This window comes from Opisthocomus hoazin, chromosome 2, assembly GCF_030867145.1.
Source record: "Opisthocomus hoazin isolate bOpiHoa1 chromosome 2, bOpiHoa1.hap1, whole genome shotgun sequence".
NCBI classification, from domain to species: Eukaryota; Metazoa; Chordata; class Aves; order Opisthocomiformes; family Opisthocomidae; genus Opisthocomus; species Opisthocomus hoazin.
The window spans coordinates 47,476,299-47,594,556 of record NC_134415.1 but is presented as its reverse complement, the minus strand read 5'-3'; the positions used below and the strand labels follow the sequence as shown (position 1 = coordinate 47,594,556).

The 118,258-nt window shown below is 39.2% G+C and overlaps 1 protein-coding gene across 4 annotated transcripts; it reads left to right on the top strand.

Moving 5' to 3' along the window:
* Positions 1–11,092: 11,092 nt before the first annotated feature.
* On the top strand, positions 11,093–106,075 carry TASP1 (taspase 1). Of its 4 annotated transcripts, none has more exons than XM_075413498.1 (15): positions 11,093–11,150; positions 14,556–14,773; positions 16,310–16,377; positions 17,958–18,026; positions 27,251–27,371; positions 31,567–31,651; positions 34,499–34,540; positions 37,858–37,922; positions 50,968–51,074; positions 59,799–59,918; positions 62,311–62,389; positions 78,426–78,536; positions 88,849–88,959; positions 94,151–94,224; positions 105,882–106,075. In XM_075413498.1, the coding sequence occupies exons 2-15, from the start codon at positions 14,635–14,637 to the stop codon at positions 105,972–105,974; spliced, it is 1,284 nt and encodes a 427-aa protein (XP_075269613.1). In that variant the 5' UTR covers positions 11,093–11,150; positions 14,556–14,634; the 3' UTR covers positions 105,975–106,075. The 4 variants fall into 4 exon arrangements, with proteins under 4 accessions (XP_075269613.1, XP_075269611.1, XP_075269614.1 ...); XM_075413496.1 differs by having other exon boundaries at positions 37,858–37,937; XM_075413497.1 differs by lacking the exon at positions 11,093–11,150 and adding an exon at positions 11,788–11,859 and having other exon boundaries at positions 37,858–37,937.
* Positions 106,076–118,258: the final 12,183 nt, after the last annotated feature.

Here is a 118,258-nt window from a genome sequence, read left to right as displayed (position 1 = left end):
GCATTGCAAGTGTTAAAAAGGAAGAAGGAAAAAAGATCATCAAATCTAGATGATATAATTTTAGAAAGCCTGGTATTTATCTATGTTAGTATTAGTGTTGGTGATGAAGGTATCAATGGTGCAGGGCAAATACAGTACGTAGAAAAAGATCTTTCTTCCCTGGAGTATGGGGATTTATTTGCCTGAAGTTTCGGTTTGATGGGTTTTTTTTGAAGTGTTTGCTGTATCAGCTGTAATGGAAATACAACATTGTACCAAAAAAGAATTAAAATTTTAGAAACAAGGAGCTGAAAGGTAATTTGTAATTTTAAAGAAGCATTGTTAATTTCTAAGACATTCGACTAATTTAAACAAAGAAATCTATTAAAAGAGGTTAGAAACTGTATATAATCAAAGCTAGTGTTTATGTGAAGTAAATATATCTTAATATGTAAAGGAGATTACAGAGTCAGATTTAGCACATGAGAGGCTGTATACCTAATGGCCAAAATGGGCAAAGTAATTAAGGGACCCAATATAGAAATACAAGTGGACTTGGGTTTTGCAAGAGTGCCTTGCAATGATGTGCCTGAAGACTACTTGCAGACCTTGAACATTTTAAATGTAATTGCTCTCATAAACGTTTAAACATCTTCAGATTCATTCTCAAGTAGCTAATGGGAAAAGTTGAGGAGATACTACAGTCTTTTGTACGTAACTTCGATCCAGCTTCTGTGGCTTCTCAGCCTTTCAAGCAATAGGGCAGGACCCAACAAACCCATGTTTTGTAGTTTGAACTGACCAACTGTGATGGAGAACACAGAAAAACTTGTGCTGCTGGAAGTAGCAGGAAGCTTCTGAACACGGGTGTACAGTGGAGAACAGCATAATGATATTGAGCAAGAGACAAAATCTATAAAGAGAGAGGAAAGAAAGATGCTTTGGGAAACAGAATTTTCCACCGAGAAGCATCCCTGCATCAAACAGGAGAGCCAATTGTTACTACTTCAGAAAATGTTAAGTGTCATACAAAAGTATAAAAGTGTACACATATGCATCTGATGTAGACAGTGGATAAGAAGACAAGCTCCTCCCATAATAAAAGATCATATTAATTTTATAATAAAATTTGCAGCATGGAAAACTAAGTAGTTGTCTTCGATGCAATTTCTTAAGACTGGCACATGATACGATTTCCAGGCACAAAGTAGTGACACCAAGCTGAAAGGGTAGAATTTAGATGTACCATGTATTTGTACAGATTTTTTTTCTAAGTGTGATTCATTATATAGCTTATAGATTGTAGGCATATGAAATGCACTAGAGACAGTAGCTTGAATTGCGATCTAGAGATTGGATATACTAATGTTAGTGGTGATGGAAGGGCAAGCATTCGTGTATGAAGTGTGTGGAAAATTGGACAGCTGAGAACAAAAGCAAAATGTCTGAACAGAAACGTAAGTCAAATGAAGAGTCCACCTAGCCCAGTGTCTGGTCTCTGTCAGTGGCCAGTAAGAGAAGATACTAATGGTGCACTGACAATACTACACCTTGTCAATGGGGAAGCAAATAAGTTTGTAATTGTTTTAGCTGTTTCTTTGAGAAATAGAGCTTGGGTAGGATGAATTGTTGTAGGTACTTATTTTGTAAAAGCACCCTTTTATAGCTGTTGGAACAAGAAGAGAGTATCATTCTGTGTTGGTGCACTCACATAATTCTGTTTTAATACCGGGTTCATACACAGTCTCCCAGAAATTTCTTTAAATATTTGTATGGAAAAGCAAATTTGGTGGGGGATAAAAGGCAACAAACTGCACTGTCTCTTGAATCCTCTAACTCTGCCAATTTCTACCAAATACTTCTGTTTTGATGCATTTGATGTGTGTGCTCATTTGTGTACTAGCAGTAGGCAGAGCCTGCTGTGTTTGACTTCCTGACAGTAGTTGAGTAAAGTCCCTTACTTCATCAGTGCTTTTGCTTAGGGCTTAGTGCTTTTAAAACTTTACAGGAAAACAATGCGTGGCATCGGTGAATCTCCTGAACGCCCAAATGTGCTGAATGACTCACTGGTACAAAACTCTCCAACAAAACTTCTGTACCTCTGCAGTGTATCTGTCCTTTACAGTAACTTTGCTGGAGGACTAGTTCAAAAAAAATGGTTGTAAAATTAGAAAGTTACAAATAGTGATGACTTCTTATTGAAATTAGATGGTCTAAGTTACGTTGTGTCTTTTCTTCACCTACCTGTGCTGGCTACCTTCTTTCTTCCAGTGAGGAAGTCTAGCCTGTACTTGAGAGTCATAGCAAGACAAAATGCACAAGAATATGAAGACAGACCTGACAGTGATTTTAACTATTGACTGAAAAAATTATTTTGCTGTGTAGTAATGTATGTTGGGTATCATATGAATGCTTCATGTATGATAATTTGATCAGATGTTCTTTGTTGTTGTTTTTGTTTTTGTTCTCCAGTTGCCAAGTCCTGAGGGGGGCATCTTGCTTGGGAAGAAGTGCAGGATCTATCCCAGCATACACCTTAGATGGGAAATCTTTTGTCTGCTTATAAAATTACCAGGTCTAAATCCTCCTCCCCTTTTTATAAAATCAAGTTATTAATTACTGATTACTAGTGCCTCAAAGCCCATCATTCATAATTCCAGCATAACGCTAACAAAATCAGAAGTGATTTCTTTCCATGTTTTCAGCAGAAGCATATGTGAGAGATCTGGTAAGAAGTGGTCATGTCTCATCTAGAATTCTTTGCAATTCATTACCCATGGTGCAAACAAAACAAAGGATGCTTCTGACGATCTCATCCTTTTAAACATGAACATAGCATCTAGAAGTTCTAACCTCTGAACTTTAAAATGTGATTTTATTTTTCCCTTTCACTAAATGTCATGTAACCAGCAAAAGCGATGCCAATTAGGTAAAATAACACATTAAAAAACAGGACTGTTAAAAGTGAGACAGAACTAATTTTTCTAGCAACTTACGGAGGTCTGGTATAAAGTAGTTTGTCTCCAAGTTGGCAGCCATCAGAGCTCATGCTAGAGTGCAAGCCAGACATTTAAAGACATTTAAAGATCTAATATTACGAGTGGAAATCACAGGAGGGTTTGATTTATTTAAAAACTAAGAAAGATCAGACAAGAGATGAAGAGCCATGTATGTTTTCTATTATTCCTTCCTCCTAAAAATTAAAATGTATTCTTTCCAATTAATAGCAAGTTGGCTTTTTGTTCTTTTCATATTTCAGTAGTGTCCAAAAATAACAAATCAACCAAACAAAATACTGTGGGGTTTTTTTTTTAAATTAAGTCTCAGAAACTTATGTATATGTTTAAAACTACTAGAGTAATTAAGTTGTTTTGCATTTGTATTAAATCAGGATTTAAATTCCTCAACCTCAGTTTTGTAGCTATGATAAGAACAACAAAGGTAGTAGTTCTGAGTTTTTCTTTACTTCATAGAGTACTTTAAAAAACTGCAATCTTCTGAATATAAAAATGTACCTTTTCGTGCACAGGACTATGTTACTCTATTCCTGTAAAAAATCAAGACAAGATGGCAGAAAGTTCTATTGTCTTGTGCATTTTTCTGTGCTTGACATATGGTGTTATAAATGGGAATATTTTTGTCTAGGCTCTGGATCCAATCTAGATGAATGTCACTTAAGGTCATCATTACTTTATATCCTCCTCATCACTAGCATATGAGTAATCCCTGCTCAGTACTGTTCCAGCTCTGTATTTCAGCCATGTGAGACTATGCAACTTTAAAACAACGTTGCTTCTAGCCTCCAGTGAGTGCCCTGGCAAACCTCGCTCCTGTCCCATTCTCACAGACACCTGATCCAAAGGCTGGTTGCCACATTTTCATGGGCAAATGCTCTTGGACTGAGTACCGTGCGCTCCTCGGCACTGCACAAATCCCTTGGCTTTGCACTGAAATCCTGCCCAGTGCACTTGGATCTTTCTCCTTTTATATTTCTGGGGCAAGGAAGGAGGGAAAGGACAATTGAGGCAGATAGCATTTGTATTGACTTCCGACAGCGTAAGTCAAAGATTGGCATTGTAAGCCTGAACTATAATAGAAAAACAGCCCGCTGCAGCCGGCAACGTGTGTGGCTGAACCGCTACTCAGATGGGCTGGCAGTTTGTCCATGGAAAATCTAAGTCTTAACAGTAGTGGTTACCAAAAGGACTAAGAATAGCAAAGTGACTGTTTTAGGATGGCTGTGATTTCTACAAGTGATTAAGAGTTAAAATCAATTCTGTGGAGTGCAAAACCCCTAAGCATAAGCTTCTTCCCATCCTCATTCTCCCATCTCCTTTTCCTGTTAGGCCCAGGCAATCAAAGAGGGAGTGGGTGCGTGAGCTGCCCCAAGAATGGATGCCTTGGGCCCGAGGAGGATTTTGGGGCAGGGCAGGGCAGCCTGAGCTGTCAGTCCTTTTCCTTAAAGAGTTCTGCAAAAGAAAGGACGGATCAGCACCACCAGGGAGAGAGGCTGAGAAGAGGCGTGGTGATGAGCAACGCCTCTGGTGTTGACCAAGAGTTACTCTGAAGGGTGTCCTTACAGCTGGAGGTGGGAAAGAAGGTCAGTAATTCCCAAACCAACCACGTGTTATGCTTTTTTTCTTTTCTCGTGTGTTTCTCATTTGGTGAATTTTAGAGCTCTCTATGAGGAAACTAAATACAAATGCTGAGGAACCAAAACTGTGTCAGACAGAAAATCAAACATGGTACATGTGAAATCAGGTCTGGCATTTGTTTCAGTTACATAAACGGATGCTTTTCTTTGAGCTGTAGTCTGACAGGAAAATGCCATGAAGGGAAGCAGTCTTCGTTATTCTATATTTTGGTGTCCAAGTGCTTGACTTTGCAAAATAACTGTTTTGTTAGCAGGTTTTTAATTTTAATTTATTATAATTAAATAAAACCCCCAACCCTTAGGCTCCATGGAAGCCCATCTGCCTCATGGATGGATCACCACGTTCTCAATCCAGAAGACCAGAATGACCATTCAGTGACCATCCTAGCTGTTAGCAGAGAACGGTAGTGGGCTGTGTATGGCCCTCCATAGAGTTTATGGAGTCAAATGGATGTTGCACAAGGTGATGGCTACAGAGCTACTTGCAACACTCTTGTTATTAGCATTGAAACAGGTGTAGCAGACTGGTGACACCTAAAAGGAATATAAAGGTATCACTAAATGTAAAGGCAGATGGCTTTCTTAAGGGCCCCAAAATTTTAGAGAAAAAAATTTGACAGCAAAGCGAGTTGTCTTGGTAAGAAAACATGCATTTGTGAGAGAATGGCTGCTTTACTTTGCTGCAAGTCATATTTTTGAAAGGTAAAAGGTATAATATACAGAAGAGGGGGTAACAGTAATGAACTTAAATGCACACATTAAAAGAGCTATAGGCTAAAAATGCAAATTCTGTCCTGAAATAAACTTGCATCCATTTTTTTACTGATCTTAACCTCTCCAAAACATGAATCTGCTTATAGAGCTCATGAGCTAGTTGAAGGGATGAGAATGGTATTTTTTTTTCCTCTCCTGGTTTTACATCCTAAAGATCAGAACTTCCCCAATAAGAGAATGATTCTGCCAATTATTCTTACAGCTTCACAGTGAATTTAAGTATCCTGAACGCTCTTTGTTGCACTTGGATTGCTATCGCAGAATTTGAAGAGGACAATGTTGCAAAGATTGCGCTACTGAAACAGGATCACACCTTGAGGGCAATAAACCAACTTTTGTTTGGACTAAATCATTACCTACGAAGAGCTGCAGAGAGCAACCATGCAGGTCAAAACCCATAAAAACAGTGAGATGATAAAAGCTGTGGAGAAAATCTAGTCCAGGATTTACTTAAGTCACCAACTTGGCCCGTTTTACCAAAATATGTACTTTTAAATCGTTATATTTAAATCTGAACCATGCTTTGTGTGGGCGTGAAGAGAAATGATCTCTGACCCTGAAAACCACTGTTCTATGAGTCCTGGCTCTCTGATTTCCCATAGCGGTCGATGGGGAGATGACTGTACTGCTACAATGGCCAGTACAGACCCAGTACCCATATATATATACACTTTCTGTCTTCATGGAATAAAGACAAAACCTTGCAGGGATTTACTGCCAGTGGTTATTTTGGCAATGGCTGATCAAAGCATAGTTGAATTTATTTCTCAAAAGTCCGGTGTCGTATGATTTGGCCCCCATCTAGTTACAACCGTGAAAGCTGGCTGAGAGAAGATTGCCATCACATCAAGTTACAGGTTTTTGAAATGTGATGGAACGAGTGTTGGAAAGAACCATCTGTGGGTTTTGAGCAACCAGGAGTACAAGGAATGCTATGTAGACAGGTCCAGGATGCTAGAGTATTTTCCTCATGTAAAGTGGCTCATTATCTGGAAAAAACATTATTTTGCTGGCTAAAAGTCAGAGGGGCCTCTTGACAAGGAGAGGAAACAACAAGCATGCTTGCAGAAGACTGCAGGCTTATTTATTCTACCTGCAAAGATCAGCCAGTCTTTCAGGGGGATTAATAATGTGGTATCTGAGTGGATCGATTCCAGCCTTTACAACAGCCTTCAGATGCTCTTCTCCTTTTGCATGCAGTCATTCAGGTCACAATTCCTGTTTGTATTTGTTGGTGTATTCAGCTTCTTTTACTGTTGACTGCAGGACTGAGTTGTGAAGTTCCTAAATTAAACTGGAACAGTCAATATAGGGCTGTACTTTAACATTCCTCCCCGCCACGCACACACTTCCCAGCCAAATTCTTTGTTTAAGCATGAAAGTTGTCTTGAATTTATTGTTTAAGGTAGTTCTCTCATCTAGGTTAAAAGAGATAGAAGAAGCATGTGAGTCTTCAAATAAAGCTATAATATAGCTATAATATAGCTATAGCTTCAGCTATTTGTTGCCTGGAATGTCTCCTTTTAAGTGGGTTTTTGGGGTCAGGATCTCTTTATTCAAAGCAGCTATCCTGTTGCCCCACAAAGAAGCTAAACAATTATTAGAAAGGAGATCTAAACTGTGATGAAAAGCCTGCTTTTCTTGTCTTCTACTATTAAATCAAATATTCTGTCATTGCGCCTGAGGATCACAGCTTAGCATCTCCAATTCCAAATTCTAGCCTGCCTTGAAGTGAAGTAGCTGAATTACTTCACTATACGTTTTTTAATGAAGTTATGTCATCTTACAAAGAAGAATCAGCAGTCTTGGAGTGGTTGTAACTAATGGAGGTATCAGACAGTTTCTCCCTTTTCTTTGTACTTTGTCCACGTCATTGTAACAAACCAGGATGATATCTGAATGTATGTTGTCAGATACATAGGCTTGATTTTACAGAACTTCATAGATGCATACTGTGTTGCCCCGACTTACTCAAATAAGCTCCAAAATTTATCTCTGCAAGTAATTTCCTCAGTGGAGGAACTATAGGACACATCTAAAGCACCCACCCTAACCCTGTTTGACAAGAGTTCATACTGCTGATTCTGAAATGGGAGTTGTGAGGCAGCAGAGAGAGGCTGGACTTCATCGTTTCTCTGAGCTGAGCCAAATGAATTTGCTTGGCATGGTGTTAAGCAACTTGCTGAGTTTAGCAGCAAATGCATACCCTTGCACATGGCTCCTAACTGGGTGTCGCTCTCACCTCTGGAGGAGAACGCTTCTCAAAATCCTTGTCAAAAGAGAAGGTTCCAGTTGCATTGTGATAAAGTGCTTCTTGTAGGGATGTGTTTGTACCTGTGTGAATGTCCATGGGTCTGCCTGGCTGCGAACGCATTTAAATTATTCTTTCTGAGCACAAGGGATCACGCCACTCAATGTTTGGTCAAAAAAACCAAAAAGTATCCAGTCTCTGAGTTTTCTTTCAGGAAATGGAGGGTGCCAGTACTAAAACAACACTTTAAGTTCCAATGAGTAATTAAGTGGAGGCATACATGTCTGCATTCTTACCTCAGATTTTATTTAATTAATGGTTTCATTACAGTACAGCAAGTGAGATGAAGCCTCACTGAAGCCTCTGGGCTTGAACAGCCACTTTTATTCAGAATAAATTAAAGCAACAGGTAAGCTCTTTATCAAATTAGGAAGTAGAACTAGCATGGTCTGCTTCAAAGCACAGACAGAGTGCAGGAAGAAATCTAAGATAATCAACAAGAAATAGAACAAAACCAAAACTAGGCATTAAAATGCAGCTGGAAACTTTGTAAAAGGAATAAAGGAAGCCTTTCACTTCAAGCCTGTACACTGAGGAATGATTTACAGAATGAGATCACCTTTTTGTTGGAGTAGCACCACAGATCTAGAGAAGAGCGAGGACCAGAAAATAAGAAAAACCCAGAAATATTTGCCTAATTTGGAAACTGTCACCGACAGCAAGTGACAAATTAAATAGAAGCATCAAAAAACAAGCAAAAACAGACATTTGGTTTTGAAATCCAGTTCTCCTGGAGAACAGGGTAAGACCGAACATTGATGATGTTTTTAGCTTATCCCCCTGAAGAAAGAAGGGCTCTGTGATTTCGCTGTCCATCCATCAGTGTCAGCCCACCTTCATAATTTGAACCTGCTGGCCAACTTCAAGAAGATTTGACAGAAGGGTCAAGTCAAAATATGTGTAGCTCAGAGTCAGCCACATGTTGTGCTGCCTCTTTCTTAGCCAACAGACAGAAGAGGTGGACAGAGAAAGGGAAAACGGGGGGCAGAAGGTGCATAGCACCTTATACAGGACATAAAGATGAACACGTTAGGTCAAATCAAAGCTTCTTTGGTTGTGGCCAATGCTGTGTGTCCAAGAAAGGCTGCAGCCACAAGGCAAGGGCATCACAACTCTTCCATACAATGCCCTCCCCTTCCCCAAAAGTCAGATTGTCCTAGCTCAAATATAACTATTGCCATCTGAGAGGCAAAAGAAGTACTTTGTGAAATGTCCTTGGTTCACTTCAGCATCACCATCAAGAACAACAAGGACTTAAAAAAAAAAAAATTGTCAACAGAATAACTTGCAACTGGGATTTGGACGCATGTTAAAATCTGTGAAAGAAGGCCAAAGATTTTTCTAAGGGTTGTGGACTTCACATTTCCTTGTATTTTATCCAGCAGAAGAGGAAGCACCTGGTAATGTGGAAGACAAAAGCCAACCTCCGTAAGCCACATAGTTTCATGTGCCAAAAATGTGTGCTGAAAAAAGACACTTGCATTTGTTCCTGACATTTTCTGCATCGCTAAAAAAATTTAAGGTTGGTCTGTGAAAAAAAAAAGTCCATACTACAAAAATTAATGGAAGCACATTGTTATCTGTTGGGGAAAAAAGCCATAAAAGGGCTTGCTGTGATTATAAGGCAGGCCAAGAAGGATTGTCCTGAATGTCTGGGGAAGATCCTAGATAGTAAGATCAGGACACAGTGGAGATGGAATAAAGTCTGGGGGTAAAAAGGTTAGTTTCCAGATTTTTTGTTTGGATCCCGACAGTTCATGGCTCAAATTTCTGTTAATGTTTAATATACAATATAACTTGTGTACAATATGGTGGCCATAGGATAAAATATATTCACTACAAATGTGAGTGAGGCCAAATTAAATTTGTCTTACAAGGTAACGATGATAAGAAGTGTAAGTAATCTATTACTAGTTACTATTTGCTTTGAAATATATTTTGGCTATTGAATTATATCAGTGGCAGAGAAAGTAACTGTAGAAACTTAATCTGTAAAAATTCCCTTCAAAAGATTAGTTTGGCTAAAGCAGGTGATTTTCCAACAGCTGGTTTGCAGAGAACAAATGATACTGCCCACTGTAGCAGGAACCTCTGTGACAACTACATGCTGTGCTCACTTTTAGGAAAAGAAAAAGGTAGAGCTGAGATCTGTTTCATCTACAGGGGGCTGGAGAATCTTTTATATAAAAGATATCCTATCACTTCTCACATTGGAGCTTGAGCAAGAGATCGGGGAAAACTCTTTACTGAATTCTGCAAAAAGAGCAAATGTAATCTTATAAAAATTTTACAGTTTAAACTTGAAAAAGCTGACCTTTGCAAATAAGAATTTGAGGCATCAGCTAAGATAAACCTACTTTACTACATAAGACCGTAAGAACATCTGGTCTAATTTCATAGTCCTGCACAGAAGAGCAGGGGCCATAAGCGAGAAGGCAATTTGGGAACTGCAAGCAACGTGGACTGGAATCAACAAAGTGGCATGCACGTGCGCAGCTGGTTCCCGAGGCTGATGGTAATGACCACCGGAGAAGCTACAAAGGAAATGGGATTTAGATGCAGTTGCCCTCATTTCTGGGAACGTAGCTTTAGGAAACCAACGCTGGGAGAACTGATGTTGAGCCCCCTTTCCAGCGAAATGGGCAAAAATTAATAGAAACTCAATATTCCTGTAACAGTACACGAGACTCAAATGCCCACCCGAGGAGGGTGATGTAAAATACCTGACTGGTGTGAAGATTTCCTGACAGGTCCATTACGAAAGACCTTTATCTGTAACCAGTGAATTTTATTTTGTTCCAGGCAGACATCAGCAGTCGTGAGGTAGCAAAACCCATCCAAACTCTTACGCAAAACACATCAGACTCCGGGTTCGCTCTTCATTGGATTCTGCTCGGTGGAAACAGCCGTTTGCGAGGAAGTTATGGAAGGGGAGGGTGAGAAAAGCGGCCCGGAGGCCCAGCAGCCCGGGAGAGGGCCGGCTCCCACCCTCGCTCTCTACAGCCCCAGGCCCGGCTCCTCATCGGGCGGCGCCTTCCCCTCGGGGAAGCCGTGGCCGTCACTTCACCCAGGCAGCGGGGAAGCCGACGGTCACCGCCCGCTCTCTCGCAGGCGCCTGCCTGACAGACAGCAACCGCACACCAGAGCCGCTCCCGCCCGGGCTGACGGGGGAATCAGGGCCTCCCTGCCCTTTACTTGCAGTCACAAGGCCCTCCCCCGGGCTCAGCCCCCGCCCCTCGCCGCGAGTAGCGCTGCCGCGACTGGTGGCGCATCATTCGTCTTCCGAACCGCCAATCGGCGCCTACGCCATTTCCGGTCGCGTGGCTGGCCTCGTCCAATGGGAGCGAGGCGGCGAGTGGGACGCCTCATCCTCACCGGGGCAACGGGCGGGCGGAGGGTTCTGGGTGTGCGCGAGGCTGACGGCGGCGGAGGGTGAGTGTTCCGCACCTGGTGCCGCCCCGCCCCGCCTCAGCCCGCCGGTCCCCGCCTCCCCCTCGCCGGCCTCCTCTCTCCCACCCCCCCGCGCTCGCTTATCCTTCCACCCCCGCCCCGGGGCTCCGTCGGGCGTACCGTCTGGGCCCGAGGCGGCCGCGGGCTCGAGCAGCCCCCCGCGGTGACGTCACCCCCGCCTCCCGGGGCAGGGAGGCGGTGCCCCCGCGCGTTGCCATGGCGATGGCGGCGGCCGTCGCCTCCCCCGAGGGGGTGGCGGGGCTCGGGCTGCGCCGCCTGCCCGCCGCGCCAGCGAGGGGCCCCCCGGCCCGGCCCTCTCCTCACCGCGGGGCGCCCGCGGCCGGTCTCGCCGGGGATTTTCTTTTTTCCCGAATAAAACTCTCTTTCCTGCGTTTGTTCCGTGGCTGCCGGTCGTTCGTTTCCTCGTCGGCCTCTCGGTTGCGGCGGCTCCCTCTTGGCTGCCGCAGCGCTCCCTTGCGGGGGCTGGGCTGCCCGCGGCGGGGTTACGCGCTTGCCCCTGGCCCTGCGGCTCTGCGTCCTCCCCTCCTCAGGCCTCGCGTTGCGGGAACCTCAGAGAGCCCTTCCGCGCTGCTGGCGCCGTGACGGGGCCGTCGGTGTGTGTGCCGTCTCCTTCCTTCGCCCCCCGGCCGCGTTTGGGCCGGCTCGCTCAGCCCGCGGCGCTCCCTGCGCGGTGAGCATCTGGGGGGGGAACGGCGAGGGCTGCCCCCCGGCTGACGAAATGGTGTCTGGGGCAGGCGGGCTGCGGGACCGAGCAGCTCTTCCGACACTGGGTGTGACACTCGAATTATTTACGTTTCTCCGAGTGCCGGTGTTGGATGGGACGCTGCTTTTTCAGTGCAGTAAGTGCTCTGTGCTACTTTGGTAAAATCACGATGGTTCGCGTTCTTGGGGCATCGAACAGGGGTGTGTTCCTCCGCCCTCTCTGCAGGTGTGGAACAGTGAACTGTGTAACAAGGAGGGACGAGGTCGGTAGTGACAAATGTGTGACAGCCAGGAAAGAGAAGAGAGAAATGCTGGAAAGGGAAAGGTTGGGTGCAACAGGAGCTTGCGAAGTGGAAGTAGCAGTTTTGTGAATGAAATTTGAAAGGACTTGAAGAAAGGTTTGAGATGGAAGGGGCTTGACAAAATTGGGTTGACGCTGAGGAAGTGTTATGAACTGAAGAAAATTACAGAGATAGGATGACTATATGTTGTTTGGTAAAAATAAATGCGTTCTCAGACCCGGGTGTATGTAAAGGCCTAATCAGCATTCTCGATCTGGAGTGGATGCTGTTAATCTTTAAGTGGCATCTGTATCTTCATTTTCAGAAACGATTTCACTACCATTGTTATTCTTTGCCTACCACCATGCTAGTTTTTGCTTTTCTGCAAGAATATATGTTCCTTACTTGCTTCTCTGTCATTTTACTTAAGTCTTTCTTGTGGCTCTGTTGCTGTAATGACTTTCTGTGTGGTATAAGACAATGCAAGAAAGCAGAGTTCGTGACAGACTGGGTTTCAGCTTACTGCTTGGAGCTTTCTTAATTATTATTAGCAAAAAAAGAAGGAAATACAGTGATTAAGACTTTAACTTTAGCTCTGAAGTGTATGCAGGAGATCATTACAATTGGATGTTGTCCATAAATGCTTTTTCTCTCTGTAGAGTCTACGTATTGTAGCAGACTTTCATTTTGTATAAATACATATATTTGTAACAATTATAAGAAGTTAATTTTAAAATACAAATTTGCTAACATAAGAACTTTCCTATATATGTTTAGCATCTAAGAAAAAAGGAGCAGAAATAAATAACTTCCTAGAAAGCTCTGCTAATTTTCATTATTGAAAGGATGGTTATGGTAAACCAGCAAGTCTGTCTGTCTGTGCCAGTGGTGAATCTTGCTAAACATCATTTGCGTTGTTTTGGTTGTTTAAATGGAGTGGTATTTAATTACTGGAGTGAGCCATACAGCATTTGCAAAATCTGTGGTTTAAACCTTGTGTATTAAACATCGCATTTTTTTCCACTTCTGTTCACTTCCTAGTTTTCTTAGGTTACAAGTTGTCCCTTTTGAGGCAGTGGGAGTGATAGACATCACATTGGAATGCCTTGATGTCTTCTAGAGGTTTTTTCAATTCATACTTTAACGCTATGTGCTTTTTCACTTCCTGAATTAATTCAATGTGTGGAGTGTCTCTGTTTTGAATTTTACCTGTTGAACTAGCGGTATTGTGTCAGGATTAACATGTATTAGGCTGTGGATATGAGGAGCAGTAAATACAGTGAATTGGTTTTCTGACTTCTGGAAAATACGTAGTCCATTACTGTAACTTGGGAGCTCTTTTGTTTTGTATACTAAGAAAATACTGACAGTTTTTCCATTAACTTTCCATAAACATGAGGTTTTATAAACATCTTAAGGGTTAAGATCAAAACCAAATGGGGTTACCAAATAATCTGAGATCATCTTTAGCATGTTGTGGTTCACTAATAGTCACGGTAGCTGTCCTTGCAGTTTTCTAGGGAAGCTTTCTTTCACTGCTTTGGGTTTATTTGGCTTTTTTTTTTAGATACTTTGCTGCAGAAAAAAGTTAATTTATTTTTTTCTTCCCCTCCCCCGCAAATTAATGGAGGATAGTAAGGGTAAGGGATGCAAAAGCATGGAAGAGTAGGAGTTCATTATAGGATCTTAAACAGCTGTTTCCTGCAAAAGAAGGGAAAAGGTGTGGCATTTTGAAGTGTTACGCATATGGTACAGTTCTCTGGAGCACATGTTCATAACTTTTTATATGACTGTTGAATAGTTCATGCACAGATTCTACATCACCTGCATAAAATACAGACACAAAACCACACAGGCAGATGCCATTACGTGATTTGATGATAGGAGACTGTGCCGTGCAACCATGTGTACTGTCTGTCAGCTTTTGCCAGCCTTGCTACAGTGCTGCTTAGGTCTTCTCACCCAAGCAGGGAATGACACTTTTAAGAAGTAAAGATTGTGGTTGTGGAGCACCTTCACATTAAAGCCTAGTTGGGCATGATGGGTGGAGAAATAAGTTGTACTGTTGAATAAAAGGAGACCATGGAAAGCAGCTTTCTCTCAGTTGTGGGGAAGCCTTAGATCAACAATTCCCTACAATGTCTGGAAAGATTCATGTTAAATCATAACGAAAAGGCGCTTTCAACTTGCAATATGTACTTTGGTTATCTTAAGTCTCATTAATACTGTTAGCTAAGGAAGAGGCAGAACTTAGAAGCCCTTCTTTAAAGAAGCATACTCTCCTTGTTCCAAATCTTGCCTCCGAAAGTTCTTTCTGAGGGTATTTGTATGAAGTTCATCTCTTGAAAGCAATATCTAACGTATGCATGTGATTTGGTTTTAGGATGATTCCTCTCCAGAGTTTCTTTTTGAATGGAAGGATGCTCTTTTCCAGTAGAAGATGGTGATCCTAATGTGTGATCATGGAGAAGGGGATAAGTTCAGTAGAAGTGTTACCTTCCAGATCGGCTCAGGTTACAGCTGTAAAAGTAGTGGTCAAAGAGCCCGAAACAAAGCAAATCCAAAGAGGGAAACGAGTGGGATTTGTGCTTGTCCATGCAGGTAAGATGCAGAAGTATAACAGCTGGAATGGTAATGGTACATATACAAACTAAATATCAACAAAAATTTCATATTGGCTTTGGATTACTAGTATATCAATGAAGTGACATTAACTTTGGATGTATATCTGGGAGTGGAGAGTTTCACTGGAAGCTGTATTGGCTGGAGGATCTTGGAAAATGTTAATAAAAATGTAGGTTTGTGGGTGTTCTGAATGTTGGGGGATTTTTTTCTCCTTGACAAGTAAACCCCCATACAAAATCCCTAAATTTAAATGGCTATAAAATGTCAAATTCTGCAGTTATCTGCTGAGCTTGGGAAACCTACAAAATGTGTGAGATCTTTCAGTCTATTTCCTTACCCTACAGAAGGATCAAACATAGGTGTTTCACTCCTGACAGTTTCTTGTCTAATTTGCCTGTAAGTACAGTTTAGTTAAGATTTTGGAAACCGCCTTCGGCCGTTTGTTGCAGAACTTCACTTTTTTTTTTTACCCTTTTGAAAATTTTCCTCCAAGTCTAATTTTTTGATCTTGTTTATATTTAAATGAATTGCTAGTTATTGTTTCCACGTATAATGAAGAGGTCATCTACTCAGATGTGGGTTGATATTGGAGGACCCAGGTATTCTATTTTAAGAGCAAATATGTTTGTTCAATATATTGTCCTTTATTGGGTTACTTTACTCCACTCAAAATCATTGTTCTTTCATTAATAGTGTTAAAAGTTTTTGTTAGAGTTTCTCCAAGCTAAGATTTCTGAAGGTGAGGAAAGGGAGGTTGAGATAAATGCATTTCAAAAAAACAGGGAAGCAGAAAAAGTGGAATTTAAATATCAGTGTGCTAGTCTTGTCTGTTACTTTTCTGATACTGCATTTAGATGAATAGCAGGCATTGATAATTTTTTCGGGTGGGGAGATGGCGAGCAGTGGCTGCAAAACAGGGCAAAATAGTTAGATGCAATGAGATAGACATAAAGACTGAAAAAGATGAAAAAATTTGTATGCTCTTTATTTCAGGGAACTCACCTGGTTCTAAAACAGGGATAATGAGCTCTCAAAATGTAGCATAAACATGAGAAGATGAACAGAATGGTAACTGCAAACTTGCAAATCGGTGGTAAAAGGAAAATTGGAGTTTGACTTAAAACTAAGGGTTTTGCCCAATAATGGACAATAAATAAAAAAGCTGTGCTGGAAACCCTTCAAGAATGAGCAAGACTGGAATCTCTACGACAGTGTTTGTAGGAAGAGATTGTATGATGCTGAGATTTATACCTGTATGCTTCCGCATGCATGCTCTTGTATCCTATATTTCACTGAATATATTGGAATCAATGTTGGAATGCATAAAATTGTCACTCATTGATACAAAAATGAAATGCCAGTGTAATCCAGAATAAGGAAGGCCGTATCTGCCTATGTCTTAATTCTTTATGCAAACTGTATGCTGTCTGCCTGTGTCTTAATTCTTTATGCAAACTGTAGGCTGTAGTTTGACAGGTAGTATAATCTGTTTTCCTTTTGCCTTAATTGTAGGTGCAGGTTATCATTCTGAATCCAAAGCTAAAGAATACAAGCATGTGTGCAAAAGAGCCTGTCAGAAGGTATGTCTAACCAGCTCCACAGTCTTGTAGTAGGTATATAAGAAATATATTTGGTAGCGCTATCCCTTCAGTATGACCAGGCATATCTGGGTTTAGCTACTCGGGCTGTATGCATTTCTAGAGGAAAAATGGAGCAGCAACAGTTAACGTGATGCAGAGTCAAAAGAGTGCATGGCGGTGAGGTGCAGCAACATTCTCATCAGTGGTGGCAAATAGCAGACACCAAAAGGAGCAGTGGGGGAACAGGAGAAGGTCACAGTGGTACCTACATGGAGTGTTCCTACAGCTTCCTGCATTATTCCCAAGGCTCTGGGATATCTGGAACTGAACATGGTGTCTGGATTTTTCTTTCATTAGTGTCCACTCTTTTTTGAATGTATTTAAACTCTAGCATCCAGATTGCTCTATGAATACAGGGATTTCTAGAACTCTTTTCTTCGTAATAGCTCTTGATGTTAATAGGAGGGGAGGTAGAAAGAGGAAAAAAACAAACAAAAAAATCAAAACCCTCTTCCCAAAGCTGAAAAGGGAGAAATGGCAAGACTTTAATTTTTTTTTTTTTAATTTCCTCCAAGGACTTAGCTGTGGAATTGGCAAGTGCTGTCTGCTAAGTCTTGAATGAGAAGCTGGAAAACCTATCGCCAAAATTTCTAATGCCTTTTGCTTTTTCTAGAGAGGAGGAGCTGGGGAGCTTTGCAGGCTCTTTATAAGAGTCTCGGAGTTGGCCTCTGATAATTATCACTTCATGTTACAGTTCTGTTGCTTAATCCTAAAAACACTCTAATTTTGTAATGAGAAGCTTCAAAACTCATCCAAACTTAACACTAGCTTCATTAAAGTTGTGTAATAACCCTGATATTAATTTTCCAGCTAGTTATGTGTGAAAAAAGGTTGTTTGCTGTTGAATTTAAGTCTGATTTGAGACTCTGTTTGGTTCCTTAAGCTAGGTAGCCAGCATAAATAAGTTCTATGAAAAAACAAACAAAACAGTCGCAGGTTTGTCTTGCAACTGAACATGCAGCCATAGTTGTTTTCAGAGGTTCCCAGACAGAACTTGACTGTAAGGTCTTATCTGGTATGAATCTAAGAAATAATATTAGTTTCCAGAAGTTCATTTTTGTGTGTGTTTATAATTTGAAGATAACATTGTCTTATTTGATTTGTTTTCATGTGTTGGCTTTTAGATGAGCTTACTTGTAGATTCTGTTCAGTTTCATGACAATTGCGTCATATGGTACTAGGGATTTTTGTTGACTATTGAAAGGAAAATGAGAAACTTCTTGACTGAAACATTGAGTGTTTGAGGTCACCAGGTATAAGAATTTATTTTCCTATAAATTTGACCATGCAGGAATCTGCTACTAAGTGCAGTGTTGCAATGTGAGAGCAGTAAAATCATGTATTTGATCTGCCCTCACATGGTGCATACTGACTGTTTCCAGTGCTTTTTGTTTTTATGTGCTCTAAAATTTTAAACTAATTTGATGAAGATTTTGCTTTGTACAGGACTAGGAAAATGTAGGGCTTAGTCATAGAATATTAGAATTTCCTAATCGTAAACTAAAAATTCTGTTTTACAGGCAATTGAAAAGCTCCAGGCTGGTGCTCTTGCAACAGATGCAGTGACTGCAGCACTCATAGAATTAGAGGTATGAATTTCTGGCTAGTAGTAAATATGTCTTGTATGTACATGGACAGATTTTCCTGTAGGAAGGTGTTAATTCAAACAGCAAATCTGCTGACAGTTCCATTTTTGTGTCATGTATTTCGTTATCTGTGCAGACAAGGAAGCTATGCTAATTTTATCTTTTGCTTTTCCACTGTATTTTGGAGTAAATGTATTTACAGACTTTCTAAAAATGCAAACTGAATGAAAGTTTTCTAGTTAGTGCAGTTTGGTTGTCATCTTAGGTGTGCCTTATCAGATAGTGTTTAACCTTCAAGAAGAAATTCAGTGATTAAAGACTTACTGAACACTTTGTAGGGTACTTTATTTCTGACTTACCGAGCTACAGGTAGACTGCAGTGGCTCCGTTTCTTACATATGGAAAAAGATGATGGTACTGGTCACATATGTTAAATGATATAAGTCCTCGTTCCTTTTGTTTACCTTAATATGTCACACTGTTTTGTTTCTTAAAATGATGATCCACAGAACTTAGATGTAGTTAAGTCTTTATTAGTTCTATTAACACTCTCACGTAGTAATTATATTGAGGTAGCTGTCTCTGATTATGCTTTCCTGGGTTGTGTTACTCATACTTTTTTCAATTCTTTGGGATAATTCTACGAAAGTGAGATAATTCTACAGAAATGACTGCATAAATATAAGGCTGCTTATCTCTTCATCCAGCTAAAGGTCTCTGTGCAATTGGGGTAGGAATTTTAAGTTCTCATTTGTCCCACAACATACTTTTGCTGTGTGCCTAAATTAACGTGGTTCCCAAAGGCTTTTTTTCCTACATTTTTTACTTTGTTTCTGTGTGATCTCTGACAGGATGAAAGGCTGTTCAGACAAATGTGACTTCAGTGTAAGATAATGCTTTTTTCTGATTTTTGTGACGAGCTGTGTGTAGAAGAATAGGACAAGTAATGATTTATTTCAAAATGGTACTAGTTAATGAAGATAGAATGTCTTGATAATCACAAGATGATAAGCAGCTGTTTGTGAGGTTTTTGGAACAGTGTCTTTTTGGAGTGATAAAATTTTTACAGCATCTAACTTTCTTGAAGGGTCCCTATGAAGTAATGTACAAGATAGTAAAGCTAAAAGAATTTCTGAGATTTAAAGGAGGCAGTTTGGTTATTATCCCAGGTCAAATAATCCCTCACGGCAGTAATGACTGAAACAGGTATTCCTCTTCTCCTGTAAGAAGTAATTGCTTTTTCCTCTCCAACTTTATTAGTAAAGAAGGAAGGCAAGGTAAGTGTTGTTTCCTGGGTTTGGAATTTATGGTAGTATTCTGAGAGGATTAGAAGTGGATTTGCTTACACATATGTTGGGAAAGTGTAAGGCAGGCAGTATGTACTTTAATATGTGTTAGACATGCTGACTAGCAGCCAAGACTTCAGTCATACTTTTAACTTGGCAAGCTTCTTGACTTTAAACAGTGCTTTTGGTCTCCACTGAAGTGTTCAAATATGCTTTCATGTGTTATCTTGCCTTTTTTTTTCCCCACCTATCTATAGTCTAATGTGTATCTCTCCAATGGAAGGATTTATAATGCACTTCCGTAGAGTAACTGAGGCTGCTGTTATTCCACAAGATTGTTTCGTGTGTCAGTTCCCTCCTCACTGGAGGAGGGAAAAAAAATTGTGTTGTGGTTTTTATAGTGTTCCTGAGCTACACAGAAGAAAACGTGTTTCAAGAAGCTTAACAACTATATGTCGATTTGTAGCTGTGCCTGGGGTAAATATTTTGTCTGTTTTTGTTATCCCCAAGAGACTTTCCTTCGTTTACTTTAGTAGATCAAAGTACTCTGAAATGACATCTGTGTGAGAAGTTACGGCTTTAAGATTAAATTAAAACCTTTTTATTAAAATTACTCTTAATCAGCAGCCTTTTTCTCCGCATCTGTCTTGCTACTGTTCTGGTGGTACCTGCCATCATTCCACTTTCTGGTTTTAGAATTGTTTAAGGTATCTTAGTATTTTTATGTCTGCAGTTGCACAAAACCTATTTTTTTCCTTTTTCTTCGTTTTAAGATTAAATATTACTTTGTTCAGGTTGTACTGCTGTCATTAATGTAATTATTGACTTTCATTTATTCAGTTAGTGATTTATATAACCTCTTCACTGTGGCTTGTTCTCTCTGTTACTGGGATAAAGAATATCGGGTTTGGGATTTGGGCTTCTTTTAAATTAAAGTAGGTAGCTATGCAGTTACGCTGAGGAAAAATCAAAGGTATACTCAAAATAGAAAATGATGTGGTTTGCAGTGGCAGTTTTTTGGACCTGGTATGAAAAATTCCAGTGTGTTAGAGTGTCAGCTTTTGAAATGTTGAAAGGTTTGCATGTGCTGGTATCTCATTCTCAACACCACCTCCAGACACATCTGTTATTTCTGGAGCTGCATCTTTGGTTTTAATTCAGATGTTTTTCCTGTTGCTGTATGGAAAACAGAAACTGCACGTGGCAAGTCAAGAAAGCAAACAGAATAGTTTTTCTCATCAATTACAATATTTTATAGGTAAGAATGTAGGTTTGTATGTTGGCTGTCTCTGTAATGGGCTATCACTACCCTTTTGTTTATGCACAAAGAAATAGTGACTTTTCATGAAGTGCTTTAGCATTTTGAGTTGGCAAATACGTAGTGAAAATCTGGATGAAAACAATATTTGTTTATATGTGTCATTAATACAGATAAAGATACAGAGCTACAAAAGTTTATATAACACGACAACAGATTCCATGGTGGAATACTGTTTCTAAGTACTTTATATTTTGGTTGCTGTAGAACACATTGCTGTGAGTTTATCTGAAACATTTAATCACTTTTACAGTTTGCTAGAATTTTTCATATTGTATTCAAAAAATATGTAGTCTTTGCAAGACACAAATATCTTCTCATGGAAGTGTCACAGAAGATGAATTTTTTTGCCTCAGTTCCGCTCAGTTACACAACTCCTATTACACAGAATTTCAGCTAATCCAAGAGGCATCACTTCAAAGACTTGTTGAGGCACAAGACTTGCTCTTGATCTTTTATGAGCAAGCTGACAGTTTGCCATGTCTGTTTTTTGTTTTGTTTTTGCAGGATCTAAATGGAGAAAGAACAGTCTTTCTTGGCTGAACGATATGAATCTCAAGTGAAATAGTGTTCTGTGATTAAGATAGTAATGCTAATAATTAACTAGAGAAAAGGTAGATTTCTTTTGCAAAGTAACAAGAGCAACTGACGCAGAATACTGTTAAAATAACTGTGCTGGGCTTCATAAGCATCAGCTGTATTTGATAAGTTGATTAAGGGCAGTTGGGTTTTCTAGTTTGAACTCTGTCATTACAGAGAAATAAATGAACATGTTAACCTCTTTCAACTTTTGGTAATAAAATGGGTCTGGACAAGGTGCTTCATAAGACTCATCATTTACTCTTTATCCTTCTGCAGAGACAAGATTGCAGTACTATTTATTTTTGCACTCTTGCTGTCAGCCACCATATGAAGTCTGAGTGTCTCTTAAAACACAAAGGGACTTGGGCAGCTCTTTTTCCTTTTTTTTTTTTGGGGGGGGGGGGGGGGGGAAGACGATGGGGAGGGAAAAGAAGTGGCAGGGCAGTGTCATCATCATCATTCTCCCCTTTTAAAACTTGTAGTTTTCAACAGAACCATGTGCTGATTGCATTTATGGCTGGCTGGGAGAATGGTGTGCAATTTCAAGCTTTTCTTTTGACTGTAGAGCCCTTCAGAAAGTCTACTGTTCAGGTACTGGAGACAGGAATGTGAGTTTGTTGTAGAGGATGTTGAAGTTTTCAAACTTTTTCTGAGTTCAGTCTAAGTTTTTTCATACAGTGTGTACATCACTTTAATCTGACTTCAGTAGAATGTTCTTAATGAACATAATTTAAATAGGAAATGAGTGTGATTGATGGAGAAGTGGATGTCAGATTTTGGTTTTCGATCTCCTTGATACTAAAATTGTTCTATTTACTTTGCGTGTATTTTTTTTTTAGTGGATCGATGCAAAGGGTATTTTGAACCTGTTGATATACTCAAGCAATGGGTTTGCATGGCTGTCAGCAAAATTATGCAGTTAAAGAACTTGTTTCTTGTTCAGTTGTTTTTTCTTTCTTTTTATTAATTTTTTAGTAATTAAGATTTTTGAATATACAATATTATATGTAGGTATATATTGTGTATATGTATATAATTGTCCCAAGGACTTCTCTTTAAAGATGAAAGCACAGTGCAAGTGGCTTTGTTGTATTAAGGCAGTCACCATTGATGAACTTTAAATGGGTAGTGAACTGGAAGTTGTTAATTCTACTTAAAAGCAATACTGTGATGTTTTGCAGCAGAGTGGCTAACAGTAACCTGTGACAAAAGTGTTCTTTAAAAACATTTCAGCTGGTTTAAATGAAAGGGACATGTCTCGTCCTTGTAGACTATTACTTCTTGTCACTAAATTCCCTCTGAAAAATAAATTTTAAAATTGCAGTGTGTAAAAGAAATGACTGTAGACTTTGAATCCCTTTTAAAAGGTGCAGGTAAGCCATGGCCAAAGCTGTATGGAAGATGGATGGAATGTGTTTGAATGCATGTTGAAAATAGAGCATTTTAACTATTTGCCAAAGTGTAATTCAGGACTACTAGTGTTATAGTGTTGAGTAACTTCTTCAAGCATTCCAGCTTTGACCACAGCTAGAAACTTCAGCATGCCTGTGTTTGCTGCCAGAACATTTATAAATACATCTTTAAGTAAAAAGAATTCTAACAAAAAAAAATTATACCCTCAGTACCTTGAGAGTTTTTACAAGATGGGCTAACTTGGGAGAATGAAACTCTTGTTTCACATCTTCAAGCTTTGTCGTAGCTCCTTTGCTGCACGTTTACATTGTGAGTTAGAGATACTTCAGTGGTGGAGTAATTGTCAGGTGGTTGAGTATCTTTCACGTAATTGAAAGCTTATATTTTGTTAAAATGCTTTGAGTAGCCACTTCTTTGTCTTTTCCCTCTTCTTTTTGACTTTTCTACGGTAGTAGGGCTTGCTGTTAACATGGGAAGCTCATGTTTGCTTTGCTTTCTTGTCTTTTTTCAGTCTCCTTAGAAATAAAAAGGCTTATTTCTACTTGTGTTTTTAAATAAAAGTATAGTGCTGAAGATATCCTCTGTATTATAAGCCTTTTCTTCCTTTCCTTTCCTCCCTCTTCTTGGATACATGCTTTGATTGGATTCTTCCCCATCCTGTAGTAGTAGTTCTCGCAGTACTGCATTTTTCTGTCTTGAGGGTATGAAGAGACTCAGTTTATTTTCTTCCCCCTTTGGAAGCATGCAGACTTCTGTTTTAATAACGTTTCTGCATTCTGTGAAGGTTTTGAATTTTCATTTCAAAACACACCTTAATTTTCATAAGTTGTATTGCTCCGTTTGTATTTCAGAGTCTTGAAATCTTTTGGTCAGACTTTGCAGAGATTCAGGTTTTCAGAGAGAGATGTATTTATGTCGTGTATTTCATGTCCTTGCCTATTCGTAGAAGTAGGTGTGAATTTCTGTTTCCATTTTTTAGAAAAGTGTTTTCCTGCCTCATTTCAAAGGCTATATGTCTCATCTTGGAGACATTCAGGTAAGTGTCAGAAATTCCATGCGTTCACACCTGGTTCCTGCACTATCTAAAGCTGTTACCAAATCACCTTTCAGATCTATGAAGTTAGAGTAGACCATCATCCTCTTGGCAATTCACAGACCATCTTCCTAATTGAGTGCAGTCTGATTATAAAGCTAATTAAAGCTTCACAGAAATTTTGAACAGGTGCTTGGAATTTGGTGCTTATTTCTTTTACTGGAGAAATTACTCATATTGTGACTGACTGCACTGGTAAGATTCCTTCCGAGTCCTAAAATGAAAGACTTATGCCACCAAAGAGGCACCTGCAATTTTGTGGGTGTAAAGTTCTTGTTTATCCAATATTTGGTAGTAGTCTGATAAATATCCTGTAGGGAGAAACAGGTGGCGTTCTGTTTGCCTTGAGATCCTCTGAGTAAGTTGTCTTTTGGTGCATCTTTGGTGTTGTGTTGCGAATGAGTGGTTAGATTGCTTAAATGAACGCTCAAAGGTTTTACAAGAAAAGATTTTACTGAAAATACAGAAAATGTGATTTTATAAAGCTTGTTGGCAAGGTTCACTCGATTACTTATTAAACGAATGGAATACAAAATCGAAGGATGTTTGAGAGGAAAATGATTTATATAGAGTGAAAGAAAAGTGTAAGGGGTAAAGGAGACCCTCCCATTGAGTCACCAGGTTCAGACTGGACCCCCTTGCTTTCTAAACTCCTTCTGAGAGAGGAGCCTATGTGCGGCTGGATTCAGACCTGGCCTTTGACCATAACGGTTTATGTCTAAAGGATATGTTTAGCAGTAATTCGTGGTGTGTTCACAGTTTATTGAGAGAGAATCACAGGAATTTAGCAGCAATTAATCACTTGTTAACTTAGCATTTACAGAGTGATTAGAAATAATTTACTATTGCAATCACAGTAATAGGATATTATACTTTGAATCAATTCACACACAAACATGTAATGGTAAAAATTCCCCTTGAGTTCAGTGAAATCACTTCAAATAGAATGATTTCTCAATGGATGAAGGCTGAGTCTCAAGGAGATCAGCCCAGGTAGTTCGCGAGTTACTCTGAGAAGCGTCCCACTCAGAGGGAGGTACTGGGTGCAGCCCGCTCTGGACCAGAAGAGCTCAAAGGGCCTTCCTTGGCACCATGTTTTATAGGGTCTCAAGATGATTGACTTTAGGCATCAGTAATTTTCCATCCTGGTCACAATCCACATGATGCAATAGACAGCAACTATGCGATTCTAGTACTACCCAGAATGTACAGTTCTGACATTTTGGCTGGTTCTGGGATTGCCAGGTGTGAGGGGAGGTTGCATCACAAGATGTTGTACCAGTGAAGGTGCTATGCTAAAGCGTCAAGCACATCAAGATTTTTAGAAATAAACTGAAATAGTGCCACTCTGTATCCTGTGTTTTTTCCCTACCTTCTTTTGATTGTTATGTTTATCAGATGGTAGAGAGCTTTGTGTCTTGACTGCAGAATGGTTCTGGACAGTGTTACTAGGACTTCTGTTCTGGTGGGGAATTCTAGCTCCCTTTACTTGTCTGTGACATCTGCTTTTAAGATAACAACTGTCTTTGTGGCAGTGACAGATCTGTAGAGCACAAAATTCTTCCTCTTTGCTAATGCTTTTGAGTGTAGCGCGCTGGACGAATGTTTTTGGAACAGAACATTAGAAGTTTGTCTCCAGGCTTGCAGGTCTATGCAGTCTGATTAGTCATGGGCAAGGAACTTGGACAGCACTAGGAATAAGCATTGTTTATCCTAATGCATCCCTGTTTTTACTTTGTCCTCCAAGTACCTTTCACTGTTGGTGTTCAGATTCCTTCCACCGCTTCTCTGCTCCTTTTGTTCTAAACTTCGCTGGCTTAATTGTCTTAATACTTGTAGATCCCGCGGAGCAATGAAGTCAGTTAAGCCAGCGGCTGCTCTGCAGTCTTCCACCTTTTCAAGGCCATCATCTTGGTAGCCTTTTTTAAATAATATTCCCCTGCCCTCCCCCTTCTAGAGAAAGTTGTTCCCTGTGCACTAAACTGCAAATGTTTCATTATCTGAACATCTTTTCAAATTTCTTTATTTGCTGTGAGGCATAGCTGTCAAAATTAACAATACAATGAATATACACAGTGAATTTGAAGATCTGTTGTGGTGTGGGATAAAATAGGATGGGATAAAATCTTGTGCTACTTCTTGGATGCAGAAGGAAAAAGAAAATAAGGAGGACTAGTGTAAAATGAACACAGAGATTACAGTCTATTTTATGATTATGTATGAAGTATTCATGATTCTTCAGGAAGATAGTGTGTTGGTGACTCGGATACTAAGAGCACTTTAAATCTCTGTAAATTAGAATCAACATCTTTCAAAACAGGTTTTGGATGTACTCACTACTTGGTCATTTGAAAGCTAACAGAAGCTAACTAACATCAAATTTATTTTTCATTTCTGTATTCTCTCTCTTTCTTTTGTTTCCTTGTATTCATTACAAATTAGTATGTACAAAAAAGAACCAGTTCACTTAAGATTTAAGACAGAACTTTGAGCTGTTTCCAGTAATTTGTTTCCTGATTCAGCTTCTATTACATGTACTGTAACAGTATTACCATCTAATTTTGTCACATCAGATTGTTACGCTGTTGTAATAAAAACAGGTATGAAACTCTGAAAGCATGCAGCATCTCTCTGAAATGTTACTGTTTGGCTGTTCTAGGCTCTTCTCTTTTTGTCCAGTACCCCATTTCATGCTTACATCTAGAAAGAAGGGATTATACTGAGCTGACAGTGAGAGTCCTGAACTGTGCTACTTTAAAACTTTGAGTTTTTGAAGTTGTGGGGAAGCTCTGATGAAATGGGGGAGGGGGAAATGGGTGTTTTTAATTCTTGCATGCAAAACTTCTTGTTCGAGAACCTCGAGTTTGCAAAAAGCTTCAGAAGGTTCTTATAAATGACAAGTTAGTTTTTAATTAGTTTATTAAATGCTGTTCCATACTTTCTATGAAATATGCCATTGTTAAATTTCCTGATCACAGCAGTGACTGTCCTTATGCTAATGGTCAAATAGATATTTTACAAAGTGAATTGCTACTGGTGCTGATTCTTAGTTTCTGTGTGCAGAGCTGCAGTCACAGGCTTAGAATGTTGAGGAAACATACAGTTCTGTTTTGCTGCTGTGTCATACTTAAGAGTTTCAAAGGTAGACAGTGATTATTAGATGTTACTTAAAATGACTGACAGGTTAGGGACCAAATGAAATGTGTATTATGGGAGAGGAGGAAGAGATTTTTCACTTATGTTGTAAGGCTTTTGCTTACATATAAATGATCATCTTAAATTTTTGGATGATTGGTTTTTATATTAGTGCATTATTACACTTGAGATACATCACACCCTATAGAGGGCATAAGGTATCCATTATAGTAGTTTGAGATGCTCTGTTCAAATTGCTATTGTTTTTGTTGTGGAAGATTAAATTACTGGAATAAGAAAGTGCACTGTACCAAGATCAGTGTTGTCAGATCACTTATACAATGGTTTTGATCTAGCCTGTCATGGATGTAGCCTTATAGTGTTTTGTTCTTATTTTTAGGATTCTCCGTTTACAAATGCAGGACTGGGGTCTAACCTAAACCTTCTGGGTGAGATAGAGTGTGATGCCAGTATAATGGATGGAAAGTCACTAAATTTTGGAGCAGTTGGAGCACTGAGTGGTATGTTAACTATGTATTGTAAAGCTAACTACTGATTTAAATGCAAAGATCAATTTTGGGGTTTTTTTGTTACTTTGGGGGAGGGGGGGCATTGTAAATACTTTTAAATTCATTTAAATTAATTCCTTCCCCTGTAAAAAAGGGGGAGGCGTTCCTGCTGAAATACTGTTAATTTGCTTTGTGTAATATATTGTCTTTTTAGTTCACTGATTGCCCTTTGATGCAGAACAATTGTATGATAGTATACAGCATTCACAATGGGAGTGAGTTTGCTCAGATGAATTTGTAGAATTATGACTTCATAATAAAATGCAATTATTAAAAAGACCCCAAGCATATAAATAGGCTTCATATTTGTTTTTGTTCTCTGTCTCCTCAAAAAACTTACTGGCATGTAATTCAATCATAAGGTCAATTGGTTTGGTCTCTTAGTCAACTTGGTCAAATTAGGATCCTAAGGGACCAAAGTTTCCTTGATAGTGTCAGGAAGCTATGCAGGGTACTAACCTCCAAACTGAAGCCTCTCATGTCAAGCTGTTTGCTTGGGACATAATGAAAAGATCTACAGTATACAGAAAATTTATAGTTTCTGTCACGTGGTTGTTTACATTTGGGCAACATTACAGTGGGAGTCTGCTACAGGCCACGTGACCAGGACAAGTGAGTGGATGAGGCCCTCTATAGGCAGATAGGAGCAGCCTCATGTTCAAAAGCCCTGGTGCTCATGGGGGACTTCAACCACCCCAACATCTGTTAGAGGGACAACACAGCAGGGCACAGGCAATCCAGGAGGTTCCTGGAATGCGTCAAGGAAAACTTTCTCCTCCAAGTGATAGAGGAGCCCACGAGGAGAGGTGTGATGCTGGACCTTGTTCTCGCCAACAAGGAGGGGCTGGTGGGGAATGTGAAAGTCAAGGGCAGCATTGGCTGCAGTGACCATGAAATGGTGGAATTTAGGATCCTTAGGGCAACGAGGAGGGTGCGCAGCAAGCTCGCTACCCTGAACTTCAGGAGAGCAGACTTTGGCCTCCTCAGGGATCTGCTTGGTAGAGTACCATGAGATAAAACCCTAGAGGGAAAAGGGGCCCAAGAAAGCTGGTCAGTATTCAAGGATCACCTCCTCCAAGCTCAGGAGCAATGCATCCCGACCAAGAGGAAGTCAGGCAGAAATGCCAGGAGGCCTACATGGATGAACAAGGAGCTCCTGGCCAAACTCAAGCCGTAAAAGGAGGCCTACAGAGGATGGAAATAAGGACAGATAGCCTGGGAGGAATACAGAGTAGCCAGGGAGCAAGTTAGGAAAGCTAAAGCCGTGACAGAATTAAACCTGGCCAGGGACGTCAAAGGGAACAGGAAAGCCTTCTATAGGTATGTCAGTGATAGAAGGCAGACTAGGGAAAATGTGGGCCCTCTCCGGAAGGAAGCTGGAGATCTGGTTACCCAGGATATGGAGAAAGCTGAGGTGCTGAACGACTTTTTTGTCTAAGTCTTCAACAGCAAGTGCTTTAGCCACACTGCCCAAGTTGCAGAAGGCAAAGGCAGGGACTGGGAGAATGAAGAACTGCCCACTGTAGGAGAAGACCAGGTTTGAGACTGCCTCAGGAACCTGAAGGTGCACAGGTCCATAGGGCCTGATAAGATGCATCCATGGGTCCTGAGGGAACTGGCGGATGAAGTTGCCAAACCACTCTCCATCATATTTGAGAGGTCATGGCGGTCTGGGGAAGTCCCCACTGCCTGGAAAAGAGGCAATATCACCCCCATTTTTAAAAAGGGAAAAAAGGAAGACCCGGGGAACTACAGGCCAGTCAGTCTCACCTCTGCGCCTGACAAGATCATGGAGCAGATCCTCCTGGAAACCATGCTAAGGCACCTGGATAACAATGAGGTGACTGGGGACAGCCAACATGGCTTCACCAAGGGCAAATCATGCCTGACCAACTTGGTATCCTTCTGTGATGGGGTTACAACGTTGGTGGACAAAGGGCGGGCAACTGATATCATCTACCTGGACTTGTGCAAGGCATTTGATGCTGTCCTGCATGATGTCCGTGTCTCTAAATTGGAAGGACATAGATTTGACAGATAGACCACTCGTTGGATAAGGAACTGGCTCGATGGACTCACTCAAAGAGTTGCAGTGAATGCCTCGATGTCCAGGTGGAGACCAGTGACGAGCGGTGTGCCTCAGGGGTCGGTACTGGGGCTGGTTCTGTTCAATATCTTTGTCGGCGACATGGACAGTGGGACTGAGTGCACCCTAAGCAAGTTTGCCGACGACACCAAGCTGTGTGGGGTGGTTGACATGCTGGAGAGAAGGGATGCCATTCAGAGGGACCTTGACAGGCTGTAGAGGTGGGCCTGCGTGAACAGCATGAAGTTCAACCAGGCCAAGTGCAAGGTCCTGCACATGTGTCGGGGCAGTCCGAAACACAAGTACAGGCTGGGTGGAGAGTGGCTGGAGAGCAGCCCTGAGGAGAAGGACTTGAGGGTACTGGTGCATGAGAAGCTCAACATGAGCCAGCAATGTGCGTTTGCAGCCCAGAAAGCCAACCGTATCCTGGGCTGCATCAAGAGAAGCATGGCCAACAGGTCGAGGGAGGTGATTCAGCCCCTTTACTCCGCTCTTATGAGACCCCACCTGGAGTACTGCATCCAGCTCTGTAGCCCTCAACGTAGGGAGGGCATGGATGTGTTGGAGCGGGTCCAGAGGAGGACCATGAAGATGATCAGAGGGCTGGAGTACCTCTTCTACGAGGAAAGGCCGAGAGAGTTGGGGCTGTTCAGCTTGGAGAAGAGAAGGCTGCGGGATGACCTTACAGCAGCCTTTCAGTACCTGAAGGGGGCCTAGAGGAAGGATGGAGAGGGACTTTTCACAAGGGTGTGTAGTGATAGGACAAGGGGGAATGGCTGTAAACTAAAAGAGGGCAGATTTAGATTAGATATTAGGAGGAAATTCTTCACCATGAGGGTGGTGAAACACTGGCACAGGTTGCCCAGAGAAGCTGTGGCTGCCCCCTCCCTGGAAGTGTTCAAGGCCAGGTTGGATGGAGCTCTGAGCAACCTGGTCTAGTGGAAGATGTCCCTGCTCATGGCTCATGGGTTGGAACTAGATGATCTTTAAGGTCCTTTCCAACCCTTACCATTCTATGATTCTAAAAGTTAACTTACACATCAGGCTAAAAAAGCTTAGAAAAAAAATGTATCCTAAAAATCTAAACTGGACAAGTTATTTCCTAAAATACTACATTTCACTATTTGGGTTTCTAGGCAGCCAGAGTACACTAGTAAAAATGTGTATCAGACTAAGAGAAAAGGTGATCTTTAAGGTCCCTTCCAACCCTTACCATTCTGTGATTCTATGAATCTATGATCTGTGATGTATTTTGTGTGATACTGTTATGAAGTTTGATACATTTGCGTATGGGATTTATTTAATCTGAGAATTAGCATGCTTCTGTTTTTTTTTTTTTTTTTTGTCTAGTTTTAGCTTTCAGTACAAAGCAAATGTAGGTATACAGGGACCGGCAGGGATTGTTGAGGTTTTGTCATAAGTACGTTGAACAGCCTTAATTGTCACTATTGAATAGCTTTTTGACAACATTTCAAGATTTGTTCTTTATCCTAGAATAGTTCTAAACCATGGTAATAACTTCTTCATGTAGATATACATCTAAAAGAAATAGTAAAGTGTTTCAAGGCTTGTTTGTTGCAGAATGTGTCTTTCCAACCATGGGCAAGGAGGAAATGAGGGAGTGAGAGAAAGCTAAGTCTGAATCCTGTAATCCCTGTTCTGGCCAGGTAGATCCAAATGAAAGGTCTTTCCATCTTGAAAAATTAATGCTCGTAAAACATCTTTGGCCTGTAGAATAGCACATATTTAATTTGAGAATTCTGTGGTAGGAGGTCACTCCTAATATTTCAATATGATTCTTTTACTTTTTTTTGAAGGGGAAAAAAGGGGGGGAAAGGCATTGATTAGAAGACCTTGTCACCACTGATAGGACATGTGAAGGAAAAACTGATAAAGTTTATATTAAATTGAAACATAACACTGCAAGGTGTTTCTTAATAAATTGGCAAAGCCTTGGAAATTAAAGGAAGCTGACTACTGTTGGCAAAATGAACACTGCGATGCTACGTAGAAAAATATTTTAATGTTTTGTTCCCATTTTTTGCTAATTTTTCTTTTCAGGAATCAAGAATCCAGTTTCAGTTGCAAATAGATTGTTGTGTGAAGGGCAGAAGGGAAAACTCTCTGCTGGCAGAATTCCACCTTGGTAATTGCTTTGTTCTGCTTGACTTTACTTTGGTCTTTCGTCTCTACTGCATGCAATATTTGAAGGTTATATCTTATCCCAAGAAGGCTGGTGCTGTTTTACATGCCACCGGTAGCGTGCCTTTAAGAAAGAAGATAAGCTTTGTTCTCTGATCTTGAAACATCTTGCACACTTGATGAAGCTGTGGGTAGAATGAAGTATTGTGAATAGATAGTAGCATCATTTTGTGGTAATTTCTGTATGTGTAATTATTTCCATTTGTGTCATACTGAATTCGTACTACTGTAGCATTTTGAAAAATCCCTAAATACATCAAAATTAAAATGAAATTCTACTGCCTTTGCCTCCATCTACCTTTATAAAAAGCAACATAGCTTTTAAGCAAGTATGTGAAAGAATCCTACTTTACTGCCTGTCTTTGTGGCTTTATTTTGTAGCTATAGTGTGGAAATGTTCAGTATTTAGTAACTTCCTCTTAGCCAAAATGGAAATTAAAGATAGATTTAAGAGTATTTACAACAGCAATGAAAACATGTAGTCCTTTATTGAGATGGATGTAATACTTAGATGGAAGAAGTAACTATTTAAATACTTAACAACTTTAAATATTATTGTATCATTTTGGAAAGAATCCAGGAAATGTACCTGAATTGATTGCTCTTAAAACCATCTTATTTTCCTTAGCAGTTTAAATTGTCAAGTAGAGAACTTGAATGATCCATTCATATTAATTGACTGCTATCCTCAGCCATCATACCCCCCACAGAAATTTGCTAACTTTTGCTAACTAATACACTGTAGTATTTGCAGATGTATTAAACTAGCACTTATGTAGTTTGAAATGTATATTTAGATTCACAAGTTTTACTTTCCTTACTATGTTATTCTGTAAAATTATCCAAATAGTATGTATCGGTATGGTATAATATTCCAATTTAAACAGTGAGGAAAAGCACTATTTCAGTGTTGTGTCATGGTGCAAAAGAAGGTCATAGATCAAAAAAAGCCACCCTGAAACCAAACCATCAACAAGCAGATTTTTCATTTACAACTCTTTAATGAAGAAAAGAGTAACTGTAGTTAGTGAGATAACCTCTTTTTTTTTCAGAGGGGAATTCTAAGGAATTGGAACTTGAATTTCAATTGCTGTTAGTAGCTCATTTACTTAGATGTCAGGAGAAAGCCAGGGCTTAGCTGACTTGAATTCAAGAGTGTGTTGAATGAGGTGGGGTTTTTTGGTGTACTCAGAACGAGTACTGAAGTCAGCTACAGGAGCAAGCACTTCAGATTTACTTTTGTCTTTATCATCACAGTGTTTAAGGAAGAGCACTTGGGCATTTTAGCATGTTTGTTGTAACTTCATGATCTAGTTTATGTTGCTATTGTTTTAAAAAATAACTGGATAGAAAAGGAACTGTATCTTCTTACCCTCAAAGGACAAGATGATATCTTTCATACACTGTGTAAGGTCTTGGCTAACAGATGCTTTTAAAGACAAGCGAGCTCACACTTTTGGAGCAAGAGGTGAACTGTCATCAGAGCCAACACATACAGTTGATTGTGCAAACATTGTGGATATGGGTTTTCTAATACATATTTTAATTTCCTTTTCTCCATTCTGGATTTTGAACATGTATTTTATTACAGCAGATTAGTTACCCTGGGAACAATCTATACTAGTGGGATATATTGGGTTGTGCTTTAGACTTGCTTTGGTAGATGCTCCTGTATGTGCACGGTATCCCAAGTTCAGAATGATAGAGCTCATGTACATTATAGGTGATGACTATTGACCATTTCATGCCTTGCCTTTCTGGCAGGGTTTGGTATGATGCGCTGTTATTTTGGGACTGATACATATTCCTCCCAAGCTGAAAATATATATAGTCAAATAACAAGAGAGCAGCTGTAGTTTTGGTATTCCTACCAAGTGTCAGGACTATGTGTAACTGGGTTTTATTTGTAAAGATATGCGAGTTTCATCTTGTTTCTCATGGAAGAATAGTGTATTGGGGAATCTTCCAAGTAGTGCTTAGCCTAAAAACCTGTCTTGTTAAGGAAACCTAGTGGTAGAGACTGTTTCTGTAGCATGTTCTAAGCTAACAATGTTTTCTGGCCAGAATGTTTGGCACATGACCACACAAGAAAAAAATCAGAAACTGTGGGATTAGTGAAAGTGGCATTATGGAGATTCTTGTGTATAAAAGAGCCTATGGAGGCAGTTAGTTTGGCCTGTTTATCCCTGTTCAGCACCCATTTTTATAGTGACAGTTCAAAACAAATTCAAAGTGATACACTTCTAATTTTTCAGTAGAAGAATTTCTAATGAGAGTGAATTAATTTATTCTGAGATGGTAAGCTTATTGGGAAGGAGCGATCAAGTGTCCTAACTAGTGCATCCTATTTGCTGTAAATTGTGCTGCAGAGTGTGTCATTTTGGCTCAACGTCTTGGTGTCTTGTTTAAAACATAGAACGCCACTATTCAAATTAAAGTTTTAAAAATTTGAATTAGAGAATCCCTGAATGCATGGGTAGGGTTGTTGAAACTTCTAAGGTCCTTACATCTTTTCTGTCGTATTTTATTCAGCTTGATGTTGTCAGGATTTTCTCTGCCCATGTATACAAGAACAGAAAATACTGAGCTTGTAAATGTTGCATATCATTGTAGAAGATATTTGTGTTCATTGTATAACGTTACAAATGACAGCAATATTATAATTGCACAATTACGAATTGGGTGGATCTTTGGAAGTGGTCTTTGGTCACAGTATAATGAATTATATGTTTTGTAGTACTAAATTTCAAGTTTTTCTATTTTTCACACTGAAACCTTGATCTTCCTACAGGACCAGGCTTATTTACATCTGTTTACTATTAAGTGTAAATAGGTAAGAATTGCAGGATGGTACAAATTCATCTAAATGTCTCCTTTCTTAGAACTGCCTAGTACTACTGATACCGAAGTTCATGTCTGTATCCCTTTTTCTGCATTAATAGTAACCCATATGTGAAACAATCCCTTCTTAGTGTCGTCCCCCATCACTCCACCTCCCCACCCCCGCTTTAGGCATATAGGAATTTGTAATTGCTTCACAGTTCTACAGTACTGTAGGCAGGATATGTAGTACATTGTGTAACTTGTAGGGCAGCTTGTAGTCAAGAAAATGCCTAGAGTGAAGAACTTGCACCACCTTTTATCTTTGGTATATATTTCTTCAGGACAATTTCTTCTTTGTAAAAATGATTTCAGAGCGATTGCTGCATTTTACAATGAATGTTACAAGGTGGGTTTATTACATTCGGGGCCGCCTTGAAGCAAATTTGAACCTAACCTCCTTCTGCTACTTCTGTTTAGCTTGGTGTGGCCTGTCTCCCTACAGCCCATATTAAATGGTCCTGTATGGAGCAAATAGCACCAGAATAACCATGTTCTTGGAGAAAATAGCCTAAAAAGACAATTTTTAGAGCCTTTTACTTGCATTTTCCGTTAATATGGTCTAGTTTGCTTGGAACTGGAAAGTGCGTCCAAGCATCGGCTCGTTGATGGGAGGATGCTTTCATCTTCTGTGTGTTCTGAGCCTGTAACAACTACAGAGTGCTCTTCATTTGGTATATTTGCAAGAAAGATCTTTTTATCTTATTTGTCCAGAACCAGCTTTCAGAGTAGCAGAGCACAAACTCATTCATCCTTTGTTTTTGGCATTTTTTCCCCCCTTTTGGAAAATTGTATTTTGAACTACCCTAAAGGCTTTTGAGACTTGGTGGGGTTTTGGCTGCTGTCTATAGGCTGCGGACTTTATTCCCTGTTTTCACTCTCCCCCAATAAATCAAGCTTGGTGGTGGCTGTTTAGAGGTAGTTTTGGTTTTACATCAGCTGAAGGTATTGCCCTGTTCATTCTTACCTGCTGCAGTTTTTCTACATGGAGGATTCTTTGGCAACTAAAGCAGTTTCCTAGTGCCGGGCTGCTGGTTCCCACCCTCTTGCTACCCTGTTATCTGTGGTTGGTACAGTTGTGTGTAGCTGTGCGCTGAACCAGATCACAGAACTTGATTTTTTGGTGTAAGGACTGTTTAGTCTTGCTTAGATTACACGTATTTGACTACCTGCAGAACCAAGTTCATGCTGAAGATCTTGTAGGAGTGTCTTACCAACTAATTCTATGTCCAGTTAGAGGAGATATGGTATAGGTAGTACAGGCAACAAAACGCTGCGATCCTGATTTTTTTTTTTTTTTGTAAATTGTTTATTTTAACTTTTCTGTGATTATGTTGTCCTTTCAAGACATCCGAACTGAAAAGTTTAAAAAAGGTGGATGATCTCTGTGGTGTTATGGGACCTCAATTAGATGTCAGCAGGAGACATCTGCTGCAACTAGTCTAACCATTCTTTGGGAGCAGAACTAGGAAATACTTTCTGCCCATCTTAGGGGAGGGAGAGGAATCTAGGAATTAAGGACACAAGTGCGAGCAAATTAAAAGTCACATTACTTAAGTTTTCAGACATTCGTGGTTGCTTTTTTTGCATTCTTCATAAGTCCTAGAGACTGTTTCTGTGGTTTTAAGTATTAAAAAGGCAATTGTGAGACTGCTTGTAAAATGTGCTTCTTTTGAGTGATCTGTGCTATTTAAATTATGTAAAACTCCTAACATTTGAGCTTGCTACTTTCTCCACCTACCCTTCCTCTTTGTGTAAATTGTTTTATTGAACAGGAAATGCTTATTCATTTCCAGAGAATGTATTGTTAGAAGACTTTTCTTTTGGAGACCAAAATCACTTTCTTTTAGTCAATGGAGAATACTAGTTATTTAGATTTGGCTACGGTTCGCATTTCTGTCGTACATTAATGAAGGTGACAGCTTGTTTCTTGAGTGCTAGCTTACCTAATAGGAGACACTTGAGTTCTCCCAAAGTACCCAGTCACTTATTCTACAGTATCTTGCAACATGAACATTATTTATCTGGAGCTGCACTAACGGTGATAAGAAATGTTTATTCAACAATTCAAATTCTTATCTAGATAAACTCTTTTTGGCACTTTTGTAAGGAAAGACCGGACACACCTCTTGTATTGGTTGTCATAGAGAAGATAGAAATTACCACCTCAAAATACTATTTACTGGAAGCTGCAGGTGTCAGATATAACACTGTCAAGAAAACTTCAAACACCATTAATGCAAACAAATTTGCTATGTCAATAACATCCTCAGAAGTTGTAGTGCTGTGTGGCCCCAAGGACTTCTTTATAGCTGAAATAACTTATTTGGCCTCGTATTCATAATTTTGGTATTACTGTAAAACTTCTTGAAATTACTGTAAATTCTCAGTCGTCTTGTCTCCTTTAGGCAGTTGTTTTATTTTTACTTCAAAAGGGAGATATGAGGGTATGATTGGAAATATTTGTCTTTTACCATGTTGCTGTGTTGGTACTGTTGTGCAGCAACTTTCTGAAAATGTGTCGTTTCCAACTACCACATTCCTCTTTTCAAGGAAACAGATTAATGTATTAAATGGGAAAGAGTATAGATAACTGAGGCGCTTTTTTTTTCCCCTTAAAAATTGTCTATATGTAATTTTTTTCCTATCATTCATTGTCATGGTAGTGCATCCTGTCTCGATACTGTATAATGTTCTAGAAACTGACTAGAAAAGAACTTCTGAAATTGTTGGGTTTTTTGCAAATACATTAAAAATTCAGTAGACTTGACTCTATTGCAAATGCTTGATGAGACTCATGAGACAGACCTTTATCCTTCTAAATAAGGCTTATTTTTTAGCTTGTGTTGGAATTCTCAAAGGACTTCTTGATATTTGTGTGGCATTGTCTGACTTTATCGGAAATACCTTACCACTCTCACCTCATTCATCCCATGTTGTTGGTCTTCAGGATCTTACTAAGTTGTTACGGAGAGCAAGACTCTAGATGGCTTTGTCCTGGTTTAGCTGCAATGAAAAGCTGGTGCTATTTGGTAATTAATTTAAAATTTAATAGCACGTGTTTTTATCCAATACTAAACTTAACGTCAGAGCTGCATAGTCTTTTACTGAAACTACATAAGGTTGCTAAATGTAATTATAGCTGACATTTCTGCAAAATGTAGACAGCTAACAATTTTAAAATGACCAAACCAAGTAGAAAAAATAATTGCAAGAAAAGGGGGATTTGTTATATGGTTTTGTTTAAACTCCCTCTTCTGTGTCTCCTAGCTTTTTAGTTGGTGAAGGAGCTTACAGATGGGCAGTTGATCACGGGATACCAGCATGTCCTCCAGGTATCATGGCTACAAGTGAGTAAACTGGTGGTGTCCGTAGGAAGAACAGGACAGAGTAATTTTAAATGGTGCCTCATGTTTTGAGGTGTACGTCACTTCACTGTTCTTAACATTCAGCTAGCTCATGGTATTACAGTATATAAGGATGCTTTAAGTTTACTGATTTTCTATAAAGTGTCTAAATAGAAATAATTATAAACTCCAGCTTCATTTTAGCAACATCTAATTCAAGTGATTTTATGATTCTAGGATTAAATCCGATGAAGGATGACTTTTACCGAAACATAGACTCTTTAATAGCTCAGTCCTACAAGTGTTCAGTTGTGATCCATCTTGGATCCTAAAAGCAGCGACTGGCCATGTATCTAAATTCAGCAGGTGCCAGTTTGACTCATAGAGATAGGTGTAACTATAGAATCTGAGTCTTTGTCCAGAGCAGCTCTAGTCTAAATGGGCTGTCAAATTCAGTTGCCTTTTTTTTTTTTTTTTTTTTTTTTTTAACCTAGGTAGGCTTTGCTTTCGTCTAACATGGTGGAATAACCCGACCCAGAAAATGAACTTGGATTATACTGTATATTAGCAGTAGTCAGGTCTTTTTCAAAACCTTTTTTTCTTAAAATAAAAGAAGTTATTATGTTATATTGATACATCATCTATAAACTAGGCTAAAAATTAGTGCACTTTTACCTATGGAAAGGAGAATGTGGTTCCCCTTCCTTCACTTCTTCAGTCCCCCTCCCTTTTGGAAAGTGCCGTTACTACTAGCCTGTAAATTGCTGTAGGTGAAAGCATGCCCTGTGCTTCCAGTTGAAATTATGCTGGAAAGAAACCAGAGATCGTTACTCAAAGGAGGAAGAGAACACAGACGATTACAGAATGTTTCTTTATTTTACAGTAAACAGTATTACTGCATGAAATACGTGAGCAGTCCCTAAACCAGAGACTGAAATCCATGGCTGCCATTATGTAGATAAATATCCAGAAATTTCAGTTCAAAGTTGCTAATACTCAGTACTTAAATGTAGCCCCTGAAACAGTACCATTTGATGTGATCATGCCAATTTTCATACTCATGATGCATTTCATTTTGAACAGAAAGTTTGGATTTCTGGTTCCACATGACTGAATCTTTTGCTCTATCCATCTGCTGTCCAAAGTGGCATTTGCACAAAAACTTTTTGAGCTCAGTTAAGCAGAACACCTTTATTTCTGTGACTCTGGAAAGAACAAAAACACTTTAAAATTTGGGATTTTTTGTAGTGTTCTCCCCTCCCACCCCGAAAGGAGTTGCTACTCATGTGTAAAAGATACTCTAGAAGGAAGGCTTCTTGACTAATTCTGTTTGCATGCACAAAAGTTTCCACCATTTCTAGTACCGGTGTGTTTCTATTGTGACAGAGGTGATTAGATTGTAACATTAACAAATGTTACCTTGCTAGCTAAAATGCACCCTGGTCAGAGCAGATCTTCAGGTTATGGTTTAAAAATAAGGATGACTGCTGCTAGTTTGGTTTACCTAACCCAGACTGTGAATTTACATTGGAATAACATCAGAAGAATAATCCTAGCCAATATATTTTCACAAACCTACTCCAAAACACCAGTGATTTCTTTTTGTCTCCTCAGTACATTCAGCATACTTCTATTTAGCAAAACAATTTGTGTTAATTAAAACAACCATGACTGGGAAGTTAATTGCAAAGTCAATGCAGAAATGCCATTTGCTGTTTCAATGTCAGTGAAAAAAATATTGGTATTAAAGTTGCCAACCCCCCTCCGCTCCTCACACCCTCCACTTTGACCCAGCTTTATGCATACTGAAACACACACGTATGGTTATATGCTTGAGCCATTGCATAGGGTGAACCTGTTCTAGGAATGAACTGATGCTGTGAAGCAGGCTGTGACTGTTAAGACTTGAGTGTAGGCTATGTGACCCTTTTGCTGGAAGAATGGTTTCAGATTAAGGTAATTGAAGGTTATGCTGAAAAAATCAGTTGCGGAGACTGAGATTAGATATTCTTTGTTATACTGAGCAGATTGCTTAAAAATGGATTCTTCACGGATGTTCTCCAATTCTGTTGCTTGACCTGAGCATAAATAATAGTCTATGTCTAACTGGATTTACAGTATTGTAAATATTATACAGACTGTATTTGACAATTACAGTCTTGTGCTTCAGTTTCCTTTTCAAAAAAGATGAGATGGCAGTTTCTGCTGTTTAAGTGCCTAAAATGGATACATAGGAAAACAATACTAGTTCATGTTAAGACTGCATTATTAGCCATTCTAAGAGCCATCTGGGAAAAGATTGCTAGAGCAACTTAAAAGTTGTCATATTTCCTAAGATTTGACTGCACTTAATTTTGCAGTATAGTTGTTAATGGTAGTATATCTGATTTTTTTTCTTTAAAAAACCCAAAGCAACAGCAAGAAAGAGCGAACAAAAACCTGAAAAATCAGTTCCAGAAAATGTTTTGCTGATTTCCATACCAGTCCTTAGCAAAGCTAGTCTTGTAACATGTAGACTGGTCAGTGAGGCTGGAAAGTAACCGTTAACACCATGTGTGACAAAGTGGAATTGCTATAGCTAAAAAGAAATTGGAAACTGTCTCACAGGTAACATGTAAGAAAGCCAAAATAGTGTTTTCTAGTGTTACCAGAGGAGGGAAGGTTAGACGTGCTTAAGAAACAATTAAAGAGAATGTTGTTTCTATGCAACCACAGAAGATCTCATCTGAAGCAATCTATTGCATTGAACAATGTAACAAACTTCAAAAAAATGGGAGGCACTTTGATTGTGCTTGCTACAATTGCTATGGTAGGGTTTTCATAGAGAATTGGGGGTAAATTAAGTTGAAATTATGTGACTGTAGAGTGGCTCTGTAAAATGAAGCACTGAAGTAGTTGCTAAACAGCAGGAAAAGATGTTTAGTAACTTAATTACGAAAAACCAAACCCAACCCCCCAAAAAACCCAAATCCAAATCTCAGACATACTTGCAATACGTATTAGCAGGGAGAACTAGGTGCATATGTTTTGGCTTCTCTATGCTGCACATGGAAAATACGTTCTTGCAGTCACATTATTCTGTCTCCCTTTTCCCGGAGCTAAGATGGCAAGAGTAATATTATACAATATTATACATGCTATAAGGCCATGGGATTGTGTGGTTGGTTTTGCACTGATGGAGCTCTCCGTATGATCAGTTACAAAGAAAGCTGCACGATCAGCTTTGTGGTCGCACTCCATAATTCTCTCAGAACTATCAAAGTATCTAAGCACTGAACTGAAATGATGTTTCGAACCATGTTACTTGTTGAACTACATCAAGGTTATGTCAAGGCTCACCTGCTTTGTCATCTTCCATTTGCCAAGTGTGCAAGGAAATGGGATTTCTATCGTTAGTAGAATCTGCTGGCTTTCTAGTATAGTGAGTGGGTGGGGTTTTTTGGTTTTTTTTTTTGGTTTTTGTGATCTGCCTGTGTTGCCTACAGTCTGCAAGAAAGCTGAATTTATTAATTCCTCCTCATACTAGAGCTTAATTTCTGCCAATACTAGCTTATGCTAGAGCTTTGTTACCCTGTGCTAGAGAGACTGCTTTGAAAGTGTGGTCAAAGTTTTAAGAGTGTAATTACATTTTAGAAATGCTATTTTACTGTATCATGCAACCTCTTATAAATGTTAATAGTATGCTTTACTCTAAATAGCCAATGTAAATTTGAGGTACAGCTTGAACTGTCAGTATCTGTGCCTGCACTTGTAATAACCAAACCACTTTGACCTGAATTTTTCTGTTCAGCCTATAGTAGATGCAAAGGAATTGATTTGGCAAAGATAAAGTAGTGCAAGAAAGTGTCTTACAATTGCTTACAATGTTAAGTCTTCAAAGGGAAAGAGAAGGAAGGTAGCTATTCTTGCAGCAAGCTTGTACCTGTAACAATGTGGAACTGACCATAAGTACTTCAGTATGTTATATTACATTAGAACAAAAGCAGCTGTAGTGGATCCACATAGCTTGATAACTGGAATCCAAGAGTAGCCACAAATGATGCTTAATGAAGAAAGTAAGAACAGAGCAAATATGTACTTCCCTTTCCCTATCCCGTTTGCTATCCCAGACTCTAAATGCCTGAGTCATGACTGGTTCCTGCATACATGGAGGTAATCAGTGGCATTTTCTGCAATGAAATTGTTGTTTCCTCTTGAGCCTGTATTAATTTCTAGCACCTGTAAAAACCTTTACCGCTTAACTATGGGTTGTGTGAAGAACTACCTCTTTTTCATTATTTTGAGACTCGCTGAATAAAATCTGCTGGTTTATTGTCAGGTCACTACTAAGATTCCTTCTTCAGTCAAGTCCTCTTACTAGCTTGAATAACTTAGTGCCGTCAGTAAAATCACGTCTTGTTGTTGAACAGAGTAGGTGCCACTATAGGTTGATTTGGCATTCCACTTGTAAGAACATATTTATTTACTCCTGCTTTATTTTCTATTTTTTAACCAGTTTTGTGTATGTAAGGATATTCCTTTTTATCTTATGGCTGCTTGGCTGCTTTAATGAGGAAGAGCCTTTTCCAGATAAGTGGTATGCAGATTGTCATACTTCTAGTGGTGCTGTAAGTTGCCCTGTCCACCAGTATTGCCTACCTAGCCTGCCTGTCCTCCAAACCTCACCTCAGCCCCAGTTCTCTCCTCCACTATTATTGCATTAAGAAAAAACATTTGCCAGGTTGCTGGAATTGTGCTATGAGGTTCAGACAGTGGCTCAGGGCAGTGGCTTAGACTGTGTTTTGTTTCTTTGTTTTTAGAGTGAGAAAGAAAGAGATTAGAAGAGAAACTCAAGGGTTTGGGGAATTAGGAAGCTTGGTTAATCTGAACACATAACTGATTCTAGGAAGCTAAGAGGTACATTTCAGATAGAAGATTCATGTCTTGTAACAGTGTATGTTACTACCTGTGTTCCATAATATGCAAATTAAATGAGCTTTGTTAAGTGCATGTGTTTCACTGGCAGTAAAACAAAAGAAGAAAAAGGAAAAAAAAAAAAAGCCACGCATGATATAAATCCTGCATGGAACTGGACATAGTGTTGTAGGTTCACTTGCAGTTCTGAAATGTGAACAGCTAAGTGCAGCCAGTAGAATGGCTATAAATTAGCCAGGAAAAAAAGCTGGATTGGAGTACCCAGAAGATGCTTTGAATGAAAATATTACAGGGAGCAGGGAAGGCTGTTTGGTGGAAAAAAGAGATTTCTTCCAGGAAATACTAAGAAATTATATGTTCAGCAACAGTTTACCCTGAGGTCTTGTTTTGAAGAACAGATCAATATAGTAGTGCTTTGAGAAAGAGGGTTTTTTTTTTCATATGCTTTTGATGCGAAGTGTGGGGTTTTTTCCATTCATGTTGCTGTCTCTGTCTAAGTATGGCAACGTGGGAAGTAGCACTAGTAGTCTTCAGTCCCAACACAAGCGCAAGTAGTGGTAATTTGTCATTTAAAATAGCTTTGTCAGAATGAAATTTATTTCCCTCTTGTTTTCATTTGTGCCATTTATTTTAGCAACTGCTCAACAAAATTCTTCACTGGATCATTTTAATTCCTGTGGATTAACTAATTTGCTAGTGTATTCCTTTTTAATTCGCTTCCCTCCAATAGTTGCATTCTCTTTTAATATGGAACATGAAGATAAAATGTAGAAAGTTCTCCTTTCTGCTTCTTTCAGTTGACTGTAAGAAATGTCTGCCATGTGCTTTATGATTGGTCAGAGCTCCATCTGCAAGCCAAAGTTTTAAAAATATTCTTGGATTTTTCTTAGTCTTTTCAATTTACAGTTTGCTTTTAAACAAGGATTGCTGAACAGTCATAGGTTGTGTAATGTTTTGTTGCATAATAATTTGTTAGGCCTGTAATAGAAACGTTGGAGTCCATGTTCATGTTCCCAGCTTGCTGTTTCACTGCTGTAAATAGGAAGGTTTGAGTGTTGTCCCGAACTTGATTTGTGATCTAGTGGTGTTAGAAATTTGTATGTGTTATCTTCTGTTTGAAAACTTACTTGTTCACTTATATAATTTTTTACCTAGCCTGAAAATATGTAAGGGAATAGATGTGGCTTATAAAAGCATGGGATTTTTAAGGAAGCTTGGGCTTTTTACTAAAAACTTCTTGCATTAACTTTGGACAAGAAGTGTTAGTGTACTGTAATAAACAGCTTGTCAGCTACAAGGTTACTTACGCAGACCTAGAATTAACAAATAGATATGTATGAATTTTTTACTGCTATTAAAGTGCCTAAGTCTTGCATTTTGTTCTGTATGTACAGTTCATTAGTTTCAAGGAGTCCATGAATAGGACAATTCTGATTTTCTCTCTAATCGTTTTCCTCTTCCTTCTGTTCTCTGGATCATTTCTAATGGACTGTGAGAGGTGACTAAGAAGAGTTATGTAGAATGGGAAATAAAGTTCTATTCCATTTACTTAGTCACGGTATTATTATTTAGTAGAACTGAGAAGATTTTTGGTTAAATTTTTGCTTGTACATAGTATAACGGTAAAAGGAGTTATGGGAGTGATTAGACTGCCAGAGAGCCAACAGGATGAGTACAAGAGGCTAGTAAAAAACAATGTAGTAAGCGTGTATAAAAGCTGTATTTATTGCCTAGCCATGGTAATGTAGGAGATGCATCTTGTGCTAATGAATTAGGTAATGAAGGTCTTGTGGTCCTTTCTCATCTGGGTACTCGGTAACAACTGAAAACTTTGGAAAATGAGAAAATCTGTAACAGTCTTAACTTTGAGCAAGATGTGCCTGTGAAATTTTTCTTCTGCGTTTATAGATAATACATCGTATTATCAAGCAGACATTCTGCCACCACGTCCGCTAATACCAGACTCTTATGCAGGTGAGTGGTGTTGAGCAGGAGCTACTTCCACCTGTTCTGTGCTCAGCCACTGAACCTTCTCCACACCTAAACCCTACACTTGTCTTGACTTCTACGATTCTGCTGTGACCAAGTATTCTACTCAGTGCTTCCACCATCTAACACACTTAGACCCAAATTGCAGTGCATGTAAGTACAGAGTACACATGGGTAGCTCCTATTGGTATGTTGTGGTGTTGAAGGGAGAATGTGGAGGACTTGGAAGGTGTTTTCAGGTCCTTGAAGATTATTCATTCTTACGGAGGCACCCCGTGCTGCATTGCACGGACACATGATAAATATCGTAAATGTGAGACTGAAGTCCTGAGCTTTTAATAATGTTCTAGTTCTGATACGCTTCTGTTGTCAGTTGTTACATGTCTTTAGTCTGGATGAGTCCTGAGCATGACATTTAAACACTAACAGACAATCATTTTGTAAAGCTGTGGGGTTTTTTGTTCTGTTTTTTTCTTCCTCTCCCAGCAACTGTGAAGTAGTTTTATTTATGACAGTATGTACATAAACGAGAAGGCAAAACAGAATGGCTGGTTGTACTCTGTGGCTTCCGAGACACAATTCTTTTAAAAATGAGTTTGAGCATATGGGCTATTACTGTGTAGGGTAGTAATTGTCAGGGACTTTTATCTGAAAGCACATATGTGATTTTCATCTAAACTTTTAAATCCTTGAGCAAAATCAAAGGATGTTGTACTGAATACTTTTTCACAGATTCCAACAACAATGCCTCTGGACTGTGATCCAAGAATTGTTCAAACTAAAATTCCATCTACTCCCTTACCTCTCTTTTTCTAGCTTTCTCCCCTCCCCAGTCAATAGGCTCTACCTCTCTTGCTTCCCTTATCCTTGGCTCAGGCAACATCAGGTTGTGGTAGCTGTATTGCATTTGTTTTAGGAAAACATGCCTGTCTTCAGCACTGTGGTGTGTCATTTTACTCTTCTCAAGCTTGGAATATGCTGTCTTGTTGAAGAAGGTCAGAGTGGTTTTTGTACTGTCATTTAGGACAAATGAAATTTCTTGTCATCCTTGCAGCACAAAGTTAAGTTTTTGTCTTAGATTTAATGTGAATTATGAATTTAAACTGTGTGTAGGCATTTTCCTTCTATGTATAGTGCTTATTTTCAAAATAGTTTTTCAGTGGACTATTTTTCCATGTTATGTATGCATCATTAACCAAGCACATTAGAATCCAGAATTTTTTTAATTTAAAAAATGTTTTATTGAACTGAAAACCCCATAATATGTTCTTCAACAAGGACCGAACTTACAGGATGTTTTCAGAAAACTTTAATGTCATCTTTCATTTGTTTAGTGTGAAGATCACTTGTGTTTTCTAGTTTCTTTTGTCACTTGTAGAGCAAGACAAAGCAACCAGAGGACTAGCCAGTTTATGGTACTTTTAGTGGTTTTATGTAGACAGAACATCGCAAAGGCAAGAATACACTGAGGGCAGGCAGCCTTTAACTTACTATTAAACTTTATTCCCTTATTACTGGGGGAAAAAAGAAATTAGAATTCAAGACATTTTATGTTCAACTGATCATCTGAAGTTGGGCATAAATGTATGTGAGAGGAAAAAAGAGAAATTGTTAGGCTTTGTTTTAAAATCTGGTCCTTTATTTCACAATTCTTTGATCATTTTAGAGGTATTAGCTGTATTATCTTGCCAAGAGGAATTGTTAATCCCGGATAATAATTAATTCCCCTAAATAATGAAAGGCAATTATTCATTAGTCCTTGCTAAAATGAAATCTTCAACTTTCAGATGATTGTTATTCCTAATAACTATTCTAAAGTTAAATGTAGCCTGAGGGCAAGAATTTCCACTCTAGGAGAAGTCTGAATAGACTTTCTTTCCCTCAGAGTCTGGAGAGGTACGTTTCATGCTAAACTGAGTAAAACATGAGTGATTGAATTAATAAATTAATTCATAAAAATATGGGAATGGAGGCATGATATTAAAAAAACCTACCCTCCACCGCTGAGAAAGAACTTCCCCAAAACATTTCCCCCTCCCCTCCCCCCCAACCCTCAGCTGTTTCTCATCAAAATTCATGTCATCTGGAAGTACAGAACCGTAACTGACACCTCTCTAATATCTCTCTCTAGTGTAACAGTATGGACTTCCCAGTGTGACAAATATTACAATGTCTGTTATAGTAGGAGCTGATGATTAAGTTTTGTAGATATTGTGATGGAGGAAGCTGGGGAAGTTTTATGTATTTTAATAGGGAAGCATGCTAGCTCCTTAACCTAGGCTGTTCTGTGTTTGTGCATTTAAGTGTTACATTACTTAGGTATGGTGGTGTCTGATGCATGGGCGTTGGATAAGAGGGAACTGACATAAATTAGAATATGTGAGATTTTGACTAATTTTTTTTTTTTTTTTAACATGAAGTTGATTAAATATTGGAACAGAGGCCCAGAGGAGTTGTGAAATCTCCATTCTTGAAGGTATTCAGAACTCGGCAAGTTCCTATGCAGCCCTTTTGAATTGGACTTGCTTTTTCTAGGAGGCTGGACTGCATGGCCTTCTAAGATCCCTTCCAACCTACATCATTCTGTGTTGCTAGAAAACTTTCTTCATCTGTCTGTTTGACACGGTCTAATATATAAAAAAAATGCATGCCACACAGTCTCCTGGGGCTCTGGATATCTGATCATCCAGTAAGAGTCCTTGATGCACTGCCTCACTTCTCCAAAGTATGAGAACAGCAAAGTAAGAAAAGCAGTAGAGAGAAAATGCATGACATGTCTTTTCCCCAGCATAGAGTTGAAAAGCAGTTAGGGTACCCAGGAACCGAAAATATTTCTGACACCTGAGGACTGATGCTGTGAAAAGCTGGAGTTGAAGACTCAATAGTCAGCAGACTATTAAGCAGGTATTCTTTATTACGGCACCAGGCACACGGGGGATCTCTCCTCCAAACGTGCACGCCAAACACCCTGTCATTTCAGGTTAAATATAATCACAATAAACATATTCATTATATTTCTTATAAATGCGTAGCATATTCATGACTTTTCCAAGAACTAATTAGCATATGTTAATATATTTCACGCATGTCTGTTAACATCCTCGAGTGGTCTTTGGGGGTCTCAAGATGAAGGCTTATACTCCTCATCACAGTGTCTGCTGGTTGACCTTTGTTTCTGTGCAAACTTAGTTCTAAGATCACGTATACCATGTCCTTCCAAGTTGTTTTGCTCTGGTCTTGTTGCCCTCTTGGTGCCTCTTTATTCTCTTCATTCTCTGTAGCTTGGTGCATCTGTCTTCCCAAGGCCGAGCTGTGCAAATAACATTATTTAGGAGTCTCTCTATCTTAGAGCTTTCCTGTCCCCCCCAAAACCACAAGTCAAGTTTGTCTAAGTAGCGTTATTTAGGGGCCTCTTTATCTTAGAGTTTTCCTGTCTTCTCAAAACAGCATGGATCTACTTTAGTTTAATTACAGTCACTCTAGTAAGTGGAAATTTAAGCACAGTTTTTTCATTAGCCAAAATCATTGCTTTGTGTAGGGTAAAGTCCTCCATTCTGTAAAGATGGACAAGGTGGTACATTGCTAGCCTCATTTCATGCTTGGTATATCTTATTGCCTAGTAAAATATATGCTGCTTTGTTGATAATGACTTGTATTCTGCCCTGTATTTCCTAGCTACTGGTACCACTTTGAATTAACAACGCAGATAAGAAGTTACTGTGAGCAATTAGATCCTTGAAAGCTTTATCTTCAGGTTTTTTCTTGTTTTGAAAAGACATGGAATTGGAACAAGGTAAAATCTGAAAGTTGTTTGATTGCTTAGCTAGAGTCTGAGGACTTTGGTGAATGAAACGTCTCTCAAGAGTGGAGAATTTCACATGGTGTGGAAAAAATAGAAGGGTAAGTAACAACCAGGGTATAGTTGGAGTGATGATGCTGAGAGGCCATATAGCAGCACTCTGTGTAGTTGGCAGGGCGGCTTGGAACTAGCCTGTGCGTTCTCTAGTTTTGATGTGATCTTTGTGCACGTATTTGAAATAGTGATCATGCAAATACTGCAGAAGGTTTCAGGACACCACTAGGATTAGATTCTGGAGCACAAGGAAAACTTCTTGCGTTCATGTGTGAGCTCCTGCACCCTCGTATTTGCCTTGCTTCCTAGGTACCCTTTTTTTCTGAATTGGCAGGAGGCAATGGCAGCAGTAGATAAGAGGCTTAGGCGTATTTATCACTGTGTAATACCTACTTTTGATGAGTACCAAGGCCAGGCACCATTCTTACTCACCCATGTTATGGCTCTGCACATAGGTATTTGCTATATTTATTGAAGTCGTGTCAACTTTAAGTTCTCCTGTTTAAAAATTCTGTTTAAAACAATGTGCTGGCTTGGTTTATTTTGGGGCACTTCTGTTTAACAAATTCTTGATTCTTTGCCTGTTCCCCCTTGTCAAGTGTTTTTTTTTTTACCTCTTGGACCTCATTGCAAACATAGAAATGTGTTGTCCAAAGTAGCTGCATTAACCAGCTCTGTATGGTAGAAAGAGTTCCTTTCTTGGTGGTGGGAGATTAATATGTGTTTACGGTTTTAAGACACTAGTATTCATTAATTTTTTGGAGAGAAATGCCAGCTTTCTCATTACTTTTATGTTATATAGTTGAATAAGTGTGGCAATTTAAGGTCCAGTTTTATGTACTTAAGAACAAGTTTAAAACAGAATTCGCTAGGTGATTTTGGCACCTGCGTGGGGAATTTTCAGAGTAGTAAAATGCTCACTGTCTGTGTAGTTTGAGAATTATAAATGAAAGCTTTGTATTCTGTTGGCTCTGCAAAATTGATTTTATTCATAGGCTGTTCTTGCAACTGTTCCAGTCTTCTGAAGAATAGTGATGTAACTGTACTCAGAATTTCATTTAAAATGACAGTTTCTAAGGCCTATAGACTAAATAGGAAACCTGTGCTTTTTAACTTCCATTGTATTAGTGACTTACCTGCGTATACTCTGTCCTCGTAATAGCTTGATTTTGCATGACTAGACAAGTGACAAAATATGGTTTCTTGCCTCCTTTTTTTCTCTAAATTTCAAAGAGGATGTTAAAACAGTCTGTGGATAATATTAAGTCAGAACTAATTTAAAATAAATATGTCAGTATCTGCAATTTTTTCATGAACTGGAACTTCTAAGATGGGAACATGTAATTTTGATCTCTTAAGCATAACATTTTTTTTTTTTACTCCACTTTAGAGAACACTTTCTTTCTAAATGTGGAATGTAGATGTGGAAAATACACGTTTGTCTTTTCAAGACCTAGGTGCCCTTTAGGCTGCATTGGAAAGATGGGGAAAATCTTTTCAGCAGGGCTTGTTGCGATAAGATAAGGAGCAATGGCTTTAAACTAAGAGAGGAAAGATTTAGACTGGATGTAAGGAAGAAATTTTTTACCATGAGGGTGGTGAAACACTGGAACAGATTGCTCAGAGGTAGTGGAGGCCCCATTCCTGGAAACATTCAAGGCCAGGTTGGACGGGGCTCTGAGCAACCTGGTCTAGTTGAAGATGTCCCTGCTCACTGCAGGGGGGTTGGGCTAGATGACCTCTAAAGGTCCCTTCCAACCCAAAGCATTCTATCATTATGGAACATAAAAATATTGCTAGACTATTATGTGGCTTTAAATATATGGTGATACATACAAATATGCCATTAAGGTAATAAAATGGTAGCCTAATTTTGTGGATATCAGAATGAGCTCACATGGTATATATTTACTTGTCAGCAGTCAACACCCATAATTTTATCACAAGCCACTTATTCCATTCTCTTCTGTGCATTGGTGCTTCTGTGCCAAACAGAGAGATATTTATACCAACATAGCTTCCATATGTGTTCAGCGGCTTGTTTGTGCTAGATATTTTACCCATCACTGTTGCTGAACAATAGTAGAACTTTTTCACGTAGGAAAAGATGTAAGCATTTTGTACTGAAACTTAAATGCTTAGTTGTTGGCTTTTTTATTGATGCCTGTTGCATCAGTAAAAATGTGGGGGACAAGACCTCCAAAATGTCAACTTATCAGTATTTGCTTAATTTAGGTAAATTTTACTTAGTTAAATGCTTTTGAACTATTTTTATAGGGTTTAGTTTAGCAGCTTTTAAGAGGAACAAGAGGAAGCTGGAGTTGGCCGAAAAGGTGGAAACAGATCTCATTCAACTAAAGAAAAGAAGACAATCAAATGAAAAGGTTAGTTCTTGTTTAAAATTTTGTTGTGTCATGCTAAACATACAGCTGATCGCTAATAAATTTTGTGTTGTATACGATGAGACTAATGTGGCATTGGAAGCCACCTCTCCTTGACTGTCCTAATGTTTAGCTGATACAATGATAACTTAATGCAATTAAAACTTTCTGCCTTGCTATTTGAAAACCAAACTGTCACTTTGTATCTTGTTTGTGCTATGAAAAATATTTTGCTGAATTTGAACTGGAAATGTGACAAATGTGAACACAAACAGATAATTATTTACTGAAACATTTTCTTTAGCTTGGGATCTCTGTCACTGTTTCCCACTTTTTAATGTTTCCTGAGCGCACTGCATTATGGAGCTGGAATTGGTGAAATTTGAAATATCAGGTAGGTAAACATGTGCATCTGTGCATGCATCTAGCATTGACCTGGCCCATATTACTTGTACTACAAAACTATTAGGATGTTCCCCTCAGTCTCAGTTTGAATTTAGAGCCTTTGTTACCATTTGAGAATGTCAATCACAGTGTTTGTGTTTACTGTTGATTATTAAAGTGTAGCTCATTAAATTAAATGCCTATGCTCTATTTGGGGCCTGTGGGCTTTCGGATTGGCCACTTCTCTTTGCTTTGGTGAGCTGACTGAATACTGCCTTATGTAGTTGCATATGTTAATATAAATAGTGTTTAAATCCCGGAGAACTGGCAAAGAAGTTGATTATCTGTAGTCTGTGCAAATGCAAACCAGTTATAAATGAGGCATTTTTCGTATGTGTTCTTATATAAGAAGTTTTCCCTAGTAGGTTGCTAATTTTTCTGTTTTCAAGGAGATAAGACCTGTAAAGAAAGTAAGGAAGGAGAGGGGGGGAAAAGTTAGATACTCATTGTGGAACTTTTCCTGTTTACAGGACTTTGTGTACCTCCTTGTGAAACTAATGGTGTTAAATTATAACTGAGGGAGGAGGGGTCTCTGTACAGCATAGATGTTCATGTAATAAGGGGCAAGTCAATGCTTGAAACATACGCCAATGCATGAGCTTACCGACCTGCAATTTGAAATTTCAAGGGCTCCAGAGTCATGTGCAGCGCTTATGGGAGACCCCCAAAGGCCAGTGATGGTAGGTAAAGGAGGTGACCAAATAGAGCTCTACTCACCGGTAAGTAATCAAGTAAGACAACACTCTGTCGACTTTCTGGGCACATCCTGTCTGTGGAGGGTGGGGAACGGAAAACAAACCATGCTATCAATGTGGGCTGCTTGTGTTATCCATAGAATGTAAGATATTTGCAGCCTTACAGGAAATATAGTTTTTCAAAATGAAATAGAAATGAAAAATCAAATTCTACAAGAGCAAATTCTAAAAAAACAAAAGTAGAATAATTCTCTCTAAATTAGAAAAAGATCATTTAGCAAGGATGAGGCATGTGATCTGTCATCCCAAAACTCGTACTGTCAAAGCTGAGCTCTTATTAATGGTTTAAAAATAATTGTTTTAAAAACATTTAAATGCTGGAATAATTAAAAGTTCATCTTCTTGTCAAAGTTAAGCTTTAATTGATAAATACTCATTGAATTTTTTTTTTAGCTGTGCTTCTCTGGAGCTGCAGACGTGTCTCAGCAGGACTCCATAGCTGTTTTATTATCTCGTTTGACTCACCTACTTCAACCCTATGTTGCAGCTTAGCTTATGTGCCTCTTGCCAGTACTACACAGTTGTTATAAATTCTGCTCATATTTTTGTCTATGAAATTTCAGAAGTTGAGAGAAGAGCGAGGTAGAAAGGATGTTAACAAAGTTGAATGGAAATCATAACTAAAAGGCCTATGTGAAGAGATAGAATTGTAGACCAAAAAAGGCTGAAATTCCTTGGAAGTTTTAGCTGGTGATAAATGTCACCAGCTAAAAATTAAACATACAGTTTTAAAAATCACTTTTCAAAGAAAGTTAAAGTATACCGAGCTCAAGAAAAAAGAGAGGCTGTTTAAATTTAGTGAAGATTGTATGGAAAAACTAGGCAATGTAAATTACTAAAGGATTTTTATTTCCTGAGTAAATGGAATTTTCTCTTTGCTGTGTTTTTCATTGTTTACCCAGTGTAGGATTTGTAGAGCATTATACGATTACATACAGGAAGCTCCATCAGTAACTTCACTGAATTTTGAAGGTGTAAAAATCGAGACTTTTTTTTAAGTTGTAGTGACTTATATATTGATTTACATAGTTAAGAAATAATTTTTGTTTATATGTGAATTAACGAAGCATATTCACAGGGGGACTGGCTATGATGTGTTAATTCAGCCAGATGCTGTTCTGAAGTTGTCACCTCAAGCACCAGTAAACATCAGAAGTAATTTGTCTTCTTACTGTTAATCTGTCTTTTACCACAGGAAGTTGTCGTTGAAAATAGCTTAGTAGATTTTGGCTAAAAGCCATATTTTTGGTTAGTCTTCTGCTGTTAAAAAACTTTTTTTACAGCCTTTCTGAAGTTACTTGTAAGAGGAATTGTCCTCTCCCTGATTTGAGTAAGTAGCACTAAGAATTTCCAGTGCACATGATTTTTCTTATAGTTTCGTGTTTGTAAAGCGGGTTTTGGGGGTTTTTTGGTGTTTTTTTTTTTTTTTTTTTTTTAGGCTAGTTATTTAACTGCATAAATAACATTGATTCATAGAATGCTTTGGGTTGGAAGGGGCCTTTAAACGTCATCTAGTCCAGTGCCCCTGCAGTGAGCAGGGACATCTTCAACTAGACCAGGTTGCTCAGAGCCCCGTCCAGCCTGGCCTTGAATGTTTCCAGGAATGGGGCCTCCACTACCTCTGAGCAATCTGTTCCAGTGTTTCACCACCCTCATGGTAAAAAATTTCTTCCTTACATCCAGTCTAAATCTATCCTCTCTTAGTTTAAAGCCATTGCTCCTTATCTTATCACAACAAGCCCTGCTGAAAAGATTTTCCCCATCTTTCCTATAGGCCCCCTTCAGGTACTGGAAGGCTGCTGTAAGGTCTCCCCACAGCCTTCTCTTCTCCAGGCTGAAGATACCCAACTCTCTCAGCCTTTCCTTGTAGGAGAGGTGCTTCAGCCTTCGGATCATCTTCATGGCCCTCCTCTGCACCCACTCCAACAGGTCCATGTCATTCTTGTGCTGGGGGCTCCAGAGCTGGACGCAGTACTCCAGGTGAGGTCTCACCAGAGCAGAGTAGAAGGGCAGAATCACCTCCCTCGACCTGCTGGCCACGCTGCTTTTGATGCAGCCCAGGATACAGTTGGCCTTCTGGGCTGCGAGTGCACATTGCTGGCTCATGTCCAGCTTCTTGTCCATCGGTACCCCAAGTCCTTCTCCTCAGGGCTGCTCTCCATCCCTTTTATCTCCCAGTCTGTATTGATAGCAGGGGTTGCCCTGACCCGTGTGCAGGACCTTGCACTTGGTCTTGCTGAACCTCATGAGGTTCATGCATGCCCATTTCTCGAGCTTGCCCATGTCCCTCTGGATGGCATCCTGTCCTTCTGGCTTGTCAACTGCACCACTTAGCTTGGTGTCATCTGCAGACTTGCTGAGGGTGCACTCGATCTTGCTAAGTCATTGATGAGAATGTTAAACAGCACTAGTCCCAGTACGGACCCCTGAGGGACACCACTCATCACCAGCGTCCATTTGGACATCGAGCAATTGACCACTACCCTCTGGATGCGACCATCCAATCAATTCCTTATCCACCGAACAGTCCACCCATCAAATCCATATTTCTCCAATTTAGAGAGAAGGATGTTGTGGTGGACTGTGTCGAAGGCTTAGCAGAAGTCCAGATAGATCACATCCATAACTCTTCCCTTGTCTGCTGACCTAGTCTCACCATCATAGAAACCCACCAGGTTGGTCAGACAGGACATGCCCTTGGTGAAGCCATGCTGGCTCTCTCGAATCACCTCCCTGTCCTCCATGTGCCTTAGCTTCTTGGAGGATCTGCTCCATGATCTTCCCAGGCACAGAGGTGAGGCTGACAGGTTGGTAGTCCCCAGGGTCCTCCTTTCTACCCTTTTTAAAAATGGGCACAATGTTTCCCTTCTTCCAGCCACCAGGAACTTTGCCTGACTGCCATGACTTTTCAAACATCATGGAGAGTGGCTTGGCAATGATATGAGCCAATTACCTCAGGACTCTGGGATGCATCTCATCAGGTCCCATAGATTTATGTATGTTCAGGTTCCTCAGGTGGTCACGAACCTGGTCTTTCCTTTCAGTGAGAAGGGCTTTGCCCCTCTGGACCCCATCTTGCAGTCCATCAACTGGGGAGGGTCGAGGAGAGAGGTTGCCAGTGAAGACGGAGGCAAAAAAGTTGTTGAGTACCTCGGCCTTCTCCTTGTCTGTTGATACGAGGTTACTGTGCTTGATCATTGGGAGGTATGCTTTGTTTAACCTTCCTTTTCTGGTTGACGTACCTGTAGAAGCCCTTCTTGTTATTCTTGGCATCCCGTGCCAAGTTCAGCTCCAGCTGCACCTTGGCCCTCGTGACCCCATCCCTACACAATTGCCCAGCATCCCTATACTTTTCCCAAGATACCTGTCCCTGCTTCCACTGCCTGTGCAGTTCCCTCTTGCCCTTTAGTTTGACCAGCAGGTCTTGACTCAGCCATGTTGGTTTCTTCCCTTCCTTGCCTGATTTCTTACACCTGGGGACTGAGAGTTCCTGTGCTCTATGGAAAGCATCCTTAAAGATCTGCCAGCTCTGTTCTGCCCCCCTGTCCCTGAGGACCTTTCCCAGGGGGTCCTTCTGACTAACTGCTTGAAGAGCTGGAAGTTTGCTTTCCTAAAATTTAGGGTCCTGACTATACTGCTCGCCTTTCCCATATCCCTCAGGAGTGTGAACTCCACCAATGCATGATCACTGCAGCCCAGGCTGCTTCTGATCTTGATGTCACCGATGAGCTCACTTGTACTGGTGAGCATCAGGTCCAGTAGTGCATCCTCTCGGGTAGGGGTGTCAATTACCTGGCTTAAGAAGTTGTCCTTAATGGACTCTAGGAATCGCCTGGATTGCCTACAGCTCGCCGTGCTGCTTTTCCAGTAGATGTCGGGGTGGTTGAAGTCCCCCAGCAGGACAAGAGACTGTGAGCGTGAAGCCTCCTGCAGCTTGGAGGAAGAAGGCTTTGTCAGTAGGCTCCCATTGGTCAGGTGGCCTGTAGTAGACACTGACGACCAGGTTCCTTTTTTTGCCTCTGTCTCTGATTCTTACCGATAGGCTTTCGACCTGTTCATGGCTATTCTTCAGGGACAGCTCTTCACATTGTATTGATATATTGATGTAGAAGGCGACGCCTCCACCCCTCTTTCCCCGCCTGTCCCTTCTAAACAGCCTGTAGTAGTTGATAGTCACACTCCAGTCATGGGATTCATCCCACCAAGTTCCAGTAAGGGCAATTGGATCATAGCTTTCTGGCAGCACAGTAGCTTCCACCTCTTTCTGTTTGTTTCCCATGCTGCGTGCATTTGTGTAGAGGCACTTCATCTGGGCTGTTGGCCTTGTCACCTTCACAGAGGAACACCCCTGTTTTCCCTTGGTGTGTTTCACAGAAGCTTCCTTGTTGGCACCTACTACCTCAGGAGCTCCCAGCTCATCTCTGCAAGACTTTGACTGTGCTGCAGTGTCCCCAGCACTCCTCTGGGCAACAGGCTGGGGGCCTGTACCAGCACCCTGTCCCTCCAACCATTGTGTATAATGCCTTTATGTATAATACCTTTTGCATAATGCCTTTCTGTGTGGAGAAGTACCGGAAGTTCCTTTTGTTAAATTGTGATTAACTCTTTATTCACTGGTTCAGAAATCACAGGGTTGTCAGTACAGTTTACATATGGAGAAGACGTTTAGTACTAAACTACAGAATAGATTCATGGTGTCACGTGTAAGTCAGTAATGTTGAAGTGGGAACAAATATAAAAATAGGTCTAGAGTAGATCTGACAATGTATTTTTCCCATTGGATGTGGAATATAACTGATCCTCCCTGGCTTTCAGTTTGTTGAGTAAGGATAAATATATCATCAGTTGTGATTCTTGTTCTGATCACAAAAACCTCTCAGACTTATATTACTGAGAAGGAAAGTGTGGGCCAGGTTAAAAAAAAAATGCTTCCCTTAAAAATTGTTTCCAACCTCTGAAGCTGCCCTATCTAAAAATAAAGTAAGCCAAAGCAAGCAAACTGTACCACTGAACGGACAGCAAATAGTGATACGAAATAGATCTTCTTTTAAAGCAAGTAATGGTGAAGAAAGTTTCCATGCAACATATACTTGTAAATGCTTGGGTTTTTTGATTAAATTATCTTTAAAAAAAAAAGATAAATTAGTAATACAACTACTGAGGGCAAATATTTTATGCATATGAGAGCTAAAGTGGAAGACGGATGTCAGATTGAGCAAATAGTTTTACAGAGGCTGCAAGCACTTTTTCTTTGCTGTCAGATGGTATGGAAAACATACTGATCCATACTGAGCCTCATCCATCAAAAATGTATTTCTGTTCATTATGGGAACCCCAAGTGTTTGATTTAATATGAATTAAGATTACACAGGTGGCCTTAATTCTGGGATTTTCTAACTTTGGCGGGCTTGATATTCCTATCTGTAGTTGTCTATTAATCTATAATTTTTTTGTTGTGAGTATAATTTCCTTTGATAAAAGGGGGCAGGGAATGGACAGAAAAACCTGCATCATATTAGTAGTTCTATAGATGGAAATCATGGGAAAATTCATATTGGGAAGAGCTTTATCCAGTCTGATCTTGAAAACCTCCAAGGACGTGAGTCGACACCTTCAATGAGCAGCATGTTGTGCTGCTTAAGATATTTTCAGTCCACTGAATAGTATTGTTCTAACTCGCTTAATAATATCTGAATTGGGTTGTGGCTGGCAGTCTTGGGTGATGTGAAATATATTTCCCCGTAAGATGTTAAGGAAAGGTTCCTTAATTTTCTTTTATCTTTACCACTTGGAAGAGAACTTGCTCTATTCTTATACCTCTTTGTCCCAGTCTTCAAAGTTCTTTTTGCCTCTCCTTCTCCTGCCTTCCATGGTCGTGGTTTTTACCTTCCTTTGCTTTTCAACTTACCCTTCCTCCCAATGCCAGTTGAGATCCTAGGTCTATAATTTTTCACTTCTCTTTTTCAAAGCAGTTATTCTTCTTCACTGTTAGGCCATCCATTTGTTTTAATATTGAATATGGTTAGTGCCAGCTTCTGAGTGTAGAACTTGTTCAGGAAGATCTAAGTGTAGGTGAAGAGAAGAAACTTGCTGTTACTCTGGGTAAAAGCCAAGGATGACACTCCTGCTTAGGAGTTCTGGTTGCTTGAAAACTGCTGTAGAACACTGTATTGTAGAACACTGCATTGCATATTTTTCCTTTTAATACTGGCACACTGACTGAAGTGTTATCTCTTATAAGTGTGGACAGAGTATCATCAGCATGAATCCCTTAAGAATTCTACTTGACAAGCGATGTTGTATACCCAAGGAAATTTTAGTAGGTGATGGGAACTTGATAATTTTAAGGTGAAGAGTTGGTTGTAGATTTTTTTTTTTCTTCCTCCCTTTGGATCCTAGTTCAGAAAACATTCATTTATATGAATAGCTTAATATCCTTTGGGATTATTTGCTTGGGTAAGTTTATATATAGGATTTTTTTAATACAGGTAAGCTTTTGTACAGGAAAGACTGATCAGCTGAAGGCTTGAGGGCTTGTGCAAACAGCAGCATTCACCTTTGGAGTATGTGCTAGATGGTGTGTTGGTTTTGTTTATGTCCACTGCATGCTGTGTCCTGTCAAAAGTATGTTACTGGGCACGAAGTCAGAGTGCCTTCACCTGGGTTCTGCAGAGAAGGGAATCTCAAGCAAACTTAGGCAGAGTGCAGAAAATTGCTCTTTCTGTTAGAGTGACTGAAAATGATGTGTGAAGGAAGGATGGAAAGATCAAAGGTGAGACAGCTGAAGTGCTTGTGAGACAGTAGACAGAGAGCTTGCATTAGGAGTGAATGCTGAAAGACCCCTGCTCTTAGGGGAGCAAATCTGCCTAAGAAGCAATGGAAGTGAGGACGCTTTTCTAGTGACCCAGAGGGAGCAAAGGGTAATTTGTTTCGACCAGGAAGCCACAAAAGATTGCTGAACTGAGAACAAGTCTGGGAGAAAGAATCTCTCCTGGGGGAGATTTCTTCTTAAAGCTTCTATTTGTTGTCTTGCTCAGAATATCAGAATTTTATCCATTTTTCTCTTTACGTAATAAGCTGCTTCCTGTGGATTTTTTTTTTTTTTCGCTTTAATGATCAAAGTCTCTGAAAATGCCATCTCAAAGCTTTTGGGAAAGGCCATTTGATATGGCATCTTGGGAATAAGTTGCTGAATGATTTCTTAGTGGACAAGTGTCCACCACTAAGTAAAAAAGGCTTTTTTGGCACCCTTGTGAGTAAAGGCAGGTAATCTACGCATTGGATGAGTTCTGGGATATTTGTTACCTTATTGTTTTCAGAGAAGTTCTCTTCAGGTCCTATCTCAGAGAAGAGCATTTTGGGAAGATTTATGGCAGCACAGTTGGTACAATATACACAAATAGCAAATCCATTTTGTTGATCAGCCTGTCACTTGGTTTTGTGCACGTTGGTTTGCACACTGCTAAGAAGTATAATCTTACTTTAATATACTGTTTCTAGCAGTTGTTTCTGTTTGTGTGTCCTGCAGGAGAATGACTCAGGAACACTGGATACGGTTGGTGCAGTTGTTGTTGACCAAGAAGGAAATGTTGCTGCTGCCGTCTCCAGTGGAGGTTTAGCACTGAAGCATCCTGGAAGAGTTGGTCAGGTGATTTATACCTTTTAAGTTGGGGATGATTGTTGAGTGATTGTGACGCTGAGCAAGAGCTGTGATAGCAAACTGATGGTCTTCCTTTCCTCCCTTTCCTTTCCTCCCTTTCCTTTCCATTAAACTCTGAAAGTATTATTACTGTACTGGAATGCAAGCTTTTGTTTTTGGTGTCCTTCATCAGTGTTATAAAACATAGAGAGGTAAGAAGTTGTTCTGTAGTTAGTTATCTTTTGCCAGAGCTATTACTAAGTTAACTTCTTGGGCGTAAATACCTCCTTAATACCAGAAATAGTCTCTTAAATGCTGTAGTGTTTTTAAGTAAGATTTTCATCAGTGTTTAGGGAAGCAGTCATAATTAATTTTTAAATGGTCTTGTGAATTGGTAGAAATGACAAAGGTATTAAAAGAACACATCAGGTACATGTATTCCTTGTTGTTATGAAGCGAGGGAATTTTGAGGTGCATCAGAAATGTCATGCTCCATTGCTGTACAGCTGTATTTTTGGTTGACTTTTGTGACTGTCCTACAAGCAGTTCTCTTCTGAAATGTATTTAAGGTTTTCTTTTCGAATGGCAGAGTGAAAGGGACTTTATATAAATAGGGAACAGCTAGAAATATTGTCTATTGATATCTGTACCCCCATTTTCTGTGAAGTTAGGTTAGAATGCCATAGATAGAATCACAGAATCACAGAATCACAGAATAGTAGGGGTTGGAAGGGACCTGTGTGTGTCATCTAGTCCAACCCTCGTGCTGAAGTAGGGTCACCTACAGCAGGCTGCACAGGACCTTGTCCAGGCGGGTCTTGAATATCTCCAGAGAAGGAGACTCCACAACCTCCCTGGGCAGCCTGTTCCAGTGCTCCGTCACCCTCAGAGGGAAGAAGTTCTTCCTCATGTTCAGGTGGAACTTCCTATGCTTCAGTTTGTGCCCATTGCCCCTTGTCCTGTCGCTGGGCACCACTGAAAAGAGCCTGGCCCCATCCTCCTGACACCCACCCTTCAGATATTTATAAGCATTTATTAGGTCCCCTCGCAGCCTTCTCTTCTTCAGGCTGAACAAGCCCAGCTCCCTCAGCCTCTCCTCGTAGTGGAGATGTTCCAGTCCCCTCATCATCCTTGTAGCCCTCCGCTGGACTCTCTCCAGTAGCTCTTCATCTTTCTTGAACTGGGGAGCCCAGAACTGGATGCAGTACTCCAGATGGGGCCTCTCCAGGGCAGTGTAGAGGGGAAGGAGAACCTCCCTCGTCCTGCTGGCCACACTCTTCTTGATGCACCCCAGGATTCCATTGGCCTTCTTGGCAGCCAGGGCACACTGCTGGCTCATGGTTAACCTGTCGTCCACCAGGACGCCCAGGTCCCTCTCCGCAGAGCTGCTCTCCAGCAGGTCCGTCCCAAGCCTGTACTGGTGCATGAGGTTGTTCCTCCCCAGGTGCAGGACCCTGCATTTGCCTTTGTTGAACCTCATGAACCTTATGCCTACAAATTTGTTGAACCTCATGAACCTTATGCCTACAAATGAACCTCATGAACCTTATGCCTACAAATATCTGAAGGGTGGGTGTCAGGAGGATGGGGCCAAGCTCTTTTCAGTGGTGCCCAGTGACAGGACAAGGGGTAATGGGCACAAACTGAGGCACAGGAAGTTCCGTCTGAACATGAGGAGGAACTTCTTCTCTCTGAGGGTGACGGAGCACTGGAACAGGCTGCCCAGGGAGGTTGTGGAGTCTCCTTCTCTGGAGATATTCAAGACCCGCCTGGACAAGGTCCTGTGCAGCCTGCTGTAGGTGACCCTGCTTCGGCGGGGGGGTTGGACTAGATGACCCACAGAGGTCCCTTCCAACCCCTACTATTCTGTGATTCTGTGATTCTGTGATTCATCAGGGTCCTCTCTGCCCAACTCTCCAGCCTATCCAGGTCACGCTGAATGGCAGCACAGCCTTCCGGTGTGTCTACCACACCTCCCAGTTATGTGTCATCAGCAAACTTGCTGAGGGTACATTCTAACTCTTCATCCAGGTCGTTGATGAAGAAGATCTGTGATAGTCACTCAGTTCTGAAGAATAGTAAAAGAAGCTGTAGCAAAATGGATTGGAATTGCAATTTTGACTGTAACGATTTTTGTATTTATCTTTTGTAGAATCATAGAATGGTAAGGGTTGGAAGGGACATTAAAAATCATCTGGTTCCAACCCCTGTGCCACGAGCAGGGACATGTTGTATTTGTATTGATCCTTGGATTTTTTTGTTGTTGTTGTTGGTTTGGGGGTTTTGGTGTGTTTGTGGTTATTGTTTGGGTTTTTTTTTTATGTTATGTTTTTTTTAGGGGAAGATAACAAACCAAAAACCTGTGTACTTAAATTAATGGAAGATACACTTCTTTCCTTAGGCAGCTCTTTATGGTTGTGGCTGCTGGGCTGAAAACACAGGAGCTCATACCCCTTATTCCACTGCTGTGAGTACTTCAGGTATTTGCTACTTTTATAAATATTTCAAAAAGTTGCTCTTTTTCTCTGTAATTAGTTTACAAATTCCCAATAAACTATTTCTGTGAGCAGTGAATTAAAATATTATTATTTTCAGACTATGTTCTACAAGTGTATCATTTATTTATATATAAATAACATATATATAATGTATATATATATCTTATATAGGTCAGTATTGTCTTGAAATCTGTGGATTAATCTCCATTGGTTGCTTACATTGCTCATTTTACTTTAAAAAAAATAAAAAAAGCAACCGTGTGAACTTTTAGCCTATTCAGAAGATTTTGGTATTGCACTGGAAGGATGTACTCTATTTGTTATGTACTAAGGGACTTGTCTTCCTGTAAAGAAGTGCTGTTATAAGCTTAATATTATGTTAAACACAGAATGCTTCTGTGACTGGAAACCTTCTGTAAAGGACTAAGACAGTTAGAGGGTCCTTCAACATAAGAGGGTCCCTTTGAAATAAAAATGCTGCAAAATTGCATTTTTCCTTCCAAAAATATTTTAAGTACTATTTTAAATGAATATTTAAGTGAATTTGTTCTTGATCTCTCTTTTTCTCTCAAAATGAGGGGGGAAAAGGCAGAACCAAATGACTAGAGTAAGTGTCTTGGAAAACATTTATTTAGAAATTGTGAAAGTAACATAAGAATTAGAGTAGCTTCTCTTCCATTTGGAAGTCTCAGGATCCTGGACACAGACGTTCACAGCTGTTCAGTCAGTTGGCATGCTGAGCACTGGATATACCAATTGTAATACAAAGTTTGTCAACAGACCTACTAAGTGTAACAGGAGTGAAGAAATAGTAAAAATTAGAAAAAAGAAAAAAAATCAAACGAAACAACCAAAAGATAACTAGGAAAATAGCTCATACTGCAATGTAAGATTTGAGAATGTAAGACAGGGTGTTTTTAACTTGTCAGGAACAGGCAGTGAGAAGTGTGGTGTTGTACAGTACCGGGTGAATATTATAGAATGTGAACACCTTAAGTTGTAGTTGTGTGGAAGTTACTTTTACTTTGCAACTGCTGCATAAAAGCAGTTGAAAGGACTGCATTTAATCTTTTTTTTTTCCTAGTTGTATGAACAGTCTCAAATAGAAAAACTACTTGTAACACTTTTTCGTAAGCGCTTATGTCAGAATGCAAAATTTTTTATTTGTATTACTGCTTAATGGCCAGAGTTATTAGCGTTCAGTATAGGGAGAGGTGAAAAAAATCATCAGAGTTCAGATTTAGGTAATGTAGACTATACCCAAAGAGTACTGCAGAGGTAGAGTCCTGTTAGAGAAATGGTTGAGGGAATAAGGTAGCAGGATGTAGTACTAAAATTTGATAGAGGCTAAAGTGCATCAGAAATATCCTTTGTTGTTTTTGAAGTTCTATATGTTTCTAATATCTCCTATATTTCAGTCTGTTTCACGCTGTTGAATATTTGTGTAGATGTTCACCCTGAAGTTCAATGTTAGTAATAGCGAGTATGCTTTTTAGTACTTACACAAAGGAAAGTTCTACTGAATGTGAAAATTTTGGAAGATCTTTTTACTCAAGGAATACCATATTGATTTTAGTTTAATAAATACTTACGTAAGGAAATGTATTTAATTACATTTACATTTACATTATTTGGGGCCATAATAATTAGTGAGTAGAAGTCCAGTATTAGGGATTGTTTGTGGAAAAGCTCAGGAGGACACCTTTATTTTTTTAAAAACTATGCTTTACAAAGTCAGCTGGATTTGAAGTCTATGCAAGTACCGGCAAGCATCCTGACACACTTAAAGGAGATGTCTGGGTTTAATGATGGCCTTAAATAGAAACCTCCTTTCTTTTTGCTGGTACCAATTTTGTATAGTGGTAAATATTTTAATTTATACTACTTGTAACTATCGCACACACACATAGATATATATTATATATATGTATGTATGTTTCTTTGCTTCAAATCTTCTAGCTTCCATGACATTACACTAATACCAATCCCAGTTAATTGAAGTAGACTGCTGGTGGTTTATGAAGCATGGCCATTTGTTTATTCAGTGATTTGCAATTCAGACTAGTGGTGTTTAAATAAACCCTTGTTTCTGGTTTTCCTTTAAAGTGTATGTGTGTGTCTGTGTGTGTGTGTGTCTCTGTGTGTGTCTTTGTGTGTGTGTGTCTCTGTGTGTGTGTGTGTGTGTGTGTGTGAGAGAGAGAGAGAGAGAGAGAGAGAGAGAGAGAGAGGGAGAAATGTTTACAGGAAGTGAGAACTCTTCTGTAGTCAATACCATTCTTTTTTCCATTTTCAGAAGCTCATAATGTTTTGTGTTGTAATGTAATTTGCAGTTTTAAAATATATTGATGCCTGACTTGTTTAGAATATGAGCATCCAACAGGGTGAACCATGAAGTTAATTAAGGAGTAGAGGGATGGTAGGAAAGGTTGAAAGAATGAAACTTAAAACTTGACTGGATCACAACAGGAGATGGGAAAGGGGGCACAGACATCTGCAAATATTCAAAAGGTGAAATTGCCAAGGCTAAGCAAGAAAATAACATGTTAACATACCTTGTTCTTGGATGGAACTTTTCAGAAAATAAAGGTACTACCTAAACTGTAGAAGGTGCCTTGATTTGGAAAACTCTGAGATTGACAGTGCTTCCTAAGACAAGATAAATGTTGTCACTTCATGTACCTCAGATCAGACGATGTTGCATTTGTAACAGTGATTATACGTCCTTCTTGTAGGTTTCCAAATTGGTTTTGAGTGAATATATATTTTTTAAAAAAAGCAACAAATGAAACTTATGTATTGCATATAAATAAAAACTGTGTGCATGCACAATCATTTCATGTTTCATTGTACATACAGGCATATACACTTGTATGTAAAAACATTTGAAATATGTACATAAAATAACTGAAATTTACAGTCAGATTAGATTTCTGTGGTTTTCACAATGTAACATTTTATTGTTTTCATTTCACATGTCTTCATTAATTTGTATTTTAACGGCAAATTTAGCACAAATTTATCATAACATTTTCTACAGGGTTTTCTTTTTTCTGTTGTATGGGGGAAAAAAGAATATTTGGCTTTGATTGCGGTGTGTATTGAGCACTGTATGCATTAAAAGACTTGAAGGAATAGCTGATTCATCAAATCACATTTGGAACAAAAATCTTGAATGAAGAGAAAAGTTTAAATATGATTCCCTTAAAGCTTTATTGAAAGTATGCTCGAATTTATTAATATATGTTAAATCAAGTAATTTTAACTTACGGATTCTTTGGGAAATAAAAGGTTTCACATTTGTGCTGGTTTTGACTTTTAAACTTTTTTTAGTGATAGCTGGGGATAGAAATTTAAGCCTGGAGCTTAAATTTAATTTAATTTAATTTAAGCTCTATATTCAGTCTTGAAAAATTGTCTTCTTTGTCATTAGTTCCCAGAAGCAATTTTTGAGGGCCAGGTTTTATAAACTATTTTGATTCCATACTAGTGAAATTGCTTATGTCTTTGGGTTTTAGAGGCTATGATCAGCAAGAGATTGAACAGCAGGGGAAAACCTCTAGTGTGGGGAAAGAAGGGTTCGTAATGGTAATTCAAAGTATACAGAATACAAACTCTTGCACATTGAAATCCATGCAGAATTGGCAGGAATGTAAGAATGGACTCATTGGGTCGAACCAGTGCTCCAGATGATTTGGTGTCCTGTTTCAGATAGAGGCCATTTTCAGGTTTCCAAGGAAAAGTACGGGACCGGGAAAAGCATCTCCACTGTGTTTTCCAAGCTTCTAGCAATTTGTGATATTGGGACTTTATAAGCTGGAAATATCTTTGTTTTTAATAGGTCAGGATGACTTTCTCAAGATTCCTCATTTCTTTTTGCACTTAGAAGACCGGTTACTTAATTTTTGCTGTGAGTGTTTTTCTTATTCTGTGATGGTTTACTTTGTGGAAACTTTCTTGACAAAAAAAAGTGTTAGTTTAAATGCAACGGTTGGTAACACAGTAGGTTTTATTCTTCAATTTTAATAATTTTGTTCTAAATTCCTTCTGTCAAAGCTACAACTTGAGACATATCTTTCAATACCTTCCTTATTAAAAAGAAAATGGGGAGGGGGAAAGGCATTGCAATTAAAATACTTATTAAAATTACTTCCAAATTCATGTAACTTTCTTTCAGTGCTCATGTATTATATTACATCTTGATCTTCTGTTGGCCCTGTGGATGCTGGCAGGCTTCCTGCTTTTGTGTGTTCAGGGAGGATTTGGTATTAGTTCTTATGCATTTAGCAAGTTGTTTCACAAGTATTTTTGGCCTTTTTTTTATCATGGCTTTAGATTGAATGTGCCAAAGGTGGTGGTTCTGAACGTTTTGGGGCACGACTTCAACTTTTTGAACGTTTTTTTCTTACATCTGACAGTCTCTTGGCCTTGTTGTTTAGCCACACTGTCTCAGGTTTTTTGGTTTGGTTTTTTTTTGCTTTTCAAAAGTTACTTTATGGTTTACAAAATACAAAATATTGTAAAATTTGTATTTTACGGCCATAGTTGAACAGGGGTGGGACAACTGATGAAGACTTTCTAAGGACAGGATGGGGGTGACAAAACGTGGGAATGACTGTGAATATAAAGGATCTTAAATTCAAGATTCATTCTGTAACTCTCAGTCAAAGATTCAGTTTCTGCGTAAACAAGTAAAATCTTTTGGATTCTTTTGTATCAATTTTTGGAGACATTTCAAAATATGAACTCTGAATTATATTAAATTTAGTTTGTTTTTTTTTTAAATACGGCTGTAGGGCTTATTGACAACTGAAGGATAAACATTACAGGAGTTCTTTAAGTATCTCAAAGCCAGTATTAAAATTCAAGAAATTTGGAGAAAGTTGCAGTTGTGGGCATAGTTAAGATACCTTGGCAACCGTAACTGTGATGTCAAGCAACATAATGTAAGTGCCATTCCATGCAAGAATGATGGTAGAGTCTGCATGAAAGCTTGTTAAATGAGATGAGCATTACCAGGGGCCTTTATTTAGTATAAATACAAGGAACAGCTAAGCTGGTTTCTGAGTCAGGATAGTAGAAGCCAAATCTTTGGTCTTTAAAAGCTTGTGCGTGCATGTGTGCGCACGTTTGCGCATGCACACAGACAAAACAGCCTTTGCTTTAAGAACCCCCACCACCTCACCACAATCATAAGGCCACTTGGAACTCTTCAGTGAATGATTTTTGTTGGTGTATGAGTGTAAACACAGGAAGATGGGTATTATTTGGAGGGAAAACACTTGTGAACAAAGCCCAACCGCAGCAGAAACAATAGTCCATTTTTGACTGTACTTTAGCAAAACATTTCCTATTTTTTCCTGAACATAGTAGGAGTCAAAGACTTAGTGTATATTATTCTCATTCAAAATAATATCAAGTGTGACACTGGATCTCCTCCCTAGTTGGAATATCCATGCCGATTGAGAATATTCGTCCACTAACTGTGCCAAAAGTAGTACTACTGGGGTAAGAGGCAGGCTATGTTTTTCATGGGAGATAAGTTGAAAAGTAATAATTCTATTTGGATATACAGAACCTTAAATTTAAAATAGAAAGATAAATATAAAATTTACAGTAACAGCTAATACAGGAGGCTTTGAAAATGCAACTATAAGTGGGATTTTTGAGTAGAAACGTAGAGACTGAGAATCATGTGGCATTCCTTTTTACATCTTTACAACAGTAGGTAGTGGAAAGCATACTTATGCATTCTTCATGCATGGGTGGTTTGTTTTGTGTATGTGTATCGGCCATTGAAGCCAGCAAATTTTTTAATGTTGCGTTTCTGAAGACAGGTAGAAGGTCTTGCGTTATTTACAAAATATGGAAATTCTATAACATAATGCTGCAAAGTCTCCATGTTTTACTAGAATCCATTTCAGAAGAATATTTCATACAAGAAGGGGTACAGTGATGTCCTAGGGAAAATTTAAATGAGACCTAATTAGAATTTATAATCCTTAAGAAAAAGGAGTAGAATCTTTAAATGTTTTGAATTCTTTCAAAAAATGAAGCATATTAACAAATGTAATTGGACTTAAGGACTGAGCCCAAAGTTGTGTTTTATTGAGAAAGCAGCAGGAATGTCAGATTTCTGGACTCAAAGCGAGGTGTAGGTGAGGGTTCAGATTGGGAGAAATCTTTCAACAGCTGGCTGAACATGAGCCAGCAGTGTGCCCAGGTGGCCAGGAAGGCCATCAGCATCCTGGCTTGTGTCAGGAGTAGTGTGGCCAGCAGGAGCAGGGAAGTGATCATGCCCCTGTACTCAGCACTGGTGAGGCCGCACCTGGAGTACGGTGTTCAGTTTTGGGCCCTTCACCACAAGAAAGACATTGAGGTGCTGGAGCGTGTCCAGAGAAGGGCTGCGAAGCTGATGAATGGTCTAGAGAACAAGTCTTATGAGGAGCAGCTGAGGGAACTGAGGTTGTGTGGCCTGATGAAAAGGAGGCTCAGGGGAGACCTTATCATTCTCTACAACTACCTGAAAGGAGGTTGTAATGAGCTGGATATCGGTCTCTTCTCCCAAGTAACAGGCAATAGGACAAGGGATAATGGCCTCAAGTTGCATCAGGGGAGGTTTAGATTGGATATTAGGAAAAATTTCTTTACTGGAAGAGTGGTCCAGGGAAGTGGTGGAGTCACTGTAGAGATACTTGAAAGATGTGCAGATGTGGCACTTGGGGACACTGCTTAGTAGTGGAGCTGGCAGTGTTAGGGTAATGCTTGGACTTGATGATCTTAAAGATCTTTGCCATCCTACACAATTCTGTGATATATATGATGTATCATTTCATGAAGTGAAAAATAGCACATTTAGTACTGTGAAGAATAAAGAATTGTTTAGCTTGGAAGGAACCTCTGGAGATCATCTAGTCCAGCCCACTGCTCAAGGACATTCGAAATCCTTATCAGTAAGGAAATAAGTGTATTCACTCCCCCTGCCTTTTTCTGCTTAGACTATTACTTTTTGTTCACATCTGTTCTCCTTTCCAGTCTATTGTGCGCCTCGTGGATGCTTTTGCTGGCAAAATGGAAGAGGAAATGACACCTACAGAGAGATGGCTTTGTTTGTTAAACTGGTTGTTAAGCTGTGCCTTCAGCCAGCATTTCCATCTCTCCTTATGGAACCCACTGAACAATATGTAGATTCTTACTTAAAAACTCGTTTTTGACAGGAACCACAGTGATGTGCAAAGCTGTGGAGTAAATATTTTTTAAGGAAGCTTTAATGCCAATAAATTGACATATGGTGTGGGACTTTGACTTTGTGATTCCCGTGCGTTGAAGGCAGCAGTGCCTGCGCTGAGATCCAATGACTGCTGATAACCTGGGCAGGTGCTGTTTGTCTGTCTGGCCTGCGTCCTTCTGAGTCCATGCTCCAGAGTTCCAGAGGAATTTCACATGCAAATCTTGCGTCCTGTGTAGATTGTTTGAGCTACTCTGTGAGACAGATATTATGATACAGTTAATCTCTTTGAAGAAATATGTGTTATCTCTCAAAATCAGTCTGGTCCTGTAAAATTTGGGGAATGATAGGTAATTTAATGCATCACAGATGAAGCAGCTGCATATGGAGAAGAGTTATGTCATTGTTACAGTATACCAGAGGGTAGAGGAAGAAAGAGGTCTATCTCCAGACAGATCAGTAGTTACCTCTGAAGTGAATGCTTCTGTCAAGAGTTCAGGCTTTGTGTCCAGATGCCGTTTGGAGGCTTCAGTGCTGGTGCATGTGGTGCTTGAACTAACGTACTACCACTACAAGGCTGCGTGAAGAGAGAGGAAGCAACAAGCAGAGATGATTTGTGGGAATGGTAGCATTGTAAAGCAGTCAATTAAACACAGTACCACAGTGTTCAAAGCTGAGGGTTTTGTCCACAGAATAATCAGAATGGTTGTTTGAATTGCCTTCAGAAGGGTTGTTTTGAAGCAGAGCTGGATGGATGCAAAAATCAAAGAGTGCTTATTGCCTCTTGAAATTTTAATTGGCCTTAATGTAACAATATGTTGTAAGCATGAAGTTGCATGGACTTTTTAGAAGTGGTAGTCTCCTGCAGAAGGCCCACTGCTCAAAGTGGTGTGTTCATCATTTGGGGCAGCAGCCAGCTGTGCAGCACCGTCTCCTCCTCTGAACACTATTAGTCCTGTTCCTGTTTACCATACCTTGCCCAAATGTCTTGAAATAGGTGCAAGGATATAAAGTGGAATGGAGATTGCGGCAAACTGAACTCAGCATTTAGGTCTTAAGCATTTTTCTGTGGTTGGGAGAAAATAGTTATATACGCTTAGTTAGCCAATACATAAGCTACTATCTTACTTCTTTTCCTGTAAATTTTGTATGACAAAAGTGTTTGGGTTTGGAAAGGTGTAGTATTTTCAGAGAGAGATCAATAACAATAAAGCTTAAGTTATCTGGCATTTCCCACTACTGAGAAATGAAGGATTCGTACATTTGACATATTTTAACGCTTTAGCCTTATTTTTCCCCTTATCTGTAAAACTGTGGAAAAGCTGGATTAGTTGTTCTTCAGAGTAATTTTAGTTTCTTTTTCCCATACTAAAAACTTGAAGATATAGAAAGTGTTTTCCCACCTTTCCTTAGAGAAGATACTTTAGACACAGTTGGTCTGGATGTTGAGTTTGTCTTTTGTTATCTTTGAAACCTACCCGAATTTACTGAAGTCACAACCTTTTGAAGAATTTCTATTTGCATATTCTTAGTAGGTGTTCATTAGTTTGGAAGTTAAATTATCTAAGAATTTTCTGTCTGCAACAAGAATGTGTTCCGTTGATCCCTGTAGAATCAATGCTTTAGGAATTGGACAGGACTCTTTGCAGGTGTTCTTCCTGGCAGCAGGTCAGTAAGTTAAAATTTTCCTGTGCTAGTGTGAAGGCAAGATGCAGCAGCTGATAAAAAATGCTAAACGTTATGCAACGTTCATTTAGTACTGTAGTGCATTATGCTAGACTGAAGCATTTTGTCTTTTCAGAATTAGACTTTAATCTTTTATTTTAATGTGTAACTAACTGTATCAGTATCTTACCAGCCAAATATTTTTATTCTACTGTATTTTGTTTTTTAAAATCATTGGCTTGCAAGTTTTTAGTCAGCTCTTTCTAGAGATACTGGTAATGACAACCAGAGCTTACTAAAATACAGGTTTCAGTGTGTTTCCATGAGGCATGACTAGAAGTTATGCAGGAAGTAAAGCAGAAATAGTAGTTCTTTTAACTTGTTAACTGACACTTCTAGGCAGTACTATTTAACTGAAAATAACAACATCAAAGTTGAAACAATGTAACAGGACCTGGTTCAGACTCTACTGTATGGAATAGATAATAAAATACAGATAACCTGTAACTTCTCTCTTCAGAAGCTGAAGATGGAAGAATCATACTTTGGCAGTGGAGTAAAGTAGATTAATTTTTCCATTTTTGAATCAATGTGACTAATGCAAGTTTCCATTTTTTACTCCTTTAAAACACGTTCCAACACTTTATGTTGATGTCCTTGTATGTTTCAATAGCTAGGCAGACTCTGGCAGCTTGTCAAAGCTCCATAAGCTTTCTGCTTATGGCTTACAGAAAGAAAGCTAGATATTCATTTCTCCTTCCATTCAACAGGAGTCTCTTTCATGTCTGAAAATTGAAAACGCGTGTTTTTCAGTGTGGTGCGTGGATGTGTGTGTGCCCTCTGGCACACCTGTTTCTAATTTCCTGGCTTGAAAGCATCTCCCATCAAAAGAAGCAGAAAAACAATTTCTTTCTGACACGCTGGTCGGAGGCCCTTGCTTTGCAGAAGGTGTTCCTTTCACTTGCCATCTTGGTTCCATTGGTAGAACATTATAAGATGCAGAGCACGCATTGTATGGGATGTTCAGCTTATATTGTGCTGGGTTATTTCCCTCCTTATTGTAGTTATTCAAGCACTAGAAATCTACTTGAGAAGTCACTATGCTGAGGAACATATAGTAATTTTAATCTGTAGTTTCTTCCGTGAAGCTCAAATTAAGGACCAAAGTCTATAGCAAGTTTAGGTTTGTATAACCTATGAATTGAGTATTAGTTACTGTTTGGTATAGAAGATTAGATTAAAATCCAAATATTATAGCTCAGATTTCTTAGCTTTTCTTCAAAATAGTATGCAGTGTAAAATAGTGTCCAACACAATAGCTGAGAATTAAAGATGTTAACAATATTAAAAAAATAAAAAACAAACCCACAAAAAACCCCTAGTAACTTGGTGGTTGTGAAAGTTGTGCATAGTCTAACTACCAGATTACTACAGAGTAGAGCTATTAACTATTAAAGACCACTTAGGAAGGAAAAACACAAAACTTGTGAGCTCTAGCTTAAACATTACTGGCTTGTCTGTTTTCTCAGTTCAGCAGCTGACACTTTCACAAACAGCATCTGGATTGTTTCCATAGCTACTGTGCTGCAGTACATACCTGTCCGGTGGTATGCTATTGAATTACATTGATTTTATTTACTGACAAGCTAAACAGAACAAAATGTTTGAAAAGACTTAGAGCTTGAAAACCATTATATGCACACAGTGAAACAGTACTTGAAATGCGAAGACTGGGCCTGGCTCCACAGCATAATGGCTAGCAGTTAATATGCTCATAAAACTTGCCTTTGCTAGGCTTTGTTCATTACTAGTAAGATCAAGTATATGCAGAAAACACTAAAAATGTGAATCTCAGAGTATGTGCTTCTATGTAACTTTATGGACTGTGACAAAAAAGTTCCTAAATCTATAAATGCGTTGGTAAGGCGCACAGTTCACATTTATGCCTGCTGAGGTGTGCAACCCTGATATATTTCTTGTCTGGCACATGTATTGGTATTCAGGTACCAAGACTTGCTTTCTAGAGTATCTGCCCACTATTAGAGTTGTGAATGACAGTGGAAAAATTATTGTCACTTGTCAGCATAGTAACAGGTTTCCATGATCGGTTCCTGCCTCTCATTCCTTTGGGTGAAGGCATGCATTTCACTTGTTGTACAGCACTGTGCAACACAACAGGTACTTCTGGTTTGCCTAATCTGATTCACTAATTGGCAACATCTGGTGCATGGGGTGTGGACCGTAGGAACGACCATCTTGCTGTGCTTGAAGCTTGAAAAAAAGCCTGTTGGGGACTTTCTGCTTCTCTGTGCTATTTTTGGCTGAAATAGTAACTTGAGAGGACTGCTGATACATATATAACTGTGAAGTTATAATAGGATAGTAGAAGAAAAAAAGACTATAAAAAAAAAAAGAGGTTGTAGATTCCCAGATTGTTCTTGTGGGGATCTTGTATGAATCAATGAGTGTCTGAATAGGAAAAGTGGTATTGTTCTCAGAAATTACACATTTAAATACCCACAGAAAAGGGAAGTCGTATTTCACTGTTGGTCAGCTTTGCACTTTGAAAGAAGCACTGCATTAAAAGCATGATCCAAGATAATATGTATTGCTGAAAATCAGTTCTGATGCTTTCTGTATGATCCCCAGAAGTTTTCTGTATGATCTCCAAGTGGTTTTCAGTCAGGGTTATAAACTTCTAGTTGAAGACAGGTGTGGGGTGTGGATTTTGGTTGTTTGCTTTTCCTTTTTGTATTGTTTTTGTTTTTGTTTTGTGGGGTGTTTAAGATTCTGGTTCTCACCAATCTGGTTTGAGGACAAAATAAGCATTATGACTGTTGAGACATCCTTCTTTGCTTTGCTTGTCATAAGGAGCCTGTTCCTGCCATGTGCCTTTAGGAATCTGGTTTTTAAACTTAGTTCCAATTAACCTAGCATCAAAATGCTAATCTTTATCTGTCTTTGTATTTATTTATTTATCAAAAGAGAATATGCATTTCCTGTAGATATATTGCTCACTTTGCCAGCAGTGATCCTAGAGGAGGGCAACTAACTGTACTTACCCTTGCAAACATGGACAACAGGAGTTCCAACAGTACTATTTTTGTCAGCAGATGGGTTATGAGTAGGCAGCATGGTGTTTGCACAATATTACTGTGCTAGGAAAACAATTTGTTTACTATATGAAACAGTTACTTCAGTGAGAAGCACTAATTTAACCCAGTAAATTTTTCCAGATAGTCATCTCCTTTTGAGTCACTCTTCTATGAAGGCTTATGAAAGCTTTGATCTGTCATTGCAAAGCCTTTGTCTCTAAGATACAAGGTTACCAATGAGGTTACCAAAGAAGTCATCATCTTAACTGAGAAAGGATAATAAAATGATGTAAACTTTGTTTACAGGAAAGTTACTAAAACAAGTGTATTTGGGACTTTAATGAAAATTGAAAAATTCTTGTTAGGAGTCCCTGTTGGTTTGGTTTCAATATAATTCAGTGAAAGACCACAAAGTGTAAAAATACACAGATAAACATAGTATCATCTAGGATAGTTAAGCAAATGAACCAGATTTACGTTTTCTTCAGCTTGTGTGCATGATTTGGAAATGCGTTAAAGTAGCTTTGACTGTAGTTGCTGTCTTGACTCATGTTTATAAAACTTTTTCACAAGTTGGCTAATGCTGATAGTTAGATCACAAGTGAATGGAACTATAAATTTGAACCCGCACTTCATATTGTGTGTTATAAATTAGGTTTTGATTACTGTAGTTCTGTATACATTTATTATCGTGTCTAGCCCTAGCTTCATCTACAGTGTTTTGCCAGTTTGAGTATAGAGACGTACAAGTCTGCTGAACCTGCAAGGCAGTTCACACTCTAGTATTTGGTTCTAACTTGAGATAATAGGAAGGGCAATTCTATTGGAATAATTAGGGTAATTCTTTTTCCCAGCCTTTATCTGGTCAAAATATATGAAACACTGCTTAGTTGTTTTTCTTGTTCAAAAATAGATGTTCCTGCATCAGAAACTGCAGTAACATTTTTTCTTTTTCAAATGGGGGGATTATTTTCATTAGTTATGTGTCCCTGCAGAGTGATGGCATGTGATGTGTTGAAAGATTTTGACATGCATTGCCAGCAACAGTCTGTTAAGTTTGCTGCCTTACAGGTTGACATAAATATGACAAGAAGGACTTTATGGGGATGTAGGGATGTGTGATGTGTTAGTAGAATTGCAAGGCTGCTTTCCTTGTGGTTGATCCTGGATCAGATCAGTGGGCTGGAGCTGTTCTTAACCCATATTTTCTCTCTCTTTTTCTTTTTTTTTTTTTTTGTGGCAGATTTGATGTTATGGGAACTCTTCAATAAAGTCATTCTCTCAGGGCTAAAATAACTTTATACATCATGCTAAAAAATCGCTATTGTCTTTTTGATGCCAATTTAGGAATTACTTAAAAATTGTGAAGTAGTAACATCTGGTTTTATTACTTGATGCATAGGAGATGCATATGCTCGCTCTGACTTTTGTGTCTCAGTTGCTTCATTCACATTCTAAGTCCCAAGCTTCTTACCTTACATAAGGTATAAGTATTATATTTAAAGGTGTTAACAGGTTCTTGTCAAGAAAAAAATCAACTTGGTAAGTTTTTGTTGGAGCATATGCTTACTTAGTTTTGTTCTTTACAGCAAAACTTCATAATGGTCAAATTTTCTTAGTTTAAAAAAAAAGTGATAGCCCATGTTGTGATCTTTGGGTAAAATGCATCTTGCGGTTTTTGCATGTTCTTCATGCATCACTTTGTCTTGAATAAATATTTGATAACTCTCAATTCTGTTGTGGACAAAAGCTATCAAGCGTGGAAGTAATGAGGCGATGAATGGACCAGACCCTCCTGCAGCTGTTGAAGACACTGTGTTGTGTGAGCCTCTTGAAGATATCCTAACCAGGACACTTTTCTCAATAACTCGAAATCTTGACAGTCTCAATGAGAACGTTTTTTTTTTTTCTTATGCTCTCAAGAACTGTCTCCCTCTGCTGTGTAATTGTTCAGCTCTTCCATTTTCATCTAAATTTACAATTGTCTTTTACTCAATCTGTTTGCTACACAAAGAATTTTTTTGTCTTTTTGCTGTGCCAATTGTATGTAGATTCAATGTCAAAGTACTCCACTTCAGACAATTCAGTTTAAGGGAATTGTATTAATCAGAGACACTGCCCATTAGCAGGAGCACATAACTGAGGACTAAAGTGTAATTTTCGTGACTGAATATAGCAAGATTTTGGGACACATGTATATTGGAAATGGGGGCTGAGAGGTCTTTTTTTTTTTCCTTTTGTGTTAGCAGTCTTTGAAGAACAGTGTTTGTAAACTCACTTTGCCTTTAAAGGGTAGGGTATAACTGTGTGACAGGTAACCAGAAAGAGATTCTTGGAGTAGGTTGCCATGTTAATTAGGGCTTAAAAGTGGTGGCAAGAACAAGAAGCCAGTGTGTGAGTAGCTCCAAGGCACAGCGCTGGACCTGTGAATGTGTGTTCATGCAATGTTGTGCCCCAAACAGTCAGTGCTCTAAACTCAGCATATTGGGAAGCACAGTCATGAGACACTCAGCAGGCTGCGCTGGAGCCATTTTGGGTTGAGTTTATTTGTTAGTTCTTTTTGTGCCAGATCTAGGCTGGCTTCAGCCAGAGTTGCTCAGTTTTCACTGTTCTGGGCTTGTTAGTGCTTGCAGTAAAGTGAATGTTATACATGGAGACTGGGCTGCCGTTGTCTGAAGGCAGCTTAGGTCTGCTGTCTTACCAGCTCTGGCTCTCTGCCGTGTCAAAACAGCTAGATTGTTTCCAGCCATAAATTGTCTGTGGAAGCTGTGTAGGTATATTTATGTAGTTCTGCACCTGAGCTGGTAAGTCCAACTGGATTATAGCTGATTTTTGTATGGAGCCAGCACAGTGCTTACATCTTGTCATGGTTAATGAGAAATTTGCTAGAAATATATATAGATAATTTGGAATAGAGTACAATGGACTTCTCTCTATATATTCTGGTGTCTAATGCAGTTTTAGGCCCTGATACACTCTGAAGTTACAAGTCTGATCAAACTGTAATCACCTAAATTTAGATAATTGAAATTGTTGCCCTGTTTGTTACATTGGTTGTGGTTTTCCTTTTTTTTCTAACTGGATAACACATTTCAGCTTAACTGGTGCTTGGTTAGACCTCTTCTAGCTGCTTCATCTGCTTCCTTGCCACTGAGAAAACATGTTGACAAATGAGAGGCATAGTAGTATAATGAGTTTTGTATACATGCAGAAGGTATCACCAGTGTGTTTCCCTGTCCAATAAAACTTTGATCCAATAAACAAGCACTGTACCATTCGACTACAGCTGTATGTCCTAAAGCGCATTACAGCAGTGGAACAGAGCATGGGAGAAAAACAGCAGGTGTGAAAGTGTTCCTACAGAGTTAACAGTAGTACTAATGACCTGTTTGTCTTCATCGGCAACAGATTTCAGGGAACAGTTACAGAAAGCACTGAAGCAATAAGTGGTTGTTTGGTGGAGCTTTTTAGTTTCTTAAAGACAAACCTTTTAAAACTACAGGAATTTTTATTAGGAGTCCAATGAGCAGCCATCCTACCAAAAAAGCCTAGGTGAATTCACGTATTCCTTTGTTGAGAAAAGGCTGAATCAGATAGACTAAATAAAAGATTACATAATGCAAAGGAGTTACTGTGACATTCACTAAAGCTGTTCTTGGTTTGAAGAGAGTTGCATCCAGGGATCATTCCTATGAGAATGTTTAGTGAGTAGATTCTTTGAGAGAGAATTCCGGATCTGGATAAAGATGACAAGTCAGAGACAGTCTCACTGTTTCTTCTCGCTATTTTTGTTTCTTCTTTCAGTACTTAACTGTCTTTGGTTTATGACTTCATGCAGGAGAAATTTCAGGAAAGTTATAACTGCTGACTGTTGAATTTTCGTGTGACTGTCACTCTTTAAAAAATAAAAAAATATGGCAGACAATAGTCATACGCATTTTTTTAAAATTTGGCCATGATGATGTAAAATAATGACAGTTTCTTCATAATGATATCTATATTTTGACTATTCCTAATCTTAATATTTCTTTAGGTTGTGGAGAGCACCTTGTCCGAACCATACTGGCCAGAGAATGTTCATGTGCTTTGCAAACGGAGGATGCCCACCAAGCTCTCCTAGAGACTATGCAAAACAAGTTTATTGGTAAGTATGTGGTACTAATTGCCTAAACATTCCATACCATTGTTTAAAATGCAATTAACCCTATTAAATAGAATTAAGATACTTATTTTTGTGATTTCTGTTAAAGACTTATGTTGCAGTTGGCTTTAAATTTAGTGTTATGTTACATGTGAAAAAATGTTAAATCAAACTACAGAAGAGTATTTTAGGAAATCTAAAGGAAAACCCTTGGAAATACCTCAATTGTTATGTGAGTCATAGAATACCCAGAGAGGTTTGAAGAAGGAATTTCCTGCCTGAATCACTGGCTGTGGTGTACAATTGCATATTTTAGAATTGGTGGTGTAGTAACACTAATAAAAATTATACATCATGTTAACCCTTTTAAATATAATAGCCTCAAAACCACTGCATGTTCTAATTAAATGCTTTGGACAGACAGATTTTGCTATTTACATGATGAATTAATTTCTTGAGAAAGTGAAGTAGACTTCATTCAAGACTATTGTAAGGTAAACTCAAGTTTTTTTCCTTGATTTGAGAGGGTTACACATGACTACTTATACCTGCTTAATTTATTGTGAATTTAGTTCTTGTTTTCTTTGTTCAAGTCATAATCAAAATATGAATATGGAATTTTAAAATATCTATTTAAGCTTGAACTTTTGAAGATAGCATAGATTACAGTGAAGTTTCTGGCATATGTGTTCACTTGCGCTGTCTTTATAGCCCTTAAAGTTTTTGAAGCTTTAGAATCCACAGACAGTTTTGACCTTCAAAATTTCTTGTGGACAACATAACACTTCTTGTACACTGTGATGCCTGTTCATTTTTATGGCATTTTAATTAGAACTGTAAGAGGGACACATACATACTTTTTTGGGACGCAGGAACTATTGCCCTTGGTCTTGGCAAGGAATGTGTTGCCATTTCTTCGTTTCTGTTTATAATATTGAATCTGTATTAAACTCTACTTCTGACAATACTCCATTTGACTGTTTGAGGGGAAGTCACCTTCTCATTGGAAGGCTGCACTTGATTATCTACTACTGTGTTGCAGTCATTTCTAGGTGCTGTGAGAATGCAGGACACAGTAATCCTGGTATGTTCCCCAAAGAGATTACAATCCAAGCAGCACAAATATAACTTTTTGTATTTAATCATTTATTCCAGTGCATAGTGGCACAAAATTTGGGATTTATTTACCCAAGAGAAGCCTTTAGGAAGGATGCTTGTCATAGCTTTGCTAATTTGTAACACTACTCTGAAGATGTTGTACAGAATTGGCCTGACTTTAGGAATGTCTGATCTTTAGTCCGTGCTCTCAAAATTTATTGTGCTCTTTGTGGTAGAAATACTAAAAGCAAGCACAAATTGTACGTATCCTTATGCAATTTCATGTTAGTGCATGCACACACACAAAATAGAAAGCTACTGCTGAAATAATTCACAGAAACTGGCTGATAGAAGACCAAAAAATTCAGGAACTTTTTAGTTGAAGTACCTCCTTTAAGTTGCTTTGAGTTTTCTGGGTTTTCTTTTTTCTTTTCGGGACCTGTTAGCAAAAATGCAATTCTTCTCTTGCTATTTGGTCGAAATGTGTAGGAGATGTTTTTGTTTTAAATGGTAACTGGTTAGTATGTGATATATACGTTGTTTTCTTTACTGAAAATGTGAAAATGATTGTATTGGACTTAAGAACATATTGAATGTTGCTAAAGTTTTTGTTATACCTGAAACTATCAATTTCAGAGAAAGAGGAGCTGCACAGACAGTCATATTGCCTTCGGAAAACAGACTAAAACCAACAAAAAAAGGGAAAGTGAAAACAATGAGAGACAGTATCAAATTAATGCTTTTCGTGATAGGAAAATTTGAAAATAGTGTTTTATAATTCCTTTCGTGTTTTAATTAGGGATAGGTTTGTCTTCAGAAACTTCTTACTGTAGGATTTTGTTGCCTGACAGCAGGTGTGTGTATTGCCTTCTCAGTTGTACTTTGGGGCAGTGATGATGGGGGGGGTGGGGGAAGATACGGCCACCTTTTTTTATGTGTGTAGGCAAAGTGCTTGGATTCTGTGTTTTGACTGGAAAGCATAAAATCCAGTTTGCCCTCAGCTGTCCTACGAATGAAGACTGATTGAGGAAAACCTTAAAATCCAGATACACCTTGCTGTTTACATGTGACATAGTACTAAGTTTGTAGCCCATAGTGTAATTTTGGGGGATCCTGGCAATTGTGAAGATAGAATGCAGAGTTATGTCTTGCTAATGTAGTCTAACAGTTAAAAACATGCATTAAACTTAAAACAGTAGGCTTGTACTAAATAGCTTTTTTTCCTGTGATTTTTCATAGAGGATGTGCTAGTTGATATCTCAGCATGTATGGTACGATGGAGGATTTCTTACCATTGTGAAACAATAGGATAAAATGGGCTAATAGCCTACTTGCTGATGGCATGGATTCTTTTCTTGCTGCTCTTTCCAAAAGCCCTATTTTGTGGTCATGTCAAACTTTTACCAGAATTATAATGGACCAAGGCCAAAAAAAAAAAAAAAAGCTTTAACCAAGTAGAGCTAGAATATTTTTTCAGAAGTCAAAATGTGTGTTACTTGTGTTGGAGGGATGAACAGCTGATTTTGGCAGTTGCCATCAGATTGGTGCTTCCTGTTTACAGAACTCTCCAAGTCTCCGCAGAGCCCTCGGAATCCTTCCAGCTAGGGAATGCCTGGCTTAAACAGGGAGTGCTGTTTAAACAGCAGGTGATGAGCAAACTAATGGCAGATGTGCTTCTCTCATCCTTTCTCAGAGCCGGCTTACTATGGATAATGCACAAGTGATGGTTGAATTGGAGGTGAGAGAAATTAAATTTAGATTTTTTTTAATCTTTTTTTTTAATGTAAATCAAATGGACTTGGTATCTTTAGTCCAAGAGCACTGAAGGCTTGGTACATAGTCAAAGAATGGTGTTCTGTAAACACAGATACCTTCCAAACAGAAGAACAGAGGATTTTGTTACTCATCATTCCTTTCAAATGTGGCCAATTTAGTGGTATGTAGACTTAGAGTAAATGTTTGTGTCATCTCACTGGCGGGAAATCTGGGCTTTTGACAATGACAGTGTTACGAATTGTACTTTAAAGCTTCCTATAAAGTATTAGAAAATAATGAGTTGAAACACAGATGGAATCTGATAATTGTTCTTTCCTTAGTGGAAATGCATTTGTCTCTTCTTGTGTTTTTAGGTTGTGCTTCAGTTCACAAATGAGCAATGTCTGCAGAAAGGTGACAGCACAAGGATAATGCTGACACTTTCTCTTTTTGAAATTTTGTGTCAAATACCTCCTCTTGGTAGCAGGAGTTTGGACAGTTAAAAATCATAGTATTTTAATTGCCCAGTTATGAGTTACTCTGGTTGGTGGGAAAAAAGCCTCCTATTTAAACAGTTACAAGACTGCCAGTGACTGTCCTTACATGGTGTTGTTGCTAGTTTGTGCTGAGGTGCTGTGGCGCTGCATCACTCTAAGCTTTGTAGTCTTCTTTGTGGGTTTATAACAGAGGAAGGATACTATGGAAGCATTACTATGTCTTCTCCATGACACAGAGAAAAAGATTTGAGAAGAGAATGAAGCAGTCCTGAAGTTTCATATATTTCATCCACCACAAGTTTACAATTTCACAAGTTTGTATTCGATGGTAGACAAAATTGAATAGGCCTATTCGTTACCTGTACAATAAAACCAACTGAAAAGCTAGCACAACATGGTGATGTTACACGAGGGTTTGTCTAGGTCCTCACTGTGCTTCTCCTTATCAAAAGCATTGGGACTTCACTGGACAGCAGTGTCCTCACTTATTTAATTTCTTAAAATATGACCTGTAAAGTTTGAAAGTACAGGTGCTTTTCCTTGCAGCTTCTTTAAAAAATTCTAAGCGTATGTTTTAAATTACTTATCGTAAAATGTAAAGATCTCTGGTTTCAGACAGCTTGCGCTTAAACATTTAACAAATAATGGTGCATGAAATTAAAAGCAGGTTTTGTTTACTGCTTATATATTCCTCTAGTGTTTATTTAAATTGTTAACTTGAAGTTTAGTGGGATACATAGCAGAAGCAGAGTGGCAAACAGCTTGACTTAAAACACGTTGTGTATGCAAGCTGACAAAGTCCAGTGGCATAGGTCAGCTACAGACTATTGACCTGAAGAGGTCTGAATTTCACTCATATTACAACATGAGAAGGTTTAGAACTGTTTAGCTGCACTCCGTTAAAGCCGGGGGGATGCTAAAGCACTCAATTGGTTACACCATGCCACAGTCAGTGTTTAGACCAAAGTTCTGAAGACTTTGAAAGCTCATGTAAACAATGAAGCTTGGTAATGCTTTCTCTGCTATGGAAGAGTATGAATGTAAAACATCTGATGAACAGCTGGTTAGCCCTTCAGCTGGGTAAGTGTAAACAAAACACTTCTTTTACACTTTAGTATTGAATCTGTGCTAGGCTGCATCCGTCCAGTAGCTTCAAATGGGAAATAAGATACAGGATCAGAATTGAACAACTCATATTGATCGTATACTATGGAGGAAGCGATCTTCATCATGGGAGCAGTTTAACTTACAAGAGACATAGAAGAAAAAATGTTCTTCACTTGTAGCTGTAGTTCCTCTAGAGCGAGGCTTAATGTTGAGCCAGTTATTTGCCTTAACACTTGTGAAATCTGTATGCTCTGTCTCTGGTCTGGGGCTCAGCCTGGTTTTGGTGTTCAGTTGTGGTTGCTCTTGCAGAACTTGATGGGATCAGTGACTCTGGAGCTACTGTGAAGACCTGTTTGCTTATTTTTAAGAGACCCTTAGTGCAGATTAATAACATACAAAATATATAAACAAAACCTTGGTAATACTTTCTATATGTCAGATAGCAATAACAGAATAGTTGAGCTTTGACAAAGGGAAATGTGTATTGTAAAATATAATTTTGTGACTGAAGGTGGTGAGGATTAAACCCAGATTATTGGAAGATGGTTTTTTGTTTGTTTTTTTCCTGCCCCTTCTTTCTGGTGTGGTCAGTCAGTGCTAACATTATCAGTTAATGCGGTAGCTGAAGTTTTGCTCGGGATTTTTTCATGCCAAATTCTTCACTGTTAAGCCAGTGTAGCTGGGAAGGAACGATGAGTTTCATGAGACTTAATGGTATTAAAAACCCCAGGTTTTTGTAGTTTTGTCATTAGCAAGCTATTAGATCAAAGATTTGTCTAGCAATTCTATTTTATTGCAGTAAAAATTTTTTTTGTGCTAGTAGGCATATTTTGTCTTATTTTTACTGAATTTTTAATTGTACAGCAAGATCTATTAAGAGTACAGAGGAGCAATAATGATGTAGAAGTGTGGGAGCCAGATTACTTTTTCCTTCTAATGAGAAACCATTATGGCTTTAATATACATGGCCGTATTTCAGCTGCACCCTTTCTCTTCCTGTTTAAATACTAATTAACTATAATGTATGAAAAAAACGTTGTTACCTATATTGTTATTTTTTACAGAAGTCTGCACTATTATGTCTTTTTCTCAGTGACTTGGTGGTAACAAAATGATTTTTAGAACTAAATTAATGAAATATGTTCCTAACCTTTGAACTGACAGTGTTTTGAGAATACTGAGGTTAATTCCTGCGCACAGTGTGTGGATTCTGATTAGAAATAAAATGTAATACTGCTTTGTACCATTATTTTTACAGATTTAATAATGGATGGATAGTGTTCAGCTGTCTAGAAACTTGCTTAACATAGACCTACTGATTTGCAGTGTATTGCTGTGTTAAAATATGCCCTTGAGCATAATTGTAATCCTCAGTAAAAAGTCTGCATATCCAGAAATATCTTTGTTTAAAAAAATATATATCTGAATCCCTCCTAACTTTTTTTAAATTGCTTTAATTGGAAAATAATATGCATTCTCTATTTTAAAGAATGCACTGTTCAGTGTGTATCTAATTTGACATGGAGTCTGATTTTTAGGGGAGGAGGAAGAATCTCTCTGAATTTACTGTAGTGCAGAATACTGTAACGTTATTGCTGTAGGTAATTGGTTTTTACTGCCACCCTTCAGAGGTTAATTCCCCAAAACTGCCAGTGCAGTGAGTTGGAGGCATGTACTATATTTTTGCTGATTTTGCGCTGAGATGGTTTAGGTAAAATTGCTGATGAAAGCAATTGGAATGGATGAGGGTGTAGTCGTGCAATTTGCTTCTGATGATTCTGTGGATGGCAACCTCCAGCAGAAGTGGGGAAACAGATGATCTGTGGAATTGGTGTGGGTGAGAAGATCATGAACCATTGCAGGGGTTTTGCAGGTGACTGTATTTGTGTTTTCATTTGCTGTTTGTGTTTGGAGGTGAGAAGGGATATGTTCTTGTTTCAGATTTTTTCTTTCCAGAATAAGGTTTGTTCTGTAGCTGATGATAAGATGGTGTAGAAGATTAAAAATTGGCTCTGCAATGTTATTTACAAAAAAACCCCCAACTTCAGTAGCTCAGCTGACAATACTAAATCTCAGTAATTTCTTGAGTTGCAACTGTGTTTTGGCTCAGTCTCTGTTACTATAGCTCCTAACCATGTCTGGCTGCAACAAGCAAGCCAACATGATCCCATTGTTTTCATCGTTGTGTTGTAGTGTATTGCTAAAGGTGCTACAAGTGAGGATAGCCTGTAGGTTCTGGGTTTTGACGTTGTGCACCACTGGGCAAATAATGCTGTGTTTTTGTCTGTAGAAGAGATAATGCATCCAATCTTCTTTGCTTTGTTTGCATAACACAAACTTTTAAGACATTTCCTGGTTTAATACCCACTACAAGTCACTCTGAGCCACTTGACTCATCTCTGTATCACCCCAGTACTACCATTATGGTCAGTTCTTACAAAAGTTAGTGCAGTAAGACCTGGTCTCATTTGGCATAACCAACATTTGTCCTTATTCCAAGGGCCCGACTTGCGTTATTCTTAAAGAAGTCAGCTTCTTGCTTATCTGCTGTGTTTTATGAGTGCTGAAGTTAAAACTGTACTTTAGCATGCTTTTACCATGCACAGCACTATTAAATTAAATCTTCTTGGGTTTTCTAGTTGAAATACAGTAGAGTGGCAATGTACTTCAGCAAAGGCTGAATTATACAGTCAGTTTCGTAGCTTTTCAGCTTTTAGGATGGACTTCAAAGCCTTTGAATTTTGTAGACTGGTAATAAAGCTTCCATGGCGCATAATGATTGAAGGAAGTAACTTGATTCCGAAAACAATTGTGTACATATTTAGGACAATATGATGGACAGCTTGTTTAAAGTCAATAAATAAATGCTATTTACACTGCTAGAACTGGGATTCTCATGAGTGTAGTTGTGCATGTATAGATAGAGCTTCTCTTTGAATGAAACTGTAAGCTTGAGTTTGTCTTACGTGCCTGAAGCTGAAGTTTTAAATAATTTTTTAAACCCCTTTGTAAAAAAAGTCACAAAACACATATGTTGAGTGGTTACTTTTCTCACTCTGTGCTACACTGAAGATGATAAATGTTTTGCTCTTGCCAAGAAATCCCTGTAAAAATGAAAGAAGTCTGATGAAAATGTAGCATTACATGTTTTGCTGCAGACTTTTCACCTGGAAAGAAATATACTGCCAAGTTTTCTCTTAAAGTTTAAAAGAAAGAGCCTAGCATGGGCAAGTTATTCAGATTATTGAAAATTTGATCAGTGGTGGTGGCATATAGTTGACGAAAATACTGTGAAAAGAAAGAAATATGTGATTGGTTTATGTGCAGACTTTGCTTTCATCTGCTCTTTCCGGAGTGTGGGAGAAAGAAAAACACTGGGGAATAAAAGTGATAAACCCAGTATAAGGATTTCTAGAACCAGACATTAGTGGCATCAAGTGTAGTTGCTGTCAGTTCTTATGCACGTTCATAGAGTCTTAGTGTTTTAGTGTGGGATTAAAAAGTTCTGTCTGTTTAAATACTGTTTGCTGGCTGTGTTCTGCTGAAGTAGAACATTTTTAACCTTTCTAATTAAAGAGATTATTAATATTTTTCACTAGAACCTTTCAAGAACCTTTCACAGGCCTTGAAAGAGGAGAAAAACTGCTTTCAAAAAAAAAAAAGCAAACACACCACCAAAAAAAAACCCGAAAATCCCCAAACTTTTTCTGTTTGCAATGACTTTTTGCCAGAGCATGACTTATGGCCTGAGTAATATATGCATTAGGTCTGCAGACCGAGTTCAGATTAAGACATTGTCCTTGAATTACCTGAGTTTCTGAAGTAAAGATTAGAGGGTGTATGTCCGCTATGAAAAAACCACTTTTTTTTATTCATTTGCTTGCAGAAATTGTACGACATACTTAGCCAGCACTTGATTAATGCAGTGAAAGTGTAGGAGATACACTTAGCATCTTGGAAAGCATGGAACAAAAGATTTTGGTTTGGGTGGTAAAACTTTTTACAACTTCCCAAGCCTTGCATTTCTATTTTAACCAAACATATTTTCCTGTTTTGTTATCTGTTATGTTACGATTGTCTGGATTCTTGGTTCAAAGGAATTTGGTTGCAGTCGGTGAGTAATAGAGTAGGTATAGTTGGTACCTAGTAATAGTTCTTGTACAAAGCAAGTGGTCTCAGTTTGTATTAGATCAAATAAGATACTACGGTTTATTAAGTATACCACATATTTTATATTCCTGCAATATGGACTTCTATTTTAATGACCACCTTGTATCACTTTTGAATATGGCTGCTCTTACGTTGAGAGAGAACATGGTAAAACTTTTACGTTTATCTTGCACTAAACCTTGAGGGTAGTTCTTACTGGTGTTTGTCCTTTTTTTTGTTATTTACATTAAAGGAGTCATTTCAGTCATACAAATAACTGTGGGCACATTGAAGGGGGCTGATGAATAGATATGCTCTAAAGTTCTTGTGGCCATCAAATCCTTTTACAGTGTCTGTACACTAGACATAGGATGCTAATTTATTTAAAAGAAAATAATTGAAAATAAATATATGAAATCTGTTAAAGATTTTATCCTCACACGAGTGGGTTACACTAGGTATTGCTTTATTCACAACTCAGAGTTGGGCCATCACCTCTGTGAGTGGCAAAGCTCAACTTGTTAGACCAGTTTATATACATTTATTAAACCGATTACATCAAGTCTAGAATCTTCATAAGTTTCTAAGCAACCGTTCCATTCCTTTAAGTACGTCATTTATTAAGTTCTTTCTCTTCTTCTGTCTTCGTAGAATTCTCCCTCGCTGGTTTCAGGCCTTGCTTGGTTTCAGGGTCGTCTCGACTTCTTTTGTGAATTCTGTTTGATACAATCCATACAATTAATTTCTGTCCCAATTGCACACATACCGATTGTATGGTTTCTTAACACAGCTGTGTTTACATAGCTGAATCTACGTTCTAGTTCTATGATTTTATTCTATTCTAGAATCAATCTTTATAATCAATTTCTAACAAAATCCCTATTGAAATTGTGTGTTCAACTTTAAATCACAGTGTATTGCAAATGTGTGACTAAGGGTCTATTTGGGCTTAAGTGCAAGAACTTGGTGAATATTGTGGCTCAAGATGTTTTACATCATATGTAAAGCATACCATTGTTTCTACATTTAAAACTACAGGAGTCTCATTTCGAATTACAAAATAGAAAATTAATACTCAGACTTGATTCAGCTAACTTTAACACTTTTCCAGCTTCTGATAGAAGGTGGTTTATGTCATATGTCTTAAGTTGCCAACAGAAAAGCCACTTTAAAAAGTAGGATGTGTTTTATGTTTTCTGCTAATATTCGTAAAACAGCAAGGAAGACAGTCTGTAGCAGTTTCATGATGTCTCTGTATAAAGTGCTTTAAATGGAGAAAAAATGAATAAACTGTAAAAGTGACCCAGATTGGCTTGATGGTTTTTGTATGTGGCTATCTTTGTATTAATTATAGTACAGAAAGCACTAAATACTGACTTGATTTTTTTTCAGCTTGACACTCCATTTTTCATTATTATATCTTCCTTGATCCAAGAACAAATGGTTTTGCACTCACGAATGTAATTTCCAATATTTTTTTAATTACATGTAGCTCTTTTTCCTTTTTTGATTACTGGTAGTATTTAGAAAGTTACTCATTAGAAACACTAGAAAAAATAAAACTGATGCTTTTGTAAAAGCACTGGTTGACCTGACAGTCTTTTCAATGCTTTGTGACAAGATTAAACGGGGAAAGCAGGAAAGTCAAGTAAAAAATACCCAAGAAACTATTCCTATTGCAGATAATTCTCTCCAATTATTTTGCCCAGGTTCACCTTTTCTAGCCAATGAAGATGGTGTTCTCGGAGGTGTGATAGTTCTTCGATCTTGCAGGTGTTCAGCAGATCCTGAATCATCACAGGAAAAGCCAACTTTACTAGGTAAGAAATTCTTACTCATTTTTACTTGAGCTAGGTGCGAACTCAGAGTGAAAGATGAAATACAAGTTGAAAGGCCACAGAGAAAACAAAAAGGAACCGAAATTGTTTGAGATGATAAAACTCTATAGAAATAGTAGTATTAGCCTTGTTTGTTCTTTTAAACTGTGGAAAAGAGCATTCTTTCTGAGTCGTTATTTCGAAGCAGAATTGTGATTCAGAGGGTTGTGTGGGATCCTTTGTCCTGGGTTTGGCCAGGACAGGGTTAATTTTCACCAGAATCCAGGAAGGGGCACAGCCAGGTGGGCTGGCCCAACCCCAACCTGGCCAAACAGAGCCTGGTATTCCATACCATGTGCTGTCACGCTGGGTTCCGGTGGGGGGGCGGCACGGCGGGAACTGTCTCGCGGTGCGGGAGCGCGCAGCGTCGGTCCTGTCCGGGAGAGCGGGACTGTTCTGCGGTCTGTTTTGTCGTGTTTTCTCCTTACCTGTATCGTTGTTGTTACTGTTCCCTCTGTTTGCTGTTCAGTTAAACTGCCCTTATCCCGACCACCCAGTTTCTGCCTCTTTCTTTTCATTCTCCTCCGCACCCCGGCGGGGGGAGGGGCGGCCGCGTGGCGCTTTTGTTGCCGGTGGCAGCCGAAACGAAAACATCCTTCTAAAACCATGGCATAGAAATAACGGTTCCTTGTGGAGAGGCAGGGTATGTTTCTCATAGAAACAATCAGGTTTTTGGCTGGGGGTAATGCATATGACTGTTTACTGCTTCTCAGTGGTTTACATGATAAAAATGCTATCTGTAAAGTTCTTTGTTCCTCCTTTTTGCAGGACAAAATGTGAAAATTTGAAGGATCACTTAAACTTTGGAAGGGAAGTTGTGTTATGGTTAGAAGTTTTTTGTTCAGGAAAATCTGTTCCGAGAAGTTGCTATTTGCATGTGTGAACAACAGGAGTACTTGTTTTTATTGAGATCAGCAGAAAACTGTATTTCACCTCCATCAGTAGCTGATTGGTTAAAAAGCCTCTGAGCTTTACAGCCCTTCAGCCCTGTTTATGTCCTAGAAACACGATCCTCATCTGTCTTGCTGCTTTTACAGCAGAACAAGTATATTATAGTAAACCTTCATGTGGTTTGTTGTACAGAAACAGCTAGGAAACTGAAAGGCTGTAGGTTACTAGCAGAGGTGGGTGGAAATACAACCCAGAGACAGTAAAGCCCTTGTTCCTCTTCGAAGGCATGGATTTGGGATGGGGGGCATATTAATTACTTCAGCATGACACTCGTACCATCTCCTTTGCTGTGGTGTGGTTCTCAGATGTGGGTATATGTGCTGTGTGCATATGTATTGGGTCACATGGACCTGTCTAATATGTATTTGTGTTATGCTGCCAGAGTTAAAGTTGTTTTTCCTTTGTATAGTCCTCTGCCGTATTATTGTTTCCCTGTTTCATGAATCGATGTCAGTAGTATTACAGATTTGAAGTAGCTTTCATATCTTTGAAGATCTGACATGACAAATTTGATCACCTAATTTAACTTTGTGTGTTAGCATCTCACCTAGTAATTACTGAGTTGCGTAATTCCTTTTTAATCTATAGGCTATTGTCTAGAAATAAACCTCTCATTTGTTTTAATTCATTACTGCTTCTGTCCCACTAAACCCTAACATTGTGTCACCAGAGTTTGCCGGCTTGCAGCCAGCCTGGAGTAGCAGGCAGAGTGTGTGCTTAAGGTGAGCTGGCAGATATATTGTTAATGATGGGTCAACGCACACAAACTCCAGTATTTATTGCTGTCTGTTCAAGGACTTCCAGGATGATAGGGTCAAGTTATTACGGTTGCACAGAATGAGATGTGTGTTATCTTTCAGTTTTGTTGCTGTATTACACCTTGCTGGTTTACATTACAAGAATCTTTAAGTATCATACTACTTTGTGTTGGTCAGCTGGAGTCTGATCATATACCCCCTCCAGTCATTCACTCCAACAAGTAATTTTGCTCAATACAGTTAATAACAATCATGTTTCTCTACCCAGCAGTTGAAGTTTATGTGTGTTTTATGCTTTTTGTCAACATCTCATCTCATCCGTAAGAGTTTCAGTACGTTTATTTTTTTATTACAAACAGCCAGAGATTTGAGATGTGAATCCTTATTATTCTGATGATGGTTCTGGGATTATCCTGATGGACAACAAAGGAATTTTGGAAGGCTTGGTTGGGAAAAGGTTTTAGAAATAGGTTTTTTATATTGTATTTTTTTGAAGTTGTTACTTGAATGGCTTGTCTTTTTGAAGAAGTAGACTATGAAATAAACTTTGACCATCATCTGATTCTTGTCTATCTGAAAGCCAAGGCTGTCTAATCCTGACTCTAGAAACAGGACATAGGTTGCTGGCCATACAGAGAATGTTGCAAGTTTGATTTATAATTTTCACATTTAAGAATGGAATAATTGTGACATTATTCATCTAGTGGAAGAGCATCCTGCGTCAAATACTATCCCTAAAAAGGAGTTAAGAAGATGAAAATACAGCTTTGATTAAATAAGAACAAACAAGATCAACTTAACCTTGAACTTCTTATGTTTGGAAGTGAGAGAAATACTTCTACTCATATGTTTGTCAGTCACGTAAGAAAACATGTTCCTATTAAGGAAGATTTGGTATTTTTTTCTTCAAAAATTAATAAGGAAAATCCTCATATATCATACATGATAAGTAAAGATGAATTGTCCATTGATTTTCAGTTTTATTTCCACTGAAATAAGATTAATGTAGCACAGCTTGTTCTAAAGATATTTTTTCTGTACCACAGATATTTCCTACCTTGTAGTGTATACTGAGTTAATGTATGTAGTATTTGTGGTGTTTGGTTTGAAGATAAGTTGTTCAATACTGAAAAACTCAGTGCATAGAATAATGAAATCTCATGTCTTTATTGCAGGGATGATTTTTTTTTTAACTGTTAAATTGCAAGCAATTGATTTATTGAATGGGTGAAAAATGTCTTCAGATAAATATTTTGATTAGGATTTTCATTGTAATTCCACTATTTGTAATAGCTGGTAATAACCATGTTTCATGCTGGTGCATACTACCTTTGGTGGACAATGTAGAAGGAAAAAAATTATTAAAAACTTTAAAGAGTATGCCTGGAGTTATCGAAGGCAACAAAATAATATTTTGAGGGTATTTGGCCTGAACTGTTGCCCAACTTCTCAAAATTGAAAGATAAGGTTAAATTTGTCTCCACAAAAGAAATGCTTTCACTGACAGTTGAACCTTTAGGTTGTTAGGGAGAGGTTGGCCTCATAGAATGCAGTTGCATTGCACTAAATATGTTTCACTCTACGAAAGCTTTTGACTAACCTTTGACGATATCAGTCATGAATCTATTACGGGGGAGCAAAGCGCACACTGAAATGAAGTTCAGTTTTCTTTTATGATGATATCTACATACCTGTGAGAATCTTCAGGTCTTGCCAGGACTGTCTGAACTTTGATGTTCTACTCTGGGTTAATTGCTATGCAAGGATAAATGATTCAAAGAATAAGCATGCTCAGCATGCTGTGACTTTCATCAACCATATTAAGGGACCGTGAGGAAGAGGAATAGGAAAGAATAAGATTTTTAAAACATCTAGTGATGCTTTTTGGAGTATGTGAAAGTCTCTCTCTAAAGAAATATGTGGAAATAGCTTTTCATGGCGTTTTGTGTAATTCACATAAAATGACTCCTGTAATCCAAAGGAAGAATTTGTACTTCCGTGAAATTTTTTAAACCTTTACAGTATTCTGTGAAAAACCCTGACTTCTGATCAGCAACTCTTTCTTTCTTTTTCCCCCTTCCAAATTACATGGTTAATGAACAGAAAGAAAAATGGCTGTGATGTAGAGCAGGAAGAATACAGTGTGGCAGTATAAAAGGCTCCACTGGATGGGAGCTAAACATGTGAATAATGTCTGAATTTTGTGTTGCAACTGAGTAGGGGGTTGTGTGTCTGTATAACGGTATCTATGTATGTATCAGGGAATTAAAGATCACTGTAATGGGCTGTTTAAATGACTGATAAATCATGCCACTTTCAAACTTCAAAACAACACCTTACTGGATTAACATGCATTAGCATTACACTTTAGCAGTGGTTAGTTTTCTTAATCATTATCACTACAAACACAAAACTGTTGGTCTTTAACGTTTGTATCCCAAATTTGCTGTGAGTATACCATACCAGAGAGCTGATGTTGTATAGCTAGTGCTGGAAGTCAAGGTGATCAGACCTGAAAGTACTTTGATGGGGAAGCCAAAATGAAAATGGGCTCATTTCTTCTCCATGTTTCTTTCCTCTCTTACCTCTGGTGCTCCTTACTCCCTCCACAAAGAAAGGGGGTGATTACATATGCTCTTGATGTAATTCAGCTTACTTTTGGGACCAGGTCTTGCTCTAATTTTGCCAGGCATCTTTCTTGCTTATTGTGCAGTGTTATTCTACTTCCATTGGACATCCTGCCTTTTCTGCAGTATTATTTTGCTTTCACCAGATGTCTTTCCTGCCTGCTCTACATCTTTAGTTCTCATCTTGAAGACTTTACTACTTCTGCATGTTTTCCTGTATCCTACTTGTGCAGCTAAACCACAAATCTCCATTTACCTATTGGTAGTTAAATATTATGTATATATTTATGCTAAATTCTGTGAAAAAAATGCTCATTACTGGTTATTCTGTTGGTAGTGTTGCAATTCTACAGATTTCTTGTACGCCATCTAGGTTTATGCTATTGTAGTGTGCTTACGCCTGGGTTCAAGGCGAACAAATGCAAGTTATATCTGCTTCTACTTTATTGGTGGAACAGGCTTCTGCTTTAGATTCAGTCCTGTCTTTTAACAGTAGTTGCAGTTCATGTATTTCTCATCTTGGAGGCTCCATAGCATTGAAGTATTGTTTTCATTCTGGGTATTAGTTCTGCAGTGTGTGACTGCAAATAGTGAAGGAAAATCTTGTTTATTTGATAGCTATTTCCTTTGAGATTGAATTATTCTGGTAAGTAGTTTTTTCTTTAAGTTGGTTTTTTTTGTCCTTTCCCAAACTATATTTTAAGCTATATTTGTTTCTCAATATTCCAGTCTTACTAAATTACATCTTATCTTTTAAACCAATGCATTTTTTGTGACTTCTTGCATTTTCCTTTATAGTGGAATTTCTGTGGAGCCATACAACAGAGAGCATGTGTGTAGGATATATGTCTGCACAGGATGGCAAAGCTAAGGTAAGCCATGAGGAATAGGTTGTAATACAGTAGAGTGAGTGCAGAAGCTAAGGAGAATATGAAATAATGATAATGAAATATATAAGAAATTTCTGTCTTTAAGAGAATGGAAAAAGTAATGGGTGCATAAGCAGTTAAATGTATCTATTGATTGGGCATTTCTAATACCTTTTTTTTTAATTGCAGCAGTTAACAAACCTACGGTAACAGGTGTATTATGTCAGGAAAAGGTGCCATAAACACATTCCCGTTCCCTCTGCTGGCAGTAATTGTGTTTGAATAACTTCATCCAGCTTGATTCAGTTACACTGGCTATTTAGGGTGTTAATGGTGTTTTTCCACAGGCATTTCTTCCTTCATATAAAGCATTTGCACTGAGAAAGAAGGGAGAGGTTATAAAACAAACTTCGAGGTCGTTCCTAGAACAGTCTCTGTGGTAAACAGTTTAGATATTAACCTCCACGATTATTTTCGTTTCTTGGGGTCTAATTATATTTTTTTTCTGGAATGAGAGAAGTATGTTAAAACTGAGTTTAGCAGTGGAAACCGGGAAAAATCCTTAACATTAAATAATAGGAATTAACCAAGATGATGAGAGCCACCTACTCATAGGAATATAGCATTGAGAGGAGGAAACAGGCAGGTTTTCCTATGTAGCAACTAGAGCATTTAGGAGAAGTGTTTGGTCAATGAGAACAAACATGGAAGAAGGTGCAAGCAGAGGCAAAATCATAATTTCTGTAGGCATTTATAAATGTACAGCTGTCAGTATTCAAGACTAAGAGTGAGCAATGAGAACTGATTAAAGGAAGTGACAGAAGTGGAGAAAAGAAGTAGAATAAGAAGGCGGCTCCCCCATCTGGTTAAACTACTGGCAGGGGTGTTTACTGGAACATTTGCATGTATTAGAGGAGGAGATGATAGCCAGGAACTTTATACCAGCAGATAATAGCAAGAAAGACATTCAACATTTTGATGGTAGAATTCAAAGAAGAATGAATTTTAAAGCCTGGAAAATGAAAGAATTTGAGGGCCTGGATTTGTTGGCTCGCTATAGAAACGACTGCTTGTGGATCTGCTGAGGAAGAAAGTTTAGTCATTAACAATGAAGGGGGAGCGGAGTACAAAATCCAAACCTTTATCTTTGGTGGTTTTTTCTTTTTTTTTTCTTTATTTCCCCCTGTATTTCATTTGAGAGATAAATACAAAGGAGGACATGAGTGAGATAATAAAAGAACATACAAAAGAAGGAAATTGACGTCAGATTATTTTAACCAGCAAGAGTCGTGTAACATGCTGTTTGAAGCACTGGGGATGAATGAGTTCATCCTGAAGGAGTAAAATGTATAGGAAGGAAAGACAAGAATGCCCCAGGAGGAGGAGGAGAAGGAGGAAGATAAAAAGCAGCTAGTGAAGGAAGTGCTGGTAGAGGTGTTATTGAAGTACCCGCTTTCATGGCTTATGGAGTTCTTTCCAGCTGATTACCCATGGAATAGGGTGTAGTTTTACTTGTTTTCTTAGTATTTATTTTAGATTTATTAGAAAAGAATGCAAACTAAAGGTAAAAGCTCAGACTGAATTTAGTGAAGCTAAAGAAAGCTCAGCTGCAGATGTTGTAGTATTCGCTAGTTAGTTTAAAAGTCATTATATCGTGTTCACAGTGAAATAAGGAGAATTATTAGAATGCGCAATGTTAAATTATTACAGTGTGTACCCCTGCCTCTGGCTTGCAGTACAAGCTCAAAATATTATTGTTTCTTCCTGGTAGTGTCTGTCTAATTAATAAATAAATGCTAAATATGAAATCTGTCTGGTACTGAGTACTAGCATGACAGTGCCATGCCCAGAGATGTTTTCCTACTCACAGTTGCAACATTTGACATCTAGTGTACATTGTTTTCATACTGCTGGTAAATTCTTCAGCTGGTAATCTTGATTGCGCTGACAGACACAGCTGCTCTTCTTGGTTCACTTTTAAATTATGTTTTTGACCTTCATTGAAGAGTTAATCCCCCTCCCTTTTTTACTCCTTTGAGTCTGTGGCTATAAATGCTTTCCAGAGAAAATCCACAAATGCTTTTGCTGCTGTCTTCTATTGATCAAAAAAGCTTTCTGTCGTAAAAGCTGGAATTTTATTCTGCTACAACTAGGGCTAAATCATAGATGGAAAACTGGGCTTGAAATAGAACACAATGTATTGCAAGTTTAAAAAACAAAACAAAATCCCTTTTATTTAATAGAGTAACTGTTTTGGTACTATTAATTTTGACTTCTTGCCACGAAAGAGTAATGGTGTAAGAATTCATAAAAGTGTAAAATATCACTTGCTTATGAGTACCATAGGAAAATGATCAGGCAGCGGCTTGTAGGGAAACATCTTGCTTTCCTGTTTTTTATGGGTGATAAAGAGCTTTAGTTTTTATTTCTTTCATCAATCTAGGACTCAAGTGTTATTCTTAAACCAAGGGGTAGTCACAGTGGCTGATTTTGGGCTGGTTCAATTTAATGAACATGAAAACATTTTTGTAACAAGATTTTTAGTAAGTGAGAAGGTTTTTAATTGTCTAGTGCTAGAAATTAGACAAATATTAGAATCGTAATTATATAAAGGGGTACATACTAAGGGAAAAAAGGATCCTGCTTGAATCTTAATGTGAGTCTTGGGCATTGGAGTTCAATGCATTTCATAATACAACGTAGCAAATGGTGGTTCTGAACCCCAGACAAAGACGGTGGAGATATAGGAGGCCTTCCTTACAAGGCAAACACTAAGACACTTATAAGCTGGATGCCAGCTCACCTGAAGGCACTAGTATGCTCGAGAGGTGGAAACATACTCAACCAATTAACTATCAGTAACTGCTTAAAAGAACAGTGGGATGGGAAAGTGGGATCAGAGACTTGAAGTGGTTTCTACATCCTGACCTTCTGGCTTTTAGCACTGTGAGCTCTCCAAGTACTGATTTAGAACTATCCTTGCAGTGGGGGTTTATTTCCTCCCGATTTAGAAAAGACTGGGTTCTGCAGCTCACCTCCAAACTAGACTGCCTAAATGCTAACTTGCCAGCCTAAACGTATAAAATGGCTGAGCCTGCAAGAGCTGTGGAACAGTTTTGCACTGTGACTAATAATTGTTTGATTTGAAGCATACTTTCTGGAAAGGTGTCCAGTCTTTTTTTGGAAAACCAGTTGCCTGGGCAAGTCACCATTTCCTGTTGAACGTTGGTTTAAAATGTTTGGTTGCATGTTACTTTAAAAATACTGTGGAGTCTTGCTAGATGAACTCAGTTCACACCTTATTGCCGACACAGTCATCTCTGGTTGCGTGTCCCATTACCTGCCTTTAGATCTCTCTCAACACTGGAAGTATTTCAGCTGCTCCACCACTGACAGCACTAGCAATATCATCTTCCATACCTGCATAGTGGATATCTCATTGACTTAACTCTGATTCTTATGCCCTCGAACCCTTACATCACTGCCACAAGCAGCTGATCAAAGCATATCCTTGCTGGTTCAACTGTGCTCTTCTTCATTTCTTATCATCCCTCTTGACACGAGCAGTTTCATAATCAGTGCTTGTTGTCATATATTGGATGTGGAAGGAAACAAGCTTTTTGTCTGAACAGCTTAGAGGTTTTTTTATATACTTCATGGAACTAACCTATACCATCTATTGCTGCAAGTTCTTCATGCTGGTGCCTGGGAGCCTCAACGATGATGAGCTTAAGGGACAGATACGTTCTGTTTTAGAAGTTTCCAGTCCTAGATTTCTTTCCTGAAGCAATACCGTGACAGATTGTTTCAACATCAGGCCTGTTCTTCGGGAAGATGAATGAACTTCCTGCGATCTCCTGAAGCAAGTTCCTGCATTGCTATCTGTATGATGGCAGAATTGTCACATAAGCTGACACTCAATTATTTCTAAGCTGTTAGTGAGGCTGTTAGAAATATTCAAGGCTGCTGTGGAAGTTTCTGGCTCGGGCCATGAGAATAGATAGGAAATATTAGTCTGTGGACTACTTCTGCACTTACCGAGCTCCTTTTGTGGCATTAACTGCTGCATCAGCTAAGGTTAAGACTATTAGATTGAAGGACTAGGAGGTTAATATCTTCATGAACTGAAGAGGTGTGTTTATTCCTTTTTGTTACTGTGATGTTGACTCCTGAATTACTTGATAAGAATTCAAGATCTTTGATAAGCAGTTAGCTCTTTCAGATTTCCTGCCCAAACTTTCTTCTCTCTCTGAGACTCTAGTCTTCAGAATAACCTTCCAGATGTTTTTTTTATGTATCTGTAATATATCCAACAGCTGGTCACAGCATCAACTAAGAAGGTCATCCTGTTACTGAAGCTCTAACCTCTTGAATATACTGTGGCAGCTCTCAGTTTATCAGTTCCAGCTTACCAGAACTGATTAGTTTACATTCTAAGAGCTTAAGCAATTATATTGTCATCATGGGGGAAACAGCTATATTCTGATGACTGCAGTGTTGCTTCTTGGGGTTCTGTCCATGCTGTCGCAGGCAATGTGCAGTATTTGAGGTCTTAACAGTTGGTGTAGCATTTGGTAGAGCAGTTTAAGTGTCAGTTTGCATGAAGGGCTTTGAGACCTTCTGCCATGTAATTTGGGAGGGGGAGAAATAACTCCTTGAATTCACCCATAACGTGATTTTTAGATGTAAATAGCAAATGGGAAACTAAGGAGGTTAGTGAGTAGGTTACAAGTTAATGGACTCCTCTTAGTTACATAGTCTTCATATCTTCTTGTTTCTTGTCTGCTTGGCCAATGGAGGATGCTACGAAGGAAAATACTTTCTTCAATCTCAAATGACAGCGCAGCGTATACCTGCAATGTGAATTCACATACCAATTGCATCTTTTGAAGGTTCTGGTTATGGGTAGGCAGCTTTTCTTTGATTTAATACTGTGCGCATAAGCAAGCAGGAGCCCTTTTATCTCAAGCAGGGTCTGCAGAGTATTTGTTCGCTCAAGATCGATGGTATTCTGTGGGCAGGATGTGCCACAGACCTACTTTTTTCGTGAATCTCCCAAGTTTCTTGTATTATCCTAATGATTGAGTGTAGTTGGTGGTGGATGATGCTTTTGCTTGAAAATAGGTACTTCGTCACTGTGTTTTCGGTAGTGTTTGAAGTCAGAGTGCTTTCTTTCCAGTGAAAGATCCAATCTCAATACCAACAATGTGCAGTTTTGGTCCTGTGTTATAATTTTTCAGCTGACTATGGTTCTTAGTATGTGTAAATTTACTATATGATCTGTGTATAAATGTTGCGATACTTTTGATACATCCTTGTAGTTCAGCTTCATAGGTTTTAGTTTTTGTAACAGCCAGATAACCTAGAAAACTAATTTCTAAAAACCTAGTTGTAATATTGAATGTAGTCCAGTTCAGTTGCCAGTTTAAATCTCTCTTTGGCAGATATTCAGTTCTTATAACATGAATTACTAAGCTTTATGTTATGGCAGGTTTTAATATTGCAAAACTACATATGCCATTCTTTCCATTTTTTAATGAACCAAATTCAAGTTGCTTTGCAAGATATAGGGTGACAGTAGTGGAAAGTGTTGCATCACGCTGTGTTTGAAAACATCCATCAGCAACAACTGATGTCTACATCAAATGTGGTTTGCAATATGCAAACAGAAACTTTATCTTTGACAATTAATTTCACTTTCTGGTATGAGAAAACATAGTGGACAGGAAGACCATTTCCAGTTCACTTTTTCTGTCAAGACATTAGGTGTCAGAATCAGATTTACTTGCTTTTGCTAAATTTTACAGTGTTGGTAAAATTACTTGCCTCTGCGTTTGAAGTGATAAATATGACAAACTGATTGTACTGATTGTTGTTGGTTTTCTCATGATGGGCTTCTGTGTTTTACTTTCTGAGTAAAAGGTCTGTGAAAGCCCTTTGTCAGGAGAATGGTAGTTATCCGGTGCTCACTGGGTGAAGAAATACGTCTTGAAAGAATCCTAATTCTAATTTGAAAATTAGTGGAAAAATTTACTGAGCCTGTTTAGTTAACAGAAATACTAAAATAATTCAGTCATTCATTTCAGAGTACAGAGACAGTCTTTTAACTTTATGAGACAGGAAAAGTATGTGTCACTGTTACACTTTTTTTTGTTCTTTAATCTGCACTCTTGTCTGGAGACTGGGGAATCAGTCAGAAACTTTTGCTTGAAAAGAACTCTGTGCATACAGTTGAGCATCCAGTTCTCTCGTAAAAATAACGTATTTATATTTGTTGGAAATAACCTTCAGTGCTAAGATACCAGTTAAAATACTTGGCTTGCAGACCTTCATGGAAATTAAGGGCTCTGAGATGGGAAGTTCAGTTTTTTGGGTTGAGTTCTTGCATAAAGCCAGTAGTTCTGGAACTCTCCTCATATTTAGCCAACATATTTTAGAATGGTGCAGAGGAATATGGGATTGTGTATCCAGGTGCGCAATATAAATGCAATAACCTGACTTGGCACCTGCAATTCAGAATGGTAAAAATCACATTTTAATATGTATGGCAGTGTTTTAGAATACCTCTACAAAAGCCTGGGATGCTGAGCTGAATAAATAATTGTTTGGTACATGGCTTTAGACTGTCTAAATACATGTGTGAATGATTTAGAGAGATTAAAATGCTTTAGTTTTCAACTTTCAGAAAAAATTCAAATTCAATAATGCATTGTATTAAAGTTTTTAGATACATAAGTAGTGTATAGTAATATACTTAACCCACAGAATGAATTTGAGCTTGGAACGCTGTTAGCTTCCTAAGCAACCTATATGTAGAATCAGTGTTTTTCATGCCAGAGAGGCAGAAGCACACCATCAGTACATCTGTATTTCTGTCTTTTTGCCAACAAGGACAATCATTCTGAAGCTCCCTCCCCCTTTTTTTTAAGATTTCACCAAACGAGCTGCACATGGGATATTCTGATAGCAGCAGTTGCCAGTATTTTGCAGGGCACCTTCTCCTGCCATATGGTAGGTGTGCATTCTAGCCATGTTGGAGGAGAGCTTCCCGGGAGACGGAGCAGCAGAAGATGGCTGTTGCTGCCAAAATGGGCTAGTACTGCCTAGAAAATAAACTGAGAATAAGTGGCCAGATTGGTCTCATGGTGGAAGTGTGTACCCAGCTAGAAAGCTTGTAGAAACTCTGAGTCATTCTGAATTTCTAAAGAATGTATGGGTTTGGTGGTACTCTTTAAGGAGTAAGGTGGTAGAAAGCAATTTCGTTAAGTATATGATGTCCTTGGTCTTTCATTATATTTCATCTCAATAGGGTAATGAATGGAAAAAGTTTGTTTTATAAATTATTCTGTCCAAAGCACATCCTGAGCATGTAATAAGAAAGCTAAACGCGTGAAGTACTTCTTACATTTGCTTAAGAACTGAATGTGCTGCCATCTGGTAGTTGTACTCTGTCCTATTAGCAGTGTTTGAATGATTTCAGTTTTCTCATGCAACACTGTCTGTCATTTGGCTTAAATTTTAGATTCGTTTTAAAACATTATATTTATGCTTTTAATAAAAAAAAAAAAGAAGCTGTTGTGACAAACGTACTTGTATGTGAATAAAAGGAGGACACTAGCTCTTTAAAGACTAAAAACTTCTTTACATTTGTTGGTCTCAAGATTGTTTCAGAATCGTTGTCTATGAGACACGAAGAAAGTCTTGTCAGTACTTGTAGTATTTATTTATTTTAAAAACTTATACTAAAAATATGTACCTTGAAAAGTAGATCAAATGTTTGTGATGAAAAGATGAAACCATATGTTGTCCCCGTGGCAGTTAACACTTATTCCAGGGCAGAAAGACATATTAGTTTTGGACTTGAAGGGCAGTGGGAAACTTTCCAGTGTGCATCAAAAGGGACTGAGAGAGAGTAACGTTCCACGGGCAGTGTCTGCAGCACTGGGGTTGGGGGAACTGGTTGCTCTGTGGTTTTGGTTTGGTTAGGAGGGAAAAAGGGAAGGTGTGTTTGGATGGCAAGTACACAGAGCAAGATTCAGAAGGTTGGGTAGCTTGTCTGTGCTTTGTGGAGGGGTGGGAAGCAAAATCAGGTACTTCATCCATCATTTACCACTTTTACCTTTTGAACTGTGGGCACGAGGTTCCTCCTTTAAGCTGCAAAGATCTGTGGTGACTACCTGGTTTCCTATGTGTCGGGACCTCTGCTCCTACTAGGCCCTCACCAACTTCACTTTTCTCTAGGAGAGCAAATCAAATCAGAATATTCTCAGGGACAGTAAAATTTCTGTTTATGGAACTGAAGACACTGATAGCCTCGTCATTCTTAATCTACCTTTCCTTAGCATAGTTTCCTCAAAGAGAGGCTTCCGTGGAGCTCAGTGGAGAAGTAATTCAGGAAAACTTTCTTGTCCTGTTTTTGTGCTCCCAGGCACAATTTCTCCCAGATGTGGGTTCATTCAACTTGTGAAGCTGAAGGACTAGTCACATTCAGTTAAAAGCTTTCCAGTGGTGTTCTTTTTTGTTTGCTTTTCATTTTTATGTTGTTCAAATCTAAACCTAATCCACTGTACAATCTGGACTTAATAAAAATATGATGTTGGGATATAAAAATGTAACAAACTGTACAAATAAGTACTGTGGTTGCATTTAAAAATATTAAATGTTCTTTGATCTTTCTTGTTATTTACGAGAGTTTGTTGGTATGATTAAGAACAAGGGAGATACAATTGTAAGAATTCACTTGAGAGTTTATCTGAAATTGTCATGGCAATGTTATCCTTCTGTATTATGTATTAGATATATTTTAAATGCTGTTACCTTAGGTCTGTCTCGGTTTTGTTCTAAGTAAGGCAGACATTGATGAAAGTAATAAGTAGTCGTCAGTGTAAAACAGCATCTGTATTTGCTCGGTCATACAAACTATGCAAATAAACAGGATGCAAGGCTTTAAGAAAGGGTTTGCAATATGTGTTTTAGGTGTTTCTGTAAATGAAAATGTGAAGATGCTAGTGTATAGTAGTTTAGGGTTTTTTGTATGGGAAACATGTTTTTCCTTTTATAGGAAGTGAGGTTTTGTATAGGAAGTGTGTTTTGGACAGCTATTTAGGCATAGCTACTTGATAGTGTGTTGATAGAACTGAATATCTGCTTATCCCCTCCTGTATATTTTCCTTTCCTTGCTCAAAAACTTACTATGATATTATGCTTAACTAACTTTTAAAAATAACAAGATCTATAAATTTCATGTGGATTCAATGAAGCCTCACATTTTGCTCCTGCAATTACATAAGGGTCTATAAGGCATTTAACTTTGGATTGTGGGACAAGTCAAGCCTGTGCAAAAGGTTAATTCATAACTTGGGTCAGAAAACTAATTTAAACAGATGAGGTCAGTTGCAGTTATAATTAAAAAATTTGATTATAAGATTCATGATAATTCTAATAGTGCTAATATTTCTTCTGCTTCAGTAACAAGCTTCCTCTCTTATGCCTCTTGGCAGTATCCTTGGGCCTCTGTGCTTTTTATTGTATTGCTACAATGATTTGCTAATAATTCTGACTGATCACTGTAAAAGTGATCTCACTTATAAATGGTGCCTGCCTTATAGTGGATGGCTGGTTTGCTTTGACTGCAGTATCTCATTAAAAAATCAGTGGCATTCTTCCACTGAGGAAACAATCGTAGAGCAGTGCTGCCTTTACACTGTCATCCTATCCCGCTTTTCGTTTAGAAATTTTCACAGACCTGGAAAAATTTCTTGGGTCTGTTGGTCATAAAATAAAAAATATCCATCTTGTTTTTCTTCCTTTTAATTTTTTTTTTCTTTAAACTTACGAAATGACATCTCCAAAAATTGTCAGTTAGAATTTGGGGAAAACTGTAACAGATTTGAAAGGAATCTTTTCTTCTTGAAGTGACAAATCAGGGACATAACCAAAATTTTACTGGAAGTAGGAAGATGTTAATGTATGAAGCAGGAAGGCCAGAGATCAAAGTTTTACCAGTAAAGTGAAAACTTAAATGTTTTTTATTAACTTTAATTCTGTAATTTAACTGAAAACAAGTCCACCTAAGAGCAGACACCAGGATACCCTTATCAAGAAAGGAATTAAAAGAAGTTGCCTCTGAGATACAAAATGTCTCTGATGCAATGAATTGTGGCTACAGTCTCAATTTTCTGCGTAATTAGTGCAAGCTATTCTTGCTGAATTTTTACATTTAAACTTTTTGTCACAACCCATTGCCTTATGGCAAATTGTACATAAGTCTTTTAAATGGCGTAATGTACTTACAAAAACATAAAAAAGTAGTTGGCTGCACTATCAGGAAGCTGGAATTTCTGAATGCCAGCAAATTCTGTGTTGTGAGCTTTACATCATAGTCGGAATAATTTCTAGATACTAATTTAGTAATTGTTCAAGTGTTACATTGTCTGAGCACTAATGAATCACTTGATGAAATGTGTAACTCATGAGGGGAACGGAGGCCAGCGCTCCTGCTTTGGTGGGAGGGATGGCTGGAGCGTAGCTTGAGCTGGTGAGTCCCTGCCATTCCCCCTTTCTGCCTCCAGCCTGTGGAAATGCTGTTATCAGCCCTGTTGTGTTTTAGAGTTACACTAAGGTAATTTTTTATGTTTTACCAGAGACCACTCAGCAGCTCTGAAGTAGGAAACAGTAAAGCTTGTAAAAACATGCTTCTGACTTCTTTTTGTTGTTCTGTTTAAATGCTGCTTTAGCCACTTGGCCCTGTATGAAAGCAATCGATGTATCAGTAAATGGCTCTTGCTGTAGCTCAAAACAACAGTGTGGATGAAAACATAAGCAATTTTCATAGTATAAAAATGTGTGCAAAGGGGAAAAAAAAGTCATTACTTTTAACAATGTCAAAGTATCTTTTAATAAGTGAATGCTTTTGCCCATCAGTAATAAAATGCACCTCAGAATATAAAGAATCTTTAACAGATTTTAAGTGTCACTGAGTTAAAAGCTGAAGTTTTGTGTGTATGCACGCGACCACTGTCTGGCTTTTACTTTTTGGCTGAAATATTACAGAGCTATGTCAAAGGCCTGCTTTTAAAACTTCTTCATGGAAAAGATGCCTGTTGACAGAAACACAATTGCTCTTTGGGTCCATTTATTTGACAGTTGGCAACAAATACTCTGGAGGATGTCTTTGGTTTTCTTAGGTGGACGAGTAGATCTTTTATGCAGAGAAATTTCTGTTTGCATCCTGATCATCACAGTTGCCTTATGCTCTGAAGTGTTAGTTTATCTCTGTCAAATAGTTCACTGAGTCTGAGGTTTCTGTAAGGTATATTTCTGTATGCAGTACTGAACTCCGTAAGAAACAGACTTATAAACATGGCATGCCACAGTTATTTTTCTTTTGTCTTCACGCGGGATATTCCTTTCTTGTATTTTGGGTCATCCAGTTTAGCTTTTGTACACATTCATCATGGTCCTTCTCTTCATGTGTTTAACACAAACAAAATGAAAAAAGAATCTCAGTTGTGTTTGCACCTTTTCAAGTTGCTTTGTAGTTTGCCCTCAGACTTCAGTGATGGAACAGCTTAATTGTTCAATACTTACAAGCTTGCTTTGTGTCCTGCATAATTTTGCCTCTCATCTCACTCAATAATACTCTCTTGACTCTTCCACAGACTCACATTTCAAGACTTCCTCCTGGAGCTGTGGCAGGACAGTCCGTGGCAATAGAAGGAGGAGTTTGCCGGCTGGAGAGTCCAGAAAGCTGAACATCTGATTCCTCACTTCATTGCAAAGAATGTGAATGACATTTTGTACATTAAGTTTTTTTTGTGTTTTAGCAGATGTTGGAAATTCTACTCTTGTTTTATACCCCGTATTGCAACCATGTGCACCATAACTTGAGACAAGTGCTGCTGTAGCTTATGTTCTCACTCTGTGAATGGGGGGGTGTGCATGTTCATTTTCTCCCTAGTAAAATAGGAACTCTTCCCAGTTTTGTGCAAAGATTGCACATGATTAATGATTCTGTTTTCATTGTTTTCTGTTTGAAAAATAACTGAAAGTTTAAAAAAAATTGAATTTAAAGATATAGTCACAAGTGTCATTTGTGTTCTAAATTTAAAAGTAACAGTCCTTTGAAGTGGCTATATAATTATGCAAAAATTATTATGGTTTCTGTTTCTCAGTGGTTTAAGGAAATCCAGAGGTGGTTTAAAAATTACTTGTTTTTTTCTTCCCCAATAAGGAGGTTTTTTTTTTGTCAAAGAATGGTTTCAATGAAACAAACTAGAGCAAAGTTAAGGCTAGATTTGTTTTTAAATAGTCTTATAGGTCATATCTCTGTTCCCAAACTAAGATGTTAATAGCTTCAAGCTGTATGTATTACAAAAAGCTATATGAAGATGATGTATCGTAATGCAGTCTTTATGTATAATGGAATATTACAATGTAAATAAGAAAAAACAAAGTTTATGGAAAGATTCGATATTATTCTTCGCTTCTGTTTTAAATCTATTTTTGAGAGGTACAGAAATGAACATATTACTGGATGCGAAGTGCAATGTGTATTAAATGGATGTTGGGAGGTCTGATACTAGCTTTCTTATTGATAAAGCAACTTCCTAAAGTCCAGCCACAGCATGGGTATTTATATAACTGTGTGTAATATGTATGTACTGTGCATAAACTTACTGTAATTCTTTTTATACATTCAACAAAACTGCATTATAAAACAATGTAGTCCTTGTCTGCCTTGTGAAGCATTGGCAGCTGCACTGTCTTTTGTCACCAGTTCTAATATGTTAGCCAGATTGCCTGGATCGTAAGAGTGAGTTCTGACATACAATCTTCCACTCAGTACTCTTTTTATTTTCTATTTTTTTTTCTTTCTTCCGGCACTGGCAGCAATAGAAGACTTTTGTAATTAATTCGTTGTCCTGATAAGTATGCCAAAGAGAAACTAAAATAGTTCATCTTTTTCCCTGGTGGATATTTGATAATTCTGTTTTCAGAAATTGTGGATGAATAGATATTCAGACTGTATTCGCTTAATCAGGCATTGTACTTGCCTGTTTTGTGATGTTGTACCTGCCTATAACAGACACACTGACATACTTGACTGATTAAATGGTTACATGGATTGTAGTACCAATCTTTCATGGAAAAAAACCTTAATAAATTTTTTTAATAGCCTCAGATACTGTCATCTTTGTGTGGTTTTTTAGTTGTGTCATCAGTGTAGTTCTATAGTTGAAGATATTTTCTATAAATTCTGTAAATAATATGAAACAGGGGCTTTCCAGGTTGCAGAAACAAAAAAGTAGAATGCATCTGTCTTGAAATAGTTTGCGCTGAGATAGCAGACTGGATCCTCAGTGATACACCCATGGTTTGATGAAATAAAGAACTATAGTACAACACTTAGAAATATTGTAACAAAGAAGCTGTGTGGTCACAGCCATTAAAATTGCTCTAACATGCAGCATTAAATGATTGTGTGGACACTTTACTATGTAGTGATTGAAAAACTGAAGATCACGTGTATGGATTTGTACATACCCACATTTGAAAATGGCATTGTTTTTGGAAAAACTAAAGTAACAATGTTAACCTGCTTTCCTTCTAGAAGTGCTGTTTGGTGTTGACTTCATAGAAACTTTGTCATAGATTCACTCTTTCATGGAATAAGCATGGCAGGACGGCTTGTAAAATGTTAATCGATAAATTGTTTCTTCCCTTTACTTGCTTAGTATCTCTTTATGGAGATCTGGATTTCAACATATGATTTTTTTTCCCCACAGTATCTCAAAATTTTATATGTGTGTATACATTCATATATATAAAATCTTAGAGGACTCAAACATTACGAGTCCCTTAATGTCAACACTGGAGACTTCAGAAATGAGGTGGTGTGAAATGTTTTGATGACTCATGTTTATTTTTTTTTAGATTATCTGGGAATATCTAGTGGGTGTGCAGGGCTCGAAAAGCCAAGTGGAAGAACCAAACCGCAGAGTCCTCCAGGCAAATAATCTGATGCAGCAGGGTGATGACTGCTCCAAAAGGACCTCTTTACTAGCCAGTGGCTCTCGGCATAGTTTTAGAATTTAAACAGTTTTCCTAAAGCTGATCATTTCTACGGCCCTGGTTTCACTTCACATGCGTGTTTGAATGGTATAGACTAGGTACCATCGCAGCACAAATGTGAGCAAGGATTGCAGTTTGCTGCGGTACAACTCAGTGGTGGCAAAACCCCAGTGTTCAAGGTTAAGTGCCAATAATCCATGATACCAGCCTGGATTGTAACATCCTCTGTATGTACTGTACCTGCAATAGACATCCTATTAAACATATTTTTTAGAATTGTTTCCTTAAGATGTGAGTTGATGCAGCTGGGCAGTGTGATGCTGTGCCAGAAATCTCCTGGCCCCGGTGCCCGTGGGCCACAGGAGATTCGGTGTAAAGCTGAGATCAAATTTTCCATATTTGAAAATGTTGCTTCTTTACTTTTTGTGGCTAAAAGTAAGCTCCTTTGTCTCTGGCACTGTGTGGTGTGCAGGTGTGGAGACTGTGAGGAGAGGCAGGGCCCGTTCTGGCCGGTTCCAGCAGCCCCACCGCAGGGCAGAGCCCAGCCCCTCCACAACACCAGCAGCGCCTCCGGGGAAGCAGCTTGGAGAAAAGAGAAAGCAGTGCCCGGCAGCAAGGAGCAAGGAAAAAAATGTGAGAAACAGCCCCATGAGCCCATTGTGCAGGAGAGGGTGGAGGATTTGGGGGTGGGGGGGGGTGACACTGAGCCTGAGAAAGAGGGGGTGCAGGGACGGTGGTGTTTTAATTTGCCTTTATCTCTCACTATCCAAATCTATTTTAGCTGGCATTAAATTAAATTAATTTTCCTCGAGTCTGTTTTGCCAATGATGGCCCTTGGCAAGTGGTCTTCCTGTCTTTATCTTGATCCACAAGCTTTTTCATCCTAATTTCTCCCCCTGCTGTCCTTCTGAGGAGGGGGAGTGGGAGAGCGGCTGGGTGGGTGCCGGCAGCCATCCAAGACCAATTGCAGCACAGGTATCAATTACAGTTGCACCCAGAATGCTCTTCAGGACTAGGTCCAAAAGTAAAATTTTGCAGGAGAGAAGCTTTTTCTTCCGGTGGGTTAGTTTTCTCTTGGATTGGTGAACTGACTTTTTGTGCTGCATGATTGCTAAAGCTGACGAAAACACAGGAGTGCATGGCTGTAAGAGGGATGGGGAGGATGGGAGAACCCCTTTTGACTGATGTTAAATCAGATTAGGTATAAAATGAAACTGCACTCACTGTGATTATTCCTCTTGTCAGATGTTGCGCTTGCTCTGTTCCAGTCTGTCTCTGGAAGTAACTGCTACAGTGTGCTGTGGATGTTGGAAAAATTTGCCATGTTTTTAAAATTGCATTTGTGTCTGATTTTGCAGGAATCAACTCTGATGAAGTGTAATTCTCAATCCGATAAAGAAACAGTTTTGCAAGTTTGGAGGCTAGTCCTTTCTAAAGGCAGTGAACCCCTCTGGAGAGGTAAGAGCATGCCAAGTCTTGAGGTAATTAACAGTCAATGTTGTGACACGGTGGCCTTTGAAACTCGTACTGTGTGTGTCTGAGGAGGGAAGGGAGATTGTTTCAAACCTCATGTTTATTATATTTATGTGTCACAGAATGTCCATGAAAGAAATTTAGCAAACCAAAAGACAAACAATGCCATGGCACAGCAGAAAATGTTTTATGATACATGATTTGCCAAATGTTGCAGTTTGAGAACTGCACTAGTTCATTCCTCACGGAAAAGGATGAATGGATAGAAGCAGCATAATTTTGAGTGTCTACTTTCCACATTAAAAAAATGGCTATTCCCAGGTAAGTTTCAAGAATCTTGACCAACATAAGGGAGGCACCTAAATTAGAACAGAAGTCAAAAATAAGGAAACTCCCACCTACAAATGATGAACAGAAACCCAGGATAAAGTTCACTGTTTAAAACAATATACAAGGGGCAGAAGACAAGTGAATTATCTTCTGTGACTCAGAGTTTTAAGTTCAGGTATGAGCTAGTGCTGTTTTCTCATTTTGGTACTTTTCTGATTTATTTGTTTTCAGTTTTGAAACTAAGATACTTTTTTTTTTCCTTGCTAGAGTAAAAGTATTATTTATCCCTAAAGTCACATAAACTCATTTAAAACAAAGATGCTTCTATTTCTGTGGAGATGACAAGCCCAGATGAGGTGGCCAGTAGGGACTAACCCTGCAGGGAAGGGGCACCCAAAAGTGTTCAGGTGCTTGAGGAAATGGGGTAGGTCTTCAACACTCCCCTGTTGTTTATCTTAAACCTCGTTCAAATTCTAGCCCTTTGTCCATTTAACCGCAATAGCATGATCCACAGACATGTTAAATGGTCTCATAAATGACACACGTGAAGAGGTAATGAAGAAAACAAGACCTGTTGATTCTTTTTTCCCCTCAAAACTGAACTGTACCACTCACCCTTCCCAAAACCCTGCCCCGAGGATAAGTTACAGTTTCTTCAGGATGCTTTCTGAATGCTATAGCATGATGATTTGGAGTCATGGTACTAGCAGTACTCAAGCCTATTTCCACCACTCTGATGCTGTTGTCCGTTCTAGCAGTAAATTACTGTCAAGGGTCAGCAGAGTAATTTGGTGCCTGAGAAAACCCTTGAAGGTCCCCATTTTAAGTAAGTCAAAGAATATTCTCCATTAATTCTCCAATTACTCCAATGGAGTATTCTCCATCATCCAGTAACCATTTTACTGGTTTTTCAGTAATAATAGTGACCAAGCTGGCTAGTAAGTGTGATTACCTATTAGTTTGGAAATCCTAGGTATGTTTTTTCTCAGGCTAGTGTGCTCCTGTAGATAAGGTTTTTACGTGCATGTGCTGTCTTTATGTGTGTCCATTTTTATGTCCTGTTCTCTCCACTATTCTCTGTTCCTCTTTCTTCCCTCAACGGCATCACTTGTCTCAGTTCAATACTATTAACAGAGGGTAAACAGTTAAGTTTCCCCAGTTAAATTAGTGTATGCGGCCAGAAGGAATAAAGAACTACAGTAAGTTCCTGAATTCAAAGGAGACTGATGAGTCCGTTGAGGATCCATGCAGGAGAAAGCCTTTATACAGGAGTTTTTTCCCAGTTAGGGCTAAAATGTAGGTTGCTGTGAGCTCCAGTTGGCACAAATCTGGAAGAAACCAGGCATTATTTGTTCCAGTGATTACAGAACAGCTTGATTCACAATTAAGAAACTTTTAGGTTGGGGCAAAAGTTTGTTGTTGCTTTGTTTATTTTCCTTCATTTTCACCAGTTTATTTGCATTTTTACTTCTCAGATTTTTCACAACTGGTAAAAGCACCTGCACAATAATGTAGCGCTAGGTTTACACTGAATATCACCTGAAGAAGCCAGTGCATCTCTGCTGGCAACAATGGAGTTGGTGAAGGTGACAAAGGATCCGTATCTGCTTTCTGTACTGATGCAGTTTATTTTTCCTGCCCTGCAAATTCTCCTTCAAAGATGTCCCTCCATTAGTGCACACACAATCCTTTTGCTAAGGACAGTGCAATGTTCAGGTGATTTTTCCCATGAGAAATCATGTATCCATTATATAAAAGTAGATATGCCAGCTTTTTGAACCAGGGCTTATAACAGAAAGACCACATAATCTTTTGTTTCTTCTTTGCTGAAACCTTTCATGTGGCTGGAAAGAAGGCATAAGCTCTTTTTTCTGCCTGGTAACTGATCAATTCTCCTTACTTCACAATAACAAAAAGGCAGAAGTCTTTCAAATGAATCTCCTCTTCGTCTTAAATTTTCTACTTATTTGTTTCAGTGGCAGACAGGCTGCAAGTCCTTGTTCTTTGTTAGTCATGTGCCAGTAAGGATACAAAATACATTTTGTTTTGGTCCATCTTGCAAGGAAAAAAGAATGCAATGACACTTGACAGTGGCTTTTTCCTCCCAGTTTGCTCCCTTGGTGAAATAAGGCTGCTCCCAAATTCACTCTCCATACACACGCATGCACAAATCCAAGAAGGGTCACCTGTTGTTTAGGCTTTCCTGTCCACCTGATAGCCCGAAACACGTCCCTGGTTGCTGGCAAGCTCTTGAGGCTTCATGCTGCGCTTGTGGCCTCAGTTTAGGGAATAGGGTTGAGGACTTTGGTCCATCTCCAAGGAGATGATGGGGGAGAGCTCTGTGACATGCCGATCTGTCCTGCCTTTCAAGCCTGGGATGAGGCTGGGGGGAAGGGAGAAGTCCTGTATGATGTATCCTTTTGATTTGAAGCTCTGGTGATTGATGATGTGAGTCCAGCACAGGACTATGAGGCTCCAACCCTCTGCTTAAAAGGTGTGATGAGCCCTTCCCTTTCTGCTGGGACAGGACATCCTCACATGCACAGATGGAGAAATCCTGGGAGTCCCTGGGCTATAGCTTTGTTGACAGACTTATTTTTCGCTTTAGCATAGTAAAGAGAGTTTGTCTCCTGCTTGGAGATGATTCATGTTTCATTATGGTTAATAATTAGAATTCAATGCTCGTCTGCTGCTTCCTCTGTGCTCTGCCAAAGTGAGCTGCTCTGCTCTGAACAGCTCCATCTGTTGGCATCGCATCGCCGTACTGAAAAAAAGGTTAAACCCCCCCCCAAAATCCACCACCCCCTCAACCCAGCAGCAGCAAGAGCAGCCTTTCCACTTGGACTGTGAGGAGAGAAGATGGGCACGGGGCCTGGTGCACCGGTTGCCTGCCCCGAAACTCGCCGGACGGAGCTCCTGGGTCCCTGGGCTCCCTCCCTTGCGTCCTCAGCGCCCTCCAAACCCGGGGCGCCACGTGGCTGCCGAGCCCGCTGCGGATCTGAGCGGGGATGGAGCGGAGCGGAGGGACCCCTCGGCGCGCCGCCTCCTCACGCCGTCCCCTCTCCCTTCCCAGCCCGGGCTGGCCGCCCTGTGGGTGGAGGAGGGCGGGGGGATGGCGACGGAAGGAGCGGGGCGCGTGGGGGGGCTGTTGCTGTGTCAGCGCTGGCCGCGGGGGGGATACCGCAGCCGGGGGCACCGCTGCGGGCGCGGGCGCGCTGTCGGGACTCAGCCCCGCGGCGGCACCGCGCCCCGCTCCGCCGGTCCCCGCCCGCCCCGCAGCTGCCGGCGTGCTGGGGGCGAAGACGTGAGCGCGAATCGTGCCCGAGCTGGGCACAGCGTCAGCCTCTTGTGCCTCCGCGTAGAAATCCCCTGTGGTGTTTGCTCCCTGGGCTGCGGGGGATGGATCTGCGGGCTTCAGCCCTCGCGTTGTTCCTGAGGCGTGAGGGAAGAGCCGTGGCTGCTGTCTGAGCGCCCAGCGCCCCAGCCGCGCGGCGCAAGGCTGCTGCTCGACCTGGCTTCGTAAACGCGCTGAGGCTAAAGCGGTCTTTGCAAAAATCGTTGCTTGGGAAGGTTTCAATTCAACACAAACTTCTTTCTGTTTTTAAGGACCTAGAGCCCAATCCCGGGCGCCGATAAATTCAGTCGTCTCCCTGGTGGCTCTGCGTGCTGGGCTCAACTCGGTGGCTGTGTTTGAGCAGCTACGTAGCTTGCACTAAGGCACGAATAAGGCTGGCATCAACGAGGGCACCTTCAGTTGCCTGTAATTGTCCAAAGCTGGAGCCATTTAAAAAATTAAGGTTACAAACATGCTCACAAGCAAATAGTTTTCCCTCGCATATGAGGTTCTGCTTTAAAGAAAGTATTATCTGCCTTCTTGAAAATGTTGTCTTCTTCCAGCTGCTTGTGGTGTAGGTATCAACAGGCTTACAGAGCATCCAGTGCTTGACATGACATATTGGATGTTTTCATTATCAATACCGTTTATATGTGGCCTGGTCCTAAAGCAAGAATGAGCCTTTATTAATTTTACATTCTTATTGCTTTTTTTTAAGTATCTTATTTAAAGAACGTCAGATGTTCAGAATATCAGAAAGCAGTATTATTTATGATGAGAGTAAATATTCTAATTTTTTGACTGGAACTTTTTTCCTCCATAAAAGGCAAAAGAAATCTGCTAGCTAAAGAAGTGCACATATTTTGTTTCTCATGCTGTCAAATGCAGCATGCAATATGATCCAGCCTCATTTGTAAAGGAACAGTTCTAATTACACAGATGAAAAATTATACTTAAAAGGCAAAGCCAAACAGAACTGCATAGCTTGTTTGCTTATCTTCAGTTGTGATTGTCCTTTGGAGACTGAAGCCTGACCTGGAGCTGACAGAACGCAAGATAAATTGCTTCCATGGACTTCAGTGGGAGTTTGGATCGGGCTATGCGATGTCTCAGAAGGACATGAGTATAACTTCTTCGTGCTGGAAAAAGTGGGATATGAATAAACGGCAATCGCTTCAGATTCCCAGATTTCTCTGCCTTGTAAAGATGTATCTGCAGATTCATGTCAAAGATGGCCAGTCCCGGTGGAGGACGGGCAAGCAGGATTTGAGGTTTCCCCACAAAGGAGAGCACCTCTGGCTGCTCGGTTACTGCCCTCTGGTGTGGTTTGAATTGCCTTGGCTTGAGTGCAGGTATAGCCATCCCAGGAAGAGCGGCAGCCCTCAGCAGAAACCCTCCTTGCACTAGTCAAGGCATCAGCTTTTAGCAGACAGAGGGCTGCTGTGGGCAACGGATGCTCAGGCGCTGGCACGGACCCACCTTGCGGACTCAGCAACACGTTGGCCATGTAGTCGAGAGTTCAGAAAAGAGCAGTATCCCTTCTTTGGCAGCTGGCAGGTAGAGATTCAGCAATATCAGGCAGAAAAAAATTGAACAAAAGTTAGATGGATGCTCCAAGAGCAATCTCCTTTTTTTTCATATCCCTTGTTGCAGCACTGGGACAGTCTCAAGACTGGCACTAAAAACCAGTGGCTTGTCAAAACTTAAGGCAGTAGCCTAACAGTTTGGTCTCTCTGCTATTAAAGCAGACTTCAGGGAATTAAAGGAAAAGAAGGGAATAAGCAAGCTGCTGCCCTGCTGTCTCGCTGCAGCCTCCTCATGTTGAGAGGCAGGCTGCTCTGCTGGGTTTTGACTGCAGTAGGTTTGCTGGGTGCTTTCACAGCTGCCCAATGTCGCTGTGTAATTTCCAGCCTCCCGCAGGATGCTCTGCGCTTCTGCAGGCTGAGATGGCAGTGGCTGTAGGGTTCTGGACTAATTCCTTCCAAAAAGCTGGGTTGTAAAGAGATAAATGCCAGTCGCAGCCACAGGTATGTTTCTGGAAGGTGCTTGGATAACGTTGTGTTGGGAGCTTGAGAAGAATGAGGAATGAAGTTGGTGGAGCACCTTATAGATGAGGAAAAATGAGAAAAAACTGGAACTGAGTTGCTTTCATTTCAGCCAATTTGAGGTTGTATTTCTGACAAAGTGAAGTTCAGATCAGAGAAAGCAGCTATGTCTTCCAAACAGCCCCAAATTCTGCCTCTTTGCTGAGTTACTCTAACCAGTTTGCTGCAGCCTTAAGATGTCTTCACAGTTTGAAGAGAAACCGCTACAGGTGCTTGGGAAATGTGAGCAATTCTGACTTTGGTTATGGAAAAGCTACTAGGCAGAAGTTTTAAAAGCTTGCTGGTAAATCATTTGCAAGAAAATATCTTGCTCAGCATGGGGTTTGCAATGAGGGGGTCATATTTAATGACCTGCTTCAAATGTTATTATAAATCATTACTTCCTCACCAGCTAAATCACGGCTCCCTAATACTCTGTGTGCTCTCCCGTAGAAATGTCACTAACTTGTGAACATGTTGGAGTTTGGAGCCACGAGGCCCCGTGGGAGGGAGGGAAGCACCGGAAACATGAGGGGTCGTCAGGCATCCCAGGGGGGCGATGCCTGCTCCTGACTCAGCTGCGCAGCTCCTGTGTTTTCACAGCACTGTCCGCCTCTGCAAAATACAAGACCTTTGGGAGCTTTTTGACAAGATGCTAAACTTGAGTAACCTAAATGAAAGCGTGTGCCTGGTGCAGAAGCCAGACCAGTTTTCAGGAGGATAAAGAAGGTGAGTGTTTAGCTTTGGTTGAATGGTGCCTTTAAGTTATACAGGGAGACTTCTTCCAGATAGTTAGAGGTGCAGGAGTGATGGCAGCCCACAGGTGCACAGCTGCATGGCCAGAGGGATGTCTGTGTATGGGTGGGGAAGCTCCGTCCCCTTGGAAAACAAACATCTCACCTCCGAAAGGCAACAGCCACTGCAAACATGAGGGAATGTAAGTCCCACATCCATTTCTTGACTGAGGCTCCACTTTGTGCTGGAAGGAGGCTATGAGCTGCTTTCACCTCTATTTTATACAAAGAAGTGGGGGAGAAGAACCTCAGGGCAGTCTGTCTGCAGAAGCAGTAACTCCTTGGAAAAGTGTACAGCAGTGGGAATGTCAACAGAGAATTGGTAGCTCGTTACATTTTTTTCTACCTTTAGATCATAACTTAAAAAAAAAATCCCTGTGTATCACATATTCTTTGTCCTTGCTACCTATGTGAGAATCACAGCAGTTCTGCAGGCCCTTTAGAGAGATTTTATGGTAACAATACACAAGTGAAAGTAGTATTTCTTTTGATGGACATGTTTAATGCAATAGTGCTTTTACACTTTAAAAAATAAGAAGAGCAAGCTTGAATATTATCTCTTCAGTCTATAATAAGTGTAAAAACCAAACTCAAAGCGTATTTAAAGTCTGACTTTCTTAACAGAACTATCTTAGCCAAGGAGAGGAAGTAGGGCTTGTGATCTGGCTTCAAAGTAAATGGACAATTTTGGATTTGGGGTGAAGGTGCAGTAAGGAGGTGGGGAAGATTGTGTGAATGGGAAAATTAAATCTTCAGCAGAATCACAACTACCATAAATATAGCTGTAAGAGGGCCCAGAGACCAGCAAGGGACTTACCCTGTCTAGGCTGTCCTGTTCCCCACACAGAAACCAAGATCGGTGTTTTCCAACTCTTATGTACATCGTTGTGTATTTTCCTCAGTCTCTTTTTCCCCCTTTGTGCACAGGTAAGATTTTCATTTTAGAAGAAACTCTGGTAGGCTTTTGTGGGCAGTTTGGAGGAGGGGACATGAAGGATGGTATTTTTGTTTTTGCATACAAATGCAGGGAAGTTTGAGCACAGCTGGTGAGGCCACCATCGGACAGGTATCACAAGCCTGGTTTCCAGGGCTTTATTGAGAAAAGAATATCTGAAGTCACCGTGCATGGGCAAGCACAGAGCTCATACCATTCATACAGGTTTGTCTGTATGTGAATTGTACAGTGGTACAGTATACTGGTACAATTCACACAGGTTTATTTGGCCATGCCTCCTCCTCCACACTACACTGGACCTGCTCGCATACCTGTCACTCCAGTGTCTCCAGAAAGTGGCTTTGCAACCCCTGGTCCCTTCCCTTGCCCATGGTTGCACAGGAGGGCTCTCAGGTCCAGCTCCTGTTGGGATGTGGCTCTGTGCAAGCAAAACCTGTTAAAAAGTATTTAACTGTCTTTGCAGCTCTGCACGGGCCAGCACCTGCCTGGATTGTAGAGGAATCTCACTGCCCAGATTAATTCATCCAGAGGCCGGATTTCCTTCATGTTGTGCTTCTTCCATACTGCTGAAAGGGACTCATCTATGAATGGGATGATCTTTTGATGGGTTTAACCACAATGAAACAGGTAACTCAACTGATCTTGATAGTCCAGATAGGGACCCAAGGCACCTGTACCAGTTTCTGATGTGAAAGCAGAGAGAAAATAGCACAGGGTTTCTTTCAAGTCCCACTCCTCTGACCAACGCTGGACTCCAAAAGACAACCCTGCTCGCTCTGTTTATTTGTTTGTTCAACACTCGCACACCCCTATTTATTTACTGACACAAGGGACATTGGCTTATTTGGCAGCCTCTAATGACAGCTTAAGGTTCACCACCCTGTACTAAATCTGTGGTGTTAAAAATACAAGTTTTTTCCAAATGAGGAGTAGCAGTAAGTGAATGCAGGGAATGGCTCTTCCCTAATTCACAGTGTGTTTGCTTTGTCCCACA

Bases quoted from the DNA above. Each gene is read 5' to 3' on its own strand.
- TASP1 (XM_075413496.1), top strand. From the start codon at position 14,635: ATGGAGAAGGGGATAAGTTCAGTAGAAGTGTTACCTTCCAGATCGGCT. The intron at 18,027-27,250 runs GTATGAATTTCT...TCTTATTTTTAG, and splicing joins CAGCACTCATAGAATTAGAG to GATTCTCCGTTTACAAATGC. The intron at 78,537-88,848 runs GTAAGTATGTGG...TATTTTGCCCAG, and splicing joins TATGCAAAACAAGTTTATTG to GTTCACCTTTTCTAGCCAAT.